General features: G+C 48.6%; 1 protein-coding gene across 6 annotated transcripts; it reads right to left on the reverse strand.

Annotated features, from left to right (window-relative positions):
- Positions 1-12,146: 12,146 nt before the first annotated feature.
- On the reverse strand, positions 12,147-95,042 carry Epas1 (endothelial PAS domain protein 1). 6 transcript variants are annotated; one of them, XM_063261583.1, is made up of 16 exons: positions 93,046-95,042; positions 50,340-50,530; positions 39,743-39,894; positions 39,228-39,312; positions 35,647-35,765; positions 35,327-35,532; positions 27,093-27,199; positions 21,753-21,900; positions 20,967-21,181; positions 19,797-19,987; positions 19,025-19,135; positions 17,581-18,086; positions 16,665-16,791; positions 16,374-16,488; positions 16,008-16,181; positions 12,147-14,508 (listed from the first exon to the last, which is right to left on the reverse strand). In XM_063261583.1, the coding sequence occupies exons 1-16, from the start codon at positions 93,069-93,071 to the stop codon at positions 14,285-14,287; spliced, it is 2,697 nt and encodes an 898-aa protein (XP_063117653.1). In that variant the 5' UTR covers positions 93,072-95,042; the 3' UTR covers positions 12,147-14,284. The 6 variants fall into 6 exon arrangements, with proteins under 6 accessions (XP_063117653.1, XP_038967775.1, XP_063117654.1 ...); XM_039111847.2 differs by lacking the exon at positions 93,046-95,042 and adding an exon at positions 92,205-92,489 and having other exon boundaries at positions 12,147-14,351; XM_063261584.1 differs by lacking the exon at positions 93,046-95,042 and adding an exon at positions 92,205-92,425.
- Between the last annotated feature and the right edge of the window lie 49,137 nt (positions 95,043-144,179).

Consider the following 144,179-nt stretch of genomic DNA (forward strand, 5'->3'; position numbering starts at 1 on the left):
CTCTTCCTCTTCCTCCTCCTCTTCTTCCTCCTCCTCTTCCTTTTCCTCAGTGGTGGGGTTACAGATGTGAGCCCCTCTGCCTGGCTAGGAGTGTCTCTCCATTTGCTTACTTAGTTATGCTCTGGTGGTGCTGAGGACTGACCTTAGGCTGTTGGGCAAGTACCCCAGCATTTAGCTTTCTCCTGCTCTCAGTGGCTAGCACTTAGCTAGCTCCTGCTTCTCTCCTTCCCCACTATCTTCTTTCTTACAATCCATGGGTTTTCTCAGTTCCACACTTAGTGATCCGTAAACTCACATGTGGTTTTTGATTTGTGTCATCATTTCTCTGTGGCCAGGAACTATATTCTGAGTCATTTTAAACCTTTGAAATGTGTTACAGCATGCGTAGTGCTGGCATTACGGCCTTAGCAGATCACCCTTTGCCTCTCAAAATGCCTGGTTGGTAGTTGTCGGGTCAAGAATAATTCAATGTGATCTTGTTTCTTAGTACCTTTAACTTATTTTATCATCATTCATTTTCACAGGGACAAAAATCTACACGTCAAGACCTTTTAAAGTGTACGGTTCCGTGGTTTTCAGTGTGTTAACAGAATTGTGGACCCATGTCTAACTCCACAACATGTTCACAATCCCAAGGAGAGACCGCCCACCTTTTCTCATTCTCTGGCCTTGGAAACCACAGATTTAGTTCTGTCTCTGGATTTACTTGTCCTGAACAGGTGGCGTGAGTGCAATGTGCTGCCTTTTTCCCAGCGTCTTCCACACAACAACTTCTGAGACTCTTCATTTCTTCACTGCTTTTCTGTGGTTGATAATATTCCCTAGTATGGATACACCACATGCGACCTATTTATCCCCCAGCCGGCGGCTACCTGGGCCATTTCCCCTTTGGAGACTTACGAATCAAACACTTGAAGACAAAGTTGCCCCGTACAAATGTGTTTTCATTCTCTGGTGAAGCTTGGAGTGGAGCTGCAGGATTGCTTGGTAGCTCTGTTTAGCCAAGTTTCTAGAAAGTTCTAGATGCATGGACGATTCAAAGCCCACCAACATCGCAGTCCACTTAGGATTCACACGCGCCAGCGGTCTGTGAGGCGGGACCTCACTGTGTTTGCTTTGCATTTCCTGGTAACAGTAACGCAGAGTGACTGAGCTGACTGGTCCTTTATCTTCCTTAGAGAAATGTCTATTCGAGTCTTTTGATGGTGTTTGAACTGGATCATTTTCTTTCTAGTTGATGGTCTGTAGGGGTCCTTCATATATTCTGGATAAGGTCGTAACTGGACCCTGGCTTTGAGAACAGTCCCTCCACGGGCATAGGCGTCTTCACTTTCTTGGTCCCCCGTCTTTCCTACACGCTCTACCAGCCATGGAGTGGCATGCGATAAAATCTCCTACTAAGATCCTAGGTTTTCTAATTTTCTTCATAGGTTTATCAGTCATTTATAAATATTACTAAGAGAAAGCACATGGAGCACACGCGAGGCCTTGAGTTTGATATCACACCACTGCAAACAGAATCAACAGGCAGGCACAGCCTGGCCAGCCACACCTTACTGTTGAGGACCCTTTCGTTGCTATAAACTGTTGCTCCTGCTCCTGGCTTTTGCTTTCTTATTGACAGCCTTGCTGTTAGGCACTAGGGTGGGCTCCAGTGAGGCACTGGGGTGGGCTCCAGTCCTGTGGGTTCCAGTCCTTTCTGTTAGGCGCTGATGTGGGTTCCAGTCTTAGGCACTGGTGTGGGTTCCAGTCTTAGGCACTGGGGTGGGTTCCAGTGTCAGGTGCTGGGGTGGGCTCCAGTGTCAGGTGCTGGGGTGGGCTCCAGTGTCAGGTGCTGGGGTGGGCTCCAGTGTCAGGTGCTGGGGTGGGTTCCAGTGTCAGGTGCTGGGGTGGGCTCCAGTGTCAGGTGCTGGGGTGGGCTCCAATGTCAGGTGCTGGGGTGGCCTCCAGTGTCAGGTGCTGGTGTGGGTTCCAGTCCTGTGGGTTCCAGTGTTAGGTCCTGGTGTGGGTTCCAGTGTCAGGTGCTGGGGTGGGTTCCAGGGTCAGGTGCTGGGGGTGGGCTCCAATGTCAGGTGCTGGGGTGGCCTCCAGTGTCAGGTGCTGGGGTGGGTTCCAGTGTCAGGTGCTGGGGTGGGTTCCAGTGTCAGGTGCTGGGGTGGGTTCCAGGGTCAGGTGCTGGGGTGGGCTCCAATGTCAGGTGCTGGGGTGGGCTCCAGGGTCAGGTGCTGGGGTGGGTTCCAGTGTCAGGTGCTGGTGTGGGTTCCAGTGTTAGGTCCTGGTGTGGGTTCTAGTGTCAGGTGCTGGGGTGGGTTCCAGGGTCAGGTGCTGGGGTGGGCTCCAATGTCAGGTGCTGGGGTGGGCTCCAGTGTCAGGTGCTGGGGTGGGCTCTAGTGTCAGGTGCTGGGGGTGGGCTCCAATGTCAGGTGCTGGGGTGGGCTCCAGGGTCAGGTGCTGGGGTGGGTTCCAGTGTTAGGTCCTGGTGTGGGTTCTAGTGTCAGGTGCTGGGGTGGGTTCCAGGGTCAGGTTCTGGGGTGGGTTCCAATGTCAGGTGCTGGTGTGGGTTCCAGTGTTAGGTCCTGGTGTGGGTTCTAGTGTTAGACACTGGTATGGGTTCCAGTCTTAGTCACTGGTATGGGCTCCAGGGTCAGGTGCTGGGGTGGGCTCCAATGTCAGGTGCTGGGGTGGCCTCCAGTGTCAGGTGCTGGTGTGGGTTCCAGTGTCAGGTGCTGGTGTGGGTTCCAGTGTCAGGTCCTGGTGTGGGTTCCAGTGTCAGGTGCTGGGGTGGGTTCCAATGTCAGGTGCTGGGGTGGGTTCCAGTGTTAGGTCCTGGTGTGGGTTCTAGTGTTAGGCACTGGTGTGGGTTCCAGGGTCAGGTGCTGGGGTGGGCTCCAGTCTTAGGCACTGGTGTGGGTTCCAGGGTCAGGTGCTGGGGTGGGCTCCAATGTCAGGTGCTGGGGTGGGCTCCAGTGTCAGGTGCTGGTGTGGGCTCCAGTGTTAGGTCCTGGTGTGGGTTCTAGTGTCAGGTGCTGGGGTGGGTTCCAGGGTCAGGTTCTGGGGTGGGTTCCAATGTCAGGTGCTGGTGTGGGTTCCAGTGTTAGGTCCTGATGTGGGTTCTAGTGTTAGGCACTGGTGTGGGTTCCAGTCTTAGGCACTGGTGTGGGTTCCAGGGTCAGGTGCTGGGGTGGGCTCCAGAACATTCTTCAGTTGGCCTCTGTACTGTATCTTTTTTGCCCTTTTCTCTCGTCTGCACCTTTACTTATTAAGCCTCTGATATGATCTCTTTTTATTAATTTGCTGTGATGTTTGCCACTTACTACAAACAGCCTCTTGGATTTCATACAATTACCAATAGGTTTAACCGACTCCTTACTTCCTGGCTTCTGTTTGCACCACGGCTCTCAGGTAAGGTTTCTTTCTGTTCTTCTGAAGAAAACAAAACAAAACAAAACAAAACCTCATTCTTTTAAAAATTATAATTAAATTTCCCTATTTGTCTTGCCATACATTACTTTAAAAATTCTTCCATGATCACCTAAGTGTTTGCAACACACACCCATCCTTATTAAGGCTTCATACGATTAGCAGTTTTACTACCGTCTACATAATTCAGAGATCTATCCTGCTAAACCCCATTTCCACATCACAGTGTGCTGTTCTTCAGTAGATATCAATCCTGCATTTACTCTGCATGGTTGTTGCTTTTTAGATTTCTACATTTAATTCTAATGTGTGTATTGTACCCACATGTGTGTCTGTGCACCCCCATATAACTAGTGCCTGCAGAAGTCAAAAGGTATCAGATCCCCAGAACCTGGAGCTACAGATGGTTATAGGCTGCCCTGTGGGCACCGGGTCCTGAACCTGGTTCTTTGTGAGAGCAGATGGTGCTGTTAACCGTGGAGCCGCCTTTCCCTGCAGTTCACCGTCTCTGTGCTCACAGACATCCCCTTCCTCTGGATTGATATCCTGTTGTAATTGTCAATGGCTAACACTCACTTGAAGTGGCTGGTTTGCATGCCTATTGCACAGCACTCTGTTTGAATATTTTTGTATATATGCTTTCCAGGGATTGATTTTGAATAAACTTTACTTTGGGAGTAGTTCTTTACAAAGATAAAGATGAACTGTCAGATTCATTCCCAGCTGTTCCCCTTAGCATATTTTATTACCAGGAGACACTTTTAAAAAAAACCAACAAACCAATTATTTGGAACAAAATGGCACACCATTTGGAAAAAAAGCCCTTACTTTGTTCAGATTTTCTTGTTTTTTTTCCCCCCAAGTATCTTTGTTTCTGGTCATTGCATCCTAAGGGGTGACACTTTATTTGATTGTCCTCTGGCTGTCCTTAATAGAGACCATTTTCAATGTATCTGTCTGGGGAGAGGCTGACACTCTGAAGAACAGGGGTGAGCCAAGTCTGAAGAATTTCCCTCCTTTGGAATTCGTTTGAGATCCCTTCCGTAATTTGACCCAGTAGAGGCCTTTGACAGAGAAGCCATTGAGGCATATTGCCATTTTTCTTTTTTTGATCAAAGACAAAATGCTATTGTCTGACTTCTCAAGATCCAGACCCACCCCTGAGTATAGAAATGACCACACCCTGAGGGCAATGATAAGGGAGAGATGTGACCAATCAGATGTCTCCTAAGGACTGTCACCTGTCTGTCTTCAGGAGGCACCTGGCTGTGCCAAGTGGGGCTGTGCTAAAGGGACTTTCTCTGCGTGTTATCGCTTGATGTAAGATAAGTTCTGCATCACTTGCTTGTCCCAGGGAAGTAGGATGCTGCCCCAGAGGAGGTACCCACTAGGCGTGAGGCGGATCTCCTCAGGGATCTCTCAGGGTCATTCTGAGTTGTGTGACTTGTTGCCTTGGTTACTGACTTCTGTGGGATTTTACAGTATCTCCAATAACCACACAGTCCAAATCAATAGTAACAAAGGAAACAGTTTAAAAATTCTCCAGTGAACACAATTTTCACAGTTCCTTCTGCTCCTACTTCAGGGGCATGACCACCCCCTTCTCTTCATTCTCAGTCTCCAGGTTCTGCCGTCTCTGAGGACCAGCATGGCCTGCACAAGGAGCCTCACCTGGATTTGACAGGGCCACATCCCTCATGCTCTTCCACCTCTCCTACGCTTTCTCTGTCAGACTGAGAAAACACAAACAGCAAGCTGAGGGGCGAGGGGAGTCTGTGTAGGCCTTACAGACAGAGCCCTGCCCCTCCTCAGGCCTGCGTCCATCCTGGGTGCACCAGGAAGAACCCCATTTACTGTGTCTTTCCAAGTATCTGAAGGTGGGCGTTTGAGGTTCCTTGAATCTTAATTTCTCTGGAAACACTTCCTCACGTACTTTAATTAATTTTGGCGACATAGTTGAGAGTCCCTTTGCCATTTTGGTCATCTGTTTTTGAATCAATGTTTGTTGTTCTATATCTCTGTTAAAGTATGGTGCCTGGAGAGGGACATAATATGTAGGGGTGGCTACCTAAATACCCATAATACTGTAGGTTACCAATTCCTTTTCACTCAGCCTATTTTGTCATTAGTGGAGTGCAGGGGCATGCGATTATTATCTTACTAAATAATGAGCTCCACTCTCTTGCCCGTGTTGTACTTCCCCCTCTGTAGATAGAAAGTGCCCATAACTGGCCGCAATTCCTGGGCTCAGCCCAGAGTGGCTTCCTTCAGCATGTCTGACCCTCAGGCGGAAGTTACTCTGGCTGGTGCAGTCAGTACTCTGGGAATTAAGCAGCAGGAATGGACACGGATTTTTTACATTCCCAAACCCACTCCTGCCAGCCTAACCCAACCCGAGACATCTTCACCACCCCGAGTTGAATGTTGGAGCCATGCCTTGTCCCTTCATGTGGCTCCCTAACTATAGTCAGTGTTCACGCTCAGCTTCCCTCGCCTTACCCAGGCTAATGAGGGTTGGGAAGCGTCCTTTGTTTGGGACCAACTGGGTCTCCCAGCTGCAACTGTCTCCTTTTTCTCTTTGTCCAAGCACTGGGCCCCCTCGTAGGGGTTAAGGCCAGATCGGACAGAGAGGGAAGAGGCTGCCCTGGCAAGTCTTATACTTGCTTCTAGAAAGCAAAGTTGAACACACACAAACATATGCTCAGAGTGCACTGTGGGATGGGTCCTACATGCTAGAACATGAGGGAGGCCTGGGAGCTTTCATGGATACTTGGGAATTGTCCGACGCTCTCTACCACGCTCCAGGAGAGGTCTGCCCCAGACTTAAGCTTCTGAGAGACTACCAAAACAATTCATGATGTTCCTCAAGTCTCTCTACCTCGGAAGTCAGGATAGATCAAGTCTGCCAGGCCACCAGTCAGCACTCAGCCCTTGTACCTACTCATGGCTTGCGCATCTGTCCCCTCCCAGTCTCTCCACTCTCCAGGTCTTTGCACAGCATCCTCAGGGGCTCTCCCCTGCTCAGCATCTCAGGTTTCCCCCACTCATCTCCACCTTGTCCCCGCTGATGGCCAGAGCTGCCAGCCCTGGCCTCTCTCCAGTCACGATCTCTTCCTTCCCTGGCTCTGCTCTCTCTGACCTCTTCTGTCTCCTGTATCAGAGCAAGCCACCATCAGGCCTTCTCCATCTACTTCAGCCACTTCTGAAACTTCAGATCTTGCTCTATTTTAAAGTTCACACATTGTAAAGATTCTCCCTCCTATTGTGCTGTTGTGTGTGCATGTAAATTCTCACGATTGTCATAGAGCATATAGAATAATTCGATTCATCCAAGGACTCGTGCACAGTGTCCCTCTATATTCAAGCTGTTCCGTGCCCTTGTGCTCTGACAGAGATCTGTTCTCCATTTACTTTGTTTGCCTTTTCAGAGTGTTGCGAACACAGGAGGAGCATCTTCTCTCTCTGAGCCTAACATCTCTGGGATCCCCATTCTGTTGCTTGGGACCAGCGTGCTCCTCTTGGTGCTCAGTGTGCCTGTCCATGGGGCAGCTGTGCCAGAGCCACCGTGCTCTGTGCTCCTGTGAAGGCCAGGATGTTTTCATTCTTGGTTACTATGAAAAGTGGTGCTTAGACCTCTGTGTGCAGAGTTTATCTGAACACAGTGTCCACACTTCTTTAGAATACCTAGACATGGAACCCCTGGCCCTGGGTTAACCTGTTAAGTCTCCTTTCCTCTGACAGTGGCTCTCTCTCTGCTTGGTTCCCTCTCTCCAACCATTAGGTGACCCAAGAATCACACAATTCCCTAACCCCGCCTTTGTTCTCGTTGACTGTCACCTCTTAATGATTTCTCTTTGCTCAACATGCAACTTAGATTCCACAGTCCATTTTAATGGAGTTTCTCTGTGTAGCCCTGGGTGTCCTGGAACGCAATCCATAGGCCAGGCTGACTTCAAACTCAGAGAGACCTGCCTGCCTCTGCCTCCCAAGTGCTGGTCTTAAATGTGTGTGCCACCCACCATGCCCAGCATAATGGACATTCCTATTGGAACATTTACTTTAAAGATTATGTATTTACTTCGTGTGTGTTGGGAAGGCAGGGCGTGCGTGCTGTGGTGCACTGGTGGGGGTCAGAGGGCAACTTGCAGGACCCACCCTTCTTCCTTTACTACAGGGATCTCTGGAACAGGACTCAGGCTGTCAGGCTTGGCAAAATGTGCCTCTACTCACTGAGGCCTCCCACAGGCCCTGTTTGCAGCATTCTTAAGTCCCTCTCATGCAACCTCCTACCGAGCCCTCATCCTGGTAGACTCAAGTTCGTCTGGTCTGCTTTCATTAAAACAGGAAGATGTAGTTGGAGGGAAACAGTGACTGTGATAACGGTCCGTATATGGCCATAACTCTCCATCACTCCTGACACTCACTGGTCCTCGACCCATGCGTTCAGTACGACTGTCTCACTGCATGTCCTCAAACTTCCCACAGCCCCACTCCCAGCCCAGGGGTCGCTCCCTAGGGATGGAAGTGGTCGCACTGGAGCCAGCTCGTCACCTTCCCACCACTGATTCTCCCTGACTATGTCCCCTTTCCATCCTCTGCTGTCCTTCTGTCCAGCACCCACCCAGCCTTTCCTTCATCTTTGCTCTTGCAAATATTTCTATTTCTTCTCTTTTCTGCCTTTATCATATGCTCCCTCCATCACCACCACATACGTAAACATTTCCTAACATGTTATACCCTGAGACACCAGCGCGTTTACAGTAGGGAGAGCTGACAAACACAACCTCCGCTGAGGGATCCAGGTTGTCGCCAGTTATACGTTGTGGTGGTCACGTGTACTCTTGATATAGGGTGATAAGAACGGTGTCTGGCCTTTGAAGTCTCCCTGCCCACACCCATTGCCTCTGTCAAGCCAGAAGACCCAAGCGAGAGATCTGATTTAAAGGATGTTCTGAGAGCATGTGGCCCAAAACTCAAGGTAAGAAAGATGAAACAAATGGTGTGCACTCGGGAGTCAGGGGCAGGAGAATCTCTGTGAGTTCAAGGACAGCCTGGTCTACAGAGTGAGTTCCAGAACAGCTGGAGTTACACAGAGAAACCCTGTCTCAAAAAAACGAAACCAACCAACCAAAAAAAAAAACCTCAAAAAACAAAAAACCCACCCCACCCATCAAACACAGACAGACAGACAGACAGACAGACAGACAGACACACACACACTCATACATACACTCATACACACACGCACTCACACACATGCACACTCACACTCACTCACACACACGAACTCACATGCACTCACACTCACACACACACTCACATACACACTCACACACACACACTCACACACACACTCACATACTCACACACACACTCACATACACACTCACACACACACTCACACACACACACTCACATACACACTCACATACTCACTCACACACACACTCACACACACTCACACACATACACACTCACACACACTCACATACACACTCACATACTCACTCACACACACTCACACACACACACTCACATACTCACTCACACACACACACTCATACACACACGCACTCACACACACGCACTCACATGCACTCACACACACACACTCACATACACACTCACACACACTCTCACACACACACACTCACATACTCACATACTCACTCACACACACACTCTCACACACACACTCACATACACACTCACATACTCACTCACACACACACTCACACACACTCACACACTCACATACACACTCTCACACACACACACACACACACACTCATACACACACGCACTCACATGCACTCACACACACACTCACATACACACTCACACACACTCTCACACACACACTCACATACTCACTCACACACACTCACACACACTCACACACTGACATACACACTCTCACACACACACTCACACACACACACTGTTTAAGAGAGGCTTACGGATCACTCTTGCTCAATGGAATGTACTTTGGATAGATTGGATAGACTTTTTTTTTAAAGGACAAAAAATAGGTTAAAAACTATACAAAATTTACAGCCAATATTTTAAAATTTGCATTTACTTACGTTATGTGTGTGGTGTTCTGCCTGCGTGCATGTGTATGCACCACATGCGTGCCTGGTCCCCGTGGAGGCCAGAAGAGGGCATCAGATCATCTGTGACTGGAGTTACAGATTTATGAGCCCGTGTGGATGCTGGGAATTGAGCCTAAATCCTCTGGAAGAGTGGCCAGTATGTGTAACTACTTAGTCATCTCACGCCTACTCCTACAGTACAGGCTTCAAAGAATGTACACCCTCATTAATCCTGACACACACACCGCAGTAATGTTAACCAAGCACAAGAAATTCTAACTCTTGGCCTCTCTATAGTGGAACCTGAGTTTTTCTTGTTCTTCACTTTTTATGAATCTACAAAGTACATCATTCCATTGAGCAAGACTGTGTTCTTTAAGCCTCTCTTAAACTTGACTGTGGTGGGGAGTGGGGTGAGTTGTAAGGGTTGGTTGAGAATTAGAAAGTACCCTTTGTAAAAGAACAGGATGAGGCTGGAGACCTCTCAGGCCATGCTGGAGGACAGTCAATATGTGGGAGGTCCTATCTACTGGCCAAGAAATTGGTCCCTGCTGCTATGAGGCTAGCCTGGGCTCTGCTCCCAGCCATGCCTCCGTCTCTGTATGACGATAAGCAGGTCAGTTATAGGCTTTGTCTCCCTGGGATCCAGTCTCCTTTGCTATAGTATCTAGAAGTTGAAAACTTAGAATGGGGTAGGGTTCAACACTCTCTCAGCATCCAGGGTTGACTTGCTGATCTGGGGATACTCCTGCTTCAGGAGAGAAAAACAGGTTAATCTGACCACTCTTCTAGAGAATAGTCGTACATTCTTCTTCACGGAAGCACAGGATGGGCAGGCAAAGAGGAAAAGGGAGGAGGTGGTCGAAGCTTCGATGTCATAGAGGAAATGGGTACACTTTCTATCTTGAGCTAAACCACAGTTCAGCATTTGACCACTCTGTGCTGCTTTGAAGGCATGGGGTTGACCCAGCGCCATGGCGGGGTTGGGTGGTGAGGAGACCCTGGTGCTTCAACCTTGGGGATCTAAGTCGCCCTCTCAGAAAGAGTCTGATCTGGAGGCCACCATGTAGGTGGAAGCTGAGATAGTATACCCCACTGAGAGAGGACACACCTACAGCAGGAGGAGGCTCAACTGCCATCACTTTCATGTAGGGACCTGATCCTGCTGCCATGTGCCCACATGCAGCAACATTCCTGCTCCTAAACCACAATATAAACCAGAAAGGCTGAGCCAGTCTTTCCTGAACACCTTGATAACAATACATGAAGCAGAAGTGGCTGACGTGGCTCCCCGTGTCTTATGCTTACACACACCGAAGAAGACCAAATTCCTATCAACCCACCAGGAACAATGACATCCCATCCTCCCCTTCACTTGCTTGCTGAATTTGGAAGTTGGAGGGTCCGGAGGGTCAACCACAGCTTCAGGTATGGTGAAGGCCAATGAACAGCATTATAGGCCCCTCTGAAGTCACCGGGAACCAGGAGAGCGCTCCTCCAGGCCTGAGTCCTGAATTTGCTCTGGAGACCAAGTCAGAAGGGAAAGACTAGAAGCAAGAGACCCAGAATGCCTGGAGTTAAATTAAGACTGACCGGAGTGTCTTTCTACAAATCTTTTAGATTTGCTGTTTTGTGTGGTACGTGTGCTTTGCTCGTGTGTATGGGTGTGTACAATGTGCATACCTGGTGCTCATGGAGGCATCAGAGCCACTGCGCCTGGAATTAGAGAGTTGTGAGCCATCATGTGGGTGTTGGAAATGTAACCCAGGTCTTCTACGAGGGCAAGAACTCTTAGTCACTGAGCAAGCTCGGCAGCTCAGACAGGAATTTTCTATTTGAAAATGTAAATGGGCCCTAGCACAGGCTGTATCACATAGCTGGCTTTGGGGCATGAGAAGGACAGGACTAGGCTTGGGCTGTGTGACATCTGGAAGTCACTGTGGGTCCTGGTCTCACCTATGAAACCGTACGCACGGCATTGCTTAGGCTGATGGAGCTAACGAGGTAATTGTGAATCCAAGACATCAGGCACACAAGGGGACATTGGGACGGTTGATCATACACAGGGCTGAATGGAGATGTGCTGCCCTCCTCCTCCCCCTGGTTACCAGAAGAGTGGCTTTCACTGAAGCCACATGTGGAATAGGCACCCACTGGGTCCATGCCTAGAGCTGAGCTTCCGCTGTGTTCTGTCTCTGGCTGAAGACTTTCTTTTCTATCTACTACCTAGAAAGATCTTGACTCCACACTGATGCCCTGCCTGACCTTGGCCCAGGATGCTCTTCTCCTTGGAACCTCTGCTGGGCATACACGGAACTTTAGTGCCTCGTGTGGTTCTCTGAAGGGAGAGACCATGGCTTCTTACCTTCTCTCCCAGCATGCAGAGAAAGGGACTTAGCTAGACAAAGAGTAGCTATAGAAATATATAAGATAGCATATGATATGACTTCTGTGCTTAGGCAACTGTCAGGCACAAATGTCTTCCTTCCTTCACCAGACTTTCTGTGGGGTGGTCTCAATCCGGTCCAACTCAGTTTCCAAGTTCACTTCTGTGCGCTATTGAATAAGAACCTTATTTTCCCTTGTTGCAGCCCATGATAAATTCACGGGAAACAAGAGGCGCAAGCAGTATAGGATCAGAATACTTTAATAAGATATCAGTGTCAAAATACATTTCCTTATAAAGTTAAGTCCGTACAGTTATAATGTCGTCAGTAGGAATTGGACAATGCAGCAACGGTCATGAAGTTGTTACATGGACAGGAAAGATTACTATGAAACTCGGAATAGTTCTCAGAGTGTTTTAGTAAGACCGCAAAGGGAAACAAATGCCTTTAATGCTGAGGCAACAACACAGGAAATCAAATACCAGCGTTTGCACGTCAGTAACCCTTCAAGTTCCATCACCGTGTGCGTCAGGCCACACCGTGCGCCGATGTGCGACGCGAACAACACCATGCCTAGGTAATTTCAGGTAGATTGACTTTCAAAGTTAATTTTTGGTTTGAGCAGTAAGTCCCTTAGGCTCACTGCACTCTTGCCTGACGGGCTTCATGTGCACTGAAAAGTTTTATTGTACCCTAGTCAACAACAGCTTATGTTGATTGGTATCACAAACCCAAAAGGTGCTTCCCCTCCCCCTCAGTGAGTTACAAAGTGCTCTTGGAACACCATTTTCAGTGCTTTCTACCTGTTCATGTCACTTCACGTGACTGACCTCAGCTAGAGGCTGTCCCTGGAGGGCTGCCCGCCGCTCGCCAGCAGGGGGCGCTGCACCGTGGCTGTGCAGGGTCATTTGCCCTGCGAACTGTGATTTGTGGCAGGGCGTACGGCTGGTCAGACCTGCTACCCTCCACCTGGCACCCTCTCCCAGTTTAGCTCCAAGGACCGGGGTCGCTGCATTTGTGATTCCTCCTTGCCTTGTGAATTCCCGATAGAACCATTTCATGGTAGCCGAGGAAACACCCAAATGTGCCATGTGAGAGAGACTGGCAGTCACACAGCTCAGTGCACTTGAAGGGCTAGCAACACCGCCTGAGAAAAAGCGAAAGCGCTTCCTTCCCGCCCACGACGCGCCGACGTCAGAGCCCTCACGCAGCAACAGCACACACATACGTAAGAGACAGAGAACACGAGGAGAGAAGATAGCTTGCGATGTTCCTTAATGACTTCACTCCTGGGACTGTTTGTCACACCGATGGCATATCACAAAAGCAAAAGGTCACCAGAGAGAGAGAGAGAGAGAGAGAGAGAGAGAGAGAGAGAGAGAGAGAGAGATCTGTGATGGTTAGTACAGGCCCGTGGGAGTACTACACAGGATACAGTGTCCAGAACACTGAGAATAAAGTTAACAGCCGTAAAAAGATCTTAAAGAAGTGATTTTTGTGAGCAGGACTCCATTTCTAAGCTTTTAGATATTATAAAGTACCCATATATGATAAACACTAAACCCAGATATAAATTTTCCTTTTTCTTTAAAAAACAAAACAAAACTCAGTGTTGCTTTTGAGTAAAAACATGTATCCACTGGACCCCAGGGTGAGATGGGGGACAAATGGCTTAGGAACGCCACCACGTAAGCGCCACTGTGTAAGCGTCACCGAGTGGCTTCACAGGTAGCCCTAGAGCTGACCCTTCACATCGCTTACATAAGTTGTATGAAAACTGGAGCAAAGGTTGGCCTTAAAAACATTAAATTTTACAATATGTGTGGGACAGAGGGGGGTAGGAAGAGGGAGAACCCACGGCGGAGCTTAGAAAGAAAATCCTTTCTCTTTGGCAACAAGGACAAGAACACTTTAGTTGAACGAAGCCAAAGCCTCCCTAAGGAGAGACGACAGCCACCATGCGTGTTAGAATGGATGCTGAATGTGAGAGAGAAACCTTTGGGGAATATAAATTAGAAGTAATTCGAGGGAGGGAGGGGGAGATCTTATAAAATTTCAGAACACTTTCATCAACAGTAAAACATAGCAGGTAAAACAGCCATGTGTTTTTAAAACATGGAGAGTAAAGTGAGCATGTCAGATGAAGGCCACGGCTTGGTGGCCTGGCCAGTAGGCCAGGCCAGTACATCTCGTAAGAAGTGTGCTGGTGTTAGAGATACCTAATTGCAACACAGACAGAAGTGAAGCTGGCAGGACGAGATGGCTGGGCAGGGACATGCCCGGCCACGGGCCCTGGCTCAGGTGGCCTGGTCCAGAGCTCTGAGAAGGTCTCTCCCCTGCAGGAGTGTAGAACTTCCAGGCACTGGGACGTTCACCTCACAGTCATATCTGGTCAGTTCCGGCAGCAGGTAAGGCTCGAACGATGGCCCCAGCAGTCGACTTGCCACTCCTGAAAGGAGGAGAGAGGAGGGTGTTGTAAGGGACCAACCAGCACGGTACCGACTCCACTGTGGATGACCAGGGAGGAGGGCGTTCACACAAACAACTGTGTCTCCAGCTTCTGGCCACTTCAGGTGCAGCGGCCCTCTCACCCTGGGCTCCATTCCCTGTCAGAAGAGAACGCATCAGCATCACAGTGGTTCTGAGATCCAAGGATGACTGGATCAACAGCAGGGTTCTCTCAGTTTAGAGACAGAGCTCGGTCCTAGTGGCCTCTCCCTTCTGGAGTCCACCCTTCCCCCTGTTGCCTGCACTCCTACATAAATATGACTCGCCCCTTGTTAAGTCCACCCCTGCTTTCAAACTATGGGCAGAAGTGATCTAAGTTGAAATTAGTTTTGTTTCGGTTTCAGCAGCTGGGGAAGCCTGTCATTTGCTGACTACGGCTGACCAGATGTGTACACCAGGGAGAGTGATGTGTGGTTCTCTCTTTAAACTTTAAAGTTTCTCTTTAAGTCTTCTGACTCGCCAGCCCACCTGCTGGTAAACAGTAGGACTGGAATATCAAGCAGGGGTGGGGAGGTGGGGGGGACTGGGGGATGGGGATGGGGAGGTGGGGGGAGTGGGGGATGGGGGGTGGGGAGGTGGGGGGAGTGGGGGATGGGGGGTGGGGAGGTGGGGGGAGTGGGGGATGGGGGATGGGGAGGTGGGGGGAGTGGGGGATGGGGGATGGGGAGGTGGGGGGAGTGGGGAGTGGGGGGTGGGGAGGTGGGGGGTGGGGTGTGGGGGTGGGACTTTGCGGTTCCACGGACAGAATTCCAAGAACAGCACTATAAATTTCCCCCAACTCTACTACTCTAGACAAGGCTCTGGGATTTTCTTCCTCAAACCATAAATTGTCTATGAGGAGCAGAGGCATCTGTGGGAACACGTGTGTGCTTCAGTGGCAACAGCTGAGCCCTCTGTGTCACCAGGGTTCCCTCCCATCAGTGAATCCCCTGTGCTAGCTCTCAGAGAAAGCTGGTGTGTGTGTACACTTCAGACAACGAGGAGCTGAGGAAAAGGCATGGCCTCTTAGTCTTGTGGTGTCGAGAGCCTAGACCTGACCTGACAGACCACTGGAAGATTCCTTCTCGAGCCTTCCAGAACACCTTCCCAGAGCAGCAAGTTTGTCTTGATCTGAAGTCCCTCACAGCCCTTTGCCACACTAGTCATTTCCTTCTCCCAAGGCCTCCCCAGCCTGTGGTGGTGTTGGGGCTGTAGACATGCCCCAGGGGAGCCTGCTTGGCCAGGAGTAACTGTACTCTGCCCTATCTCTCTCTCTCCCTCTCCCTCCTGCCTCCCCCTCTCTCTCATGTCAGGTTCTCAGTGAGGGGCCTGTACCCTTCCAGGGATTCTTTGACTAAGTCATTGTCAGATGTGTCTTGGGCCTGGTACCACGCAGGCTCTGGGATAAAGAAGAGACTTGGTCCTGGCTGAAGCACCCTCATTCACTGGATGAAGAGCCCTAGGAACTGTAACCAGTTGCCTCAGACCTAAGCGGAGGCTCTGAAGGCCGGCAGTCCTTCATCCAAGTGCTGAGCTGCTTCGAGAGTGGCTGCCTCCCAGCTCCCTGGTCAGTCAGCGCATCAGACCCTGGGTATGGTGTGAGCTCCAAAGCACTCACCTGACCCCTTTTGAGCTCCTGGAGGACTGTAGTCCTGGAACGGGGAGGCATAGCACTGTGGTGGGAACCCACTCTTGGCGTTCTCTCCTGGACTCCTGGTAGATGGTGGCTGGGAAGGTGGCAGGTGTCTCAGTGGCTGGCCCAGGCCTCTCATGGATTTTTGGGTGAATTCATCTGGAGGATCCAAGCCAGAGAGTGAATCTGGGGCTGTTGTTAGGACAGACAGTAGCTCTCAGCCTGCTTTCTTTTTCATGTAAAGGTCTCAGAACCTGGAGCCTGCTCATGGCCTGGATATAATCTATTCTGACAAGGCTCAGGGAAGGGGTCCTCGACCCTCCATCAGACCCTTGGGCCAGGCCTGCTTACCAGGAGCCATGCTTGCACTGACGGTCTTGTCAGGCATCAAAGGACAGGTCCCGCCCATGAGGCTCTTCATTCGTTTCCACATCAAGTGTGAACTGCTGGTGCCTGGAGGGTCCCCCTGCAGATGTGACATGATGTTGGGGAAAGTGAGCCCCGCGTGTGGAGTGGAGTACCTCGCAGACCCAGCGGGCACAGGCAGTGCTCAGCACCAGAGCGGCCTGCATCTCTGCCCTAGCCTCATCTCGTGCCCTCAGGCTTCGATGCCCGGGTGTTCATTCACAAGGCATGGCTTACCCCACTTGTGTCTTGGAAGGCTGGCTCCTCGTAGTCCAGCTGGCGCTTTAGCTTCAGCTTGTTGGACAGGGCTATCATGGCCGGGCTCATCATGTATGGGCCTCGAGCCCCAAAGTCCTTTGCAGACCTGCCAAGGCCAAGAGAGGAGAGGGGGTGTGAGGAGTCTAGAGCCTCCCGCTGCCTGCTGTCTTCCCAGGATCCAATATTTCTGACTACGACAGGTCGACAAGTCATGGGCCCAGAGGGCAGAGTGCCAAAGGGTTGAGCAGCCGCAGTCCGGCTTTTCCTTCTGTAAGATGCTCAAGAGTTCAGTCACCTGTACCTTTCTCCACACTCCTGGACACCCTGGTCCTGCCCAGCTAGATGACAGCAGTCTCTACAAGGATCTATGCCTCCCATGCAGAGGCCCCTCTGGGGTGCTCTACAAAGGGTACGTGCTACAGACAAGACACACCAGCTTCCGGGATTGTCCCTTACTGGGAAGACAGGAGATGCAGGTGCCTGTGCACATCCCCAGAGGCTCTGGGCAGGAGCCTGGCCAGGTAGAAAGCACAGGACTATGGGTAGAACACGATAATATCTATCTGTGCCCAAAGATGAGCCCCAGGTAAGAAAGCCCCACTCTCTTCTGTTGGTGCTGGCAGGTCTGCGAAGGACTTTGGGGCTCGAGGCCCGTACATGACCCAAAGGTAGACAGCCATCAGGTTGGGGGCACTAAGACAGCCCTTTCTCCTTTCTTCTGGGGTCTGGTTCTTACATATCAGAGGAAGGCTAGGACAAGTGCCGGCTGCCTACACAATGAGGGGATATGGTCGGGCAGGAAGCCTATGTGGGACTCTGAAGCTTCCACTAACGAGTGTGTGCATGTACCCTCCCTGCCCCGTATGTCCCCGCCAGCCAGACATCTGTCACTGACCTCATCTTGAACATGGAGACATGAGGCGGGGTGCTGGGAGGCTCCAACTGCGAGGTCCCCAGTGGCAGAGGCCCCAGGGGTTCAGCGCTCTGATTGCCCACAGACCACTTCGTAGGGCCAAAATGTAATGGTGGATCTGGGGGCCACTGAGTGTTAGATCTGCCCCCCATAGAGGAGAGAGGGGTGCTGGCCTGGCCACAGCATGGGGGCAGGGACCCTTTGCTCCCAGCATCAAAGAAGATGGTAGACATGGGCCAGTGCTCGGACTCCGTCTTCCGGCTTTCCAACTGCTGCGGGTACTTGTCAAGGAAGAAGGTGCCTTGGCTGGCCCCCGGGGTGAGCGGCTGGAAGATGCTTGACATGGTACTGAAACAGTGCTGGGGGTTGGGCTGGGGGCTCTCCGGCACGAGTGGCTCCTCCGGGCAGATGGGGCTGAGCTGGAAGTCCTCGCCATCCATAGGGATGTAGGGTGCCAGGGTCTCCAAGTCCAGTTCATTGAAGTCCGTCTGAGGAAACAGAGCAAAGCTGGATAGTGGCTGGCCCAGCCACGTCCTGCCCAAGCCTTTTCAAACTGTCAGTCCCCCATCTAAACACCTCTGCTGGAGATGCTCAGATGTGCCATGGAGGGCACAAGAATTTCTGTTGGGATATAACCTTTTCCTTGTGTTTCTCCCTTCATCCTGTACAGTGCTTTCTCTTTCCCTCAGCCAGGCAGGCTCCCTGCCTCTGTCGCAACGGGCTCCCCTTCATCCTACTCTTGCCACACTCCTAGGACAGGGAGCAGCTAATCTTCATCTCCCTCACAGGCCCTGTGAAGGGACTGCCGTTCTCACCAGCAGATACTCAGAGACCCCCTTGGTTACAACAGGACGCTTCTAAGCGAAGACACACACTGCAGCTGCGGTCAGCAAACGACCCCTCGCTGCGGATAGACCTTTGTACCCAACACTGGTACCAAAGCCAGTCTGCCTGCTTGCCCTAAGAAGTGTCACAGGCACTGTCACAGGAAAACAGACATGCACAGAAACAGTGAGTGGCTTTGCAGGATAGGATAAGGCAATGCGCTGAGAAACAATGTGGAAGCTAGGGTGGAGAACCCAGTCTGAGGCTAACGGAGGTCTGAGGATTGCCCCTGGAGGTCTGAGGATTGCCCCTGGAGAGCTGCTCGTCCACCCACTTCCACCGCTTACACTGCGGGCGAGAACACGACTGAAACGTTTGGAGTAGCCTCCTCCTAAGTTTACTGTGGCTGAGGTTTGGCAGGAGTGTGACAACAGTTGTCCAAGTAAGGAGGAGATGTGGTGGACAGTTCAACGGAAGCTCAGGGCTGAACAGTGAAACGGTAGGAGGAGGGGTGCTCACAAGCCGCCTGCCCCCCCAAGCTTTGCACAGCGCCCCGGGGGTCTCTGCAGAGGAACCCTCATCGCCCTCCCGCAGGGCCCACCTGAGTACTGCACTGGTCCTTCGCCTCGGTGTCCATGGCGAAGAGCTTCTCGATTACTTCGATCTTCAAGTGATTCTCCAGAGATGAGTAGTAATCCTCAGGGCTGCTGGGCTGGAAACCAGGAGGGAGCGGAAGTCCAGTGAGAACAGACAAGCACGTTTCTCTACTCACTCTGCCTCACTCCACCCAGCCTCTATGAAGGGACGACTGTTTATGAGCTGTGCAATGTAGGCCAGTCCACCAACCTCTCTGAAGCTTAGTCTCTCCCCATGAGATGCTTGGATCACTTCCTGGAACAATAGTTCTTAACAACCCTGATGCTGCATCCGCTGCGGCCCCTCAGTTACTCGTGTTGTGGTGACCCCAACCATAAAAGTATTTTCCTCACTACTCATAACTGTAAGTTTGCTGTTATGGATTATAATGTAAATATCTGTGTTTTCTGATGATCTAGGTGGTGCCCAGGGGTTGTGTAACACAGGTTGAGAACCACTGTCCTAGGTGTCTTGAGGCCAACAGGGCTCTGTGGCCGAAGCTTCTGTCTGCAGGGATCAGCCTAGGTTCTTGCTCTGATCGGGCGTCACGACATGGATGGGGTGGAGGGCAGATGCTAAGAGTGTCTAGTGTCTGTCAGGAGTGTCTGAGACATCTTTCGGAGCACTGTAACAACCGGAGGGAGACAGTGCTTCTCAGGGTGTCTGTCTAGTCATCTGGCAGCGGAGCATGAGGGGCCCACCCGCCCTGCGTGTTCTCCTGGGGGTGGAGGGCTCACCGTGGAGCAGCTGCTGCTGCTTGTGGCGCTGGGTGTGGCATTCCCTGGGGAACCTGCCTGGGGCACGGTGAAGGCTGGCAGGCTCCTGGACTCACTCTGGGCACTGTGGCTCCTCAGCTCTGTGGCCCACGGCTGGCCTGGGGGAAGGATGGCCTTGCCATAGGTCGAGGATTCATCAAAGTTCTGGCTTCCTGCAGAGCATTCCAGAACAGAGAGGAGGAAGTTACCAGGGGAGAATGGGGCCGTTTGCCTTAGTATCACCACGGAGTCGGGGGTTACAAGGTTATCTCATGCAAGAGGGCTCAGTGCCCTTTATGATTCTCTGAGGTGTCAATTTTCCTGTGGCCTCTCAAATGCACATGTCAAAGCTGGGGTCGCACGTGTGCAAAGGGGAGCAGTCACAGTTGGGCTGGAGAGAGTGCACAAGGGAAGAGGCCTTTCCCTGTCTAGTTCAAGGGGTTGGAGCAGAGCTCAGAACTCTGCCTGAACCACAAGGCCTTCTCTTCCAGGAAGGGGGCAGACATTCTAATGCCACTGAGGGCTTCATCCCGGCCCTCAGTCTTCTCTCCCTGCTGTTTCTGGCATTATTCTGACATTATTCACCTAAGTTAGAGGGTGCTCTTTGAGATACCTGACTTGACTCAGACTCTCACAGCCAGAGAGAATGGACTTCCCAAGAGGGACCGTGTCCTCGTGTACCTCTTTACCCGTCATGAGGGACCGTGTCCTCGTGTACCTCTTTACCCGTCATGAGGGACCATGTCCTCGTGTACCTCTTTACCCGTCATGAGGGACCGTGTCCTCGTGTACCTCTTTACCCGTCATGAGGGACCGTGTCCTCGTGTACCTCTTTACCCGTCATGAGGGACCGTGTCCTCGTGTACCTCTTTACCCGTCATGAGGGACCGTGTCCTCGTGTACCTCTTTATCTGTCATGAGGGACCGTGTCCTCGTGTACCTCTTTACCCGTCATGAGGGCTTATAACCCAGTGGCCACGACCCTATGCTTCTTTCGTGCCTAGCAGAGCCATGAAAAGTGCTCAGCCCATGGGTAAAGACCGAATGCATCTGTGGTTTAGGAAAGCCATGGCCAGGGAGGCTTGTCATAACAAGAACTGCCCCCCAGTCTAAGAGGGTTCCAGGATTCAACCAGGGCTAGGAAGTACCCACCGAAGTCCAGAGAAATAATAGCATCCCCTGGGGTGGGGGCCAGCTGGGCCAGGTCCTCTGGCTCCTCCTTCAGTTTGGTGAACAGGTAGTTGCTCTTCTCGGATAGGGCCACGTCGTCACTGCTGTCAAAGATGCTGTTCATGGCCATCAGGTGTGGCTTGAACAAGGATTCAGTCTGGTCCATGGAGAACACCACGTCATTCTTCTCTATCTCACTGATGGGAGGAGAGAGCTGTTCAGGGCATCTGCGTCTTTTAACAAGAGTCTTGGCTCACCCCCAGGCATGTCAGAAGCCTGACAGCTAAGCCTCTCCGAGGAGAGACAGGCAGAGACACTGCTGCTGTTTTGGACAGACTCTCACACTCAAATTCTGTGAGCCAGAGAAGCAGGGAAACTGCGAGTCACCTCAGCCTGTGGTCGAGCTGTAGGTACACAAGAGTCCTGGGTTCCTATGTCAGTTTCTTTCGTAGAATCAATGGCAGCCTCTCACAGTCTTTCCAGTGGTGGGGGAAGGGGAGCTTAAGATCCACCTCTCCCCACAAAAGCTCACTCAGGAGAGCCTTGTCTCCCATTCACACGGCATCGAGTATTACTGTATGCAATCTTCTCCCACTTGGCACAAGTCAGAGACATGATACCACAGCTGACAAACGGAAAGGAAGCTCTAGAACTCTGTCCCTAAGATCTCCATGGAAAGCCTCCCAGTTAGAAGGGTTCGCACCACGGGCAGCATGTGGAGGTCCTGCCCAGGGTCCTGAGAGGCGGGCTGCACCCTGCCAGACTCACCTCAGGACATAGTTGACACACATGATACACTGGGGCTGCAGGTTGCGGGGGTTGTAGACGACGGTCCCCTGGGTCTCCAACCACACATATCCTCCATGTTTGGCCAGCATCCGGTACTGGCCAGACACCACTTGCCCCTTGGTGCACACTAGGGAAGAAAGGAGCCAGAGGTAAGAGAGGTGGGGGAGCAGAGCCACTCTGCAGCACCCACTCTGATCCCATAGGAAGCGTCCCCTGTCGGATGCACAGAGCTGCCAGATAGGCAGGAGGCCAGGAAGAGAGAACCAGGGTGGGGGGATGGGAGAGTGGGGGATCATTTCAGCCAACTCTTCATTTCAAAAACAGGAATAGGAGATAAGGTTTGAAGAAAAGCAGATACTGCCTGCCCCGTGCAGGAGTGACTCCCAGTCAGTTCAGTTGAAAGCAACCAGGGTGCAGCACCCTACTGCGTTCACCGCCTGCAGGTGGTAGACAGCATCTGGAAGGTGGACCAAAGGGCCGTTGGACATAACAGAGCTAGATGAGTGCTCTCCCAGGGAGCTCCAGCCCCAGCCCTTATGTTCTTATTTCGATGCAAGGTCTCAGTCGTCAGGCTGTCCTCGAACTCACTCTGAAGCCTAGGCAGGCCTTAAGCAATTCTGCCTTAGCCTCCTGAATAACAGGGACTCAACTCAAGAGTTGTGCCACAAGAACCCAGCTGAGGTTTGTTTTTTAAAGCTTGTGTCCCTTGAACTTTCAGTGTCATCTGTTAGGTCTGCTACCATTGGGGCCAGAGACGGTACGAGAGAACTACCGAACTATTCAGCTGGGGTAAGGAAAGGCCTTGTACTGTTAACTCGGGGCCAGTAGCCTCCTCCGCCTCCTTCTCAGCCACTGGAAGGTCTTTAAACTTGCCGACTGCCCAGCGAGACTGCCAGCTTGGAGTTTCTTTGCTCTTCTAGGTTGTTCTAAGTAGTCCACTCGCAGTCTAAAAACACCAAGGAGGGGTGGCGTCCACACACTAGTTTGTCCTCTTTTCCATTTCCGAACACATTTTTCATTTTTGTTAAAAGAGCTCTTAAGAATCAGCTCTGCTGACTTTAGAAATGTCTGCTAGCTTCTTAAACTGTCCACTGACTTTCAACCCTTGGGAATTCATTGTTCAGAGCTGCAGCCCAGAAATGCCCAGGTCACAGAGAACCAGGGAGAGGGATCATGGGAGGAGCAAGAAGTCTTGCTGGCTTGGGGACTTGGGGAAAGAACAATCCTGGTGTGGTTTCCTCTTCTGCAAAACACAGTATTGAGAATAATGGTAAGGTCCATCACTGTCATCACTAACTGTCCAGGATGCCACCGCTGTTTGCCTGCCTCATCCGCTACACAAACACTGTTTAGAAACCTCCTCTTCCACAAGCTATCGACGCCCAGTGCTTAGATGCTGTGCCAGTTATGTTACTAGGAATTGTTTAGGGCAGTGTCTCCCGGGGTTCTATGACGAACAGCTCCTGGTAGACAGTCTCCTTAGGTCTTCTAGTTGGCTTGTGGGCCACCTCCCTATTCATCAGTCCTGCAGAGTAGAGGGACAGCCTTGTTCAAAGTCATGCCAATCAATCCTTCTGCCTTGACACATCTTACCTGCTCGAAAATCCCAACAGGCAGCAGCAAGGGTGGGATGGAGAATTACCTGTGTGCAGTGCCTTGCTTGACAAGCAAGGTGTGGATTATCACTAGTACGTGAAACTCCTGTTTCTCCCCTGAGGTAACTGTAGCCCTCAAGGTGTCCTTTGGCTGAATATACTGCCTTCCTGCATGGTCTCAGACTTGAGGGTCTGGATTAGATTCTCATTTGCGTGTTTATTTGCCTCTCCAAAACAAGCTTTATTGGATTTTAATTTACCTTCCATGGAAAGGTAAGCATTTTATGTATACAATGCAATGAGCTTTGACAAATGTAAACGCCTGAGTAGCCATCACCACAGCGAAGACACTGAACACTTCATTGACCCAGCCCCAAGGCACATGTTAAACTCCTCCGAGTTCTGACTTCTGATTCCAGATGATCACTGGTCTTTCCCCATCACCATCTCCTGTCCTTTCTAGACTTCTGGGAGATTACTCGTGTGTCTGGCTTTATTACACTTAATCAGCGTGTTCCTGAGGTTGTGGGTGTTTCTGTGATTCATGAGAGGGAAGTGTCCCCTTCAATGGCTACACCACGGCCGGTTTACTCTTTCACCAGGATGTCTGAGCGCTCAGTCATTGTGAATAAAACTGCAAGAGGCGTCTGTGTCCAAACCTTTGTGTGAACATGGTTTTCTTTTTCATGGGGGTGCAACGAGATGTGAAAATTCTAGATGATACACTGAAGACTGTGTTTTTATTATCAAACTTAGCCAAGTTATTTTCCCAATTGTGTTACCTTCTTCTAATCTTCTAAATGGACTCCTGTGCAGGAAGGAGGAGAGACAGGGCCTTAACTCAGGAAACTCAGGCTAGGAAGGCTGGGGTTGCTTCACATTGCACAGGACAGTGACAGGGTTTAGATAATCAGTGTCTTCATTCCAGGGGCAATGGGTCCTCCCTCTCTGACTACATCATGTTGAGCCATGAGAAGAAAACCCAGATAGGGCCACTTTGTTAACCATCACAGGCTCCTTGGCCAGACAAGGAACCTTGGTCTTCTATGCTGTCCCTTTCTGGGTGACATGGAGGCCACCTGGCTGCAGTGGAACAATTCTTGCATGACTTCAATCCTGGGATTAATTCGTTTAGACAGTTCTTAGTGCAAACTACATTCGATGTTCTTACTCTTTCTCATGAAGAGGTTTACTGAGCAGAGGTTTTTAACTGCATTTTTAGTAATTGCAAGCGAGGGCCTGATCTATCAGTAACCTCTAACTCACACCAGTGTTCCATTCAGCTCATTAATGTCAGCCTTGGTGAGGGGCCTGCCACTTGGTAGAGAGATAGGCCTTTTATGGCCTTTAATCTTGTTTCCCTAAGAGCACAACAAAGAGGAACCAGCCCAGCCCCTCCCCTTTGAGAGTAACAGTGTATAAATTATTAGTCCATTTGGAAATGATGACTTTCAATTATCTAAATCTGGTTGAGGACTGAGCTTCTCCAGGCGTTTTGATGGGAAACACACACAAACTGCGACACCCATGGGTGAACTGGAACCCCCCCCACCTTGGCAGGGGAGCTATAATGTACTTGCAGGGGGAGGTAGGGTGGGAAGACTGCTGTCACAGCTGATGCCGGCCTTGTTTGCAGCCCATGTAGACTCGGAGTTGCTCGATGTAGGCCTCTTGGTTAAATATAGGCCTCTGTACACTTTCTTTTTTTTTTTAATTATTTATTTCATGTATATGATTACACTGTACTCAGACACACCAGAAGAGAGCATCTCGGATCCCATTACAGATGGTTGTGAGCCACCATGTGGTTGCTGGGAATTGAACTCAGGACCTCTGGAAGAGCAGTCAGTGCTCTTAACCACTGAGCCATCTCTCCAGCCCCTCTGTACACTTTCTATTTGGACTGTGAATTATCCTTAAGTGTGCTGGGGGATTATTACACACACACACACACACACACACACACACACACACACACACACACACACGGATTAAGTAAAAACAATATCCAACCAAAAAGATGAGGGAGCTGTAAACAGGGAGGAGAGGTCCTTTCCACGTGCCCAGTGAGCTCTCTAACAGCGCTTCTTCAGTTCAGCCCTCCTCAGGAGACAAAGAACAATACTGTCCTCCAAGAATTCCCAGGTACTTAAAAAGATCTTTGCCCCACTGTGTTCACAGACCCCATAGGCTTAGAAGGCCAAAAAAAGGAAGCCAGACCCAGAGGCACTAGCTGGTGAACTAGGCCAAAGCTGAGCAGAAGACAGTTGTGGTCTCTACCGATTGGACTTGGGAGTGGGGAAGCCCTGGGCAGCACGAAAGCATTGAGTCCTCAAGCGGAGGCTGACGCCACAGTCACTGCATCTGGGAGTGTTCTGGTCTCCCTCTGACACTCCCGGGCCCGAGTGGGCTGGGATCTAGGATGTCATATTTGGGTATTTTTGTTTTTGTGCCAGAGATCATAGTGAGAGATGTGTCTGAGATGCCATCCATAATGAGCCTCCCTCCCCCATGTATTATTAGATCAGATGAAACCCAAGGTCCCAGGGAGGAAACAGAAGGGTGAATTTAAAAGAGAATCTCTCTCTCTCCCTCCCCCTCTCTCTGAAAAAAAAAAAAAACATGCTGTACATAGCTTCTGGAACTGCTGCTCAGTTAGTGAGCTGAGTTCTAACTGTCCCAACTGTAGACAGAGTCAGAACTCGGAAGAGAAAGCCGCACTTCCGTTTCCTGGGTTGCCAGCATGGCTGCTAGGCAGCTTCTCCATGTTTATCATTTGAACTCTCCTGCCCTATCTTATCCTTCAGCAGCCCTGACTGCTCCGGTATCATGCTTGGACCATCTCTTCTCCAAATCCAGTTCTGTCTGAGATTATCATTCACCTGCTGTTTGTATTACCCCAATGCTATGAGCAAGGCTCCCTTTTCTTCCAAAACAAAGACTCTTTAGGGTAGAGATCAAGTCTACCATCCCTAGTCCCCAGAGGGCCAAGTCCAGGTCTTACATGTTGAGGTGTTTTGTGTATTCAAAGAAATTACCCTGGAGCATCTACAAATGGGAAGGGTAAATTGGAAACTTGGCCAAGGGAAAGCTACAGAATCACTCGGTCCAATAAGGTGGCCATGTGCCAGGACAAGCTACTTAAATGATTTAAATCTTAAAGACATTTCTCAGTGCACCAGGCACATTACAAGTGCTGGTGTCACTTACCTGGGTCACATGTGGCCTGTGAAGACAAAGACTGTTTCTGTGATAGAGGCTCTAGTGGACAGCTCTGTTCCAGGACCCCTTGTCTGTGCAGGCTTTCCCACAGGCTTACACTGTGCTGTAGAGGCAGCCTCCTCTCAACAACTAGTCCTCTGGTTAGCCCCATCCTCCTCTACCACTGAAACTGATCCAGTACAAGCCAACCCTCGTCTGTACCTCCCAGACCCCTCTTCTATGCTGAGGTGCTTGCTGCTCTAGTGCAGACCCAAGCTCGTTACACCCTGACTTATAGATGCTCGCCAAGGCTGCCTCGGAGGGTTGCATAGAATGTTAACCGCCTACAAGGACAAGAGGCTTTTTCTTAATCTGCATAAAAGCATTTATAGCTGGTGGCTCTTGACCACCTTGACATTACCTTATCTGCCACCCAAGATGGTAGGGAAGTAACCAAGGCCGTGTCTTGTTAATCATATCCCCAAGGGCAGACTGAAAGGACATGGGGTATCTAGGAACTCACAGTTCTGGTGACTTTTTGTCATGTTCTCCGAGTCCAGGGCGTGGTAGAATTCATAGGCAGAGCGGCCAAGTAGCTCCTCGGGGTGGTAACCAACCAGTTCCAAGATTCTGAATTAAAAAGGAAGCCGCGGTGAGGAGGAGGAAAGACCAAGCGGCCATGGCATAGCATGCATCGGAGGCTTCAGAAGCTAAGCCAAACGTAGCTTGTGTATGCCCTGGTCGCACCATTTCTTTTTTTTTTTTTTTTGGTCTTTTTTTCGGAGCTGGGGACCGAACCCAGGGCCTTGTGCTTCCTAGGCAAGCGCTCTACCACTGAGCTAAATCCCCAGCCCCTGCACCATTTCTTTATTCAAGCAAAACCCATCAGATCCGCTGCAACTGTGGATCTGCCCCACCCCACTCCACTCTCCTGCTCTTCCTGAAGTTTCCACCGCAGAGAACTCTACTGCACGTGTGGCCTACTGTCTAAGAGGGCCTGGGGTCAGGAGGGGTCGCACAGCTCCATCTCCCAGTTCATCTGCATGAGCGGAGACCCAGGAGGGGGCAGAGCTGGCTTGATGTCCACTCGAGTGCCCAGCTCAGAACAGGAAGAAGGGTTGAGGCCTCCGGGCTGGTGACAGTTCAAGCTCATCCTAGCTGAAGCTGAAGAACGTTTGGATGGACATCTGTGGCCCACATGGGGAGACAAGGAAGAGCCTGGGAGGGAGATTTGGCTACAGTGTCACCCCTGTGCCCTAAGCTGCCGTCTATGACCCTAAGTGTGTCTCCAATAGCTTGTCTCCTCTCACCTCCAGGAGGGAGGAGGACAGAGGCTGCTAAGGAAAAGAAACATAAAATCAGTCCTCACAGATAAACAAGCAGCAAGGCCAGAAAATGGCGTGACTGCACCGAGCGTAGGTCTAGTCTTGGTGGGAGCTGGACAAGGAAAAGCCAATATGAAGAGCCATGAAGGAGCACGGAAGCCTTCTGTGTGGAGACACTGATGTGAACAAAGGCCTCCCCTAGATTCACTACACGAGCTACCTTCTGTGCCTCGGGTCATTCCAGTGTGTGTCCCGAGTCCCCATCTGAGATGCCTCACCCTTCTCTCATGGGTGCACCGACCATCGCACGCTCAGCTCATCACAAGTCAGAGCTGAGGGGAGGAGCTCAGTGTGATCATCCTACTTGGTAGCACGCTGCCTCAGAGCGCAGCTGTGTTCTGTGTCCACTGGACAAAGGCAAGGAAAATCACAAGCCCGGGCTGCTCAACTGGCTGTTTCTGTGTTCATGCCATCCAATGGTGACACGCGTGTGGCTATCAGACCCAGTCCTTCTCAAGGACCGTCTTAGGTCTGCTACTCTCTGGGCTGGTGCAAACTGCCCAGGTTCTAGATCTCCCCAGAACCCAGCCTTTGTTTCTAAGCCACTTGGCTTTCAGCTGACATGCAGGGTGGCATGTTCCCTCCGTCCTGGCCTCTTCTCCACTAACCATCTGCAGTCAGTTACCTGAGGTCACCTGAGGCCTCTCTTTACGCACAGAGCCCCTTCCAATTCCTTCTTCCCTTGCCGAGGCCTAAAGGCCATGTGCCGTGGCCCTAGGAAGGATGCATTTGTCTCTTACGTCCTGGGCCTTCTCCTCTTACCTCCCCACAATGAGGAGAGTAGTCACCAAACTCTTTGTACCTAAGATACAAGGAGGCCTGACAATCCAGCACCACTAAGGAATCCAGTCACTACCCATCTACTTTCCTTAAGCATGATTAACCAGTTCGGTGCATACATGTTTACACGTATGTACACATATGTGCACACTCAGGAGCACCTCTAGCAGCCCATCATAATCTTCAATCTGTCCTTCCGTTCCGTATGGTACCTGCTATTATGTGAGGAGAGAAGAGGTAAGTTTTCTGACTAGTGATGCTGGAGGTCCAAGTCTTTGTCAAGCAAAGATTACGTCCACTGACCAAGAGGCTTAAGTGCAGCTGATTCAGCCCTGCGGAAGTTTCCTTCCTGAGAGGCTGGCAGGGCGCTTGTGCCAGCCTGCCATCCTCGTCATAAGAGGACTCGTCCCCACTTGGACTCCAGGCTCACCAGCCACGGGCATGCCGTGGGTAGCCAGGCCCCCGGAGCTGGTAATCAAAGGCACTTCCGCTGATTTGAAGCTGGAGGAGAATGGGGGACAGAGCAATGTCTGTACCTGACCGGACGGCATTCCTGATACGCCAAATGCATTTCAGACTTTGCCTGGGAATCAGAACCAGGGGACAGCAGGGCCACTTACAGACTTGCCCATTTGCCAGTCAGGCCTGGCAGATGCACAATCTTCTACAAACTCTTACCGCTGAGCCCACTGGCCTTCTGGGAAAGACATGAACCTTCGTGAAGAAATCCTATTGCCTTTCACGATTAGGATCTTTCCAGCAAAAGGCTTCGAGTAAACATTATCATCAACCTCATAATAAGATGCGTTTATCTAATTACTGCCTCATCCTTTCAAAGGCACACAATGGGCATGTTCTAGAAGACAAACAAATCTAGATTTCAGATTTGCCCATTATCTTCCCACTAGCAGCTTTCATTTATCTTGTCAGCCAAAATAAATATTTAACGTTTCCCTCTTCGTTCCTTTAAACAGACTACTGTAAAAACTGGGAAATGCACACGGCCCAAACACAATCGCAGAACACGCGAGTTCTCAGACTTCACAAAGCCAGGAAGCCCCAACTTAAAGCTAACGGCCATTTGCCCCCAACCGCAGGCACACCGACGCCACAGGGAGGTTAAGGAACGGAACTTGTTTATAGAGTTGCTGTTATGGACCCCGGGGCCTGCCCTGCTCATTTCCCTGGCTGTGCCAGAATGCCTGTGATAAGAATGCCATGTGCGCTCTCCATCAGTGGAGAGGGACCGCTTCATTCTTACTAATTAGGGATCCTTGACTCCCTGGAAGAAGAGTCATTCGGGGTCACCCGTAAACTTAAAAGTCAACTCAGGACTGCCCGAGAGAAGGGGAAACATAAAAAGATTTGTCAGATTTCAAAGCTGAGGACTGAGTGTATTTAATAACAGGCAGACCACGAGGAGGCAGGAAACGGACAATGCCCAGTAGAAGGATTCCTCTGTTCTGAGGTCAGACCAGACTCTGTCTTTGGCCTTCGGAGGGAGACACGCCGGGAGCGTGTGAGGACTTATCCACTGCCCACCAGTGCTCTTATTTGAAAGCATGACTGGGAGACCACTTACTGGGTTAAGTGCTCGCTGTGCAAGCGTGAAGTTCTGAGTTCGGATCCCCAGGCTCTGTGTAAAAACCTGCCGCATGGCAGATGTCAGTAAGCCCAGCGCTGGACAACACAAGGGAGAGAGTGACAGAGGGAGGTGCCCAGTGTTGACGTCTGACCTTCAGAAGCATGAAGGCAGACACATGTATACACGAGCACACACAAACTGAGGTGTGGTATGTCACACACACGTGTAGCGTGTCATGTAGAATGGACTACCAGATGAGATAACTGAGTAGTCACGACTCAGACTTCAAGACCTAATTCTTTTCATGTATTTTTATCTGGACCATATTTGTTTTGAGCAACAGCCCTCAGTGCTGCCCTGTTGTATGAAGTCTATTCGACCAGCTCTGTGGTTAATGGTCCTGTTATGAGATCTGTCTTCTCGGTGAGAGGTGTCGTCTGCAGGGTGAAGTTACACACCGACAGGTAGACTGCTCTCCATTCTGGACCAGCCCTACTCTGCGTGCCACCAGCCATCTTTCCATTGACCGAACCCAAACAATAAGAAGAAATGTGAGGAGTGACTTGTGCATGGCTTGACCCGGGACAGCTAGTAAACCCTGAGATAAACCCTGGAGGATGTGCAGAGCATTTCCAACAGGCTAGATGATTCGGGATGTATTTTTACACATTCAAACATGGCTGGGGCTGATTCCACAACACTGTCAGCTGAGCTGATACAAGGACACAGAACACACTAGAGTCTAACTTCAGGATCTAAAGGAGAATTAGATAACCCCTGACGGAGATGTTGGAGAAGGGCTGCAAAAGCACTTAGAATCAATTATACATAAAACCAAAATACATGCACTGTCCTTCAAAAAAAAAGATTACCCTGAAATTAAGATGATAGCACCCATTTGACAAAGCAGCCAAGCTTATTAATCATCTCCAGTGTACAACAGAGAACATACTATTTTACAATGGATTTGCTTAAGGCCGCTCTGTTTTAGTCTAGGACTCGACACACCTCATAGCTACCATCTTCAACACACCTGCCTCACACTTTTGGTTCTTTATAATTTCCTCTTTAAAACTGCATTTATGTGTGTGTGTGTGTGTGTGTGTGTGTGTGTGTGTGTGTGTGTGTGCGCACGCGTGCTGGGGCTCAAACTCAGGCTCTCTGGCTTGGCACCAGGTGCCTCCATTTGCCGAGCGGCCTCGCCAGCCGAGGTCTTTACAGACATTCTTTTCATGACCCTCAAGTCTTCTCTCACTTCAGCCGTCTACTGCTCTAAGTTCTTTGAATGAGTCCACCATAAATCTCTTCCCCCAAAGATTCAAGTATGTGCATGTGCTAACATGTGTGTATGCATGCATGCATATATGCACACGTGCACGTGTGCATGTGCAGATGCCCTCAGAGGCCAGAAGTTCAATCCCTTGGTAAGCAGAGCTACAGGTAGCTGTGATTATGTGTGTGGGGTGGGGTCTCTCAAGAGCAGTATCCACTCTCAACCGCTGAGGCGTTTCTGCAGTCCCTCAAGTCTTCCTCACCAACCTAACTCCTGGCTGTGCTCTCTAGTGTCTTGATGAAACGAGGTGCTCTCAAATTCTTTGCCTGTGAAGGCTAAGTGGTTTTATTCATTAGCTTTAAGTGATTACTATAATTTTCATACAACTTTCAAAGTTACAGGAAGACTCAGGAAATCACACTGAGATTACACGTGATTCTTCTACGAAAACCTCATCTTCTTGATGAGTTGGCTCTCTTCACAGTTATTCTACTTGGCCACTAGATGGCATCTCACATGAATGTGAAGACCCGCCCCTTCTAAAGGATTTGAGAATGGCTTGAGTCTTTCTCCTGAGTGGATGGCACGTTCTGTTCTGTACTAAAAATTCCTCGTGGTTTCATTAAGTTGCTCGTATCTCCAGCTCGAAACCCTTAGCCACCAGGACTTGATTCTTTCCTCTTTGGCATAATAGTTTCCAGGCGTGGCAGATGTTCCCCAAGTAACAGCTCATGGATTAGTTCCTTAGAATGTCAAGGAACAGACAGACTGTAACTTCTATGTTTGAGTGCACAGCAGAGAAGGACATTAACGGTACTGATAATAAGGAGAGCCTTAGCACTCGGGATGCTGGCATAGGAAGACTGATGCAAACCACAGGCCAGCCTTGGGAGGACGGGGCTAGAGGAAGACAAGATTTTTCTTTTACCAGCAACTTCACTCCTGTTAACAGAGCCACAGCAGTCCACCCAGAAGAGGTGTCACCCCTTATCTGGAAATCTGATGTCCAATATGTGCTTATGGATTTTGAATTTCTAGCTTCACTTAGGAGAGTTTATGCAAAATTAGCCCAAACTTGCAAATGAGAAACACATTTAGTTCCAAGCTTCTCGGATAAGCAAGACTGGCTAAGCCACGACTGTACCCTGTACATAAGTGAGAGTGACGGAAGTCATTGGAGGATTTAAAGTATTCACTGTCGCAACTAATAATCAATAATCGAGCCACCCCCCAGGGGACATAAAGGCGGCTATTTGAAATTAATTGATTGAGTTCAACAAGTGATCAGAGACCTCCCTTCTGCTTTGCCTCTCTCACTCCTCTGCTCTGTCTATGGTGCTGGCCTCTGTGCATAAAAGGGAAAGTGTTTTACCATTCACATTTGACTGTGGATTCAAGCCACCTTCCTTCAGATTCCTTCCTGCTTCAATAGGGGAAAACAATCCCCCTTGTGTCAGATGTCCTCCTATGTCAGACATCACCAGGCCAAATGCCACTGTGTAAAATGGGGGAACCCTGCTCTGCACTGGCTATCACATGTAAGTGCTGGGTTTAAAGCATCTCTCTCAGAAGGTCATATCAGTGGTGCATGTACACACACACACACACACACACACACACACACACACCGCTCCACATCCCAACACATGAAAACAGAACAAGCCCCTCCCCCAACGCAAAGCAATGTTGAAATAACACCAAGGGATTAAAGACTTTAAATAGTCCCTTCATCAACTGCCTTATCTGTACCCTGGTTAACTAATCTGCTAATCGGTTAAACACTCCTCGTGGCACTCTGTATTTGCATCCCTTGTCAGTCATCTCCCTAGCAGAACGGAATTCATGTTGGGCCATGCAATCAGCTTCCTTGAAAGGCAAGATTGTGCTGGAAATACAGCATGTTCTAAGACATCATAAGCGGCATCTCCCTGTACACAATGAGTCACAAAGCCCTGAATCACAGGATCCTTCTAGTGAGTATCTACTTTAGCTGCCATTCTGAGGCAGACTAAGGAAGCCGCGTGGTCCCTCTCTGTGTATGTGTGTGTGCATGGCAACACATCTTCATCCCTTTGGGTGCCCATTTCTTGTGACTTTTTCCCTTTGCCTTTAACCCAAGGGTAGCGCTTTTACCTGAAACCCACTCAAACCACAGCAATGAATGAACAAATTATCAACAAGTTAACCTGTCTGGGGGACAGTTCCCTCACCAGCCAGTTTCTTCTAAAATCTCTTTTCTGCTACCTAGAAATCGCAAGTGGTTGGAGCACGGCAGCACTTCCCCTGCTTATGATGCTGAGATCTACTCAGAACAACTCCCTCCTCACCCACAGCCCTGGCCATGACTGGGTGACCCGAGAAGCATCCAAGTACCATTTCACTTCAAAGCTGGTGCCATGTTTTCGGCATTGGGACTTTCAAACTGCAGAGGGCACACATCTCAGAGCTGTCCTGCTCGGAATGCTTGTGTAGACACAGGATTGGCTGTGTTGAACAGGGATCCGGCGATCACCACCAGAAGAGCAGTGCTAACACTAGAATGACCATTAGTGCGGACTAATGAAGTTTAGGCTTCTCTCCCTATAAGCTTGAGAATGTTTCCTAGTTCCATAAACACTCACTACCTCCCAGCGCCTCGAGACTTAACTCTATTGTGGTCAGAACTAGGAGACAGAAAAATGCCAAGGATCTTTTATGGAACTTCTGAAATGGGGCCTTGAGTGACAGCCAACACACCAGATCCATCTAGACTTGGAGTGGAGGGTCTAAGCCTAACCTAGAAACCAGAAATGTCTCCCTGTAAGAAACAAATTCCCCTAGATGTCTAGCTGGGAAAGAGAAGAGCTGGGCCTTGTAGGGGGCTGGTCAGGACCCTCTGTCTTGGGGTTTGGGGGCCTCCTGCTATGGGGAAGACCAGGCTGTCTCCGGCTCATGTGGGCCACAGACTTTCAGAGGCAAGCTTATTGCCCTAAGCTCAGGAGGAAGCTCTTTGCTTTGGGGAGGCCAGGGATGGAAGTGAGCTGAGACCCCAAGCCTCAACACGCTATGGCATTGTGCTTTTCCAAGCGTGTTCCCAACTGTGACCTCCTCTCAGAAGGGCCCTGTGAAACGCACCGGAAACAAATCATTCATTTCTGAGTGTCAAGTGGTACAAAGCTGATGTGAGATGCTGCACAGTTGAGCTTCTGCTGGGCGAAGTAGGCATGGTGGTGCCATTGACTCAGGCTAGGTACACAACTCCAGTGCAGCCCTCACCCGGCTCTCCCCCTGGTGCAAGTCACTGCAGATCACAACCTGTTCTCACTGTCCTCCCCCACATCTGGATCCCAGCAGCAGGAAAAGAAGTGGGTAGGAACTGTGGTGTAGGGTGTTCACACACCCTGCATGTAATGACACGGCACACCTTCCTCGTGCACCCCCTGGGGTCTCCCCTGTGATGAAGGTGAGAGCAGTGGCTGGCACTGACCACCGATGACTCCATCAGAGGCTAGGCTGAGTCCAAGTCCATGCCCTTCACTGCTTCTGTGTCCCCACCCCCAAATGCCCAGTTGCTCGGGAATTGCGGGTTAAGAGTCCAGCCTAGCTCACGTCACTTTAACATCTTCACGTGGAAGGAGGCTACCTTCTACAACACCACACTATGTCCTCATCCCGTCCCTGCACTGCAGGTACACTCACACAGGTGCGCGCAGGTAAGGCCCACCCACCGGGACCACAGCTTCCCGACACCCCACCTGTCATCACAGTAGGTGAACTTCATGTCCATGCTGTGGCGGCTTAGGAAAGTCTTGCTGTCCAAGGGGATGTCCATGTGGGATGGGTGCTGGATTGGCTCACACATGATGATGAGGCAGGACAGCAGGGGCTCCTTGTAGCCGCAGAGGCTACTGTGAGGGGGGCAGTTGTTGTAGACTCTCACTTGCCCGGTGCAGTGCAAGACCTGGGGACAAATGACAGAAGTAAGACAAGGCCGGGACTGCTGCGCACAGGGACAGGGCACCCCTTGTCCCAGCTCACACTTGAGACTACAACCCACGACTAAGAACTAGCCTACCTTCCAGGTGGCCGACTTAAGGTTGACAGTCCGGCCTCTGTTGGTGACGGTACACTTCATCCTCATGAAGAAGTCACGCTCGGTAGACATATCTTTGTTCTTCTTCCCAAAACCAGAGCCTGAGTGGGGAAGGGTGTGGGAGCCAGTTGAATGAATCTAAATTACAATGTTTCTGGGCAACTTGTATTTGTGTTTCCTGGTGGTTTGCAGTTGAGTGTGCTTGTAGCCTGCCATGGCCAGAGCCCTTCATGGCCTAAATACTAATGGTATCCCTCAGCTACTGCTCCTTGAGTCCTGGCTCAACTGTGGTTAGAACTAGGGAACAGAAATATGTCAAGGGAGGTTTTCACAAAGCTTCTAGTCACGGCCAGTTCTACCCAGTGATGGCCAGTTCCACCCAGGGGCTATCAGCTAACACCAGGTCCACAGAGACTCACAGTGGCGGGGCTTCTGGGGAACAGAGCTGCTCTCCTTCAAGAACCAGATGTCCATCTTGGAGAAAGAGGGCAGAGCCTGAGAAAGGCTGAGGAGAAGCTCCTATGTGACAGTATCACTAGGAGTATGAAGACCTGGAAGGCAGAAGCTGCCCCATTGCTTGCTACCCACTGTGCTTATCTATCACCTGAGAGAGGCTACAGCCACAGTTTTAGATGTCTCTTTCCAGCTAGGCCTGGGCTCTCTAGAGGGAAGCTTGAGAATTACCGTGGGTGCTCCAAGGACATAAGTCTGTCCAATTAGAATTATCCTCGGACACTCCTCTCTGCTCTTTCTAGACTGTCTCTCAGGAATGTGAGTAACCTATATTCTATCTGCATCCTGGAGTAACTATGTTCTGGATAGGGTACCATTCATCAGTTTTCTCTCAAAGGTGACCCGTGTCAAGGAGGGGAAGGGAGGGGAACAAACAGGAACAGACACACTCCTTGTTTTTTTACTGGAACTGGGTGGACAAGTCTATCTTAAAGATGTTCTTGACAAAGATCAATTAGATCGCCTTTCATTCAGGATTAAGTAAATCACCGAGACAAAGACCTTGCAGCTTCTTTCCTTCAGCTCAGGTCTCCAAAACCTGCCCAGCTTTTCTGCTTCTTGTTACACAGAATAGCAAATACAGGCCAACTGTGTCTAAATTGTGGCTACACCGCCATCTTCATTCATGGCCTCCAAAGGTCCAGCATCGCAGAGCGATCTAGAACCTTCCAACAAGGAGTCACACTGCTCTTTCTAAGAGAAGCTGCCGACCTCTGCAACCACACCTCTAAGGAAGCCTGACTTGATTGACACAGTCTAAAAGAGCTGTGTATCAGAAGAACTGGTATCCTTGAACTGAATGTAAACATCTTTTGCAGAACCCATTAAGGGACAGCTTGAATGTTGTTCTGATAAACTGTCTTTCCCATAATTATGCTTCTTAGAATTTTAGTTATTAGGTGGGGTTTGTATCTGATGGCTGTAACTGTCTTGAGAGAGACCCCAGGAGTCAGGAATGAGGGAGCTCAGGATTGATTTGTGACTAAAAGTCTGAGTTGTTATTATAGGCTCCTAGCTTGCTAATCTCTGGAGTCTTGCCATTCTGACGTCTGACAGCATCACCTCAGCTTAAACATCTTCAACAGCCCTTGACTGTTTGCAGGACGAAGTTTGAGGCTCTCCACCTCACCATCAAAGCATTCCACAGCCTGCCTCTTGACCTATTCTTCCTCCAGGAATCCGTACTGACCCCTTTCTTTTAGGCCATGAGTCTATGCAGCCTGAAACCTTTAGTGAGGACTTGCTGATTGGCTGATGAGTTTACTTGATCTCAAATCCCCATTCATGAATCTAAAGACCCGAGTTTTCCTCAGATTAGTGGAGGGCACTCAGCTGTGAGTCAGAGAACCTAAAAGCAAGCAGATCCTACGTCTGGCCTCATCTTTTGCCATCATGATTTGAAGAGAAAGACTTTGAGCAGCGTAGGCGTGAGATACTTAGTTCAGCTCACAGACTCAGAGATTTTGGTCAGGAGTTGAGTCGAGACCAAGAACCCAGGGACCAGTGTTCTCTGGAGGAGAAGCAATGAGAGACAAGTGCTTCCAAAAGACAAGCATGGGGTACATGTATGCAGTCAACAGCCCCCTTACCGTCAAGAACCAACCATTCTATGTAGCCTAGGGTTTCTCAGCAGCACAGGCAAGACAAACAAACTCATGGTGGTCCCCAGTCTAAGAACTCTGGGAGCCAGTTGGCCAAGGCCTTTGGCTAGGAAGCAGCAATCCAGAGAGGTTGGGCAGCATCAGAAGGGGAAGTGGTTATGGCTTTACAAAGCTCTGTAAGTTGAGCGTGGATTACAGTGCTCTGTACCAACAGGAGAGTGAGCCAATAAAGCCTCAGCTTTGCAGCATGCATGGCAATGAGATCGCCCGGCAGGCGTGGTATCGCTGCCTTCGTTATTCAGGTCAGATGAGCCACACCCCGTGGTAGTGACAGGCGAGAGATGTAAAAGATGTTTTGATGTGGGCAGCCTGTCCAAACCAGTGATAGATTCTCAAGTTCAGAGAGGATCTCGGCACTCACTGGGAGCCGCTGCTGCCTACACCTATGCTCCTTCTGTTTGGTTTTGAAAGATTTACTGTTTTACCTGTGTGATGATGGGCACATCTGTGCAGATGGCTGCAGGGTCAGAGGAGCACCCTGGGTCTCCTGAAGCTGGAGTTACAGGCAATGTGACCTGGGAGGTAAACCTAGGTCCTCGGAAGAATGCCTGTGCTCCTAACCCCTGAGCCAGCTCTCAGCCTCGAAGGCTTAGGTCTTCTGAACATCTCCCGATTCCTGTAATAGCTACTCTTCAGTGGTGATCCTAAGGGCCATGCCTCTTGACACAGAGCTGACACGCAGGGCAGGCCTGAGTCTTGCACTCGCCAGCAGAATAGGGTTAGAAGTGGTGACTTCAGGACTCAGGCCTGTCAGCTTCTATGGCTGCACTATACAGGGAAAAGGAAGCTACATGGCCCTGAGCTGTCGCATAAGATGGCTACTCTAGAGTCTCCGTATGATGAGGACGACTAGGAGGCTCCATAGATTGAGAGCTGTGCTCACTGTCCCAGCTACAAGCCAGGTAAACCATTTTAATCACTTCAACCTAGTTTAGCCCCTGATGACTGCAATCCAGATGATGTCACACAGAGCTAGAGACCTGCCCACGGTCCACAGGAGCATGGAGGATTGCTTCACCCTGTGTGTTGGGTAGTTTAATACACGACAAACCAAACGGCACCTGAACCAGCTCCCATCAATAATCTGGTGGGGACAAAGCTATTGCTTTGGGTGTTGTCACTTAGCAGAGATGATTGATCTCAGATGATGAAACATCTTAGAGATGGCACCCTGACCTGTGTAACATCAGGCATCCTGGATGGCCCTCAGGAGCTATTCTGTGTGCTGGGTCTCATCTCATTGGCTGCACACCCACCCAAGAGCTACTCCAAATGGAACCCATAGATGTAGTTTTTTTCTCCAGCACCATCCATAATCCATTCAGGCTATTTGTGTGGGCTTGGGGGGGGGGGTCATGAGAAGAATGCAAGCGTAGAAGAAGGCTTTACCAGTTTTGAGTGTCAGGTTCTCGCGGATCTCCTCGTGGTCGCAAGGATGAGTGAAGTCAAAGATGCTGTGTCCTGTTAGTTCTACCTGTTTCAAAAGCAAGGCCAGATACTGTTACTCCTAGCCATGAAGTCAGACTACAAGAGGAAGCTAGGATCACATCTGCATTCAGAGACAGGCAAGGGGAATGGATTGGGTGGTCATCAGTAATCTCCGGCCAGTATTGGGTCCATGGACTTAACAGATGTAACACAGCAGTATTGGTGGTGATGGGGACTTGATTCAAATGGTTGCCAAGTTAATCTAGCTAGAACAGACCTGGCGGGGCAGCCACAAGCATCGTCAAGCACCATGACATTGGTAGCATGTTTCTCGGTCTATGTGGCCTAAGGACTGTCATTATCCTATGGGAATGTGTAAGGAAAAGCCAAGAGAGACTGTGACTAGGACCTCCTGTTAGTTTCTATCCCCCAAATGTAGACTTTTTTTTCCTATTGGAAGAGGCAGAGGGTGTCACCTGGGTAAGTCCCATGAACTTGCTGATGTTTTCTGACAGAAAGATCATATCACCGTCTTGGGTCACCACGGCAATGAAGCCCTCCAAGGCTTTCAGGTACAAGTTATCCATCTGCTGGTCAGCCTCGGCTTCAGATTCATTTTCAGAGCACACTGGAAAGAAAGGAGACAGACAATGTGCCGGAGTGTTAAAACAGACTTGGCTGAGGGGACAGGCATGGCTCTCGAGCACAGGGTGGACAGTTCTGGGAAAAGCTTACTGAAACCATCTAAGCATCTGCCACATGCCTGACGAGTGGACACCAAATGGACATCCAGGCCACAGTGACGACTTTGTGATAGTGTGGTTTCTGTGGTAGCAGAATTTGCAGTACCAAGGAAGGGTGGTAATGGTGTCAACAGATATAACACTAGACATCACAGCATCGGCAACAGATAGCTTAGCTGCTAACGTAAGTGGAACAATAACCACAGACAGACACCGCATCAAACTCTCTGCAGAGGCCTTACAATGAGTCACGAGGCACCTACCATCTGTAGTCTCATTTTATAGAGGAAGACTTCTGAGTTTAGCCACTTTGCCAAAGGCTGTGATGTCTAGAAAGTTAGCAAGCCTCAGGAGCTAAATGCAGCAGCCATGTTCAACCACCTCATAAGTGTCTGAGTCAAATGTTGTATCTATTTGTACACCTGCCTCCCGCTTGGTTATGACTTTGGGTGACAACTGTTTGAACACTGGCTTCCTCAGTGGCACACCAGGATAAAGATGTCTATCTTCCTGAATTGTGAAGATCAGGAATGCAAACTGCTCAAAATGGCACCAACGACTGCAAGCTCCATTCTGTCTGCGCCCTCCAGGATAGCGCTACCACCTCAAGTTGTTGAGCGCCAAGGTGGAGAGTTCCTGGCACACAACCTCGCACAGCTAAACAGGCACCCCTGTGCATCACGATGGGAAATGTGCAGAGAGCAGAAGCTCCGGGCAGGGGTCAGAGGAGAGATGGCTCCTTCAAAGAAGCAGGGTTCACACCAGTGTGGGAAGAGAGGTTTGTCAGGCAGCTGGGCCACCATTGCAGAACACAAAGACAAGGCTTCCTCCCAGGACAGAGAAGAGCCCATCTGGCTGCAAAAAATCAATGTCCCAATATCAGAGTCTGGGCAATAAGGAAGCCCCGTGTTCCTTCTGTTCCAGGCAAGGGGCAGAGAGGTGGCTTCTCAAAGTACTACTTTGAGAACATTAGTCTGGGGACAGCACGCAGAATACTCTAAAGAGAGTGGATCTTAGAGGCACAAAACCGTGAGGGAGCAAGAAGCAGACTAAAGGGGCAGATACTGGAGGGTAACGGGGGGGGGGGGGGAATCTATCCCAAACCACGCACTGTATATCCTGTACTATCAAGGACACCTCTGTAATTTGGGCTCAGCTCTTGGCTCGGCTCCTGGTTGTTACCCTCAGAACACAGGCTCTACCCTCTTCTAGTTCATCTTTTAATGTCAAAATGTGTGTGCTTTAAAAAAATCTGCATTTAACCAGGTGTGTTAGAGCAGGTCTTTATTTCCAGCTATCAGCACGCAGAAGCAGGTAGATCTCTATGAATCCAAGGCCATCCTGGTCTACATAAGTGAGTTCAAGTCTAGCCAGGGCTACATCATATGATCTTGTCTCAAAAACAGAAACAGCAGCACCACAGTCTGTGTTCATCTAGCATAAGTAACAGTCCAAGAATGCTTGGCTTGATGTACAGAACAAGGGGCTTGTGGAGTAGGTTGCCACCCAAGATAGTTAATATTCACTGATGTAAAAAGAGCCTTTCAAATGGAGACTCTTCTGGAGAATATACAATACAATCAGATAGACATCACTTACGCTGTGTAGTCAAGATCAAAGGCCCTTGAAGAATCAAGGACCAGGTTTTTTTAATCCCCCTGTCTTACTGCCTGTGAACCCATAAATGTAAGAAGCACAGACTCACATGTAGATGTTCCTACAAAAGTCTTTTAGTAGGACTGCTGGGGACCAGCTACTTTTCAGGGCACCGAACCAGAGAACATGTCTGAATCCCTGAGCTTGCCATTTCTGCAGAGGAACAGAGTGGGACTGCTCTCCTGGTAATGTTCCTTTAGTTCTCCAAAGGGATGGGTCACAGTGGGGACAATGCCTTCTTTCCATACCTAGATCCAGCAGCTAAAGCGTTTTCCACCTGTGCACACCCTATGCTCTCCTAGGGTCTCTGATGCTCTTGGGAAGCTGACCAATCTTCTGGACTGAGAAGCATGAGCACACTACAAAGGAGCAACTGAAGCAGCTGCTAATGTGGGCACTCCCAGGGAGCACCCATATTACACCGGGCACAAGCAGAGAAGGCAGGCTGAGAGGTGCACCAGGACCTCCTGGAGGGCCCGTGGAGTTCTGTGTAAATTAACAACCTTGGATAGTGCTCCTTCTGTCTCTATTTTTGTGGAATAGTTTGAACAGTATTGGTATTAGGTCTTCTTCGAAGGTCTGATAGAATTCTGCACTAAACCCATCTGGTCCTGGGCTTTTTTCCATTGGGAGATTTTTAATGACTGCTTCTATTTCTTTAGGGTTTATGGGACTGTTGAGATGATTTATCTCATCCTGGTTTAACTTTTGTACCTGGTATCTGTCTAGAAAATTGTCCATTTCCTCCAGATTTTCCAGTTTTTTTGAGTATAGGCTTTTGTAGTAGGATCTGATGATTTTTTTAATTTCCTCGGATTCTGTTACGTCTCCCTTTTGATTTCTGATTTTGTTAATTTGGATACACTCTCTGTGACCTCTGGTTAGTCTGGCTAAGGGTTTATCTATCTTGTTGATTTTCTCAAAGAACCAGCTCCTGGTTTTGTTGATTCTTTGTATAGTTCTTTTTGTTCCTACTTGGTTGATTTCAGCCCTGAGTTTGATTATTTCCTGCTTCTGTATTTGCTTCTTTTTGTTCTAAAGCTTTCAGGTGTGCTGTCAAGCTAACAGCAACCAACAGATTGGGGAAAGATCTTTACCAATCCTACATCTATACAGGGCTAATATCTAATATATACAAAGAACTCAAGAAGTTAGATTCCAGAGAACCAAATAATACTATTAAAATGGGATACAGAGCTAAACAAAGAATTCTCAACTGAGGAATATTGAATGGCTGAGAAATGTTCATCATCTTTAGTCATCAGGGAAATGCAAATCAAAACAACCTTGAAATTCCACCTCACAGCAGTCAGAATGGCTAAGATCAAAACCTCAGACGACAGCAGATGCTGGCAAGGATGTGGAGAAAGAGGAACACTCCTCCATTGTTGGTGGAATTGCAAACTGGTACAACCACTCTGGAAATCAGTCTGGAAGTTCCTCAGAAAACTGGACATAGTACTACCTGAGGACCCAGCTATACCACTCCTGGGCATATACTCCAAAGATGTTCCAACATATAACAAAGACACATGCTCCACTATGTTCATAGCAGCCTTATTTATAATAGCCAGAAACTGGAAAGAACCCAGATGTCCCTCAACAGAGGAATGGATACAGAAAATATGGTACATTTACACAATGGAGTACTACATTGAAAAACAATGACTTCATGGCATTCACAGGCAAATGGATAGAACTAGAAAATATCATCCTGAGTGAGGTAACCCAATCACAAAAGAACACACATGGTATGTACTTACTGATAAGTGGATATTAGCCCAAAAGCTTGGAATACCCAAGATACAATCCACAGACCACATGAAGCTCAAGAAGAAGGAAGAAAAACTGGATGCATCAGTCCTTCTTAGAAGGGGACCAAAATACTCACGGGAAGAAATACAAGAACAACGAGTAGAGCAGAGATTGAAGGAAAGGCCATCCAGAGACTGCATCACCTGAGGATCCATCGCACAAGCAGTCACCAAGCCCAGTCACTATTGCTGATACCAAGAAGTGCTTGCCGACAGGAGCCTGATATGGGTAAATCCTGAGAGGCTCTGCAAGAGCCTTACTAATACAGATGAAGATGTTTGCAGCTAACCATTGGACTGAACAAGGGGACCCCAATAGAGGAGTTAGAGCTGAAAAGATTTGCAACCCCATAGGAAGAACAATATCAACCAACCAGACCACCTAGAGCTCCCAGGGACTAAACCACCAACCAAAGAGTGCACATGGCGGGGACCCATGGCTTCAGCAGCGTATGTGGCAGAGGATGGCATTGTCTGACATCAATAGGATGAGAAGCCCTTGGTCCTATGAAGGCTCATTTCCTCAGTGTAGGGGAATGCCAGGGTGCTGAAGTGGGAGTTGGTATGAGGAAGGGGGTGTATCCTCACAGAAGCAGGGGAGGGGGATGGGAGAGGGAGAGCGGGAAAGGGGATAACATTTGAAATGTAAATACATAAACTATCCAATTAAAAAAAAAACTTGGAACCCCCTGCAGAAAAATTAAGCTGAGCCGGGAGCCCAAGACTGAGGTCTTGGAGGAGAACCAGGAGACTGCACCCCACCCAGGGTAGTGCTGGAAGGTCCCCCTCCCACCCCCATGTTTCCTTCCTAATTCAGAGGAGCTGGGAAAGTGACTTTCTTCCTTTAAAAAAATAAAAAACAAAACCATGTTCAGAGAGGGTCAAAGCTGTCGCTTCAGGGAGCACATGATGAAGACTATCTCCCATGTGGGGAAAACCAGCCAGGCTGGGCAAGGCTGCCTGACCTAGGAAATGGGCAAGGAGGTGGCCACTTTCTCCCGACAAACACAGGCCAGCCCTGAGGCCTACTGAGAATTTATTTTCTCTTCAGCTTCTTTGATCTCAGTGGCAACACTGACTTCAAAATCTGGAGTAACCCCAAGACAACCTATTTGGGTTAACTAGACCCAGAAAAAATAGCTCTGCTTAAAGTTTCCTGTTTTTAACAGGCCCAGCACAGCCAAGTCAGCTTTCCGAAGTGTCCAGTCTGCTTACTTCCAGGAGGTGGCGAAATTGGCTACAGTGGTGGGTTGACTGCCCTTTGGAAAGGAAGGAGAAGGGTGCTCTGGGGCCACAGACACAGAACATCTTGAGACTGAAGTCACAATGGCTACAGGATCAAGGACGTCAGCAGCCCCCCTCCTTCCCTGGGACCCTGGAGAAGCCGGGCTTGGGCATGGCTTCTTCCGTCAGTGGAACTGTTTGCTCTTGTAGCACCTGCTTGTCCTCCTGGGAGTCTCTGAAGGAACTTGGCCAGGTCACTCCCAGCCCGGAAGAGAGAGGCAGACATCCCCCTGCTGCACCCAGAACCTGAACCTTGTGTCACATCTCTGCTGAGAACTGTTCTGCCTGGCGGCTGTGCACAGTAAACACTGGGCTTGGGGAAAGCTCGCTCACTGCAGTTCCTAAGCTTTTCCTCCATGTCTTCCCTGGCTGGTGAAAGGGATCATTGGCTCACCAGTGGCACTCATTACAAGTTCAGTCCTATCCTGTGGAGAACTGGGGCTACTGCAAGGAGGGATACAATCCCACCCTTCAGGAACCAACCAACTGCCAGGGAAGGCATCTGTTCAAGAGTCTAAGCCCCTCCTGGGAAGGTTAATAAACAACAGAGTAAACCGTTGGTACAAAATAAAATCGGTGCTTGCTAAGACGGCTGGGCCGTCTAATTATCAGGTTCTACATCCTGGCCATTTGCTTCCCAGGACCTGTCAGGATTCGAATCTCAAAGAACTGTGGTAGAGACAAACCGTCTTCACTGAGAAGGAGCACAAGATTCTTTAATGCTAAAAATAGCCCCAGTAAACAGGCTTTGATGGTTCCCACAGCCAGGATATGTGCAGCTGAGAAGGTTGTGGAGCACCTTTTCCGGAGCTCCGTTCATTTCCTTTAGGCAGCACCGCCCAAGTTGAGCGGCACACCAGAACGCTGGAGCCACTTGCCTTGGGCGAACTAACAGGTGGCAGAGCAGGCGCCTTCAGACTGGGTCTTTGAGGCCAGGCTGTGCCAGCAGCTAGGCTGCTACATTCTTACTTACATTTTACATTACCATCAGCATGAGTCTTCTTCCTCTTCGGGAAACACTAAAACTGCTACATTGTTCCTAACAAGCTCCGATACAGGATTCCTACTTCAGGGGTGCTTGGTACTTAGTTATCTCTGCAGGGTTTTCCGGTTCAAAGGGTTTGCCTTGGCAGTGCCTCCCCTCCTAGCACCACAGTCCCCATGCCTTCCAGGCACACTGACAGCAAATGTAGCCCCACACAGAGCGGCAAGGAAAGAGCATGGGCCACTTACTGTCTCTTCCGCTGTACCCTATGCCCCACTGTGGGCAGGCTTGGGCTATCTCACACCTTCAGCAGAATGACAGATTCCACCTGACCTTGCTGCTCTCCTGGTGTGCCCCACAAGTCCGGCACTGGAATTTTTTATTTTGTTCCACACCAGCTCACCTCACCCTTACTCGCTGCACTGGCATTCATAAAATGCTATGCGGAGTTAGTCAGCTGCTGTCTACTGACTGGCCAGACTCTGCTTTAAGGGAACGCTACAAGCAATGCTAGACTTTCTTGAAGGGGCTGCTGGCTGCTCTCAGCCAGTAACATCCTGGCATGAATCATCCTACTGGCCTTCTTCCAAACAGGACAGAAAATGCCTTGATTTTGAGTATAGGTGGGGCCGGGGAGTGGGACAGCAAAACAATTGGGATGAGAACCAGGGGAAACAGGTCTTACCACCATGAGGCATAAGAGGGCACAGAAATCGCATCTGCTGCCGTAACTCTCCCCCCTTTGTCCCACTTTTCCTGATAGATAGATAGATAGGTCATGATGAAAACTTTAAAATCATGTCCTGGATTTTAACGTCCCGGGGATTAGAGAATCATATCCTGCGCAGACTATGCGTCTTCACTAGTCAAATGCCGGGAATCAAATAAATTCAAATTAAAATAATCAAAAATAAGCCTGACATTTATATCTAGAAACCTGGCTGTGTGCTGATCTCCAACTCTAAAGTAATGAGAATTTGTTGGGTTTTTTGTTTGTTTGTTTGTTTGTTTTGTTTTGTTTTTAACCAGGTATGAGTCTGAGGAAGCCTCCAGTTAGAATTGGGGTGAATGCACACTCTGCACATTTACTGTGATCTAAAGCTCTCCCTCAGTCCCAGAGCGCAGGGCTCATCTTGAAAGAGGATTTAAGACAATCAAGTGATATTTCCACTCATGTTCCCGCCACAGTGTGTTCTGTCCTCTCCGGCCAGTGTTGAAGCAAGTATCATAACGCTATTGTTTCGGTTTGTTTCCTGTGATATGGATCTCAACTGTGGCCCGACTCAGCCTGGAGTTCTCAGTGCGGAGGCTTCCTCCCCAACATTCCCACACACAACAGCCTACTGTGAAAATCAAAGGAAGTGTGTTGCTAAGTAAAGAAGAACCACTCCTGATGCTAAGCCTGGCATTTTTTAGGCGTTTGAACTCTGAGGTATACAGCGTCGAATTGCCTCAGTGACTGTAGCTTTGAGTTGGGAAAGTATTTGTCGAAACACTGGAGCTGCTAAAAGGTAGGTCCTCGGACATTAGGGTTCGCTCTGGCTTTTCTCTTACATCGCTTCGTTGTATTAGAATTACTTCTAGACTAAACCTTGCACAGCACCCAGACTTTCATATCAGCTAACAATGTTGCATGGGGTCTGAGGCACAATGAGAGAAAGCCGTGTACAATGTTTCTGAGAGATGGCCGCCATGCCAATAAGCCAAGTGCAGGAGGACAGCTGCTCAAAGTCCTCTAAACTTTTCGTCATGTAAAAAACAAAACAAAACAAAAACAAAACAGGGGTTGGGGATTTAGCTCAGTGGTAGAGCGCTTGCCTAGCAAGCGCAAGGCCCTGGGTTCAGTCCCCAGCTCCGGAAAAAAAAAAGAAAAGGGAAAAACAAAACAAAACAAAACAAAACAAAACAAACAAGACATAAAGACCTATGATTCAGGGTTGAGAAGATGGCTTAGCAGGTAAAGGATACTGTCCAGGCCTAACAACATGAGTTGGCTCCCCATCCATGGTGGGGAGGGAGAACTGACTCCCAAAAGTTATCCTTTGCCCCCCACCAAACACATACAAGCAATAGGTAAACATTTAAAACAATTATTTAAAATGAGAAGAAAAAAAGGACCCCGACGGTGGCTAAGTGTGTGAGAATACTTGTTGCCCAAGCATAAAGATGAGTGTTTGAGTCCTCAGTGTTGTCTGGGTTGGCCCTGTATGCCTGTAACCCCAGTGTTGACCGGCACAGGCAGGTAGATCCTCTGAGTTTGCTGGCCAGCCAACCTAGCTAAAATGGTGGGCTTTGGGTTGAGTGAGAGGTCCTATCTAAAAGAAGTAATCAAGCAAGACCCCAACGCCCTTCCCTAACCTCTCAAGAGCACGCAAGCACGCACAAAAACAAGGGGGAGGGTTGCTTTACATTCCGTTTCTGAAAATGGTTTCTACAACTGGTCCAGAGGGCGCCTGGTAGGAGCCTGGAGAAATGGAAGAAAAGGAGAGCTAAGCCACATGTCCCTTCATGGCTGTACTCTCGAGCACTTCTTCAAGGACGCCAGGATCAGACGACCAAAACTTTTTATCATTCTCTAACTTTTCTTTCTTCAGGACTGAGAGCCCCAGAGCTGACTGCCAAGGGCTCTGGTCTGTCTGTGCTCAGGCTGTCTAGAGAGTAGGCAGTCCTTGTTCTCGAGACTCGGAGCTCCTGAGCGGGACCTGTGATGCCTGGCCCGGTATCTGTGGCTTTATTTCGTATGTGGAGTGTGGGAGGGGTGGCGCCAGGACACGCGAGGGCAGATAACTCAGAAGATCCAGCCGTAGCCAGGCCCTCTGCAAGTCAACCTCGACCCATCGAGGAAGACACACAGGCTTCTGTGTGGGCGAGCACAGACAATGTGTTCCTGCCACGACAGCAAGACACAGACGCAGCTCTCAGAACCTCCTGTCCACCCACTGCTCCTGGCTAGTTCTGGTCAGGCTCCAGCCGCTCCGCTTGGACATTGGCTCCCTGCCCCTTCTCGACATTTTTTTTTTTTTTTTTTTGCCTGACAGGCTTTGGGGAATCCTGCAAACCGCCGGCCTGTCATTCCCATTTCTCCAAGAGAACCAACCTCTGTAAAAGGAAGGCATGCAAGGGGCCTGGGGCAGGCAGACTCCGCCCGAGTTTGCCTTTTTATTCCGCAGCCCAGGTTTTATGAGGCCTTAGCCTGAGCTTCCCTCAACCATCTTCACTGGTGTCTGAGTAATCCCTGTTGCCTGTTGTGTGTGCAGCAGCTCTGCACTTGCTTTCTCCACTTTCTGCTCTTTTCAGTGATAGCACCATCACCTCAGCCTTGCAGCACAGGCCTCCAGCCTGGGGTCTGGGGGTGGGGGCGGGGGTGGGGGCGGGGTGGGCAGTCATTCTCTCCTCAGAAGGTCTTTCCCATATATCCTTCCTGTGCAGAGGGCCCAGAATAGCACAGGCCAGTCTGGCTTCCCCGTGTCTCTCGCTGGGTCCCCTCTGTGCAGGGGGCTCTTTCCCAGAATAGCCATGTTGTTACAGGATGGCAGAAGGAGTGTCTCCAGAGTGCCACACTCACTTAGGAAAACTGAAAAAAAACCACAGAATCTCTTCTCACCCCTTGACTGCCTGCCTCCCTTGCCCACGCCCTCAGACACTGCCAGGTTGTAACGCCAGTCTGGCTGCTGTAGGCTGCCCAGTTTCCTTACAGAACTTGACAAATCTGACAAGGCTGCACATAGGATCTGAAATTGGAAATCCCAGGCCACCTCTTCCTGGTGAGGCCTAACAGGAAATGATGTTTGAAGAATGTAACTCCGAGAAAGGAAAGAAAACATTTTCTATGGACAATTGGTAAGGAGATGTGAGGGAAAGAAGAATGCATTGGCTGGCAGAGGATGAGTGGTGCCTGAGGCTGCCGTCTCTCACGGGGCTATCCCATCATGGGGCCATCCACCCAGCAGGAATCAGTGCAGCTGAGCCACTGTCTCCACTCATTCCTATAGCGCCCCGACACACACCCCTCTGTGCTAATTCCAGTTTATAGGCAAGGAAACCAAGGTTCTAAGAGACCGCATGGGACGTCATCATTTCTGAGGTCCTAGAGATGTGGCTGGAAGGTTTCCATGGATAAAAGGCTTCCTACAGTGTGGAGCAGGGCTCTCAGCCACAGGCAGCAGAGCTGGGCTTCCAGCAGAAGCAGCTATGGGCTCTCCAGCCCCTTTCTGCCTTGCTTCTGAGAGCATCTTAATTCTCTCTTGGGCCTGTCCTTGACCTCTTCCCCTGGGTGAATTCAGGAGAAGACCATCGCCAGAGAGGAGATGCTAAAAGGAAGGAACAGGGCCGGCAAGATGGCCCAGTGGCTGGAGGCATTCGCTGCTATGCCTGACAACCCGAGTTCAAGCCCCAGATCCCAGATGACGGGAGTAGAACAGACTCCCAAAGGGTGTCCTCTGACCCACATGCATACACTCACACACACATAAATAAGTAAATGTAACACTAAAGGCCATGTGTCAACCTTTTTGTGGGTGGATATTTGCAGATGTGTCTGGGAGTGAGGCCCAGGAAGATGCCAGCTTGGGGCAGGACCTGCGAAGCTTACCTGAAGACAGGAGTTTATGTGTTCGCAGGAAGCTGATGGCCAGGCGCATGATGGAGGCTTTGTCCAGGTGGGAGCTCACACTGTGGGGCAGCGGCAGCTCATGAGCCAGTTCATAGAAGACCTCCGTCTCCTTGCTACGCCGGCACCGTGCGGCATCTCGGGATTTCTCCTTCCTCAGCTCCGAGCTGCTCCTAAGGGAAGATACAAGGGGTTAGTCCTGGAGGTCACCGTCATCCCATCACACTCGAGGTAGAGCCCTGCTTGCCCTCCTATTCCCTGCAAAGTCAATTCTCCCACTGAATTCATCCAGCTCAGCCCGGTGGAGTTACGAGTGAACCAACCGCCTTTTGGCACTGGCTGTGCTTTTGTGTGTTGGTATCTTCTCAAACAGCTTTCTTCTATATTCCTACAGGGGCCAGAACTGGGCTTTGGTGGGCAGGGTGAGCAAAGACTCATGAGCCAAGTTTGAGGACAGAGGTCAAAGGGCACCAGTGGAAAGAGAAGGGTGAAGACACTACAGTCTGCAGCACAGGCAGTGTTGTCAAAGATGCGCTTGGTAAAAATGAAGACCAGCCCTGGACTTAACCCTGCTTCAGGTCTGAGGGAGGTGTCAGGTTAGAGGCTGGAAACATCAGGAAAGCCCGGGAGAGCACGGGGCGGACACGCCTCAGTTCACAATCTGGAAGCATATACCTCCGAGGGTAACTAGCACTGGGTACCGCGCTGTCGGGCGGAGGTAACCAGACCAACCATTCGTTGTTGCAGGATGGGAGAGAGGGCACACACTCACACCCAAACCTGCTCCTTTCCTGAGATCCTAAAGAAAGCTGATTTTCTTACAAAGTCCATATGAAGAACTAACATGGGCAAGTTTAAAAGTCAGGAGATCTGCCTGCTAACTGTGATGAAGGCACTCATGCTTCTCCTCATCAGTACTCAGTTTACAGCTACTGTGAGGACTTAGTGTGACCATTTTCTGTGAAACCTTTAGCACTGGGCACATTCTACTATAAGCAAACACTGCCTTACTAGTAACAATCTGCCCGTGAAAAGACAACCTCAACAGTACGGGCAACCATGTCCTCAAAAAACCGTATGTGTCACACACAACACTTCCTGTATGCTACACAGGCAAACAGCTAGAAATACAGTGAATAGTACACGTTGTTACAATGCCCACAGTGTCACAGTTACAGCGTTTGATATAGTTCAGCTACTATTTTAGACAGTCCAGTGTTAGCATCTTTAAACTTCACAACTCGCCGTGAGAATAGATATGGACAAACGAGAAACGAGGCCCACGGAGGCTAAATAATTCACCTGTGGCTGCCAGCTGCTGAGTGGTGAGGTGAACTCTGCCCCGGGCAGGGCAACCCTAGAATCATGGCACTTAGCCATCAGTGACTGTTAAAGAGTTGCAGAGTAATGGGGTTAGAGAGCTCGCCCTCCCCTGTCTACCAAGTGATTATCTATGTTTCCTCGTGTTTCTATAAATAACATATATGGTTTGTTTAATAAAGAAATTAATTCGGCATTTGCTTCTCCAGGGTGCTTTGTGACGCTCAAGGCCTTCGTCCAATCAGCTCCAGACCTTCGTCCAATCAGTTCCAGGCTGGCTCACGCTACCACCTCTCCCTCTGAGGTTGCCAAACACAGGGGTTGCTTTCCTTTCTACCTGGCTTTGATCCTCTCCTTATCTGGACAGAGCATCACTACTGGGGGATTCCTGGATTGCTGTAATGCCTCTCATCCTCCCTCACCCCAACCCCGTGTAGATTTGAGGCAGAGGCTCCGTTTTGATGTTACAGCACACTTGGTTTGCAGGTCATCCAGCCCCCCAGACGGACTACCCACTGGTACCAGACAGCAGGAAGAGTCACACAGTACTCTGATAGTCGGGCAGAAACTTGTGGGAAATCCTGGAAGAGGGAATCTTCTTGTCCCCTCTCCCCTTTGTTTTCCTTGTCTCTCCCTGCCTCCTGGTTCCTGGCCTTCAGCTCTCAGGAATCCCATACCTCTCTCCCCACCCATCTCACACCCCAGAACCTGCCCTTTCAGGGGGAATCTGCATTTTTTACCCAACTTCAAGGGCAGGTGTTGGTCCCCAGATTTTGCATCTCAATCCTGAGCTCCTTAGGGTGGGATTCCTTAAGGGCTCACAGGAGGAATGGCTGCACTGGAACCTATAGCTCTGGGTCATGAGATCCAGGTAGGAGATCCTGGATTCCACTCCTCCGCACCAGCCCTCACACTTCCTGACAGCAGCAGGGTCAGCACATGACCCTGTCACTGGAAACACGAAGAGCGGCCATGCCTCCGTGACGCAGTCATCACAGGCCACATATCAGCAACAACACCCAGGAGAAGCCGAGCCCTGGCTGGGCTGTGGGGAGCAGGCTAACTGGAGTCTGGGTTCTGTTTGGCTTTAGAGGTCTGGGTTTCACCAGGCTCCTCCAGCCACACAAACACTCACTAGTACAGAATGTGTTCAGCCACTGGGCGTATCACTGTCCGTATCACCCCATTATTCCTTCTTACCGACACAGCTTGGTAGACATTGTGCAATTTACAGATAGGAAAACTGAGGCTCAGAACGTACCATGCCATTCTCCCTAGGTCTTACAGCCAGGAGCTACATAGCCCCTTAGAGGGTTTCTATTCAGAGAACAGACAGCTGCCTAATTTTATCCTTGCAACCATTGTCCCCATTTCAGAGACTGGGAAACTGATAAGTTCTGTGCAGTTAACTAGTGTCAGAGCTGGGGATAAAATGTTTACCCTTCCCCACTCCCCACCCCCAGGCAGTATCCTTATGTTTACCTGTAAAAGGCAGTACCCACCCTTAGTAAAAAAGAAGCAGCTTCAACATTTTAACATTTACAAGTAAGGCTGAGGGCCCCAGGCAGGTCTGTGGTTTGAAAAGTTGTACACTCCCTTTCAGCTACCCCCTTTTCCAGTTCCACTCTAGAACTAGCTTGATTTTAATTAGATTTCTTAGTTAATCTTGACATAGTCCAGAGATGTCTAATGTTGACTCTTGGAAAAAAATGGATAAAAATCTGTAACGCTGAAATCATTTAATTAGCAACCCCGAAGACCAAGAATAATTAACATGAGCGTCCAGATAACAGAAACCCAAGCCTGCACGGGGCCACCCTGCTATCTGCCCATCTCACTCTTCCCTGGGCTCTGGTGCCTGCTCCTGTGAAGTAGGAAGGCTCCACGTCTTGCCAGGATAAAATGAGACGAGTGCAGAACCCCTAGAAGGTTCTCTGGCAATCAAAATGATCTCGGCAGATTGAGGATCCGTTGTCTGGCTACCCTGGCTGTCGCTGGCCTGAGTGTCAGCTGCATCTGGACTCTGACGGACGGCACCTGTCCTCCACCTCTAAGCAGGCTGTCTGAGGGGACCAGGCTGTGACACACAGGCTGATCTTGACTGGCTCTGCATACTGTAATTGGTCATCTTGGGTCCAATGATGAGCACATCTTGCTTATCCTTATTGAATTTTTCCTAAGATTTACATATTAAAATCCATTGGCGTCTCTTAAAAAGATATCAGACCCTAAATATTTAATCAGGAGAGACTTGGTAGTTAGTTCCTCACTCTCCACATTGCTTTTCTCTCCTATGTTTCTCTTTCCATCTTCGGTCTCTCTCCTGTTCCCACGAGGTGGCCTGTATCATATGTGGTGTTCGAAACACACCACCTAAATGCAGTTCTGGCTTGCTTTCCTTACACACACCACGGTTGGCCTGTTGGGCCCCGTGCTGGCCCCTGTGGTCACTGGACAGTGAATGAGGCCCACAAGCCCCCTTCTCCAGCCTACACCTGCTGTCACTATCCAGAGGAATAGAGACAAACCTGCTAATAGGAAAGGCAGCGAGCGATGAGGGAGGCTAATCGCAAATGATAACAATGTTGCCCTTATATGGCTTAGGGGTTTGGAAGACATTTTCTAAAAGGAACATAAGCTGTCTCAATTGAGTTTCACAATAACCCTTTAAAACAGGAGCTACATAGACTAAAACCCTTTCTCAATCCTAGCTCCTCTAGGTCCCAACACCCCCAGTTTTCCCCCTGGCATCAAGGAAACTATTGAACTGTTCTGACATGCCCAGTGTTACTACTTCCTACAAACCACATCTTCATCTACACTATGGGAAGGGGAGGAGGGTTGAGACTTAGAAAGACACAGGGCAAAGAAATCCTTGGAGCTCAGATGGCTCTGTCTTTGGATCAGCACCCAATAACCTTAGGGACGTTCTGGGACCCAAGGAGTAAGACCAGCATTGGAGTTCAGAATGGAAGGAGCAGGAAAGTAGGGTGCATGCAGCCCCCATGCTAGAGAGCTGATTTACAGTGAGGTACTTGATGGATAAGTCCAGCATCAAGCAGCCTTACACTCTCCCTACCACACTGCACGGTCCTCCCTACCACACTGCACGGTCCTCCCTACCACACCGCACGGTCCTCCCTACCACACCGCACGGTCCTCCCTACCACATCGCACGGTCCTCCCTACCACACCGCATGGTCCTCCCTACCACACCGCACGGTCCTCCCTACCACACCGCACACTCCTCCCTACCACACCGCACGGTCCTCCCTACCACACCGCACGGTCCTCCCTACCACACCGCACACTCCTCCCTACCACACCTCACGGTCCTCCCTACCACACCGCACGGTCCTCCCTACCACACCGCACACTCCTCCCTACCACACCTCACGGTCCTCCCTACCACACCTCACGGTCCTCCCTACCACACCGCACGGTCCTCCCTACCACACCGCACCGTCCTCCCTACCACACCGCACGGTCCTCCCTACCACACTGCACACTCCTCCCTACCACACTGCACGGTCCTCCCTACCACACTGCACGGTCCTCCCTACCACACTGCAGCTAGGGGTTGGGATGTGGAGAGTGGGAGCAGCTTCTGATTAGCTGGAGCTTTACTACCCTTTCCACATTCATTTATGGTAACTCTCCCTGAAGGGAAGGAAACAAAAAAAAAACAAAAAAAAAACAAACAAACAAACAAACAAAAAAAACAAACACGATTCTGAAAGGTTTAATCCCAGGTAAAGGAAACAAGCTTGTCTAAGCAGTATGCTTAAGGCAAAGCATACTGTCCAGAAGCATCGATCCGAGGGCCACAGCTCCTCTACCAGCTACAGCTGGCTTAGAACCCCTCACAGACAAAGTCCTCAGCTGCTCCAGCTTAAGGGGTGGGGTTGGCGTGGACTTTAAGTCACTCATTACTTACAATGTGTCCTAGAATGTGAGCACTAGAAGTAGTTATTGTGCTGTATCACTTAGGGGCTGATAATAAGAAAAAAAGACTGTATGTATTCAGCACATACATAATTTCTTTCCAAATATCTTAGATCTAATTTAACTGAATCAAAGGATACAGAACCCTAGAATATGAAGTAATGAGCTTAGACATGGCAACTCATCCAGGCAAAACGAGCTTTGGCCAGAGCACATGATGCTGTACGTGTGACAGTGGGTCCCTGATGCACTCATTTGCAGTGACCTCCCCTTGCCCCAGATTCTTGCCCTGATCTCCAAGTGTCCAAGCCTGAAGGAGAGCCTAGCTGCCTGCAATAGACTCAACTTTTACTGTGACTGCAGTCATCAGGTATCTAAGTCATATGTCTGCTACCATAGAAGGTAAGGTTAAGTGGCTGACAGGTCAAGTGAGGCTCACTAAACCAGCTTGGGTCAATCCTTTGGCTGGTGACAGCATTCTAAATGTATGCTAAATCACAGGGCTCTGGGAAGGCAAGGAATATGGGTCAAAGGAAAGTGGGAAGGAGGTGGGCTCTTCAGTGAGCTGCCGGACAACGTCTGGCAAGAGAAATACCAGGTTTGGGTTGGAGAGATGGGTCAGTAGTTAAGAGCACTGACTGTTCTTCCAGAGGACCTGGGTTCAGTTCCCAGCACCCATGTGGTGGCTCACAACCGCCTGAAACTCCAGTCCTAGAGGATCTGATATCTTCCTCTGTGGGTGATGTGTGGACAAAGTACACGGTCAGAGAGGCGAGCAAACATCCAACGCGAAATAAATCCAGCATTAAAAGTATAAATATTTTAAAAAGAAAAAGAAAAGTACCCAGGGACCCAGAGAGAAGCAAGAACCGATGGACCTCAAGCTTAGCAGTTGATTGCTTCACAGACGAAATCAGAGCGGAGCCCAAGCCTGATTCATGATCTTGGCTGTTCACCGGAAGAGCCTTAAACATGGCTCCTGGGGTCCTGGGTTGGATTGACTTAGACTTGATGTATGAGGACACCATGACTCCTGCCCCCCGAAGTTCTCCTGTACCCAGGGCTAAGAGCCACTGTGACACAGCTGTCTTCTTTGTCCTTTCTGAGACAGAGTTTCTCTGTCTAACAGTCCTGGCCATCCTGGAACTTGCTTTGTAGACCAGGTTAGCCTCAAACTCAGAGCTCTGCCTGACTTTGCCTCCGTGCTGGAATTAAAAACTAAAGGTCTGTGTGCCACCACACCTGGACAGAGCTGTCATATTTTAAAGGACCCTTTGGTTGTTTTGTGTGTATTATGTATGTAATCTGGAATTGGGGAGGTATTGGAAATACAATTACCCCCTTTCTCCAACATTCGGGAGGAAAAGGAAACTGGTTTTCTGGAGCTCTGGAGCACAGAGCGCTTCCTCTGTGACCCCTCAATGATTCCACTGGCCCAGGCTTACATTGGGATTATTGTTAATGATGTCATTTTAGCAAGACAGCCATTTTTCAATGTTAGCTTGGGCTCTTACTGATACAGACATCAGGGCCTGCTATTACACATCATGAAAAGCAGGAAGCCCATGTGATACTTCTCAGACCTGACCATGGTTCCCCTCTCCCTTACATGGTGTCATGGTCACCCTGTCGAGCAGATTTGAAGTCCCTATCCTAGGCTTAACAGATACTATCTATTAGGGCTGGTGGGGCCATGACTCTAACAGATGATATAGCTATGGGGAGGAATCAAGATAACAGCACAGGGATTTGTACCAAGTAACACAAAAAGGTGATCACCATTACAAGAGTCACTTCAGGAGAAGGCTAGGGCTTATTCTGCTGAGCTGGCCACGGCTCTGATATTCTGGAAGGTGATTTAGAAATTAATGTTGGGACCACAAAAGAATATCAGTTACAACATCTACTAGCGTCCACATCATTCCAACCCCCTGACTCTGTATGTTTCCTAACTTATCCACCCTTTTAGTCACCAGACCAGGCTGTGGACAGCTCAGAGTTCTTGGAAAGAATAAAATGTGCTCTCAACTGATAAGTCTTTTTGCCACATCTCAAGAGAACAAGACAGCTCACAAGAATTTCTCAGTGGGTAATTCTAAAGGCCAGGGAAAGCTCAGTCTACGGAGACAATGTTCCGATGATCTGCTTTCCGGGAGCATTCTGATATCTGTCCAAAGGTGAAAGTGGTCAGTCTGGGGCATCTATACTAAAGGGAAGGAAAAGTTATTGGTTGAAATGGAAGATACTGAGTTAAGAACGCAGGAAGAACTGAGACCTGGACGAGAGGGAGAGAAAGCAGTGTACTTAGACAAACAGATGCTTTGTGAAGAGGGTGCTTTCTGCTCTGGAAGGGAAGACCAACAACAGAGTAGCACAGGGGGAGGAGTGGCTGAAGTGAGCTCAAGGATCTCACACCCCCATCTCAAGGAAGTCCTGATAATGGTCTTTCAGCCCAGCCTCCCCTCTCGGGGAGGTTAGCTCCCAGCTGCCTGACCCTCTCTGAGGGTCAGTGTCCCCAGAGCAGCAGGCCTGGACTACATTCAGAGCTGACAGTAATGTCTGGGGGGCTCACCCCACTTGCCCCTTTAATGGTCAATTCTGCACGGGGCCGACTGGAGATGCTTATCAGGAGGCCTCCCTGCCCCAGGCAGCCTTGCAGAAGAGAGTGACAGATTCAATTACTGGGCAGTCCATCTGGGGACCCAGAAACCCAGATCCTTCTATCACCTTAGGATGCACGGAGTCCCCAGCCCTGCGGGAAAGCTGGGTATGCACAGACTTAGCTGTGACAAACTGTCCTTGGGCTACCCTCATTCTAGCAAGGGTTCTGGTCTGAACTTTATGTCTCCAAGTTAATGTTGAAATCTTGCCTCCAAAGAGAGGGTGGAGCCCTCTGGGTAAAATGAGGCCCCTCAGAAAACTGGCCCAGTTGGCTCCCTGGCACCTTCCATTAGCCCCACTGGGTGAAGAAAAAGGTGGATCCTCAGCAAACATCCAGGCTCAAACCTTGATCTTGGCTGCCCAGACTTCAAGCACACAGGGCAATCAATCTCTGCTGTTTGAAAGTTTCCCTGCGTTTTGTCTCCGCCGTCTGAATGGCCCATGGCAATAGGTAAACACTCATGTACTGGCGAATAGTACTACTTTACATGTGATAAGGCACTTTACACGTAAGTAAATCTCACATCACAGGCAAGCAGGAACAGCTGCCGGTATTCTCATTTTAGAGACGAGGAAAACTGAGGCTTAGAAAACAGAACTAGGTGGAAGTGGATGGAACTCCTTGGATATATTTTCAAGGACTCAGCATACTGTGCGTGCGAACAGAGACCCAATGCGTTTGATGATCTCCGTTCTGTTGCTCGGTTAGGATCCCCAACGCTTAGCTATTGTGAACGATGCCACGATGTGTGCCTTTGCACTGTGCGCTGATTTGTAGTTTATTTCTTATAATAAAAGTGACATGTAACCAACTCCTTGACATCTGTACGTCCATAGCCACCTCACAGACGAATAACAGACGTGGCAATATCTGTAGTCTCACTTCTGAGGCAAGGGAATCGGCAGAAGGACAGGAAACCAACCAGGCATGCTAGCCCTGAGCCTAGGCTGCACCGCTTCCCCCCCTAGGCATCCGTTCTCTCAGGCTTCCTCTTTTCCTTACATCTAGGTTGAAGCACCTGAAGAGGCTGCCTTCGGCTCTCAGCCAGTGCTGAGATGAAGACCATCTTGCAGGTCAGCAATTCCTCTTCCCTCAATGTAAGCTAGTGCTCCCGTAAAGAAGATCCAACAAGCGGTCGAGGGCATTGGGCATTGGTTGTGCTTCACTGGCCGCTGTGCGGACTAAGGGGTTAATCAGCACCAGTGAGTTGACATGCTGCTGCTATTGCAACTAGCAAATCACCACAGGCAGTGCATTTCACTTCACAAGGATCACTCATCCCCACTGCCTCTGACTTAATCCTCAGCTCTCATGGAGTATGGCGTCAGGTCACATGGCCTGAGGAAGTAGCCCCCAGAGTTGGAGGTTGGTGTGCTCAGAGCTCACATCCATGTCAACGGAGTCCACATACCACACTGGTTTGTAATTGGGCAACCTTCCCCAAATGCCAATAAACAGGCCCTTCTTGCAGCTCAGAAGGCTGCTCTGACCTGGGCACACAGAGGGTACAGCCCTTTCAGAATACTGAACTTGAAGTCATTGGAAACACTCTCTTGAGCTAGGAAGTGGCAAGAGAGGGGACAACGGGATAACCTTTTACTCTAGGCCACTGCTTCAGGCAAACTTGCCCCAATGGAAGGAGAAGTTGTCCTTGGTTTGGATATCTACATTGAAAGGCAATAAGTTTAAAGGGGAAGAAAAAAAGGAGGGAGGAAGGAAGAGAGAGAGGGAGGGAGGTAGCAAGGAAAGAAGGAAGGAAGGAAGGAAGGAAGGAAGGAAAGAAGGAAGGACAGAAAGAAGCAAAGGGGTTGAGCAGAGACAGAGTGATGCAGGGACCTGTGCTTGCTGTGGTTGGTGGGTGTGATGGATGTCAGTAGTGAGCACTTCTTTCTCCCTGGACTGGGCGTTGCCAGATGGGCTTTGGGGCTTTTCCTTAGGGGTCCTGTGTCCTCTTAGTCACCTCTTCTGGATGCCACAAGCACTCAACAACACAATCTGTGGTTTGGCTCAAACCACAACACATGTGGAGCCTCTTCCTACAGCGTTTCTCTCAGCGAAGAGAGTTGACAAAATTGCACAGCCGATCCCTGCGTGAAACGGACGCCCTACATAGAGCAAGGCTCTGAGGTGCGGAGAGCGGCTAGCCAGCTCCATATAGCCCCTGAAGATTCACTCTAGACACTCACGCTCCCCACAACCTTCCAGAATGTTCTTTCTTCACCATCTTAGCCTGTCCCTGTTCTGCTTGTCCTCTGTTCAGCTCCAGAGGGGTCTGTTTCCTCTGGGAAGGCCCCGCCTGTCCTGACCTCTCCATGTTGCTCCAGAGATTCCTCACTGCACAGTCAGCCCCATTCTGTTCTCTCTTTCATTTCACCCCGTGTGGACATGTTCTTCTGGGAAGGCCTCCACCCTTGGTTCTCACTCAGAGTCCTCTAAAGCACTCGCAGTACCAAAGGAAGACAAAAACCACCTCAGTGACGTCTACTGTGTGAATTCCTCAAAGTTGCTCACTGTTTGAAATCCTTCCTAAGAATGCTAATCCAGCACGTGATTAGAGCAAGAAGTTTCCACCTGGAACAGTTATTAGTACAGAGACACTGAAAGGTAAAACAGTGTGTGTGTGTGTGTGTGTGTGTGTGTGTGTGTGTGTATGCGCGTGTGCATGTGTGTGCGTGAGTGTGCGTGTGTGCACGCATGGGCATGTGATCCATCTCTCTGAATAGGACACTGGGATGTGAACTAGCCTGTGATGTCACCAGGGAACTTGATCCAGTGTACATTTAAGTTCAGGACATCTGGGCAGTTCTGGCCCCATCCTAGTTGATGCTGACACTGCTGGTCACATTCATTTGTACATTTCTTTAGGAAACTTCTCTAAGCTTGTTGGATGTCACCGCCTTCTGACTCTTGCTTCCTCTGGTCCAGCCTTGGTCCTAGCTCCCTGTAGCGCTTCTGCCCACATTACCAATGCCATTATCAGAGGCTGCCCCATCTTACCAGCTTTTCTAAGCGATGTTTCTGCTACTTTAAGCACGGTGGCAGCAGAGATGTGGCACATGGCACATTCTACTTCTGCATGTTTTTCGCAGGGCCTCAGTTCTGGACAAACTATGAAAATATCTGCAAATTGATGTCGGGCAATTCGAATGCGCTCTTTACTGTCTTCCTTCCCACCTCCCTAGGAAAGAGAAAGTGACCCCAGCTGTGCTGGCTCCAGCCTCAAGCCCCTCCCCCCCACCACCCTCCCTCCCTTCTCCCGGGGCACAGCTGCTGGGCCAGAGTGGGTTTTCTGTTGCTCTCTGTAACTCCTCTTCCCTGCAGGGAAGAGTTAAAGCATTGGGCAGGCTGCTTCCTACTTGGAAGTCTCCATTTCCTCCTGCAGCCTGAACAAGAGAACTCTATGGACAGAGGCTGAGCCGGCCAACTGTGCAGGGAGTGAACTGGGTCTGAATGAGGCTGTTCTGAGCCCGCCAAGTCAAGTCATTAAGATGCCAGCCCCGAGGTGCAGCCCTCGGCATCACCTCTGGAGAGTGTACCCTCAACTCCAGGCCCAGCAGTGGATGAATGGCTAGCACAGAGCCAGTGAAAGCAAGCAAGCTCTTCCTTGGGCAGGCACGGAGAGCCTCATTCCTTTTAGGGTGGATGTAGGATGCTGCAGTGGGGCAAAAGGAGCAGGCTTCCCCGCCCCTCTCCTGCCCGTCTTCACTACTGAACTAAAATTAACCCTCTGATTTTATGTGGAATTGCCAAAAACTGCATGCTCCCCAAAAGGCACCCAGAGGGGTGGAGGAGGCAATAATAACATTAGAGAAAACATGCACAGTGCCAAGAATAATCACTGTCATGAGAAAACAGAGTTGGTCTGCCTCGCGGCCAGCACTGGGTATATGCAGGAAAAGGGGGCAGAACGGCCCTACGAGGGTTACACATTAGGAAGTAGAAAATGGAGAGGACTGAGAGAGGAGAACGGTGTGGGGAGCAGTCCTGAGTGGATGGACAGACGATGAGTGAGGGCAACGTCTCAGAAACAAATCATGACTGTAAGGGTCGATCCTCTCTCCGCTTCGGATACTTTAATTTTAAAATGAAACACGAAGTGTTCGGTCTTTTCATCAGGACGGGCACGTGGTCACAAGCTAAGGGCCAGCTCGTTCTGATCCAACGTACTGGTGTGCATTTGGAAACACGTACAGACGAGGGGCGGGGGCGGGGAGGGGGACCCTGGAGGCTCTCTATTCTCCTGCTGCACTCAAGGGAGTGGGGAGGCAGCTCAGCCGGTACAGTGCTCATCCAGAGGTGGATGCCCAGCACCCCCGGGGAAGGTCTGTAATCCTGACACTCAGCAGGATGGTCAGGACTCCAAGGCCATCCTTAACTACACGGAAATCCAAGGCTAACCCTGTTTTAAGAAGAGAAAACTGGGAAAGAAAAGGAAAGACCTGATGGAGAATCTTGCCGGTTCTTGGTCAAGAGCTCTGATGTGTGGCCTGTTTACACAATCACATGTCTGGCTTTCTGGGTCTGATTCATGGCCACAGTGCAGGCTCCTGTTTTCTCCCAAATTTGTCCCTTCTTGGTCCTGTGAGAATTGAGTATCTGTGCATATTTAGTAAGCTTTCCTCCATTCCTTTGCAAAGAAGTCATCCAAAGCCAGGGGAAATGCCAAAGGCTTCCCCTCGAATGGTAACCCTGAACAACCTGGGAAGGCAGACTGTCTTCCCCAAAGAGACTCATTCCACAGGCACGGTTCCTGCCTCACATGCTTAAGGTGCTTGCAGAGAAGCTCCCCAGTCAACACCAGAGTGTGAGAGGAAAAAGTCAGGAAGGGAAGAAGAGGGGCCAGTAGTCAGGGAACAGCAGAGCGAAGGGGCCAGGGCCAGGCAGAGTTGGGTGATGGGTGAGGACTACGCACACTGATCCGCAAGCACTCGGAGGCTGGGCGTAGCAGCACAGCAGCCAGACTGATCCTGCTTATTCTGTTGCCCCTGCTTTGGCCACACCGGACAGTACCTTTGAGAAGCTCTCTTTTGACACGAAAGGCAAGAGAAACGAATGTCTTTGTTAAAAGCTTCAAATACGGCAGTAATGGCTGGGCTGCCATGGGCTGGATTCCGGCTGGGTCCACAGAGACCTTGGTAAGGCATTCCGGCTGAAGAGCATGTCACACATGACACTCATGGGGGTGAAGAACACCTTACCCGGGCTATACCCCCGTCTTAGGCTGCATGGATGTTTTATTTATTCCAGATGTTTGCCCCTGTCTTCCAGCTGTGTGTGTCCCTTTGCCCCTCGCACCTGTATATCATGGATCAACAACAAATGGATTGCCCCCCATTGCCTCAGAGAAGAGCTCAGGAGCCTAGTGCCCTTTCTCCCAAGCCACTTCGCAAGTACGGTTTCCCTCACTGCGACAGGAAGTGGCTCAGGACTGCTCTCAGGGGAACACAGGCAGTATGCCCTTTGAGATCTTCTAGCCCCAGCCTTGTTCCCTAGACTTGGATCCCCTCATCTGAGATCCAGTGCCTGTTCAGTCATACTATAGTACCTCCCCCCAAATGCCACATCCCACCGGCCACCCAGCAAGGTCCCCAGTTGTTTTGCTTGAGCTGACCTTCTGCCCTTCTAAGCTTCAGGGTCCAGCATAGTCTGCCACCCTGCAGAGGGTCTCTTGGCCACTCCCCCAGTCTACATGGACCCTTCTTCCCCTGCCCTGGCCTGAGCACTGGGACTTGATGATGCTACTTGGCTGTGAGGTCCTGGCCTCTTAGTTACTCCCAGTTATTCATGGGGGTCTTGGGAACGGGTCCAGATAGGAGACACTCTCTCCCCATCCCCTTCTAAGAAAACTGTCTTCCAGCTGTGGAACTGGGGAAGTTCCTGCCTGGATTCCAACTCCTTGACATAACAGAACCATCTACTACTCAACGAAGCCCCACAGCCCTTCTGTCAGAGGTAGCTGCCCTCTTCAGACATTTTGGTAGGGAGGATGCTAGGGCTTGGCCAGGGTTCCCACCTCTTTTGGTGAGGTAACATGGAGGTGAGAAACTAGGACAAGCAACACACCCCACAAGGACACCCTCACCCCTTAAGGAAAAAACACCAAAACAAACACGTGTACCAGTACATGACAAGCTTAAAGTCGGTAAGTAGATTTATGGGATGGCCAACACTTAACACAAGCTCTCTCCATCATCTAGATTCTCCTTTAAAAATCCACACTCCACCCCCAACCTTCAATTCTTACCAGACCCAGACACACGTGCCACGCCAGGGGTCGGTGGAGCAGCTGTTTCTCTTATCGCTCTACCTGCTAAGGCAAACCTCTGCTCCTGGGCTTGTCAACGGTTTCTGCAAACACGTTTATTAGGGATAATGTCGTTTTACATCATTACCCAGCCCAGCAGTTGAAAAGAAAACAAGTTGGTATTTTTTTTTTCTGTGCAACACTCTTTGCATCTATTAATGGTGACAGGTGACAGGGCACTGGCTTCTCATGAGATCCTGGTGAAAAGGCTCAATTCTCCATCTGTCCCCTGGTCAAGGCCGGAGCACTCAGACCCTCTTTCCAGAGCTACTGGAGCAGGGGCAGATTTCTAGGCCTCTAAGAGCTCTGACTGGACTACCAGCAGGAGGTGGCAGCAACATGGCAGCTGTCCCCTTCACATTCCGCTCTGTCTCGGGCACGACTGTACAACCTTCAGGCAGGATCTCCAAATGAGGAGAGCCATAGAAAGGCTACCAAGGCCTGTTAAGACCCTGCAGCCTTCCGAGGCAGTGTTGTGTTTCACCAGCATGGGGAGATCTTAGTGGAGGGGGCTGTGTGACCCTAGAGGCTTGCCTGAGTTGTCACTTAGCTAAGTCTTGGACACTTCCTGCCCTGCCCTCCCGATGGGTGGGAATCGAAGACACATCTCTCTGGAACCACCGGGACAGTCTGCAGTTACCCTGCCCTCTTTAATTATTTTTAAAATGTCAGATGCAGCTTCGAGTTCATTGAAATAGCTTCTAATGGCCACCATTATTCTGACAAACACACTGTCCTCTCACCCATGGTGGCCTGCCGAATCTCACAGCGCTGACTATGCTACCTAGAAAGAAACGTTCCGAAGCAACTAGAGTTATAAGGCCATGAGGATTTTGATCCCTGGGACCCACAGGATGGATGGAAGGAGAAAACTGGCTCCCTTAGGTTGTCCTGACTTCCACACATGCACTGTGGTGTACTCTCTCTCCATCTCTCTGAATGGAGTAAAACATTATCTACAGAGAAGCATCCCCTTACTTTGCTAAAATAAAAGCCAGTGTTCGTGTGCATTCCTGTGACTTTGTAAGCTGCACAGCTCTTTAGAATTAAATCCCACCAGGTATTTGTGAGCGGTAAGCGTTCACTTACTGAATGTCTACAAATGCCTACCCTACTTACTAGGTGGGAATTTTGCCTCTAGGAGGGAGCCAGGCAAGCAGACAGCTGGGCAGCCCATGGAGCCCTTGAGAGGAGGACACAAGCTCCAAACTGTGTCTGATGCCTACCAAGCACTCAGATGTTGGAGCTGCTGCTGCTGCCATTGCAGAAGTCAGCAGTGACGGGGGCAAAGAGGGCACAAAACTCAGAGTGGAAAGGGAGGAGGTTGTTGGAAGGTTGTCTTCAAACAGTAAACAGGAGGAGTCAGCCAGAACACAGGGCAGTGTCAGGCCTGCAGAGGCTCGGGTTGTAGGTGTGGGCTCCTACATAAGTCCACACCTTATGAATCAGCTGACCTTCAGGGTGACGGTTGGGATCGAACCTGAGGTGTCCCAAGGTGCCCTCGCCGGGGGGCAGAGACACGGGCAGCCCTATTGTGGGACTTCTTCTGTTTTTGCGTTCCTATTGCTTCAACAATGAGATGATTGTGTGACCATTACAAGAGGAGATTATCTCATGGGCACTGAGCCCACGTTAGTGCAGAGACCTAGTCTTGCCAGCGCCGAGATTCCTGAGGTCACAGCTAAGCAGCCGATTCTAGAGAACCCTCCAGCAAACCGTAAAGCCACCGGAGAAACTGTCCTTTGCCGGATGACTCGATTACAGGCCAGAGTGTACAGAACGGTGGCGGGCAGGAGACAGGCTGGGCATGCGTGGAGATCATCCACCCAGCAAAGCTATCTGTGCAGGCCTTACTCGGTGGGCAAGGACTAAAGGAAGGGCAGTTTAAGAAAACAGCCCATGCTGTGAAGTGTAACTCCAGCTCAGCCAAGGTCCTCTGTGTTTCTAGATCTCTGGTCCCTAGGAGGAGGAGCCCACGGGTGATGCTCAGGCCCTCCAGCACGGTAGGAATGAGACACAGAGATTATTTGACTTAGGCATGAGGAAAAGCAGTAAAATGAAAACACGGAGGAAGAGTTTAAAGAAAAGGAAAGGGGCGATGACTGCTCAGGGCATAAAAGTTTGGAGACCTTAATCGGGATTTGCTGAAGCTGTTGTTACACAGCCTTAGTCGGCTTCAGGGATAACTTGTGCCGATGGCTGGAAGTAAATTTCGTATCTGGAAGGAGGCTGGGGAAATTCGGGTGTGTGGAGTCCACACAATCAGGCAGAGGTGGCCCGGACTGACAGCCTTTCTTTCAGAAAATGATTTCTGTTATTTGAAGAGCCAATGTCTCGGTGAAAATAAGCTTGTCTTAGTGGGACAGTTCCTCGGTGTTATTCCTCCTCAGCTGTCGGCCTCCTAGAAACATCCTCTTGTTCCTTCCTAGGCCTCCCTGCCTCAGACTCCCCACAGGGACCATCAAAAAGGGTTCTGAGTCCTTGGAAAGGAAGAACATTCTAGAAACAGGGCCTCCTACCCTATGTTGCCTAGCACCCAGATAATAATCCCTAAACTAGGGTCAGTAACCAATCCTAGGTCTCTGCTTTCGGACATGGCCCACTTATCCAGGACAGAGTTCTGGAACGGTCCTTATTAAGGAAAAGAAATGTAATATCCCAGCTTAAAAACCCAGGAAACTCTAACACTCTATCAAGTTCCTTCGACTTTTTCTTTCCCCCATAATCCTTGGCCGAGTTCAAAGGTGAGCACTTTCCCAGAGGCTCATTAGAACTAACGTTCATTTCATATATTTTGGAATTGCTTATTTGGAAGAAAATAACAAATAACTTTTTTTATGAACGAAAAGGGGAGGGGACAGGAATGAGACAAGGGTTTGGGAAAGAAGTGACTCCTGGAAGGCAGACAGACATCTGTCCCCAGCAAAGGGCTTCAGCATTAAATCACAGTCCCGCTCTGAACCCCGTGACTCCATCTGTCCTGCCCACTGCTGTGGTGCCCGAGTGAAGGGGTGTTCTCATGGCAAGAGCGACATGTCCTCGTGCCTTCACGGAAGGTGAGGTGGGCTTCGTCTCACCGGGATTTCTGTGGTCTGTAGCGGAAGAGTCCCAGCGACACACTGCAACCTGCTGATCTGAAGCGAGGGTGTCATGAACCACCCTATCGAGCCAGGCCATCTCTGACTGCTCGAGAGATGAGCAGGAATTATCAGTGTCTGGGCGAGGCCAGAGAGTTCATACACCTCATCTGTCACTTACATCTCGTTTCCTGTCTGAGAGTAAAGTGCCACATCCAAACGCACTGACTACCTTGCGATGTTTGGCTGCTGGTGGTGATGATGGTGTGTGTGTGTGTGTGTGTGTGTGTGTGTGTGTGTGTTTTGGGAGAGGTGGCATGGAAACTGGTAGGTAGCTGAGGCCTCACCCATCTTATCTCCCAGTATGGCCTCTTCTTACTCTTCAAGACCTGTGTAGGCTTCTTGCTCACTCCTCCCAGCTCTACACTGGGATTACTTGAACTCCCCACCATCTATTCCCCGACTTTGGCCAGTAGGAGTATTCCCTTATTGCCTGCATCAGACAATTTGCAAGAGCCCTGAGGAACCATGGTTCGGTTATTATGAAACAAATTTGAAGGGGTTGCTAAGTTTCCTCCAAATGTCACTGTAGACACTTCCAGGGAAGAAATGTCTATACTCCCCTCCCACAACATAGTAAAAGTTTAGGCACTGGAAGAATTCATAGAAAAATCTGGCTCAGGAAGCATAAGGCCATTCAAAGTTCTCCTCCAAGCCATGGGTATTGTGTGACCAGTACTGCCTGTGCGTTGCCCTCTAGAGGCAGGGCTGAGAACACTGCCTCCTGTTGAAGCTGAGCAACGCAGAGCCCAGGTTTCCCCAGCCCTTGGAAAGTGAATTCTCCTGCGTGCCAGATACATTGTTCCGATAGAATGAGCATCCAAGAATATATGGGAAACCAGTTTGGACCACATCATACTTTCAGCCTATACTCTTCTTACAAAATCTGTCAAAGTCCCAAATAGGAGGCTGTTTTCTTCGCTTCAGGATCAATGCCAGTGCCCCTGGGGTGTGACAAGGCACATAGTTGCTGTCAACTCTCCTTACTCTGGACCACAATGGAATTATTTCTTATTCCAATGTTCTTCAGATCCATGACTCGGTATTTGGGTTTTTATTTATTTTCTTCTGTCTTCTGTGCATAGATCTTTGGCCTGGACATAACCGCATGCATCGTATGCATGCCTGGTGCTCATGGAGGCCAAAAAAGGGCACTGGGTTCCTTGGAATTGGAGTTCCAGACAGCTGGGACCAACATGTGGGTGCTGGGAATTGAACTCCTCCTCTGAAAGAGCAGCCAAGTGCTTCTGACAGCTGAATCGTGTATTCAGCCAAAATGCCAAGTTTTCAATTTCTAATGTTCTGTAATTCTCAAGTGTTTTCCTGTGTATTGATGTCTTTTCCTCACTAAGACAAGATCTTAAGGACGGAGACCCCTGTTCACACATGCCCAGTACAGTACTGGAGCATACGGCAGACTCTTAATAGTTATTCAACCATGGAATCGTATCATTTAGAATAGACTACACCTTAGCATTTATCCACTCTAGACTCTACTATACAGATGAAGAAACTGAGACCAGAAGAGTAGTTAAGTCAAAAACCAAGGTTAGCTCAGCCCTTCCTCTAGTGCCTTGCAACTAGGACCAACCTTCATGCTGACTAAGCCCTACGCTCTGATTCAGTACTACAATGGCTTCCGTCTTGTACTTTAAACACACAGATACAGAGGGTTTAAAGTACTTTACCAAGAGACCTCAGCTAAGAGGTGGATCCAAGACTTGAACTTGCAAGGCTACCACTCTGCCCTGTGACTCCTCTGCAGAAGCTCTGAAGCCACTTCTCCCTGTTCTGTGTTCTGCCCTTGATGATCTCCCACCTCGTCTTGCCTTTACCCACCCTTCACTTCTCCACAGAGGCCACAGAAAGGAAAGGGATGTCTTCTTTATTCTTCTGATGTCTCCAGTTCAATGCTCTTCCTATCATGGATGCTTAGCAAATAAAAGGCCATTGAGAGCTGAGAAGGTGATCAACTCAAGGTCCTCAGAAATGCTGTACAGATAGATTTCCTGAGAGCTGTTTTTCCCCCCACGGGGGAGATAGGAATCTGTTAGCAGTGAAACTGCCTTTGCCAAGACCTCTCCACCCTGGCCAAACGTTGCCCAATTCTTGCACAACCATGAAGTCACATGGGTGCTCATCCCCAAGGCAGGTGATGCGGCCACTCCTTCCCGAACCCATTCATCACTCTGCAGACTCATCTCAGCCCTCACACTCAAGGGAAGCTGCTCCAGGAAGCCAGGGCACACTGGATAATACACACCTGGACTGGAAACCGGACGGGAAGAAGGCATTATGCTTACTTCTCCAGCTGATCCCCGTAGTAAGACCTTGATTCTCTAGTGGTGGACAACAAAGATTCCAGAGGGTCCAAATCCACCACGGGCAGGAGACAGCTCTCTCTGGGGGAGCCAATGCCTGGAGGATCATTTCCTTCTCATCTTGATCATCCTTCGGTTCTCAGACATCCCAAATAGCACCCATCTTAACGCAAGTTGCCCCCAGCAAAGAATAATCAGTTTCTCTTCAGGGAGATTATCTTTTTAGTATTTAAGAAGACGTGCAGGGTATAACTTTCGGGAACCTTATACACCGTGGGCTTCTGTCTCTACCTTTTGGGTCTTTGTTTTGAAAACAAAAAGATCTAACGTGAATCCTGAAAATTCATGGCAATAGAGTTTCAACTTTTATTCCACTGAACTGTTCATGTATGTGACAGCCATGGGTGGACATAACACACACTTAAGTGAGATCGCATAGCCCAGTGGATGGGGTTTTGTACACCTTGGAAATATAGAGGAGCTGGCTTGTGGAACTCACTCTCCGGTCGGCCTAGCACATCAGTACCCAGACCACAGTTTTTGCTGCTGTCCAACGGAAAGGGTGACTAGATCAGATGGCTAGCTGCTATTGATCTGACTGGCTGAGCTCTGCTGAACCAAGAGGAAGACAGCACAAAGTGAATCATGCCCTCCTCACTTATGTACAGGATATTCTTAAGCAGAGGTTAGTAGGGCTTTTACCATAAAGGAAGCACACCCTCAGTGCCTCTCCCACTCCCTTGGCCCCAAGCAAACACCCACATCAGCAGAATTTTATGCTTTCTGTTCCTCCTCCCATCTCCAATGAATAGCAAAATAGCTTTCCTTCCTCAGGTAATGACCTAAAAACTTCCAAAGGATATTAGTATTCTGATGTAACTCACGAATGGTTTCTACAGCCTTTATCTCTAAGATTCTGACCTAAGCATCTAGAAGCATTGCTCAGCAGAGAACACCAAGTCCATGGGGTCTTAGGACACCTTCTGTGGCAGGCTTTTAATAAGTAAGAAGGAGGCTCTTATAGAGAACTGACTATAGAAAATCTTCCCGCTCCATCGGGAAAGTTCAGCCCACTCCAAACCATACCATTTCCTTCTTTTCAAAGAGCTCCTGAACGTATATACATAGTAAGGATGCTCTCTGCTTAATCCAGCACTATATATAGCAAAGGCCTGTAGCCAAGCTACAAGAGGCAGAGTAAGACCAGGGAAAGTCGTGAGCCTGGCTGCAGCCCAACCCATTTGCAGCAAAAAGCAGAATTATTAACCAGCTTTGGCTTCTGTATTCTTGACATTTAACAAAACAGCTCTGAATCACGGACTATGCCCCTCTTGTGAAGTCTATTATAAGCTGCAGGCAGGTTCCCATTTATGTCGCAGTTCTTAGTATGTGACTTTAAAAGCTGTTGTTGTGGGTGGGTGGGTCAGTGAAAGATCCGCAGCATTAAAACAATCTTACCTATAAAACCAAATGTGATGTGGAAAACCCATGGCACCTGGGCGTTACCCCGGGGTACCCATTTTCCATTCCGATTCCAGTTTTCTCTGCCACAGGGTAGAGACTGTGTCTGTTTTGTCTGCGGCAGTCTATCTGCAGTCACCTCTCCTCCTCAACCAACATGACAGCTTTCTCTTTTTATAAATTAAATTTGCATTTACAGATGACATTCAATATAGTGAAGACTTACATATAATATTTACTATACACATCCCTTACTAAGTGATGCAGAAACACACACACAGTCACACACACCAACTCCTCCACCACCTCCACCACCTCCTCCCCCTCCCCCACCTCCACCACCTCCTCCCCCTCCTCCCCCTCCACCACCACCACCTCCACCACCTCCACCTCCACCACCTCCACCTCCACCACCACCTCCTCCACCACCTCCACCTCCACCACCACCACCTCCACCTCCACCTCCACCACCTCCACCACCACCACCACCACCACCACCACCACCACCACCACCACCACCACCATCATCACCACTACCACCTTCACCACCTCCAACAACAACAGCAACAACAACAACTCCATGACCTCCACCTCCACCCCTACCACCATGGTTTATCTTGCTCGCCCCTGCTCCTTTCACTCTGATCTCACGCCGAGGATCGAGGTGAGGGTCTTGTGTGTGCTAAGGGAGCACTCCACCATTGAGCTACACCTCCTAACCCTGCCCTTGCTTTCAAGCTGCTTGTAAACAGTTGCCGAGATGAGAGATCGCCCTGTATACACAGCAGTCACAAACTAAATATTTGTTATTGGTGGCAATGAGGAACAGACATCGTGTGGGTTATTTCTAAAGCCAGAAGAGTTGCAGCTCTTGGTGAGGACACTCCTCATGCACACGAAGCCCGGCTGTGGCTTCCGCTCCTCCTTGTGGAAGACCTGTGGCCAGCATCCTAGAGACAGAACAGGAGCACTAGCCACTACAGCTTATGAATTTTCAAAGCTTTCTTTTAAGGCTTACTTTCATTACGTCTGTGACTGTTTTTAGGGACAAAGGGAAGATGACGTTAAGAGCGAACGTGCTGTGAGAATCCCAGTTGTTACCTCTGCTTCTGTCTTGACCACCCCTCCCGCTCTCGGGCTGAATGCTTCCGTGTATTTGGACACAGCTGCCTTTGGCGCCTACTGTGCCGACTTTTCTTAGCGAGCATTTATTGAGCGCCACTTTTTTTTTTTTGGTTCTTTTTTTTTCGGAGCTGGGGACCGAACCCAGGGCCTTGCGCTTCCTAGGTAAGCGCTCTACCACTGAGCTAAATCCCCAACCCCTATTGAGCACCATTTTAATATCTGCCACAGTATGTGGTGCCAAGTAACGGAGTATTTGGAACAAGTCAAGGAGAAAAAATATGGCGATATAAGAACCAAGCCAACCAAACAAACCTCTTTAGCAATGTTATCTGGTTTTAAACGTTTTAAGTACCCAAGATGAACAAAGATTCCGTCTGTGATCTATTTAGGCCTAGAACAATTGGGGATGCCACATCCCTTACAAATCCCTTCTCTCCGAGGCAGCCTAGCCTAATGCCTGGTCAATGCCTTGTTTTGTTTTAGCTGCATCGGGGGGGTTCGCTGTAGGTTGCACAGGGGTAACAAGCTCTGATGCGTAGGGAGGGCTGTGGGCCACAGGCTTCCCGGGCCATCTTTAGACTGACTATGATAGGTTATTATTGCCACCTTGGAGTGGCAGAAAGGAATGCTCTGCTCTTCTGCCATTTCTGATGAGATAGAAACAGCAGGTGCTTTGGGGTCCCTACCCATTTCAAGTTCAAGCTGTCACCCACAGTGATTAAGGTGAAAGTCATTTGGCCTCCTTATGTCTCCTTCCCCATTTTTCTCAGCATTAGTGTAAAGCATCAGGTTCTCAATGTGTGCACTGAGGACCAGCAATGTCGCCTGGGAGCTTGCCAGAAAGGCAAGAAAACAAAAACAAACAAACAAACAAACAAACAAACAAAACCCTGGCTCCAGCAACAGCGAACTCTGAAGAGATCCAGCACCCAGAGGTGTTTTGGGGCATGTGCACATGGGTTCTGATCGTTCTCTGTAACTCTTCCCTGTGTTCTCTGAGACAGTATCTCTCACTAAATCTGAAGCTAGCCTTTTTGGCTAGGCCAATTGGCGGTGGACTCCTGTGGACTCCTGGAATCTGCCTGTCTCTGCCTTCCAGCGCTGGGGTCATAGGCACACATCGCCATGTTTTCACACAGTGTTCCTAACAACCAAGCCATGTCCCCAGCCTGCACTCTTGAAATTAGATCACCCCTGTATGGCCTGAATGTGTTCACTGCGCAAATCATTTTAAGGAAGCGATATATGACATTACAAGTGGCACTTCTGTATAAGGACAGAGCTGTTTCCGTCTACTATGAGGGGCTAGAAGTTGTTTCAAGTTCGTAGCAGGTGCACTGTAAGTTCTAAACGTAGGCTGCTAACTCGACACCCTCGGGTGGGGAAGAGGAGAGATTTATACATTGCTTCAATAGGAAAACTAGATAGCATGGTGGTTCAAGGCCCTAAGCAGGTGCTCAGCATGATGTTGGGGTGAAGGGGAGGAAAGAGACTGGGCCCAGGCTCCTACAGCAGATGACAACAGTGCTTGTTCTCTGGGCAGAAGGAGGCTAGAACCTACCTGCCATGCTAAACCAGAAAGGCTTCTCTAAAGCCGGCCTACAGCGTGCTTGCTTCAGATAAAACTCATTCTGAGAGGTTTTAAGTCTCCAAGGCCTTCCACTTAAGACTGCTTCATCTGCTCCACAGTTGTGAAGAAGCTAGAAGCCTTGAGCTCTGTTCAGAATGCAAACCAGTGCAGTTGCTGTGGAGGACAATACGGAAGCGCCTCAGAGATCGGAGAGGCAGCTATTATGTGACCCAGGGTTTCACGGGAAGTTAATACACCCTAAAGAGCTAAAACGGGCACTCAGGAAGATGCTTGTAAACCCACTCCTCACTCTTCCTAATGCTGTGACCCTTTAATACAGGTCCTCATGTTGTGGTGACCCCCCAGCCATAAAATTATTTTCACTGCTTCTTCGTAACTGCAATTTTGCAGCTGTTATGAATTTTAACATGAACAGCCATGTTTTCTGATGGTCTCAGGTGACCGATGTGAAACCTGAAAGGGGTCTCGACCATGGGTTGAGAACTGCTACCACAGAGGACTGTCCACAACTGCCAAGGGGGGTAACAACCAAAACTTCCGTTGATGTGGTGCTTAGATTTGATATGGAATCTGGTTTTAAAGGACGTGAAGCTTTGACCAGTACTAGAATATGGGTGAGATGGGAACATGCTAGGTTATAGAAACCAGTCACAAAAGGATATTCTCTACTTTCATTCGTACGAGGTGCCTTTCCATTGTCATCTGTGGTTACCAAGGGCAGGCATGGGCAGGACTTCTGTTTAAGGAACGCAGAGTTTCAATGTGGGATGAGGAGAGGCTCCTTGAGGTGGACAGTGGTGATGGCAACATAGCGTGGTATGATTATGTATTCTCACACAATTAAAGATGGCTGAAACCAGGAGAGGGTGCAGCTAATTGATGGAGTGTTGTCTCACATGCAGAAGCTCTGCATTAATCCTCAGTCCCACATTAGCTAGGCACGGTGACTCATACCCATGACCCCAACACCCTGGAGTTGGCAGCAGAAGGATCAGAAGTTCAAGGTCATCTTCAGCCATATATAGGGCATTTGAGGCCAGCCTGGGCTACTCAAGACCCTATGTCAACAAACAAACCAGAAACAAAAATAAACAAACAGCCTCTCTCAGAACCCAAATAACCAAAACACAAACAACCAAACAGGGCTAAATACGCCAGACCTGTCAGTCACCATATCCCCTGCCTCATTGCCACTAAGGAAAAAGAAAACACAATGAAAACTTCTTACCATGGCCCTAAGCTAACCTCCTGTACAAAGTAAATGTGTTGAGTAAGGAAGTCTCTTCATGCCTGAAGCTGGAAATCAGGGCCAATGCCCATGCTCAAGGCAGGTCCCTACTGTACTTCGGTTTGCCACACTTCAAGCACATCTCCCATGAAAAGAGACGCTGAGCTGAAAATGGAGACTTGGCTGGGACTCTCTAGCTTCACCCGGTGGCTTCAGAATCTCCCTCCTCCCTTCCCTTAATGAGGGTTTGCTTCAATCTTTCCATTAGCCCACAAACTACTATTAAAAAAGCCATTTATCAAATTAACACGGAGTGCTGCTAACGTCGTCTGCAGGCTCCGTGCACTTGGCCACGTAGGAGTTACCATGCCAACAGCTGCCGCACGTTCATTGTACAGACCTATCAATTTTAACAAAGTCCTGTTTCATAATTCTGACTGCCAATTCAGGCTTCTCGTCCCTTCCTGCTTCCCAATCACACATGTGTGGCCAGAAAGTCAGCGAAATCAGGTACTGACGTAACAAAGAAGAGAGCAATTTCAAAAGCCCCTTGCCGAAGTAGTATGTTTCGAATACTTTGAAAAGCGGATGAAGGTCATGAATTCCTCTCTTTAACTTTTAGTCCCATCATTCCTCGGGAATACAGCATCAAGGAATTTGATGTAATAACTCTGGCCAGTAAATCTAGACTAGGGAGTGCAGGCTGAATAAACTGAAGGAGAGACTGTAATTATGCAAATTATTCCAATAGATCGTTTGCAGGCAGCTATCAACAAAATAAGGTAAATCCTCGAAGCCTAGGGGTGCCAAGCCAAATCCTGTAGCAAGCTTTTGTTTTAAAAGATTCTTGAGCTTTAAAAATAAAGGTATTCAAGCTGAGAGGTATTCTCTTTAAGCCAGAGAGTTTAGGAAACAACTTTACTAAAAAGTAAATCTTACAAGGACTTCCCAATGGGGAGTATTAAGTTCAGTCTCAAACAGAAGCTTTGGGATAGAGAGATATCTGTGTTAGAGACCTAAGTGTATTATGTTAGACACTTATTTAACCAAGTTTCATTTGCGCGCGTGCGCGCACGGACACACACACACACACACACACACACACACACCCCAGGCAGAGGATGTTAGAGCAGTTTCCTAGCCTTCTGTGAGGCCCTGGGGTTAATGCAGTTTAAAGAAAAATCAAAGAAAGCAGGCAAAAGCTGTGGACACTCAGATCCAACACAAGAGCGCTCACTAGTGTGTCGTCTACTGCAGACTCAGCGCTCAGCCTGCAAACTCTCATGACCACCCTGTAAAAAGTGCGCTTTTCAGGGGTAAGTCAGAAACCCCGCATCTATAGCATGGTTTGGTTTTGTTTTCAATAATCAAATCGGAAGCGGGTCTGAACATCACTATGGATCTTTCCCGGTTCTCATGTCAGGCTAACGACACTGGACAAGGAATGAAAGGTCACTTCCTTAAAGATATGAACAGTGTTACACATTTTCAGGAGGGTGATAGACAAGTGAAATTTAAATGGAGCTTCTTTGAAATCCTGGGCACTGGGCACGGGAAGGCCACCAAAGTAAAACTTGTTCTACCAGCTGGTGGGCTCCTTGCTTAACAACGTGCACAGGGCCCTACTGAGAGATCCAGAGATCACTTTCAGTCCCCAAAGTGAGAGCGAGGCCTAGTCCTTAGAGCTGTCATCTAAGCAGCCTCCTCCTGTGTAATCATGTGAATTATTCTAAGTCCACAGAAAGGCTTACACAGGCACATAACCTTTTATTTTGCAGTTATTTCTGGGACTCCTGGGCACACTGGTCAGAACTTCAGGGGAAACATCGCTCTTCAGGATTGGAAATAATTGTTGGGCCGGTTACCACTTGCTTTTTGAGCCTGGACTGAAGTGAATGGGCATCTCATGAAGATGCCTCTCTAAGCAGAACTAATACTGCTAATATGGCCGACATCCCGTAGCCGTGGACCAGTATTTCTGGCATAGGGGAGGCCATACTCACTGTGCTAACGGAACTCATGTTTTTGGTTTTTTTGCTTTTGTTTTGTTTTTTACTTTTAGGCTTCCTCTACAGTGACTTATGGGAATAGTTCATATTTCTTATGATCAGAAGAAAGCAATTTAACTTCTTGAACAATTAATTTTCAGGAGAGATGATTCATGAATATAAAAAGACAGGAGGTTTGCTCGTGAGTAAGCGAGTGCCTACAGAGTCTGCAATGCTCCCTTCTTGCTAAAAGCTTCCATCAAACAGTTTTGAGGGGCTCTGCCACAGGAACCCGAGCAGATTAGATCCAAATATCACCCATCCTCTCTCCACATCCCAGCCTCCATCCAGCGGAGCCGGTGAGCTGCCCCCGCACTGGGGCCAGCCATTCAAGAGGCAAGGAAATATTATGCAAGAACACAGGAAGTCAGAGGAGACAGGATTCTGGGCAGGCCTGGCAAGGAGTCTGTGTGAACTCCAGCGAACAAGCGGACTTTGCTCAGCAGGGCTGAAGCCAGCAGAGAACCTTCCCAGGGCGGCAGAGCAGAGCCGTCCACATCATGTCTCTGGCCAGTGGGTGGCCATCCAGAACTTGATGTACCTGATAGAAGGCAGATAAACGAGTCCCAATATTTCTGCTTTTTTGGCCCAAGTTCAAGGTGACTCCCCAACACTCTTGCACTGTGACTCACCTCTGCCCTACAGCACGTCACACACACACCTCCCCCCTCCCCCGGTGCAGCATGACTTCATTCAACAATTTAAGGCCTTGTTGGCTTTCTAGCTGACTTCTCCCTTGATGCCTCAGGTTGAAGGACTGTATTTTCAGACTGCATGTGTCAATCAATTCATGCCTCGACCAGGTCTAAGCACGCCAGATATGTTTGTACACAGAAGCCACAGCAGCAATGTGCCCTTCCTTTGTGGCAGTGCAGGGCCTAGAACAGTCACCTCAGAGGCAGTGTCTGACCCCCCCATCCAGTGATGGTGTCAGAGCACCCTCTGACACCCCAGAAGCCTGCCTCATGGGAGATGGAGACATGGTCTCCTTTTGGGAACTTCTTACCACTCTACATACTGGACCTCGGCTGACTTTTGGGGCGGTTGTTAGCCCTGCTGTATTCACAGCAGTGGACTAAGCCAGGCCCAACAGCAACTCCTGATGGAGTGGAATATCTTTCAGGAGAGGAAGAGTTACAAAGAGTTGGAAAGACATCCTGCAGCCCCTGACAATAACCTCCAACTTCCCGCTGCCTTTTCCCAAGTCAGCATCTGCAAACAGGAGGCCAGACCACTGGAAATCCCCTGCAGAGGGGAGCTAGAACCCCGAGAGCTTTGAGGTTATCTGGTCTGGTTCCTTCCCACCAACTGGTTCACTTCGGAGGTGGTGAGGGCAGAGATAGTCATCTAGCCTGCTAATGCCTACCTCTTCTCAGAAAGTTTACTAAACACAGCACACCGCCCTGCAGAAGGTCCACACTCCAACGTGAGTGGGCGAGCCACAGTAAGACACGATCAGGGCGGTAGAGCTAGGACCCTCACCCCGACCCCGTGGAGACACAGAACCGGCAGAGAGAGGCAGCACCCGCCCTGCCGCTGCTCCCGGCCTGACAATTTCTAATTGTGGTAAGAACATCAGTGGCCATTCCCCTGGGACTTGGCTGTGCATTCCCAGACGATACCAGCACACAATGGCCCTTACTTCTCAGGCGTAAACATTGCCAAATATGACAAACAATAACATGGCCACAACAGAAAACTCGGGGGCCAAGGGAGGCAGCGTGGGTCTTTGCAAACAGTACGTGTTCAGGTAGGCACTGCCAATCCCTGCCACGGTCATTACCCTCCAGCGTCTCATCCATATGCCAAAAGGGACAATTCCTTGGTGTTTACATCAAGAGCTTTGGAAAGAACAACTATGACAGTGTTCATGTAATCCCAGGCCTCGGCGCGGGAAGCAGCACAGGCTACATACCTCGGAAAACAGAAACAAATCAGCTTAAGGAAAACATTAACACCGGACAATTATAAACCTCTGAATGGATGTAGAAGAAGCACCAATATCCCAGGCCCCATCCTAAAGGCTCGGTGGTAAACAAAGCACTCGTGGAGGCTGCACCTTCAGTTTGGTGCTGGCAGGAGAGGGCATGGCGGACATAAGTAAACATGTAAATTGCATGTGGGGAATGTTTAGAAGAGAAAGAGAACAGGGTTAGAGGTCAAGTGAAGGATGTCAAGAAAGGCTTCCCTGAGGAGGTGATATTTAGGCTGAGACTGAAGGCTGGAAGTCAGTTGGCCGGGTCTCCCGGGTGTGGCTGAGGGAAGTGCGAGCTCAGAGGTATGTGAGACATGTTATGGTTGACAATGGGTCCACGTATAGCACAGCCAGGCCTCTGCATTCCAGGAGACCAAGGTCTCTTTCAGGCGTCACCTATTTCTCGGCTGTCATTGACTCTCTTTGGCATAAAATAATGCAACAAGGTAGAGGCGAATGATTATGGCAGACGCAGCCCTGGTTCGGTGTGCTACATCAAAGGAGTCGTCATCCTCGACATGGACGCTGGCCTGTGCCCTCTCCTTCTCCACAGGGTGAGGGGAAATAAACCAAGTAGGAGAAGGGTGTGTGACCTGGTACCTCTTAGGACTGGCTTCAGATTTCCTCAGTCTTGGGGTAGAGTACAGACTCAATGCCATGATTGGCAAAAACTCATAGGTCCCAAAAGCCCAGGCAGAGGGACCCACCCATAGGAACCTGGAGACCAGAGTCTCCTGTTAGCCTCTCTCGAACCTTCCTCCTGTCGGTTCGCTTTAAGAGGTAATAACAGGCCTAATGACTATATTGCTCCTTGTTAATGACAATGCCTTCGAGGTTTGCACTTTATACTTTTCAAAGTTCTTTCCATTGAGATAATGCTCACAAAGTTTACCATTTAAAACATGTGGTCTTACTAAAACATTGCCTGGCTTTAATCCCTGAATCATATTCAGAGACAGCGGCACATGCATCCAGCACCCAAGGGAGACACAGAGAGGTGGAATCTCCATCCTAGGTCACACAAACCAGAGAGCAAACTAAAGCAGCCTTCCAGGCTCCTTAAGACTCCTGAAAGCGGCTTTGAACTTTATGGGAAGACCTGTTTTGCCAGGGACACAAAACAAGAGCCGTTGGCCCTGACGGCATTTAGAATCTGGCAAAACCAAAGTGAAGAAACACAGAAGGCTTGTGGTCATTCTGACGCTATTTGGAAGCAAAGGAATTCAAGTGGGTGAAAGTTTGTCACCCCCCAAAATAAACAAGGGCCTTGGGACCTAACTCCAGGAGAATTAAGGCGAAGTCACCACCCTTGTACCCATACAAGCAACTACAGGTGGCCTGAATTAGAAGGCACCCATTGATTTAGATAAAAGAAGAGTTTCTGATGTGTTTAAGAGATGGCTCAGGGTTGAGAGTTCAGCCATTCAGAGAGCTGTCTGGGGCCTCTAGTCCTCTGGATCTCCCCATGGCCTAGAGAGCTAGAGAATTCGAGAACCACAGTAGCTTGAGATATGCCCAAGCCCTAGCACCTCACTGACCAAGGCCAGGCAGAACTTGCTATGAGTTCAGGAGAAGCAAAGGTGGGGTTTTTGTTTGTTCGTTTCTTGGGTTTTCTGTTGTATTTTGTTGTTGTTGTTGGTGGTGGTGGTGGTTTTTTAGGACCTTTTACTTTGGAAAAGAAAATGAACACAGGGGCTGGCAGGATGGCTTAGCAGTTACGAGCACATACTACTCTTGTGGAGGGTCCTGGCCCAGTTTCAAGCACCTATGCCTAATGGCTCACAACCACTTGTAATTCTAGCTCTAGGAGGCACAGTGCCCTCTTCTGGTCTCTGCAGGTACCTACACACATGTGTCACACACGTATAAACACATGTGCATACACATACATCTTTTTAAACATTAAAAAACACACTTAGAAAAGAAAACACAGGGGCACAGACGTGGGGCCATCCACTTACAGGTTCGCGGATGTTTAATCACAGGTGAACTTGGAGAAGGCACCTTCCTTTTCCCTTCCTGACACCTGTAAGGAGCCATGAGAACGTAGATGCTACACTCACATTCATAGCATGGAGAGAACTGAGTGCAGGTGGTCAGATCTGGTCGTGGTCTCTGGGTTTTCTTAGAACTTCCCTGAGGCTTCCAGAGGAACGGCATGAGGTCTCAGCCCCTCGATTAGGACCAGTCTGCACTGTGCTGCAAAGCTCCACTGTCCCCTGTCCCTATCTGGTTCTGACAGGGTGATTTGATTACGACTCCCTGGCTCCAGAAGACTCCTCTCTGGGGTAACCTGAGCAAACCACTAACCTAACCAACCCTACCTGCCAGGACTGAGCAGTGGTTTCTCCATTCTACAATCACTGAGGGCAGAACTAACAGTTGAGACCTAATAGCTGCCATGGCGGGGTTAAATTTTAACACAAAACCATTCAGGAGCTGCTACCTCTGTTGAAGTAGCACTGGGAAGGGAAAAGTAAAGTAACGAGGATCAGCTGCTGGTCTCTGCTGTCCCTGGCTGGGAGCTTGTCCAGGGATTGGGGATCCTTGACCAACTCCTGGCCCACAAATGTTTAGCTGTAATCTTAGTGCTTCTAAATTCCTCCAGGGAAAAGGTTACACCTGCCTGTGGAGAGGAAAGGGCTCTGCCTGTCCTACCCAGGTGACTCCGAAAGACGATTCTTTTTTTGCCCCACTCTCCTGGCACGGTCAGACTCAGAACAGCAGATCTGGGTCTTAAGGAGAAGGTCACAGAACAGCCTGGCCAGTGCACTGGGCAGGGTGTGGATGAAGAGCTACCAGCAGGGACTAAAGGTTTGACTCAGCCTTGGCTGTCTAACTCCCTCCACGTGCTAGGTGCCGACAGGATGTCTTACCATTCTCTAAGGAGCAATGGCAAGGAAGGACATGACAAATGTCCTTATCAAGTCCCCAAGGGAACAAAGGCTTTGCCCTCCAAGTGGGAAAGAACATGGGAATGAAGAGCAAGGCCATCTTAGGGTAGCAGCAAGCTGTCCCCCTTCGGGTTCCCATTCTGAACTCTAGTACCTCTCACTCCCAAGTAGTTGTGCAAGCCAAAAAGAAACATGTACCTGGAGGAATGATAGGCACTTTCCTAAGATCTGGAGGTTCAGCGCTTTGAGGTCATTGCTATGGAGACCACCAGGGCCTCTGCCAATCACTCTAGCTAGGTTTGTGCTCTCAATAGCTTCTAATGTCCCCAAAGAGGCAGGCTCAAGATTCCATCAAACTGACTTGAAGAGGGCCCAGGCCCAGGCTCCATCTCTTCTAACGTAAGAGCTACTGATTCCCCATCGAAAGGCGCTCTCACCAGTCCCGTCCTTCTGCCTTGGGTCTGCACTGCCTCATCCATTCCCGGTGTAGCCTGCAGTGGCTGCCTGTGCAAACCCAAATTTTAATCTTCAGGACTGAAGTCTATTCAACGCTCTTCTCTCAGAGCTCCCTCCGGCTGTCTCCAGCCCTGTCCGTTATAACTTTATACAACCCAGAGCTCTCAATTCCTATCCACTTTCTGCTCCTGGCTCCGTGCTTTATCTGGACTAGGCTTTACTCCACAACAAGATGGCGACATCCTAAAGATGCAGCTAAGATACTCATCAATGCCACACACTGCCACATACTGGTTTAAACAAGTCACTTGAAGAGACCAGGGTCATCAAATGCCTCGTTGTGATCTTTCTGTGTAGCACAGTCCCCAAATTAGTGGATAACCTGTAAGCGCTTACACTCAAGGCCAGTATCACCACAAGCCTCTTCTGACTCGAGTGATGGTTATCGAATAAGATTGGGGTAATCTGATCCGAGGCGAGGTTTCTGCCTGTGTTTTCCATCTCTCTGAACTGAGGTTCCCATATTCCTGAATTCCACCTACAAACAACTACAGAACACCTAAGATGGAGATAGAAAACAAGTTTTAAACTCATTATGCAAATTTTAAAAAATCAGACAGAAGATCAGATTGATACAGGGCTACAGGGTTCACTGCTGACAGAAGGAGGAGGCTCTCCAGGGACGCCCCTTTCGGAGAGCTGGTATTTGCTAACTCTGGAGTTGAGCTGAGGAATTTACCTAGACTGCTATGCATTCTTGATGTAAAGCAGTGACCACCTGCTTGTGTTTGGTAACAGAGAATGCTCACCTGGTCCCTGCTCTGCCGCCCTCCCATTATTTTCTTTCTAAACAGAAACAGGTGAAAAGAAGCCGTGTGGATGGAGAAGCTGAGCCCAGGAAAGCGGGACATCAGCAAACCCATTCTGTATTTATCTTTTTAATTGGCCATGATTTCAGAGAGAAATGAAATGGATCAACATTTTATCAGCCACATCAGAAAATGAGACATCCCTGCTCTCGAGCCACGTGCAACCTGCTGGAAAGCCAGGAACAAATAAAATGTCATAAGAAAACAAGGAAATATAAAATAGCAAATGGAGGGGGATGGGTCAGGGTGGGAATGCTGTGGGATTCTGTTAAAGGCAGAACGCTTAGGCTCCTGGTAGGAAAGGTGTGAGCTATTTGGGGAGAAAGAGGGGAAGCATCTGACAGGGACTGACCAGGGATGTGCACCAGGACAATGCCTGAGAGGCAGAGGGACAGGCTTGTGAGGAGCTCAGAGTGACAGCCAGTGGGACAGGTGGGAGAGCTGGAGGATGGGGGGGTCCTCATTTCCAGCACAGTCACCTGCCTCATAGCTTCCCTTTGGGAAGGACCTTGAATCAGGTTCCTAGGTCCTAGGCTGAGTATTTAGCTATTCCTTGGGGGGATCTTCAGAGAAACCCCCAAGTCCACACAGGACTCCCCCCTTGTCACAAGGACAATTTGCTGTGCTCCCAAGACAATTAGAAGGCCTGAAACGGGGCAGTGTTGGCAGCATGCAAATGTCTTCTGAGGGCCTAGGGAATCATGTTGGTGCCAGGATCTGGTAACTGGTTTCTACAGTACAGCAGATGACCCCAGAGAGGGGCCACGGAAGGCACTAGAAAGGCCTTCACCAGATGGGTGGGGCTCACCGGCTGAGCCAAGAAAGCATGGCAGCAGTAATAAAGCTAGAAACAGAAACTGAGAAGAGCCTTGGCTTCTAGGCCACACTCCCCATTAATTCCCTCAAGTCCTGGGTATAGAAAAAAAGACTGCTGCTACACTGTGACATAGTTACAATTATAGATGCTCCCTTGCCGCCAGTGAAATGCGACCTTCATATTTTCCTTATCTTAATATCTAGGTAAACATTTGTTGTGCGAGTCCACAAATAAAGGTTCTAAAGGTGAAATGTGGCGTGTCTGGTAACACCACACTGCTCTAAGCCCAGGACAAGAAAGCCTTTTGGCTCTGCACGGGCTTTCTTGCTCCCTTTACCCCAGACACCAAAATTAGCTCCATGGACCTCAGGCGGTGCTGGAGTGAAGGCTGCCATTCTAAAATAGCACCTGGGAACTCTTGGACACAGCAGAGAGAAACGCAGGGCACAGTGGCTCACAGAAGCTTACTCAGAAAAACAAAACAAAACAAAACAAAACAAAAAAGCTAAACACACAGAAAATAAGCATTATCAGGACTTCTGAAGCTTATTTTATATATCTTGATTTATTCTATTAAGTTTTTCTGTTTTCACTCAGAAGGCACTGAGGGGTCACAGTTTCATAAAACATGGTAGTGATCATGTGGTCATAGAAGTATTTTGCAATGGCTATGCTTCAACCCCAAGTTTCACTTTATAAACACACACAGTCCTACTGCTCTCCAGCCAGTAGTTGAGGATTGATTTTTAAAACTTTGTTTTCAAAAGGAAGATTCTCAGCCTCCACAAGGTGTAATTTTGTTATTCCTACATGGAATTCATAAACAAAACCAAGTAACTCCGTGTGTGTGTGTGTGTGTGTGTGTGTGTGTGTGTGTGTGTGTGTGTCTGTGTGTGTGTGTGTGTGTGTGTGTGTGTGTTAAGGTACTCTTTCCCTGCAACCATGTATGACGTATTTTCCAGAACAATCTTTCTCAACACTCCAAAGTGCTTCAGAAACAGGAAGTCATAAAGGTAGGAAGGAGACCTGTAAATATTTGCCATAATTACTCATTAGTAATGAGGAGTTACTGCTACCATTTGAGTTGCTCCTTTGAGTTCCTGGCTCTGACCCCTCCCAACAAAACAACACAACACAAGACCAGGAGCCCAAGGTGGTGTTTTGGACCCAGCCTCTCCACACCTAGACCCACTTAGGTTTGGCTTCAGATGAAGTGGTTTGGTTCTTTCAGCAGCTCCACTTCCCAAACGCAAGGTGATGCTAATGTGCTGCCTTCTTTCCCCACCTGCTACAGGAGGTGGTCAGTCAGGGCAAACCTTCCACAGTGAAGAGAGGCTGGGAGTTTTCAGTCAGGAGTAAAGTTTGCGCGTTTGTTACCAGTGATATGCCGTCAGAACCCTTCATGGCTAGACACATAGCACAGTGGTTACATTGTTACCAGTCCCACTCTAAACTTTCTTAGATGGAACCTTGTATCCTTTTATTCTTAGCAAACTACTCACTTCCCACTCGGAGGGCAACTAACTGCACTTCAAACCAAAGGGAGCCCACAAGAGGCCACTAACACTACTCGCTAACATCTAAAACTGCCAGTGGCTGCAGCCTGGCATTTGGGGGGTGCCAACATAGCAGCATGGGTCAACCTCTAGGATATCATGGTCAATAGGGCAGCACAGTACACTGCTGTATATCTACATGGTTGGTTACATAGTTTAACCAGATGAAAACCATGAATCATCTGATTCTTACCTATGACATTTACATTTTTAAACCAGAAGTTGCCACTAGAACGGTGAATGCAGTGAGCCACTAGGCAAGTTCTAAAGGTCTGTTTCCATGACGTTGTGGAATTAAAAACATGTCAGGTGTATACATAGATATACATATAGATATACATGCATATACATGTGTGTATTATTTTTAATATATGTCTATATATTATTTTTAAGTCTCTCTGTGTGTGTGTGTGTGTGTGTGTGTGTGTGTGTTTGACTGTAGTGGCTGTGGAAACTGGGTGTCAGATCCCAGGAACTGGACTAAAGGGCAGTCATGGCACAAGGGTGCTGGGAGCCAAACCCAGGTCTTCTTAAGTGCAGAGTCATCGTGTGTTTCTCTCTCTCTCTCTCTCTCTCTCTCTCTCTCTCTCTCTCACACACACACACACACAGAGAGAGAGAGAGAGAGAGAGAGAGAGAGAGAGAGAGAGTTTCATGTTTTAGTTTTACTTACCAACAAGCCAGTCATTCTGAAATCTCATTCTGTATGAGAAAGTTATCTGCGCTTCCTAGGATCTGGCATACAGACCACTCATAACTTTAAAAAAATCTGTGCTTTCTGGGGAGGCAGCACCGAATAACAGGAGCCTGGAGGATGTACTGGCGGCCTCTGGAAACAGCCTGAGGCCATAAGCAAACCAGTATTTCTTGAGCTATTAGGGAAAAGAAAAGCCACTCAGAAGTACAAAACACTCTGGTCACGGCTACACTTATCTCTGGCTCTGGGGATCTCAAAGGACCTCCATCCAGATTACCTCAGTCTGAGACTTTCAGGTCGGTTCTGTCTTTCAGTAACAGGACCAGAAAAGTGTTAGCAAATTGTACACAAACTACTTGAAAAGTGCAAGCATTGCTAGCTGCCTATATCCATATATGCCTCACCTACCCTGCCCTACCCCATCCCACCTCACATCCCACACCTATTCTGATGTTTCTATGCCATCCAGGTTTGTGGCAAGGAAGCTCAAGAAGATCTCAAGGTTCTTAGCATATGGCCTGGGGTGCTCACCAGAGAAAGGGCTTTATAAAAATATGATCCGACAATCATGACTACTCTTTACCCCCCCCCATCCATTCTTTCCTTCCTGTGCTTGCAATTTCAAAAGATCAAAGGAGCCAGAGGAAGTCCTGTATATCTTGATTTGTCGATGGTTCTTCAGAAGCCACAGAGGAAGAGCTCCTAACAGGTCCCTCTGCACAATGGAGTCCAAAGACTGCACTGCACTTGAAGTCTTGCCACCAGCAGAGGGTGGGAAGGAAGCTTTGAACTTCTAGGGGCAGTAGAGAACTATCTCCTGTTCTAGCTGAGGAAATGTCTATTAGAAAAAGAAGAAATTCCAGGAGTTTCAGTCAAGGCTTTGGGTCTTCAGTTCCTGCCTATGTGTGAGGTTTGAAACAAGGGATGAGTCACGAGAAAAGTCATTATAATAATTATAAACACAGCAACAAAAGAAGTTATCATTTATAGAATGCTTACCGCATTCAGACATGGTATTAAATGCTTTATAGGGCCTCTGAGGTAAGCCCAGGAGGCATGGAACGGTGGGTGAGAGTGGGGACTCTGCAGACAGGATGCCCAGGTAGAATTGAGTTCTGCTATCCTGCCTGTGACGACGGGCAGACCTGGCTGCACCTGAGTTCCCATCAGTGAACTGGGGATAATAACAGGGCTTATCTCACAGGGTTGTTACAAGGATTAACAAAGTTAATCCGTCAAGTTCTGAGGACAGTGCTGGCACAGGAAGGCTGGGCGCTCAGCTTTCTGTCCTGTCTTCTGACCATATAGCTCATTTCTCCTGAGAACGCACCCATTTCTAGGGTTCAAAAGAATCTCCAGATAGCAGGGGATAGTGGGAAATGTGAGTGTAAATTTCTTTTTATATAGGCACTCCCTAAGACAAGACAAGACACTGGCATTGAAATGTAGGAGCAGTCAGCCTGTAGCCTCGAACTCAGGGAGGGCAGTTCTTGGCTGCTAGACAGAGAAGCAGGAAGAAGGCATTGACTCTCTCAGATCACACCACCTCTGAAAGGCTACTAGGAGCTGAGCAAATGGGTGGGGATCCAGCTCAGTGGTAGTGAATGCTTTCCTACCCCCACAAAGCTCCGGATTCATTCTTCAGGAAGAGGGGAGATTGAGATTAACATAAAAAAAAGAACACAACATACACTCTATAGAATTTTAGAGATTGAATGCTAACTACCCTGGAAGCCCATTTACAAGGCTCAGGGAAGAGAGCCCTCGCCCCACCCCCTTCTCAGCCTCCTTGGAGTCAGTCAAGGCCACTGTTGTCCCCAGTGGAAACAGAAACCACTGGTTGACACTGGAGGCCTGCAAGTGTCCTCCTTGCAAATTCTTCACCCAGAGCAAGTGTGTACATCAAGCCATTAAACTTGGTAGTCATTTTGTGCATGTGTCAAAACAAAGTTCGTGGTGGAGAGCAGCCCGTGAAGCCTCCACATTTTTACATATACCATCCCCAAGTCCTAACTTCTATCACCACACTGTCTTTGGGATCAAGTTTATGCTGGTGTCCAGCATCTATCTACCCTTTATTACCTAGGGCACTGTGGGCCAGCTTCGTCACTGACACCGATGCATTTCAGTAATGGTTTATAGTTACCAAGTGAAACGCCACTCAGAATTTCTTTAGCTTCAAATATTTGAACTGTACAAAAGAAAACTGCCACGAGTGGCTGACTCCTGAGGCTTCTTGTGTTGTCCCCCAACCCCAATCAGACCACACAACTGAAGGTAACGAACAGATTCCCCATCTCTTAGTTTTTGGCATTGTTTTTCCAGACCCGGATTATCTGTTGTCGTACTGGTTAGTATCTTGGTATGAGTATCATTCTGAGACTCGCCAGCATGGTTCTGGAGTATGCAGTACAGAACAGTGAGGCCCGGGGAGGAAACAGTACTTAGTAACATGGTAGAAAGCTCGGTAGTTTACGGACCACAAAACTTTCCTTAGGACTCAAAACTTAGGAAAGGCCCATCCGGAAAAGACGAAAGAGGAAAAACTATTATACTGAAATAGGACAGAACTGTTTTTAAAGCAAGTAAACGTGTCCTCAAAAATGGAAAAGCCTCAGTCTTGAAGGAGGTATCTTCAAACACAGTGGGCTGATGGCTAGAGCATCGAGTTGCCTACTGGGTTCCTTCTATTTCTAAACACTTAACAACACAGATTCCTAGAACACTGGGTACGACCATATAAACACACACACACACACACACACACACACACACACACACACACACACACACACACACACACAGGCAGAGAAACAGTGGCAGAGAGGCTGATTTACAACGTAAGCAAAGTAGACTGTTTCCCTGCTGGCAGCTTTCATCCCTGTGAAAAAGTCTGACCACGCCAGGCAACAATCTCGCAGCTCTGGAACATTCTCTACTTCACAAAGCAACGTGCTACATCCAGGAACCGGGGAGGGTCCTTGCACGGGTTTAATACCTAGAGTAGTGGGGTGTGTTGGTTGTTGTTGGTTCCCCTAACTGAAATAAAAGTGGTCAACGGTGGATACAGACTCCCCAACGTTTATAACTATCAAGAGCAGTGCCTGGTTGACGCCATTCCTGCCTCAGAACAAGGCTCTTACAATTGTATGGGAAAGTAAACCTCCATTTTGAAGGCTCAGGGGTCTGGAGGAGGAGGTGCTGTTGCTGCTGCTGGTGGTGGTGGTGAGCTGCACTAATTCTTTGGAAATCCTCATGGCCAGAGGCCTGTGAGGGCTGGGGGGCTCTGCTGGCCGCATGCTGACTGACTGTGGTGAAGCAGCTTTCTGATTCTTGTCAGCCCCAGTTTTCCTCTTAGCACAGGACTCATTTCACCTTCCCTGGGCCTTATCCAGAAAGAGAAAATATGTTTATGCCTTCCATGCTTGCTCATAAAATAATCTTAAAGCCCCACAATAAACCTGAAAAACAAAACAAAAGAAAACAACAACAACAATAACAATAACAAAACCTGAAGTCACCACGCTTTTAAAACTCTTAAGAAAGCCATCGAAAGTACAGTCCGGATGCCAGGCTGATTGTGTTTGACCCCGCTTGTCTAACAGGCTAGGTTTGGGTAATTCTATGAAAACTGCTGTCAAATGTTAAGGGAACACTAATTAGAGGATAAGCTTCACTTGAGAAGCCCATCCAGCATGGCCTCCTCGGCTTGGAAAACTGATGGACTTTGGGTTCATCTTAACAGAGGAACAATAAACCCTCTGTTATAAGAAGCCAGCCACGGTTGGAAACTTGAAGGTCCAGGAATCTCTAATTCCTTGCCCATCTTTGCCCTGGCACCAAGCACCCGAAGTACTCCTGAACGATATTTGAACCAGAGTCTGGCTTCAGGCTGGACTTGGACTCCTGGCCATCCAAGGACTCACTACCATTTATCTTAATTGCTCTGCTTTATAAATCCCCTCTTGAGAGCATCCACACTTAGCTCTTCCTAGAGTCGGGAACCCTGCTATATTGATGAGAACTCAGCCTCATCAAAACTCAAGAAAGAAAGCTCACTGTGGCTCCCCCGGTCTGCTAACCAGACAACAATGAAAAGTCAGGCTCCTAACTATTGTGAACGAATAGATCCACCCACACCGGGATGTTCTGGGCTAAAACAAGCCTTCTGGCTTCGTGAAGGGCTGCTTCCAGAAAGAACAATACAAATGTTCAGTTGTGCTCTGGAGAAGAAATGGCCCTTGAACCACTAGTGGGTGGTATCACCAATCCGGGAACCCTTGCTGCTCACAACGATTTCCTGAGGCGCGCGCTCTGGGAAGCTTGTGGCAGCCATTTAAGGGACATCAACTTTCAATGCCCTGCTTCACAATCAACTATATTTTGATGCCCAAAGAAACCAACCAACTCAACCAGAGTCTCGAAACCATTATCCTAACAGGTACTGGGCGACTAACTTACTCATAGGACTATGGATCATGAAGGACGATACACTGCTTGCCCTGTTTTTAGGTAACACACACTCAGACACACACCCTGCAGTCCCGGCTACCACTGGGGCACTGCACTACAGACAGCAGTTTCCTAGGATGTTCACAGTCTGTGTTACACTGGTATCTCTCTTGATGATAATTTGTAGTGTCATTAAGCAACGTTCTTCGCGGCTCAGACTATACTCCCCGCCACAGCAAAGACTCTGCAAGCCGGGTATGGAAAAAGCTGTCCCCGCTGTCCCGATTCTCCCAAGGATTGATAGACCTAAGAACAAGAAGGCACTTCACACTGATTACTGCCAGCCCTCATCTCGGGCAAATGCGACAGTCACCCACAGGCACCACAGTAATAAAATATTCAGTAAGTTCCCCTGGCTGCTGGCTGCTGTCCGACTTCGCGGTTTTGATTGTCTGTGATTACACTCTGATTGGTTTTACACCTTGAGCTGGAATCTTAGTCTTCCCTCTTGCCTCTCCTTCTCTACTCTCAAAGGACACAGATCTCAGAGCTGTTTGGTGGCCGATCATCGGGAATCTGGAGCCGGACTCAATACCTTCCCCCACTAGAGATCCGCCAGCTCAGGGCGCGGGCGCCCGGCCAGGACGGGTGCGATTCGCTGGAGTTTATCAACTCCTTATCGGTGCCCTGAGGTGGGAGCTGCCGCTTTCGACCAGAGGATACACAGCTCCTGGCTCATGTCCCTAAGTGGAAGTCCAAACAAAAGCCAATCTGCTCGGGGCTTAGTCCTCACCGCCAGTCTTTTCCAGCCTGGCCGCGAATCTCCCACAGCTCGCGCCACTCTGCGGTCATGCGTTCGATTCCGGACTCCCCAGCTAAGTCGCCGCCGAGCGCAGCGCTGGGAGCTCTAGGCCACAGCACGCACTGACGAAACAGGAGCAAAGTGCTAGGCAAGCAGCTATAAACTTTTGCAGGAGGCGAGGACGTACCCAGGTCTGCGCGGACGCATGGTGCGCTCCCATCTCGGCTTCGAGAGCTGGGGGTCATGTCACCAGATCGGGGCGGATTGAAGGAGGCTCGAGGGCCGCGCGACTTGGCCCGAGTTGCCTCTCACCCAGTGCCGAAAGGTTCGCCTTCGTGGCTGCCCTTCCCTGTCTTAAGAATCAGACACTCTGAGCGGCTGGGTGTCACCGTCCTCTCTCTGCACACTAGGACACCTGCCCCCGCAGGGCAATCCAGGTCACTCACTCCGCACTCTGCCGGAGTCTAGGTGCAGGATAAGGTTAAGGGGGCTCAACAAACTTGGGTACTGTCTGGAGCAGGCTCCTTGGCCGTGTTCCTGCTTCTCGGGCAGGGCGCGCCCCCGAGTTGCGATTTGCCCTCTATCCCTTGCAAGTTTGGGGCGCAAAGACCGCATAGCAGCGCGCTCGAAAAGACCTGGAAAGTCTTAGGAAAGAAAGGTACGTCTGCTGCCCCAGCATGGAAACCCTGAGACTCGAGGGCATCGGCCCAGAAACATTTCAAACCACTGGCTGGGGAAGCTTCGCGCTCTAGGGACGACAGACTTTGGAAGACCCCGCGGAAGCACCCCTGACCTCCGGGCCATCTCTCCGCGTCTCAAGGCCTCGGAACTATCCGGTTTGCAACTCCACTGCGAAGCCCCAGCTCCGTGTCCCTAAAGGCAGCACCCGCTCGCTTACTCAAAACCCCCCAAGAGCGGTCCTCCGGCCTCCGAGACCTCTCGCACCCCTCTCGCGACTGCCCCGGGTCGCGCCCGCCACGCGCAGTTCCGCCAATGCGGGGGACCGTTCAGCTCTGACGCCCGCTTACCTTTTCTTCTCCTTGTCAGCTGTCATTGTCGCCGCGGCCCTCCGACACCCGGAGCACCTGGGTTCCTTAACCCCGTAGGGGCTGCAGCCGCTCTCTTTGCTGTGGCCCTCCGCAGCTCTCTGTCGCCCCGGCAGGTGAGACAGGTCTTCAGTGCTCGCAGGTCCGAGAGTCCCGCACAATCAGGTGGAAGTTTGCGGACGGCTGGCTAGGTGCTGAGGAGGAGGGAGGAGAGGGGTGACGGGGAGGAACCTGCAGGAGGAGGCGGGGCTGGGGAAAGGAATGGGAGGAGGTTGCAAGACGCCAAAAGAGAGCAGCGACAAGGGACCTGAAGTTCCGTTTATCCCCGAACTGGAGTCACTTTTCTGGGATCTGACAAAACAAAACCAACCAACCAAAAAAAAAAAAAAAAAAAGTGGCTCGAAGAGAGCAGGTTGGAAAAAATCCGGGAGCAGGCGAGTGCGGCCGCTGAGATGACCATACAGTCTCAGGACACTGCCGAGGATTGTACGGCCGCCTCAGGAGAGCTGGAGCGGAGCGCAGCGGACTCCGGAGCTGTACACCGGCCGCTCTCGAATGTCCGGCCTCCGCAGCTTCCAGCCCACTTTAAAAACTCGGACGGCCCGCCCGCCGGAGGGCGCGAGGGGCGCGGGAGTGGGACAGCGGGCCGGGGGCGGGGCCGGGGCGGGGCTCCAGGCAAGCTCCGCCCCCGCCACTGGCTGCCTGCCCCAGCTTCCCACCGCGTCCCGGCCAATGGGGAGGCGCGGCCACAGCCTCTGCCCTGACCCCGGACCGCCCCTTTCTCTCGGCAGCGCTCCTCCAGCGCCCGTCTGCCCTGCCTGCCCTTCCTCCTCCTTCCGCAGATCGGCGACTTGTTTGTGAGGTCGCCGGTGGCGAGTAACTATACGGGACTCCGAATGGAGGCGCAGTTAGCGCAGGGCTGAATAGTGGCGGGGATCTGCTACCCAAGTTCGGCGTATGACTTTGCGTCGGCGTCCTTTCAGCCTCACTTTCCCCCTAAGAGCCGGGGCAGGAGCGCTGGGTCGGAGGTCGCGAGCGCAGCTAGGGAGTGCAGCGCTTATCCACCCACCCACCCCCGCTTCCGGGTGCGGTCCCTAAACCAGCCGTGTGGCTCCCTTCGGCCAGCCGGCGGGAATAATTCCCAGGACCCGGACTGCAGTGCTGCGCGTCTGTCTGCCTTGGAGGTGCGCTCCTTTTGGCGGAACTGACCTTGACTTCTGAGTCCGGAGAGGCAGAAAGGTGTGGGAGAATCTGGGACAAAAATGATCTAGGGCTTCTCCTGCCCGTGTCTTTTCCTCAACCGATTTATGGATTGTTTTGAGGCGCTGTTAGGTTTAAGCGCATGCCTGAGAGGAGGGTCTTGAAGGCCCCCGCAGGCCTCTGCCCGCTCTCAGTACCCTAGCATCACCTCAGCGAGTGTGTTGATAACTTATTTCCAAGTCACTGGATCTGCCCTTCTGGAGTTCCAAGGATACCGCCAACTGCGGGACGTAGTAGTTATGGAGTCTCTTCTCCCACACGCAGGCAGAGAACGATTTGGCTCTTTCCACCCATGAGATTTCCAGTCCTGCCCTCATCTTAGACACTTTCCCATTCCCTACTTAGGTGACCTGCAGGAAAATCTCCAGACGAAGACAGCCATTGATTTTTGAAGGCTAGGGAGAGAGTCAATGGGCTGCGTAGTTGTGAATTGCAGAGAAAGCACATTCCCTCAGTTGGGCTGCCCTGGGACCCAAGTCTGTGCTTCCCGCACTATTTTTGCACCCAAATTTCCTAGTAAAATTATAACCAGAGACGGTGTGCGTGTATGTGTTGGGACGGGGGCGGATCTTAAGTTTGTTAAGGCACCAAGAAGGTGGGTACTTTTTTAGTCTTCGGAAGGTATCTAGATGAATGGGCTGGGTGACCCATTTTTTTGTCTTAATGGAAAGTTCAAATTGGTAGACACAGTTATAATAAAATAAAAGCATATTTTATTTGCTTTATATATTCTTTTGAGACTGGCATCATTTTGTATATTGCTTCGAGACTGGAATGGAGGGTGGTGGGGAGAAAAGACCAGACAATAAAATCCACAAGCGCTTTGGTGGTTTCGAGGCCCCAAACATTGTTTTTCGCTAGAGCTTCTGAATCCTGAGCTGTACTTGACAGGTGACTGAGCGATATCTTTAACCCACAGGGGATATTTCAATAGGCCTGAGGTTATGAAATTCGTTTGAGAGATTTTTGATTTTAAGAGAAAAGGTAAGGGCCCTGGTTAACAGTCACTTGTAAAGTAAGGGTTCTGGCTGCACATAGGGGCTCACACCCTTAATCCCAGCATTCCAGAGGCAGAGGCAGGCAGATGTCCGAGTTAGGGGCCTGAGGGAAAACAATTTTTGCATAACATCAAGACCGGAGATGCTTGACCACGCCAAGTCAGGACTGCAACCAGATGTCCAGCCGTGGAAATCAGCATCTGAATACACAGAACACAAGACCATCCCCCAACACGGTCCAGCCTGGGCTACAAAATATGTTTCTAGACTGCTGGGGTTATACAGGGAAACCCTGTGGGGGAGGGGGGCGGTAAGAGGTCACTCAAGAACACTTCACCCTTCTCTATGCTGGTTGCATGCCCTCTTTCTAACCTATAAATTAAGTGTGCCTATAAGATCCCCAGAAGGACTAGACTCGGTCTTGCATAGAGCAGAGCCAGGTGGCCTAAAGATCTCTTAAAATGTCTTCCAGAGTTTGGTCAACAGTCTTTGTAAGGACCTGAGAGTGTAAGCTAGACATGGGATCCTTTGAAGTTTTGGCATCCCTGGAATACTAAAGGGCACAGCTCTGAATAAGGATGGGAGGTGCCTGGGAGGGAGCTGGGGCCCTAGCTTTACAGGAATCTCTAGAAGCATCGGTGTTAGGCCCACATAGCAGCAGAATGCAACTAAAGTAAAGCTCCTGGGCTGCTTAAGAGGGGGATGCAGAACACTTGTCTCCTAGGAAGTCTCCCACCTGTGTCTTGGCTCCCTGAGGTACTGCTTGGAGTCAAAGGCTATGATATCAAAGGAACGGTTGTCTAGTCGTTTCAGTAAGATGAGACTGGCCAGACAGTGCTGGCCCACATCTTTAATCCCAGAACCCGAGAGGCAGGCCAGCCCAGTACAGAGTGGGTTTCAGAACAGCCAGAGCTACACAGTGATAGCCCATCTCAAAACAAAAACAAAAAGGGATGGGGTGGGGGGAGTGAGGATCCCATTAGAAGGATGAGCTATTGGTAAGGGGTTAAGCTTCCCAGACCTACAGAAAGCTGCCACTTGGGATATAGCAGAAAGGTGGGAGAATGGTGACTCAGTGGTCCCCAGCAGACTAACAGGCGTGGCCCAGAGTTTGGTTTGTCATCAGGTTGGAGTGAATAGGGCTCTGCAGAGAGAGCATCGAATGCTGGGCTGTTGCTTTTCTGTTTGGCAGACGTTCAGTTCCTTGTCACAATGGGATCAAGAAGAGGCAAGAGAGGGCCCCTAGAACTCAGAAATTGAAGGAGACACTCAAAGTCATAAAAAAAAAAAAAGAATGCACTTGCCACTGGTCGATGGATATTCTGTCTCATATAACACCTCTTTGGTCTCTGTCTGACCAGTTTGGACTGACCGTTTGGTTTCGGACTGTCAGAAACACGGGAGGTAGTAGGGAGGAAAGGCTACCTGGGAAAAGGCATTGCTCCTCCTTTCTCAGTCACCCCCAAGAGTTAATCCGAATTATCAACTTGACTGGATTTATAATCACTTTGGAAACACAACTCCAGGATTGTCTGTGAGGGTGTTTCCAGACACCACCATCCCAGGTTGAAGGAAAAGGAAGTGAGCTGGACACCTGTGCTCATCTCTCTGCTTCCTCTGCAGATGGACACAATGTCACAAGCTGCTACTTGGTTCTCCCGCCACACTATCCCCTACAGGGTGGCCTGTGCCCTCACACTGTGTCCAAGTAAACCCATCCTACCTTAAGTTGCTTTGGCCACTTATCTTGTCACAATAACAGGAAAAGGCATACACACACACACACACACACACACACACACACACACACACACACACTCCTCCATTCCTAATGAAGTCAACCCATTCTGTAACTTTACAAAACCTATCTTCTAACTTGGCTCTCTAACCCTGAACTCTGGTACCAGAAAATCCTACTCTCGCATGTGGCTCCTGGCTGACATCCTGAGATCATTTCATACTCACATGCTCTATACCTGCTATTAGACATTATGACTTCTGGCTTATATACTCAAGATTTGTCATCTTTCTAAAGAGGGTCTGTGATTTTGAAGAAAGGGTCAAACAGTGTTTTTTCCCCCATTGGACTGTCTGACTCTTGATAGAGCCATTTGGATACAACCAATCCCACTCCTCTTCCTTCACATCTCGATTGCCAGTGACTTAGAAGCTAGTGGCTTCTGTTGCTGGATCTAGGTATAAGGTTGTAGCAGTGAGAGGCTGTACATGTTTCTCCCTGTGTCATTTAGCCAATGAAGGAGTCATTGATCCACAGCCACTCTGCTGTGCTACTCCATGGAAAACATAAAGTCAGTCAAGTCTCCTCTCTCCTGGAGGACCCAACTCATTTACACAACACTGCCTATCTTAGACTATGAGTGCACATTTTCTCACCTGTTAGAGCCTTGACACCAGCAGACAGCTTTTAAGTGAGGATTCATTTGGTTTCCTCCAAATAGTTTTAATATTGGTAAATGTATACATTGTACCCATTAGTTAGTTAGTTCTTTCTTTTTTTAATCTACTTGTTACAAGCTAAATGTTCCCATCAGCGTCCCCCCCTAGGTAAGTCTGAGGGGCATTTCCTTAATTAATGATTATGGGAGTGCTCAGCCCATTGTGGGCGGCATCATCCCTAAGCAGGTGGTCCTAGGTTGTATAAAACAGTGAGATGAGTAATCTGTGGGGAGCAAGCTGGTAAACAGCATTCTAGCATGGTCTCTGCTCCATTTCCTGCCTCCTGGTTCCTGCCCTGATTGAACTCTTTCCTTGACTTTCCACAGTGAAGGTCTGTGAGCTGGCTAATGTCTAATCCAAATAAACCCTTTCCTCCCAAGTTGCTTTCGGTCATGGTGTTTATCATAGCAATAGAAAGCAAGCTAGAACAATAATGAAAGCACTCCTAAGATTTTCTTAAATATGAAAATTGAACACAGAATCATGCTCTGAGTCTCTGAACAATAGCTGTGTAAGGATTTGTTGGTGGAGAGTGGGTGGAGAGAGAGTGAAAAGCAGACAACTCTGGAAACCCAGCTGGGTCACTTCCTAGGACCTAGAAAAGACCAGCCCAGACTGGCCAGGCAACAGGCTAGTGGGTGTGACTTCGGAGGTGACAAAGTAACACCTGTGTGAGAGGACAGGTCACTGGGAAAGAAGTGCTAGCCCCACCTTGGAAAAAGCATGAGCAGAAATGAAACTGTTCTTGTCACTAAGAATGATGACACTGGGGCCCAACTATCCCAGCCCTGGAGCCTAGATGACCAAGAATGGGGCAGGGTAGGGGGGTTAGAATGACCCCCCCACCCCCCAGCCAGCAGGAGTAGCCTTGACCTATATCAAGGTATTAAAATGGGCCTCTTTATATCTCTGTTGAAATGGGGGTCCCAAACAATGATAGGTCTCACTGCTCCCATTTCCAAAATGTGGGATACAAGAAAGCTTTTGAGAATGGTTTTGTGTTTTCCCTACCCACGGTCCACCTCGGGGAGCCTGAGGTTTCCCTTGAGGAAAACTCACAAGGAGATGTCCCGGATGCAGTTCTCAGCATCATGGTCCAACCAAGGGAGAGCACTCACTCTCCTCTCCAAGGCTAGTAGTTTCTGGGACTCTGGGAGACCACATAGAGAGCGCATGGACATGCCTATAGTTCAAGGATGCTGGGAATGCAGAAAGTGCAAGAAAGTGCAGGAAGAAATGGCTACATCCTCATCTAGAAGGGGCTTCCAGTTGCTTGCTTCACCACAAAGGAACAGGCAGAATCCCCTAGAATAAATGAGAGTTCATGGGAGCCTTACTAAGACATGGGGGGTCTTACTAAGGGAAACTTTAGTGATATAACAGAGGAAATAAAACCGGACAGAGAGAGCAGTGGCGTTTTTAGGCAGCCTCAATAAAGGCCTCATCCAACTCCCTAGGGAAGTGGTTCTCAGCCTCCCTGACACTGTATGTGTGTGTGTGTGTGTGTGTGTGTGTGTGTGTGTGTGTGTGTGTGTGTGTGTGTGACTCCTATGAAAGGGTCATTCAACCCTCTAAAAGGTTCAGGAGTGCTGCTTTCACAAGCTGCTCTGAAGCTGGGTTGGTCCAACAGAGTTTTCCCATGGCAGGGGAGAACATAAGTGACGGGCCTGAAGTGCGTGACCTTTGGAAACACCATCTGGGTGGGTGGGTGGACAGGTTGGTATGTCTCTTATTCTGGAATACTGATGAAGCATGGCATTCAGGACCAGATATGGAATCTACAAGTTGAACTTCCCCTGGAGTATTTAATGAGTGGCTGTCTACGCAAATATACTCTAGAAGTCCTCAGAAGAAAAGGGTAAACCCATCACGAGAGGCAGAAGATGGGTGGAAATCGAAAGGGCCATCTGAAGGAGAGGATCTTCTGGAGTCACAGGAATTTCAGCTGGAAGGGACAAGTTGGGTGACTGCAAGGGTAGCAGCACATGGGCACTGAAGAGAGAAGCACTTGCTGTGGCCAGAGAAAACCAGAGGGAAATTGTAATTATGCTCAAAAAGAATGGGTTGGGGGAAGGTACCTGGCACTAAATGAGCGCGTTGTAAGTAACTTGTTTAAGAACCCTGGTGACTGCATCACAGTGGGCATGGAAACTGGGTCTTGTGGGGACAAGGCCAACTACTGAGGCACACACCACAGACCCCTAAACCACGTGTGCACGCATGCTCACTCGTTCTCACTCATACACATGTCCCCTGCAGGTGCCACACCAGGAAATGAGCTCCCACACAAATCAAGTATATACCTCTGCCTTTGCCCTTTGATGAAAACCAGGGACGCAACGCTGAGAATGTGTCTGTAAATACTTAAGATTTTAAACCCTGAGGGTTTTTTCTTTGTTTGCTCAGAGGGTTGAGGTTCTGGTCTATGAATCCTGGGAGCTCAAGGCCAGCTAAGCCCAGCGTGCCCAGTGTCCTGTCCCAGTGGGAGAAAAGTAGACATGGGCGTTTCAAAGCCTTCAGATGGCAGGGCGTGCTCTGTGTTGACTGCTGATTTTATATCAGAGTACATGTGCTTCTTTAGTATTTTCTAATTTGGTCGAATTGAAGTGGTTCCTGCTCAGGCAGTCTTTTACGGAGGTAAGATGTTTCTGGCCTGGAAACACGCTAGACACACCCCTCTGAACACACAGCTCCAGGATAGACAGCCCAGAGTTCATTGTATATCTATGTATTACAGAGTGATATTCATACATCGAGGCTGTAAACAATGAGAGCTGTGAATACGAAACTGCTGGGGAAAAACGATTTTACCTATTCAGAACCCACAGCTCCTTTAAAAACTAATCTAACAGTGGTTTTGGTGCCACACAGGACTCCCCCTTCCCTTCAAATTCTGTCGAGGCATTATCCTACCTGGCCACATTTATGTGAATCTTTGCTGAATCTATTTGTCTCATGAGTTCTCTTTGTATCTCAGCCTTTGCATGTTCTGCCCATGCTCATCTCTGTGGTGGACACTCACCCAAGTGACATCTAACCATACCTGCTAACTCTTGGTTTGCTGTTAGAGATGGATGTGTAGACAGAGTTAAAAAGCCTGCTTTCTGAGAGCTCAGGAAAAAATGCTGGTTGGACATAGGGGAGGGAGAGAGAAGCCAGGCAAAGCCTTCAGAGAAGGTGACACGTTGACTGGATCTTAACAGGTGATCAGGAGTTTCCTAGTGAGAGAAGCTGAAGAAGAGCATCCTGGGTAGAGGATGACACCCAAGTCTTTTCTTTCAGATTCAAAGCCAAGGAGCAGCCCTCCAGAAGCAAGTCAAACCTTCAGTAGTGTTATAATTATTGTCCTTCCTGATCTCCCGCTTTTACTGATCAGGACGTTCAGGCCAGTGGCTACTGGAGCACAGAGAGTAAAGGGTGAGTTGGACATGGCCGGCACCTTTCAGGCCTAACCCACTTGGGTCTGTTTCTGATAATTTAGTGACCATGATGACACCTAAGTGTAACAGTGTTTGAGCATTCCTTTGACAGGTAGCAGCCAGGTGCAGCTGTCCTTAAGCCCTGCAGCTCCTTGCTCAGTTATCCAGGAACTCAATCTCACGTCCTTCAAGAGGAACGTCTATCTTTTCTTGTTCGGCACAGGTCTTACAAACCCATTTCTCTTCTCTCTCCCCTGGCGTTTTGGTTCTTTTTTTTTTTTTTTTTTTTTTTCCTTCGGAGCTGGGGACCGAACCCAGTGGCGTTTTGAACCATAGGCATTCACGCCAGAGGATGTTCCATGAGTTTTGGCCTCCTGAGGGCCAAGCACTCTGAACACAGCACCAGTGTCTGCCACCGAGCATAGACGCATGGCGCTGAGGTCTAGGCACTTGTATAACGTTTTAGGTGTTAAGTGGGTCAAAGGCAAAACCAAGTCTCTCCAAAGTCCAACTCAAGAGACTGTACACACGGGATGCACGGTGAGGGGTGCCCAAGGGCTGGAAGAAGAGACATGGGGGCATCCTGGAACCCTCTAAGTTTTTATCACAGTCTTAACTGGGCTACACACACCTTGACCTGCCCTCTTGATGAATTTCTTTCCCTGACACCCTCTCCCCTCTTCATTCTCTTTTCTTCTTCCTCCTTCCCACTGAGTATCTTTTTTATCTCCAGAAGTTTCTACTGAGTTGAAAGGTGTCAGTAAGCACACTGTTTACAACCTTGCTAATCACACAGATAAGGAAGTGTTCAGTGTCCAGGGCTTTTTCCCCACAGGAGACAGCAGAGTTCACCAAGCTTCAGTGTAGGAAGAACTAGTGGGGGAGAGACAGCTAGGTATTGTGTTCTCAGCTAGCTTTTGTGGCCTTAAGTCCCTCAGGTTACTACTGATGACAGGGCTGGGCCTCCTGGTGGCACTAGGGTAGGAGGCATGGAGTCTGGGGCTGCCAGAGGGGAAAAAAAAGTGCAAGGAGCTGGGAGAGAAGGTTCCCTCTCCCTATTGTTCTGAAGTCACTGCTTCTGCTAAACCCAAGGAAGTCAGTCTGCCTCACACAGAGGAGGAGGAACTAGTAAGGACTGGAAAGAGTGGAAAGTGCTTAAACTGGGCAGATCAAGTCTGGGGAGGTCAAGGCACCGAGTGCAGGGCTGGCCGCAGAGCCACAAGCACCTTACACACCCGTCTTCCTCCTTTGGCCTAGAAGTCCATGGAGCTTGGAGCTTGGAAACCTGCAGCCCAAGTTCTGCCTCTACTTCAGGTTCAAGTTTTCCCTATTGTGTCCAAGTTCCAGCTCCCTCCTCCAAAAGGAAACATTCTACCTCCCGAACTCAGAGACAAGGTCACATGCGACAGCCCAGGGCACTTTAAAGGATAGAACAACTGCAGCTGCAGTGACCGTCTGTCCTGCTGTTTCTCACACCACGATTTGCTTTTTCGAGACAGAATCGTTATCCAGTCCTGTAGACTGGTCTCAAACTCATGACCATCCTCCTGGTTCCTCTTCTTCTCTTCACATTAAATTCCCATAACAGATTTTCAAAGGCAGAGTCTGAAGAAGACAAAGGACTCCGAGAAGGAACCGAGGAAGTTAGTCTCATATAGCAAAGTTACACTAGTTCAGTAGATGTAAAGAGTCAGTTCGTAGGCCGGACATGGCTGCGAACAACTTGAATCCACTTGGGAGGTAGAGGCAGACGGTTCTGTGTGAGGTCCAGGCCAGCCTAGCCTACACAGTGATTTTTCAGGCCCACAAAGGCTACATAATAAAGCCCTATCAGAAAACAGACAAAACAACAACCCAAGACAAATAAATAAACAAAAATAAAACCTCGGTTGGGGGTTCAGCAAGTGGTTTAGTTGGGAGATGGCCTTCAGAGGCTGTCCTACAGTCTCCAGCACAGCATGACACCCAGGGAGGTGGTGCACACTGGGATCCCAACGCAGGGAAGTGCAGGCAGGAGAATCCCCAGTACAGAGCCATGGAGCTGGCTAGCAATTTCAAGGCCAACCTGGGATACCCATTACGCAGAAAAATAAACCCCAAACTTAGTTCTTTTTTTTTTTAATATAATTTAACGTCAGGTTTTATTAAGGATTTTGTAAGAATTGGGAAGGGCCTCTCTCCCCGCTCTTTCACGGTAAGCCTCTGGTTATATTTTTAAGGTAGGGTTGACAGAGATGCAGGCAGGGTGACTTATCTGACAGGAACAGCAGGTTTTTCTGCTATCTCTCTCTCCTTCCCTCCCTGCCTGACGCCTAGTCACTTTGTCACCCCAGTTGAAGTGTCACTCCAGCCCCACCATTAGAGGGTGCTGTGCAATATCCTGCTCTCTACCCTCCTGTGGTTTTCTCTTTGCTGCCAGGTCCTCTCCTCGCCTGGAAAGAAACCTCTTCTGCTGACTCAGATGTTTTCTCCCAGGCTCTAGTGGATCTCAGTCACTTTCTAAGCCTCAGCTCTAGAGAAGAAATGGACTAGGGGTGGGGGTTGCGACTTGAGCCTGAATCACCTGGACAGATCTGACCCACATGCTGGCATATGTGTTGAGCATATCCAGTGGCCCTGGCCTCCACTTCTACCAAACTCCAATAGAATCAAGAGTCAGGAGAGGAAGAGGTCAGGCCACCTGACTTCCAGAAGGTGGTGGCTGACTCAATGGTACTGTCTATCTTCCCCTGTGCCCGGAAGCCCTTGGATGTCTTTCCTCTGTGACCACCATTGCTTCCCATTTGGGCAGACATAACTGGACCTCACTCTTGACTTGCTCTTACAGATGCACGCTTCCCTTATTCTACAGGATCTCTCACACACAGGCCTTCCATATTTGCTGACTGATTGCTTCCTTGTCTCCTGATGGTTAGAGTGGTAATCAGCCCCTAGAGTGGAGTTTGTCCTCAATTTTCCCCGGCCTGAGAGGTTCCCAGAACGTGAGGAGCACTGGCCTTCATTAAAAAGACAGTTACAGAGGTACACCAGATGCTTTAGAAAAATAATCCCAAAGGCTGGGCGCCATCTTAGAATTAAAGCAATTTGGGCTGACTCCACCAACTTCTCTCAATACCAGTTGCCTTGTCTGTCAAACAAAGACGCAGTTGCCCATTCACAAGGATGCTGCAAGAGTCTACAGGGATTTGCATCCCTACCTGAAGCACACTCATCTGGCTTCTTGCTTTTTAAATTTTACTCTATTGCAATGCCTCTCTCACACGGGGCACGTTCTCTAACAGAGAGCAACATCTTCACGTCAGTATCTGTTTCCTTGCTGTTGTTATTATTAAATGTCTGGTTGTTTTGCATATGTAGATATATGTGTATGTGTCTACACAAAAATCTCTTTACTGTGGCCTGGCCTGCAGGACTGAGGGTTGGGCACAGGTGACGTTGCTGGAGGAACATTAAGTACTGTGACCTTGCTTGACATGCCACGGGCTTTATTTCTCAATCCCTTGACAACTGGAATAGTTGTCCTTCAGTGAAAACAATAACACAAGTAATATTTGAACACTTCTTGAGGGATTTCTAATGTCCTATAACCCATCCTGTCCCCCACTAATTGCTCCCAAAATGAGAGGCAGTGAGGTAGTTTGAAGCAAATCTCTGATGTTACGTATGGCCCTTGCTTTTTGTCCTAGGGGTGGGGTGGCTGCCATGGTGAGGGACAAGTGGGAGGATATCTTTACTTCTTCAGTGAGGTCATTGATGACCAAGGACAGCCTATGCAAAGCCATCACTGGTCTGAGAACAGAGGAGAAGAACCTGGGTGGCCCTGGGGTCCCATCATTGAGCTTGGCCTCATTACCCAAATCAGCTAAACGACCACAGTACAAGTGGTACGAGTGACGTCCTACAAGCCACAGTGTTGACAGTGGAAACACACACTGTCTTCTAGAACCCCGTTAGCCAATTGGATTAGCAAGTGTCCAGTTCGTGGAGGAGGGCAGATAAACACAGCCTTTGCTCTTCTATAGCCCTTTGTTCCGCAAAAGTAACTTTTTAAACATTCTATCCGGGTCTCGTCACCATCCCCACCAGGCCTCTGTGACATAAACAGTATAGAGATTTCCAATGGCCTTTTACAACTAGACAACCACGCAGATAGATTAGGCTGAATGGCTGACACAGCTGAGCATCTCAGATCACAAAGCGTATTGAGGGATCCAAGGTTCTTATCTCCGAGAGCATTGTTCTCTTCTGTTTGCTTCTCTCTCCTCAGCCGAAGGCTATTCTCCACAGCACAGCCAGAGTCGTCAGAGTCTCATGATCTCCTGTGAGTGTGTGTCACTTCCCAGCTTACTGCACCCAATGGCTTCCCATTGGAGAGAGCCGTGATCCGGGAGGCTTACCTGGCCCAGCCACCTGGATCCTCTCCTATTGTCTCTGATACCAACCCCCTTCTCAGGCCTACCTTGCCCAGGCTCTCCTTTCTCCTACTTATCCTTTAACCTCTTCCAGCTGCTCTGGCCGGAGGCTTCCAGGCCAGTATCTCTCTCACTGCATGGCTTTTGCTTTCAAAGGCATTTATTTGCTGAATGTTAGCTGTCCCTGTCTAACGGATCATCAGCTCCTCGTGGCCAGGGAGACTGCTTTGTTCATGCTGAATCCCCAGGGTCTAGGATAGAACCTGCAAAGAGAAGGACGCAGCAGTGGCTTTTTGAGTAAATGGAATATCGCACTGTGTTGATCAGAGTGAAAGAGACAAAGTACTGGAATTAGCCTGACCTAAACCAGAGATCTGGGACAAAGAGGCTGTTAGCGGCAGGAAGTGCAATGGCTAACATACATTGGATGGGCTCTGTGAAAGATTTCACAGGGTTATTGTTCAGTCCATCCATGTCCAATCGAAGGCTCCTGAGCTCTGTCTCCTCCATCTCTTCAGATCTGACTGACAACCAAACCTAGCCGACACTCCCAAAGCTTAGGAACCCTGTTCCTAATCATCTCCTTAACTCGATACTTGAATCTGAATGACCAACCTGAACCCCTAAGTGCAGTTCCCTTTTCTCAGGATGCCACTCATAGACCCAGGAATCATCAGACTCAACTCATCACATACCTGCCCTGCTAGCCATGGGGCCTCAGTTCCTGCAGCGGGAATTGATGTAAAATTGCTACCAAAATCAAGACTGAGGATTATAAAAAGGACCCTAAATCACCTCATTTCTTGGGATAGTATTCTAATTAATAAGAGGTATAGTTTATTTTCTGCTTGTTGGCTCTTTGACCCTTTGTCTTGCTTTCTTTTTGGATCAACTGAGTATTAGTTAATATTTAGTTTCTGTATTCACTTATTATTAAAGCTCTGTTTGTTCTTGAATTTATATATATATGTACTTAATTTATTGTTTATCTTGAATTTACATACAAGAGCCTAAAGCAGGGATTGGAGAAATGGCACAGTGGATAGGAGTGTTGGCTACACAAACTCGAAGAACCACGTAAAACCCTGGGCAAGGCCATGTATGTACTTGTCTGTAACCCCCAGGTTGTGAGTGGTGGAGACAAAAAAGCATTTGGGACTCACTGGCAGTCATATGAGCTCTAAGTACACGAGAGACCGTGTCTAAAAGAGATAAGGAGGAACATGGTAGAGCAAGACATACAGTGTCTTCCTCTGGCCTCCATGCTCACACAGGTAAGTGGACATGTGCACACGTGTGCAAATGCCACACGTACACATGGACCTAAATAATATAATTCCCATTTACGGTTCCAGTCCTAAAGGCTACTGTTACCAAATACGCCTTACATGCCTTACATGAGTATAAACCCCACTATTGTTCTTGTCATTGCTTAGAAAATTGTCTTTTAAAGTTATTAGTCCCTAAAACATAACACTTTAAAACTGTCACATATATTTAAAATTTTTATTTGCTTATTCTTACGGGGTGTGTGATGAGTACGTGTATGTCACAGTGCATGTGTAGAAGTCAGAGGGCAACTTTCAGGAGTCAGTTTTTCCTTACACCATGGGACCTGGGAATTGAACTCCAGTTGTTAGACTTGTATGGCGAGCATTTTTTTGCTCTCTGAGCCGTCTTGCTGGCCCCTTCCTTCTTTTCTGTGAGTCAAGTTTCCATCCAGCCTTTGGTCAAGTTTTCTTCTGTGTTTGCAGAACTTCAGTTCTCTTCATCTCTGTGGCCTCTGCAGCCTCCTGAAGCTGTCACCCCTACCTACCACAAGTCTGTCCCTCCATCCGGTTTAAACTCCCTAGAGCCAGATCCAGAGAGAGCCATGAGAGAGGAGAAGACAGGGGACAGTTGGCCTCTCTTCTTCCTCTCTGACACTAGAAAGTGGGAGACAAGGGAATTCAGAGAGGTCAAGAGGCTTCCAGACTCATCAGAAGGAAGACTTTGTGTACGCAATCCACAGAGATCAGCAGTCCAGTCTCTTTCCTTCTCTCTCTGTGTCTCTCTGTCTCTGTTTCTGTCTCTCAATCAGCAAGGATGAGTAGAACTTTGGGTGGGGATAAATGTGACTGAGTAAGGAAATATGATGAAAGAAATCCGTAGAGTCTGGGCCTCACAGATGAGGCTGCCTCTGAGGCCATTGCTAATGATCTACAGAGGTAACCTCTGAGGTAACCTTTGAGAGGAACCTCTCAAAGCTTTGAGAGTACGCGCAGAGGGCAGACCAAAACCTGCACTACCCAGTGCGCCACAGGTTTGGAAAGGGTTCGGGCACACAGCTGAAGCCTCTGAAGGGTCCTGAAGGAAAAGGGTGTAAGGAGCTCATTCCTGAGCCCTGAGGCAATAATCAGAGAGGCTCACAGCTGGCCACACACCACAGCTTCCTGGCTCTTCAGTCTCCAGCCCCTGTAACCCCGCCTCCTTTATAAATGTACCCAACCCCTCTGACAGCTGACCCTTAGTGATCCTACCAAGCCCACTCAGCTTCCACTAGTAAGACTTCCAAAGCTTCCCTTAATTACTTCTCCCCTTCCCCGCCTGCCCATGTTCTTGTTTTTCTAATTAAGAGCTCTGGAACAAACCATACTAAAGTTCAAATCCCAGGTAGACACTTGTTGGTTAAATGACTTTAAATAATTCACTTCCTGAATTGACCTGTGATTTCTTTGTCTAGGATATTTTTCCTCCTCTTCCTCCTCCTCTTCCTCTTTCTCCTCTTCTCCCCCTTCTTGTTCTTTCTTGTTCTTCTTGTTCTCCTCCTTTCCCTTCTCCTTTCTCCCCGTCCTCCTCTGCCTCTCCCTTCTTATGCTTCCTGTTCTTATGCTGTTGTAAAATTATGAAAAATAAAAGCTGTCTTTTACCCCCACTAGATCTGGCACCGCAGATATCTGGTAGATGTCTTAATCTCAGACAGCAAAGCGTCTCACCCGCTTTGCTCCATCCCATATCACACTACCGAAGGCCTCGCTCTGAGCCTGGCAACAATCTCTCTACCTATCTAGTTCACAAAGCAGGTTTCCATGCCAGAAATAGTCATCTCAACTCGGTGGCCGCCTAGTGTCCCAGCCGCCACATACTATCTTCAACTTAATTTGCCACAAGAAAGAACACACAACACAATAACTTCTAATCCAGTTGATAGACGTAATTGCCCACCTAAACATACAAAGCCCTGTGCACATCCATCCCTTAAGAACATTCATAGCAACCTGTAAAGGTACAGCGGGGAATCCTAACGTCAGCCTCCATGTTCTCCCCACAGCTTCCTCTGCCTCTCTGTTCCAGACTCCTCCCCTTCCCTCAAACTTTTCTCCCGCCCATCCTTCCTTCTCGTCCAATGACAGGCCTCCTTCTATCCTGTACCTGCCTTCACCTGCGTAATGACATCATCCCACATCTTCCTCCTCTTTTTGAGAAATCTTCTTTTGGAAATTGGGATAGGACTGAGATACACACACACACACACACACACACACACACACACACACACACACACATGCAGAGGTTATCTAAAACCATGAGAATATTCTAAGATAAAAACAAATACTTAGGGGCCTATAGTCGATAATTCCCAAAGATGAAGAGGTGGCTCAGCAGTTAAGAACACCGGGTGCTCTTTAGAGGACCTGAGTTCCATTCTCAGCAAATACATGGTGGGTCATATCTATATGTGTCTCTAGTCTCAGGGGATCTATTGACCTCTTCATGGGCAACCAGCATGCAAATGGTGCACAGACGTACACTTGGACAAATATCCATACACATAAATACTACATACATACAGAGAGACAGACAGACAGATATGTGCACAAATATCCATATATATAAACACTATATACATACAGACAGACAGATATACACTTGCAAAAATATCCATGCATATAAATACTATATACATACAGACAGAGAGACAGACGTACACTTGCACAAATATCCATACATATAAATACTACGTGCATACAGACAGAGAAAGAGACAGACAGACATGCGCACAAATATCTATACATATAAATGCTACATACAGACAGACAGAGAGACAGACAGATGAACACTTGTACAATTATCCATGCACATAAATACATACATAATTATGTTTTAAAAATAAGCAACCACATTTCAAATATGCTTAGCAAAGTAGGTATGAAAATTAAAAACAAACAAACAAAATAGCTTGATGTATAACTGACGGCCGGGGGTGTGGCTTCATGCTAGAGTATGCGCTTGGCATACAAGAGGCCCTTGGTACAATTGTACAATTGGTGGCATCAGGAAACAAAAGGCAAACAAGCACATTTGCTTATGAAATGCTAGAGAAGTTCTTTCTGTTTGTTTGTTTGTTTGTTTGTTTGGTTGGTTGGTTGGTTGGTTTGGTTCGGTTGGGTTTGGCTTTTTTGAGACAGGGCTTCTCTGTGTAGTCCCTGCTTTCTTAGAACTCATTTTCTAGACCAGGCTGGCCTCAATCTCACAAAGATCTGCCTACTTCTGCTTCTCTAATGCTGGGGTTAAAGGCATACACCACTCTCTCTGGCACCAGCGGCTAGACTAGTTTTCAATCTTTAAGACTTTGTATCAGACAGGGTCTGGCTCCTTCTTCCTTTGTCCTAGGAATGTTTTCGAGAACAAAGTTTGGCAATGTGTACCAAGAGCTCTAACAATGCTCGTACACTTTGACCTAGTAATTTTGCCTTTAAGGACCTGTTTGAAGGATGTAATTGGACATGAGGTCAAAGATTAATATTCACAGATGTTCAAATGCTCATCATGGAGTTATTAATAGGAAGTGTTTAGAAATAAAATCTTATTGCTCATGAGTGAAGGAATGCTTAGTTAATGTGCTTAACTTGAAATTACATAGCTATTACATGTTTAGAGAAAATTAAGGCTATAATGATCATATCACACCAGCAAACAATCGGGATGTGACATTATAAATGACACAGATCCCAGTTTTCCACAGCTATACTTTTATACTGATACCCAGATGACATAGAAAGGTGACTGAAGAGGTCAGGGTGGTGGGTTACTGGGAGTGACCCTCGTTCGAGACCTGGCTGTAAGGGATGGTGACAAGAGACTAGCTAGGACCAGTCTAGCTGCAGGTGGGTTTCACGAGTGACCCTTTCTCTAGGGAGTAATGCAGAGAGTGGTAAAGCAAGACATCCAACACTCTCTTCTGGCTTCTGTTCAAGCCTGCATGGACACACACATATGCACATACACTGTACTCACACAGATGCAGACAGACAGACATACACACACACAACGAAAGGGAGAGAGGGAACTGAAAAGTACTCCCAGTCCAAACCATGATAATGATAATCTCACAAAGGTTGTGGGTTTTACCCTGTTCATATTTTCTAAAGGTTACCACAATAAGTAAGCATTACTCTTACAATTGGAAATGAAATTATTTAAAGATCAAAGTTAGACTGACTTGATCCCACTGTCAGAAACTGCAAAACTGTCCATATTCGTGGATTGCCCTGTGCTACTTAGGCACATGTAGGTTGTGCAATGTTCAGATATGGGGAAGCATGTCTATTCCCACAAACATCTATCCCTTCTTCCTGATGAAATCATTCAGAACCATTTCTTCTCAACGTTCCCATTTAATCAGAGTAAGTAAGAGAAATATCCTCTGCATCCTATCTGGCAGGCAAGAGCCTGGGCATGTGATAGCTCCGACTTGGGGAGGACTGTGCCTGTGCCCTGACCGTGCTTGGGGAGGACTATGCTTAGGGAGGACTGTGCCTGTGCCCTGACTGTGCTTGGGAAGGATTGTGCTTAGGGAGGACTGTGCTTAGGGAGGATTGTGCCTGTGCCCTAACTGTGCTTGGGAAGGACTGTGCTTAGGGAGGAATGTGTCTGTGCTCTGACCTTCCGACTCCAGATCTTCCTTTGGCTTTGAGAACCTGAATCATTTGATCTGGGAAGCCTTGAAACAGAAGATTTTCAAGTACTCTCTCCTTCTTCAGTTTTGTTTTTAAAGTTTCATAAAAAACATCCCATTCTTAAAAAGAAAAAGTTGTTGGTGCAGTGATGCTATTGAACAATACTATTTATCATTTGGAGAGGAAGAGAAATAGATGTCCAGATGCTGGACTTAGAAACTCGCTGTATTTACAAGGGCCACTGGGAAGGCACAAAAGATGGTTTTTGTGGAATTATTAATGGCATGAAAATATTTTCTCTGTAAAGGTCACCAAGCAAACAGAACATTCTACACATATGCACACGCACACACACACACACACACACACACACACATGCACACACACACATACACAGACACACACAAACGCACAGGTGCATGCACACCCGCTCACACACAGAGATACACACACACACACACACACGCACACGCACAGACACACACATGAGCATGCACACATACACAGACACACACACATATGCACAGGCACACACATGCACAGACACACACATGAGCATGCACACACACAGACATGCACACACACATACACAGACACACACAAACACACAGGTGCATGCACACCCGCTCACACACAGACACAGACACACACACACACACACACACACACACACACACACCATGCTTGAGGGCTCCTGTGTTGTGCCACGACCTTGGGAACCAGACATGCTCTTTATTTCCTCACACACGCTTTCTTTGATTTTCCTATCCCATGCCTGTGATGTACACTGGCAACATTATAACTGCAAAGTAAAAAAAAAAAAAAAAAAAAAAGAGGCAAACTGGCAGACTTCCATGTTAGGGAATGCGGGAATGTTGCTAGTAGAACTGTCCCAGCACTGATGGGACAGTTCAATGAGGTCATAGATGAAGATGTGCCTGGCATGGTGCCCTGCACACAGTAGCTGCTCAAGAAATGCACGTTTATCTCTGCCTCCCTTCCCGTCTGCCCCCACACCCACTTTCTTTACTGAAACCCCCACATCTACTGACACTGTATCTCTGTCTCACCGTCCTTCACTGGAGCCACTTTACCTCCCAGCAGGCATCCTGGCCCACAGACTGACAGCTCCTTCCCATCCTTTTTCCCTCTGAGAGGGTGTCAGCAGACGCTCCGGGAAGCTCTGCTAACCGAGTGACAACCGCATCCCTCCACCTGATAACACACATCTAAGTTTTCTTCTCAGGCTGGCAGTTCAGGAGTTGAGGTCTTCTTGACCTGGAAGAGTGAACGGTTAAGGTTTTGTTTTGGGAAACATTTTCTTTCTTTTCCGTCTGTCCCCTAATCTGGAGTCGACAGGAATACCCAGAAGAGGGCGAAGAGATGGCTCAGGAAACGGCCTCGATACCAGCCATCCTTTCTCCACTAATACCTGACATCCTTCTCTTAGGCCTTAATGGTGGCAATGAGCTTCCTTCCGGGCACTTTTACAGTCTTCTCTTTCCTGACAGCAAACCCACAGAGGCTCTGAGTTCTCAGGATGCACTCACAGGAAGCCAAATGTGAAACAGTGCTGAGGGGCTGACGTCTTCCCGCTGGTAAACCAGTTCTCCCTCTCCTATCACGTACTTGGGACTTTGTATCACAGCCCAGATACAGGCCTCACAAAACATAGACAAATGCAACAACAACGCCACATTCTAGAACTACCAGGCCGTCAATGCTTTGAGGATGACTGGTTACTAATCACCACTACGGTGAGCATGAGGGAGATGGTTGGACCTGGACTCTGAGCACGCCAAGGATGGGCAGGACCAGGCAGCTACAGGACAGAGGAGAAGCGTTGGGATCGGTCAAGCTCAGAACTGGCCCATTGCTGGAAAGAGACTGGTGAAAGGGATCAGGGAGAAGTCTACCCAGGAGACTTAGAGTTGGTCTGCAAAGACCCTGAAATCCCAGACCTGGGTGTTTGGACCTTGTCTTCTGGGCAAGCCCTTGCAGGTTTCTGAGCAAGGAGATGACCGGGAAAAGAAGCTTCAGACGTTCACTCCAAGCCATGAGTCAGAGACATTCCATTCCATCCAGGTGATACGACAGGGGCATGGATTGTGCAGACAGGAATCAGGAGACAAGAACACAGTAAAGACCTTCAAGCCCCCTGCTGACCTTGGGGGCCAAGGAGTAGCCAACCAGCCAGCCTAGCTCATGTTTATAAGGACTTGACCTCTGCTGCAGAGACACCACAGCCCCAGGAGTGCCCGGATCCCTTGGGGAGGGAGAGGAAGCCCATTGATGACTAGGGTTTCCAGGAGTTGTGTGGCCAGCCCAGACTGGCACCCAGGGCAGGGGTGGAGTCAGGGAGAGGGGCGGCTGCACCTATTCTCTTAGACACAATGCCTCCTGAGCCAGCCATTTTCTATATTGAAAATGAGACCTTCCCCGCTACCAGCCCCTTGCCCACAGGAAATCTGTATCCTAAAAGTCCACAGCTTCGAATATGGTCTATTAAATAGGAGAAGCCTTGGTAGAGGGTGCCTGTTGAAGGTTTCCAAAGCCCTCTGTGGGGACCACAGAGGTCAGGCAAGCAAACACTGTTGATCATTCTGCATTTCATTATCGAGACCTACTCCGCACTAGGTACTAGCTACTGAGGAATCCTTGAGCAGAAGGTGACAGCCAGTCAAGGCCAATGGAACCAGGAATGCACCAACTTAGAACTGTAGTGTGGCCAGACACTGGCAGGTGGATTTCTGCACCAGGTGTCCTATAAACAGTAGTAGGTGGAGTGAATGTGGTCAGGGGCAAGAAGATGAAGGCTCCACAGAGAATGTGATGTGGTACAGACTCTTAGAGGAAGAGGGAGTTGTTGGGTGGATACACATGGGAGGAGCCTGGGTCTAAAGCTTGGATCTACCAAGCCCAGAGCCTTGGATTAAGCTGCAGGCCCCAAAGGGACCACAACTGGAGAGATAAATTCAGTTCAAGTGATTTGGATGTTGGCGGGCATCCCAAAGTGAATACAATTTATCCTGGCAATCATGGGCCACTGGAACTCAGATATGGCTACTCCCTGATGATTTGGGTGGGGGCACAGTGCTAAGAGAGAAAAAAACAGCAGGGAGCTCACTTTTGTCAGTCAGGATTCCCAAGCTGGGTGCTGTCCCCTTCTGTACCTGCAGTGCTCCTCCCAGGGAGCTGTCTGCTCCTCTCCCCCCATTACCGTCTCCAGGCACCACTCAACCTTACTGTGCATATGCTGCAGTTAGTATGTCCACTGGTCGTTATCAGTCAGAGCAAGGATGTTTGTCTCTGCTCCTTGCTCTGTCCCCAACAGGCAGATGACACTCGGCAACTGTTTGTGGATGGAGTGAGTGAAGGATGGATGAATGAATGAAGTTTTTTGTTTCTCAACACATAGCCTTACGAAGATGCCTAAGAAGTAAGAAATATTGTCCTTACTGGTGAGAATGAAGGCAGGAAAGAAAGCCCTCACCTCTGCTCTAAGCCTTCAGGGTCTGATTTAGGTCCCAGCGTGGTGGCACAGTCCCCTCCCCATGCCCAGCAGGGCACTTGGCATAGCCCAGGGCGACGTGCCACTCCTCGGCAAGCACTTCCTCCCCCAGTGAGCCCCGCCCTGCCAGGCTGCCTGCTCTGTGCCTCCCGGAAATGCCTCCCTGCAAGGCCTGCCGGCTAGGTCCTCCCAGTTCGACAATGGCTTGCAGGAAAGGCCTAGCGGAGGAGGAAGCCTGGGCGGGGCTTTCTAGGAAGCGACCTTTGCCGGCCTCCTCTCCTCCCTCCAGGAGGAGACCCAGCTTGGGGTCATCAGGGCCCTCAGTTGCTTTGTGCCAGTTTCTACCCTGGGCCAAACCTATCTCCACAGACGCGAAAGGTCCTGTGAGCAGGGCCGTGACACTGAAACTATCCTGGTGTTTCTGGATTGATTTATAACTTCAGATTTAATTTATACTTAAGTGAAAAAGAAAAGCCGTAGCGCCCTGTTGGAATTGTTACTGGGGCACAATCTCGAAGGCACTAACCCTGTGTAAAATAAAATATTGGAGGGGACGCAAAATCTTGGCTGAAATTGAAGCTAGTAAAAGGAGGAGTGCTCTTTTTTTCTTTTTTCCACTTTTCTGTAACCTTAAAAGTACTTTAAACCCCGGGGTAAGTAGCACTCCCTTTTAATCCCAGTAGAGTAAGTTCAAGGCTAGCCTGGTCTACAGGGAGTTCTAGGTCAGCCAGGACTGTACAGAGAAACCATGTCTTGAAGAAAAAAAACCAAAACGCCAAACCAAACACCAAAAAATGTACTTCCAACTAACAATGAAATAAGGGCTGGAAAGATGGCTCAGCTGTTAAGAACATAGATTGCCCTCGTAAAGACCTGAGTCCAACTCCCAGCCCGCACTGGGCAGCCCCAATCTCCTGCAACTGTAGCTCCCAGGGATCAGATGTGTACATAGCAACACTCACACCGGAGACACACAGGCACGTGCTCATGATAAAAAACCATCTTTTAAAAGGTGAAAGGAACGTGGAGAATAGCCAGATTTGAATTTTCTTTTCCATGACGACCGCTTGGAGGTTTGCTGACTTAATGTCCTGGATGCGAGCTTTGGCAGTGGTCTTCAACCATCTGGGAGAGCAGGGAGTTTGGTATCTGCTGGGAGGCAAAGGAGTTTGCTTTCTTTATCCTCCCATCGTTTGTTTGTTTGTTTGTTTGTTTGTTTTTTTAATCTAGGGTTAAAGGCACGCACTACTACCACTAGCAAGATTAATCTGTTATTTTTAATTCTGTGTATGTGTGTCTATGTGGAGGTATGTGCACACATTGTGCACGGGCACCTACAGAGGCCAGAGGCATTTGATCCCCTGGACCTAGAGCCACGAGCTTCGGTGCTGGAACTGAATTTGATTCCTCTGCAAGCCTAGTCTATGCTCTTAGCCAACGAGCCCGAGTCATCGCGCCAGCCTCCAGAAGGAGCTTTCTAGTGTCTCTGGAGTCTCACCAACAGCCAGCGGTACAGCACACTTTTCCATGCAAAGGGCCAGCCTTGGTTACTTGGCTTCCTGTATAGTTTATTTCCTTCCTATCGTCTGGACCGGTGGTGTTGGCACATGAAGGAGACAGTGTAGAACAAACCTGAGCAGCACCGTCTGACCATAGGGGTTCAGCCAGTGTCATCACAGGGTTACACAGTCTTTCTTACTGTAATCCTGTGTTAGCTGGAGGCTTCGAGAACGTTCTTGTGAGCATAGAAGTTCCCCTGGCTCCCTTCAGGTCTCAGGAAAGCATGAATTTGTCAGATTCTCATTTTCCTATATCCATCAACAACAGCAAATATGTGTGTGTATGTGTGTGTACATATATACAAGTATACATATGTATATACAGAATATATGCACATATATGTACTCTGTACACACACATATATTCTGCTTTTAAGAAGTTAGGAGAGCAACCCCCTCTCCCCCCACTCCTCTCCTCCTCTCCCTCTTCCCCTTCCTTCCCCTTCACTATCCTTTCTCTCCTCCACTCCTCTCCCTTCCCCTCACTCCCCCTTCTTTCTTCCTCTCTGTCCCATTTCCCACTCTCCTTCCTTCTTGCCCCTCCCCACCCTTTCCCTGTCTTCATTTCTTTCTTGCTTGTGTTTCACTTAGCCAGGGTGGCCTCAAGCTTCCTGTGTAGCCAAGACTGGCTTTAAATCCCGGTCCTCCTGTCTGTACCCCTCAGGTGCTGGGTTTAAGGCGTGGCCCCATCACGCTCACCCTTGTCTTTCTTTTCTATACTACACAGAGCATCTCGGGATCCTGAGAGACATCAGGCCAACACCATAGGTTGGAATTCTCTTAAGAACCCATTCTCCAGGGTATCACAGACACGTGTTTCATGTCTCCTGACTGTACTAGACACATGCTGTCTTTCTTTGAATGTCTCCACGGCAGGAGCTAACCATACTCCCATTCTCCCCAAGTTCCTCCACACAGTTCTGTTGCCTGGGAAGTGTTCAGATCTCTGTCCAGTCACATACTGAGAGGTCCTTTCTCAGACTAAATGCCTAGGCTCTTCCAAGACCCCTCTCTCTTAACTAGACAGATACAGCTAATGAGACTAGAGATCCTAAGTATATTTTGATGTCTTGAGAGATCTGAAATAGGTATTGATGGTGGAGCTCAGGTGGCCGAGTTCCTCTTAGCCTCACACAGCCCTGGTCGGTGCTCAGTGTGGTATGATATATCATAGTTGTGCGTGCTCCTAGTCCTAGATGGAGCAGTGGTGGTGTAAAGAGCAGGAGCTCAAGGCTACATAGTGAGTTTCAGGCTACTTCGGAAAATACAGAAAAATTATATATTGAGAAAGAGAGGGAGAAAGCTGAAATCATTTTATATACTAGAGAAGAGTAAGAACCATATATATGATATGCATGTGATGTGATGTGATACATACACATATACATACGTGTGTGTATGTGTGTATATGTATGTGTGTGAGTGTGTATGTGTGTGAGTGTATATGTGTGCGTATGTATGTGTGTGTGTGAGTGTGTGTATGTTTGTGTGTGAGTGTGTGTGAGACTGTGTGTGTGTGAGAGAGAGAGATTGTGTGTGTGTGTGTGTGTGTGTGTGAGAGAGAGAGAGAGAGAGAGAGAGAGAGAGAGAGAGAGAGAGAGACTCCTAAGTAAAACCTGGTACCTCTAAGAATTGAGAATTGGTTGGGATTGTTTTGTATAAAGGACTATTCTATAAAGATCGGTAAATGATCAAACTACTGTCTAGGGAAACAGACAACTGCTTATGGCCACCTAAGCCATAAAAATTACCCTCCACTAGATACTTCCTGTTCAACTGGGTCATAGAGTTTGTTGAAGATGGCGTGTCCTTCCGGATGATTTAGTCGTGGGATCAGACACCTTAGGCTTCCTTTACAGGAATAGCTATCCATGAAAATTGTCCTTGCTGTCATCCGGGAGCTGGAGAGCTGAGAGCCTGGGGTATAGTTAAGTGGTAGACAGTTGCCTAGTCTGTCCACCATGTGCGAGACCCCAAGTTTTGATATCTCTTAAAATATCAAAATATACTTAGGATCTCTAGTCTCATTAGCTGTATCTGTCTAGTTAAGAGAGAGGGGTCTTGGAAGAGCCTAGGCATTTAGTCTGAGAAAGGACCTCTCAGTATGTGACTGGACGGAGATCTGAACACTTCCCAGGCAACAGAACTGTGTGGAGAAACTTGGGGAGAATGGGAGTATGGTTAGCTCCTGCTGTGGAGACATTCAAAGAAAGACAGCATGTGTCTAGTACAGTCAGGAGATATGAAACATGAGTCTGTGATACCCTGGAGAATGGGTTCTTAAGAGAATTCCAACCTATGATCTTGGCCTGATGTCTCTCAGAATCCTGAGATCCTCATATTCCCATCACCAAAAGGGGAGGGAGAGATGCTAAAAAACCCTTCACAGTTGGCTCAAGAAGCCAGGCCTGATAGTGTAAGCTTATGCTCCCAGGGAATTGAGGCAGGAGGATTGCTGTGAGTTTGAGCCAAACGTGCTATAGAGTAAGATCCAGGGCATCCTGGGTTATAAGATGAGCTCCTAAGAAATATATATATTAAAAAGTTTGGCTTGACTCAAACTCCTTAGGACACATCTTTACTTCCGGCTGTCCCTCCATTATGCAGAGGTGTAGTGGGTGGTCACAGAACAGCATCTGTCTGTGGGTGAGCTGGGGTTACTTAATCACAAAGGAAGACTGTGCATGCAGGATCTCCAGACCTTCCGTCTAAGAAAACCTTTTGTCCTTCGTCACTCACCCAGAGCTAACCCAGGTCCTCCCCTTTGGCCTGAATCTTCCTTCAGAGGCGGTGGGCACAGGAAGGGCAGCTTCGGATCGCTTGCCGACTCATTTTGGCCCTGGGCAGTTACACTGGGCCAGTCACAGAGGCAGTTCCATAGTTTGCAACTCCCGGGGCTCTTCCCCAGAGCCTTACATGTTCAAGAGGCCTTGGGGAGAGAGATTAGTCATCCTGGAAGGCTACTCTGTAAAACATGGCACTGGGTCCTGAGAACCCCTCCTGCTGGAGTCCCAGAGAGCATCAGGCCCTTCAGCTGTGGTAGGTCCTTCACTGAGCATGGCATAGCAGTTAGAGTGTGAACTGCTGATATACCTGCTTGACCCTGCTCTGTACTATAAACCATTGTGTCAGCGGGTGCCCTCAGCTCACATGCATGAGAGAGGGGCAGGTAGCCGCCAGGCACACACAGAAGACTTCCTCTCCATCCCACCAAAAGGAAGACGCCGCCCCATCTCTACTGCTTATTTGGCAAATGGCATTGATTGGATTGTGGGGTGGAGAACTGAGGTTAGGCACTAGCTGAGGGGAGCTTAAAAGCCAGGAGTCCAGCAGCTGTCAAGGGGCTCTGACAGGCAGGGAGGAAGTTTTTAACTCAATTCCACAACACTCTGCTTGGTGCAGATGCCAAGATAATCTGGGAAACAGAAGAACTGAGAGATCCTTGCCTTTGACCTTCTCCAGTGCAGAAGCTCACACTGTGCTGCCTAGAACGGAGGAATGTACGAGTGCACACAGAGGGGAGGAAGCAATATTTCTACAAGGAGACAGCTGAAGGGAGAGTGTTATAGTATGGCTCTGACAAGAGACATTGAGTGCAAGAAAACAAACCGAAAGTGACCACCTACCTTAACGTCATCCTGTCCAGCAGCAGCGGGACCCTGCGTTCGGTAGGACACATTTTCAAATCCCAACGTGTAAATGAGCCTGTGATTCTAGCAGTAACCCTCCCGAGGAAAGCAACAGTTCAACCCAGGTCCCTGAATCAGCTGTTAGGCTGTGTCCAGGGACTCTGAAGGGTTTGAGAGACACTGACACCCTACTATGTGCGCTTTCACCTTGGGGCAGTAGGTGGGTGGGTGTGATTTCACACCAGGGCCATAGGTGGATGCAGCTAGTTTTCTTGCTGGGGCTGTGGGGGATCTCAGACCAGCTTTTGGAAGAGCCAGGGTCCTCACAGCATGTTTGTGACACTGCTCTTCAGAAAAGGCCGTGAAACCAGAGACATTTTTTGACTGGTAGTCTCCCTCTACTATTAGACTCAGGTTTTCCTTTGACCAACGTGCCCTTGAACCCTAAAGAAGGTGTGAACCTTTCCCAGCAGAGTCCTGAACCATAACAGTCCCACCTACTTGCCTGATTATGAGACTGACCGGATCTCCCAGGTCCCCACAGATGGCTTCAGGCTAATGCTGCTACGGCCCAACCTGGGCAAACCAAGGTGTTGGCTTTTGTCCCCAGAACACAATTATGGCCAACCCTGCAAATCCATCATCTCTCCCAGCACTCACATGCCAGTTAAGGTCCGCCCTGATTTAATAATATAGTAATGTTGAACAATAACAAAGGATTAACTTCTGCAAACAGAGAAATCTGAGCTGGGACGCTCTGTGAGCTGACCTGACTTGTCTCATATGGGGCCACAGCCTGTTGTTTGGCAAGGCTGGGTCTTGGGAAAGTCATTGGGCTCGTGAAGACTCTTGCCTTGGAGGGCGACTTCAAGGGTATGCAGGTTTGACAAGGGGAGCAGTGTTCACAAGGGAAGGGCAACCTTAGCCACTTTCATCTGCCCAAGATCATGTCCACTTGAGTTAACCTAGAGCAGACCTACGAAAGTGGAAGTCCAAGCCTGAGGTCTCTCTTCTGTGGGTCTGGTTTCTTACCAGATCTAGGGGCAGGAAGACATCTCTCCAGGGAGGATGCTTTGGGCGGGCGACTGAGCGCTTGACTCCCCATGAGTCTTCTACAGTATTTAGAAGGGTGCTTAGGGATTACAAACCACTTAGCCAAATAAATATTTGTGGAACAAATGAATGAATTCATCTATTTCCTCCTAGCCAGAAACTCCCCGTCCCCAAAGGGAAGCAAGTTTTTGGGGTGAGTCACAAGTAGTCTGATTGTTATATCCAAGACCTTCCATTTTCACATTGCCTGTAGTTCTAGGAGTTTGCTGAGAAACCTCCACACAGCGGGACTTGGCTTTATGCAGGAACAATGCTTCTGACAAAGTTGGGTGTAAGTCAGATTTTATACAAACAGTTTAGCAATTGAAAGGCACAATGAGAATGGGTTATTTTAAGAATGCTGTGAACTTGTGTAAAAAGAAAATAGCTTGGTAAACTAGTGAAAAGCCAAATACAGTTTATCTCAGGAGTTAGGCACGCATGTGGATGCGGATTCACTGTCCTCTCCCGCACCATTCTTTAACTGTTGCTAGGAAGCTGATGAAATAAAGATCGTGATACGTTATTTAAAAAAGTAAATCTCACCATTGTTGTTGTTGTTGCTTCTCCCCAGCATGGGGGATTGAACCTGGGGTTTCATGGATGCAAGCACCCCTCAACCCCTATTTTATTTTATTTTCTGAGACAAGGGCTCCCTAATTTACCTAGGCACACCTTGAACTTTCAATCCTCCTGCCTCATCTCCCTGATTAGCTGGGATTATAGGCCTGCAGCAATCTCTCCAGCTGGTATATTTGTGTGTGTGTGTGTGTGTGTGTGTGTGTGTGTGTGTGTGTGTGTGTGTGTGTGTGTGTGTGTGTCTAGACTGGCAGGCACAAGAAATCACCGTGTCTTTGAGTCCCTGGCCCTGGGGTTATAGTCATGTGCTACCATGCCTGACTTTCTTATGTGGATACTGGTGATCTGAACTCAGGTCTTCACAATTGAGGCCCAAGGATTTTTATCAACTGGGCATCCAGGCACGGTGGTTCTCGCCTGCAATCTCAACATTCTGGAGCTGAGGGAGGAAGCTTGCTGCAAATTTGAGGCCAGCCTGGGTTACACAAGACTTCCACATCACTGGGATCCCGTCTCACAAAATCTAAACAATATAACACCATAAAACAAAGCCAGGAGCAGGAGCTTGCATAACTACAAACCCAACACTTTGGAGATGGCAGGAAGATTATGATTCAAGACCAGCCACAGTTACATACTAGGGCTAGCCTGGGCTACATGAACCCATGTCTCAAACAATCTCTTCTGCATCCCCCACCCCCTCCCTGCAAAAAGACAATCAACTATGAACACATCAACAAAATGCATATTTCAAAAATGCCTGTCACTGATAAGTGTTCCCCATCTTCCAGGATTGCAGTGGCTGGTTCCCAGTAGTGGCAGAGAGGAAAACAGCCCCGGGAATCATTCACCAGCAGCTGTCGGCTGGCTGCTGGGAACCCAGTGAGTCACAGGCCCTAGTAGGCAGCTTATATGGGTTCCTCAGTTGGAGAAGAAGAAGGGTAGATATTTCATGGAAGTGAGCAAATGTGGCCACAGAACCACCCAGAGATAAACAGACTCCAAGGTACCTAGGAGACTTCTGCAACCAAGAAAAGATTTTGAGGTCTTACTTCCAGGAAACAGAGTTTTTGTCAGTGGGACAAGGTGTGTGTGTGTGTGTGTGTGTGTGTGTGTGTGTGTGTGTGTGTTGTGTGTTGTGTGTTGTGAGAAGTGTCTGGGACTACCTTATCCACTCCAGGTTTACCTGCCTTCTGGGAACTGGGTGCATGAGGGGGTGGAGTCAGGGGGAGCATTGATGAGGGCGGGGAGAGACAAGGAGCAGACTATCAGCTTTTACAGTACAGACAGTGCTCCCTCTGCCTAGAGAAGGATCACACAGTCATCTCTTGGTAGTCATGGAGGCCTGGTTCCAGGAAGCCCTGTGTACAAAAATCCAAGGGGTTACTGTATTTTTGATACAGTATTGTATTATTGATAGAATAATCAGTGCCTTATACAGAACATGTTATTTACATATAGTCTGTTACCTCTCTTCCCCTTTATATTTAACACACACACACACACACACACACACGCACACACACACACAGCATTATATATAACTTCCTCCCTTTACTCATCTCTAAATTCCTTAAAATGTAACACTATCTTAGTGATTATGATTCTATTACGTGATGAGAAATCTGCATAGGCTTAATGTACCACTTACCACCCTACCACCCACCACCCTACCACCCACCACCCTACCACCCTACCACCCTACCACCCACCACCCACCACTCTACCACCCACCACCCACCACACCCACCACCCACCACCCTACCACCCTATCACCCTACCACCCACCACCCTACCACCCTACCACCCACCACCCACCACCTACCACCCTACCACCCTACCACCCACCGCCCTACCACCCACCACCCACCACACCCACCACCCTACCACCCACCACCCTACCACCCTACCACCCTACCACCTACCACCCACCACCCACCACCCTACCACCCACCACCCACTACCCTACCACCCACCACCCTACCACCCACCACCCTACCACCCACCACCCTACCACCCACCACCCACCACCCATCATCCACCACACCCACCACCCACCACCCACCACCCACCACCGATCATCATAATACTTTCCATTCCTCACTTGGTTGAAACCCTGGAAATGAATCTAGGCATGTGGAGGGCTAATGTAATTCCTCCTCTATTTTCGGTCATCTTGGACATGTGACACGGTTTAGCCTCAGGTTTGAAACCTTTTAAATATGGGACCTATGTACTGCCCCATGTCTATGCAGGTGGGTTAAGCTCAAAACCCTGCAGGAAGAGCTCTCAGAAACCAGGAGCGTGCATTCTCAGGAGATTCCTTAGGCCGGCAGGGATGGAGGAGAGAGGGATGGTGCATCTTCCTGGTTACTTCTAGTCCTGAGTCTTCGGCTTCAAAGATCTGAAGGAAGTCTTGTCTGGTCTCTGTGGACTGGGATAGTCTTCAATGAGATGTAGCTACTAGCTTCCCCAGTGAGCAAAAGCAAGTTTCCCTGTCCAGCACCCAGACCTTTCTCACTGTGTGTTGATCTCTTTCTAATGAACTCTGTGTGATCTGACACCCAGCCTGGAGCTTTGCCTGCAGATCAAGGTATGACCCAGACTCGAACACTTCTTTGGAAGAAGTCTAATCTGCAAGAAACTTGTCCAAGCAAGAGAGACAGATACAAATGGAAAACTCTGCAGCCCTTAAAAAGGGAGGAGGAGGTAAGGTACCCATAACATGAAGTGCATTATCTTGATCATTTGGGTGGCACGATTCAGTGCTACTGACCACATTTGTGCTGCTGGGCACCATTATTCAGAGTGGGCAGGAATGTGCAGCCATCCTCCAGCTCCCCATCAAGCCCACAGCACTGACATTACAAGTGCTTGGGTCACTCCTGATCTTTATCTGGGAGTCTGAACTTAGATCCTATGTTACAGCCACCGAGCCATCCTCCCTCATTTAAATGTTTGACCACTTGTCTCTATGTGTGCATCATAAGCAAAAACACAAACACATTGATATAGTCATACAGCTCAGTATTCTTCAGCTTCAAAAAAAGAAAAAGAACAAAAGGAAGGAATTCTGATCATGTAATCATGTGCGTGGACCCGGAGAGGGAAGTCAGCAAGGCCCAGAAGAGAAATGACCTCACAGTTTCATTTACATGAGGTGACTTGAGAAGACACATCCAGCTTTCCTCATCCCCACCCTGCTGTCCAGTCAGATCTCATTGCTGGGATCTGGCTGGCTGGAGACCATTACAGAAAACCACAGGAGAACAAAATGCAGACATCTCGTGGTGCCCACTCCCAACTGATAGGTCTACAACACAATTCCTATACCCACAGCTTGGGGATTGGTTTAGAAGAGGGGGAGGACATCATAAGAGCCACTACATCTTTAAAAACATCAGGGAAGCTACACTAAAGTCTCATCAACATGGCTGTCAAAACAAGACCTGAACAATGACATCACCAATAGCCATGCTGACACAGAAGGAGGAAGGCCCCAGTCTCAGCCCTAGACTAGGAACTAGGAGCAACCAGGGAATGCTGACAACAGAAAACACACTCTTCCCCAGAAAGACCCAATACCAAGTGGTCAGTGCTGAGATCACACATACAGACAGCCCACATCAATCTGTGTATTTAGGAACACACACACACACACACACACACACACACACACACACACACACACACACACTTATAATAAAAAGTAAGGAAAAAGAGGCCATGAATTTGAGCATGGGAAGGTTGGAAAAAATAATGTAATTATATTATAATTTTTAATGAAAAATGATTATAAAAAGACACATTCACAAAGACAGACTAGGGTGAGGGTCAAGGAGCAGAGAGTTACTGTTTCTTTGTTCCAGAGTGTATTGGGATGACGAAGAATTCTAGAAACAGTTGCACAACGCTGCAAATGCACTGACTGTTACTGAATTGTACGATTAAAAATGGTTGAAATGATGTTCCTGCCACTGTGTGCGTTTACCACAGATAAGCATGCCGTCATGCTGCTGCCTCTGAATCCAGCACAATAGAGATTGTCCTGCCCTCCTCTCTCCTAGTAACTCCACTTGTAACGTCTTCCCCTGATAGCGAGAGAGACTGGCTCTCCTTATCTGTGTTAACTTACTGTTCTACCTAAGTGTCCATTTTCAGGACCGCCAACACCTGTATCTGAGACATGAGCAAGTAGTGTGTGAACAGGGTTCACAGCCGAATTCCTTTTAACCTCTGTGATCTCCTGTTACTTCCCTCCCCTCCCACTTCAGCGGTGAAATTGTGTATTTATAATACAGGTCAGTTCTCTTGTTATACTTTCTGTTTTGAGTTTCTTCCCACATTGTAATTTTCTTTTTAATTTACACCCTTTCACATTTACTCTTTGTATGCAATTCTTTCGGTTTTAACCAATGCACAGAGCATGTGTCGGTCACCAGACATCAGGCAGAACCATGAACTCACTCCTAGATGCCCTTGGCCGCCCTTTGGTCATCAGCTTCCCCTAACTTCTGACTCCCACTGATCTCTTCCCTGCCCCTTGGGTCTTTCCTCTTCCAGAATGTTGGATGAATGGTCCCATACAATAGGGAGCCTCCTGGCTTCAGATAGCTGCACTTGAGACTTTTTTTTTTTTTTGGTTCTTTTTTTTCGGAGCTGGGGACTGAACCCAGGGCCTTGCGCTTCCTAGGCAAGCGCTCTACCACTGAGCTAAATCCCCAACTCAGATAGCCACACTTGTAAGATACATTTAGATTTCTCTCATGATGTTGCCTTGGTAATGCTTTGTCCCTTCTTATGGCTGGATAGCATTCCATTCAATGTTTAATGGACACGAATTTCTTCTAGTTTTAGCAATTATGTGTGAAGCTACTATAAGTATGCAGACATAGTTTCACGATTTTAAAGATTTACTTTATTTTTAATTATATGTTCTTGTGTAGGTCCATGTGGTACGGGTCTGTGCACATGAATGCTGGCGCCTACAGAGTCCTGACAAAGGTGTTAAGATTCCCTGGGGCAGCAATTATAGGTGGTTGTGAACCAGCAAACCTGTGTTCTACAAACCAAACTCCAGTGGAGCAGAACATGTTCAGAAGGGTTCTGATGGCTGAGCCGTCTCTGCAGCCCTCAGACATAGGGCCGTGAGTGTAAGTTTTCATTTCTCTAGGATAAACACCCTTCAACGAGACCACATGCATGGTGAGTGCATGCTTATGTGCAACTTCAAAACTAGAATTCAAAGTCGCAGCACCATTCGCCCTCATGCAAACTATGAGAGCTCACTTCCTTATAACACTACTCTAGGGTTGTTTGCTGCTCCAAACTGTTCACTGCGTTAAGCTGTTCTAACCAGTGTATACTGGTGTCTCACTGTGGCTCTAATATGTTATCAGGGACTAATGATATCTCTATGTTTCAAATTAATAATAAATATGAGTAAATCCTTAAGTATTTCTGGCTCAATGGTATAACTATACAACGGACACTTTAAAGGCCTTTGCTGTAGGGGTGATTAGGGAAGAGCTGGGTCAGGGTTGAAGGCTCTAGAAGAGTGTCTGGTCGCTGTGTGTAGGGTGGGGATGGCATAGTGACCTCATTGTTAAGCAGTTGGGAGGATCCAGGCAGGAAGAGGCTGGCCTGGTCAGTCAGCTGGGGCAGGCTGAGTCCTAACTGCTGCATCTCTGATGGACTGGAAGTCCTCCTGATGCACGAAAACTTTGAGTCCCAGGGCAGGACGCCTGTCATTCCTGTCTCCAGGGATTCTTAACCAGATACCATTACCTCTAGAAGGTGCTCAGTACGTTGTACATACGTAGCCACTATTCTGCTCTAAAAGTACACTTTGTAGTGGTCGTTAAGATCACTCTCATTTTATAGATGGGGACGTGGTTGAGAGAGGGTAAGTAACCTTCCCCGAGATGGCCTGGTAGAAGCCAGCTGCTATAAGCAACAGAATTAGAACTCTGATCCAGGTCTGGATCTGTGCTTTGACCATTGTGTGTGTGTGTGTGTGTGTGTGTGTGTCTGTCTGTCTGTCTGTATGTGTGTATGTGTGTCTGTCTGTCTGTGTGTGTCTGTCTGTGTGTGTCTGTGTCTGAGTGTATGTGTCTGTGAGTGTGTGTGTCTGTGTGTGTGTCTGTGTGTTGTGTGTGTGTCTGTGCATGTGTGTATGTCTGTGTGTGTGTCTGTGTGTATGTCTGTTGGTGTGTGTGTGTGTGTCTGTGTGTATGTTTGTGTTTGTGTGTGTGTGTATGCTGGGGGGAGGGAAGGCACACTATTGCCATCACAACAGAATGAACCCTAGCTTTATTTTTATAGCTATGTCTATATGTTCTGTGAAGGTTAACTAATCTCCACCAGGGTGAGCAAGCCACTCCTGAGCTATATGGGACTTCAGAGATGAATATAACATTATGCTGACATAGGCAGACTCAACATGCAAATAGCATAAATTTGAATACACTCCAATTTTTCGGCCTGGATTACTTCCCCCGATTTCATGCTCAGACACAATGGCTCACCCAACACCCCTATATGGATGTCTAAGAGATTTCCAAATCCCAAGCCAGTCTTCTGTACTTTAACACCATTAGTCCCTCTCATCTTCCCCTCTGGCAGTGATGACCTGTCCCAAAGCCTCGGGGTCCTTTTGGACTTCTTTCTTTCATAGCCACATTCCACTCATGAGCAGGACCTGTGGGCTCTGGGTTGAAACACAGCAGAAGTCACCCCATGTCACACCTATGTATCCCCCAGCCACTCTGACCCAGCTGCTGCCATTTCTTCCTCTGCCCCATTCAATACCTCCTCAGTGTGAGCTGTCTGAAGAAAATGAACTCAAATCACGTCATCACCGCCTACTGAAAATTATGTCCATCTCGCTTAAAAATAGAGGCCAGTAAACTCAACGGCCCCTGAGGTCCTATAGATGGTCATTCTGGCCTCCTCTCCCTCCACCCAGCCACATGGCCCCTGGCCTCTGCTGGGCCCTCTTGCTGCAGGGCTCAGAGTACTCATTACCAAGGCCTAACAAGCCGTTCTTGAGTGACAGAGCAACTGCATGAAGAAGGTTCAAACCTGAAGGAGTCTGAGAAATCATCGTGGGGGAGGGGCTGTCACGACGTGAGAGAGGCTCCTTTCAGCATTCCAAGTGCTGGCTTCTGCACCTCAACTTGTTTCCCACCTTGTCTTTCAGACTCTTGTTTGAAGTGTTTAGATTAGGATCGGGCAGCCATTTCTGAAACAGCCACTCTTTTTAGCGCACACATGCTCACATGAAAAATCCTTTTTTTTTTTTACATTGTTTTTGTTTTGTTTTGAACCAAGTGGCTGGTTTTGTTTTTTTCAGTTGCCCTTCCCTCTCCTATGAGTGTCCTTCCAGTCACCGGTGTCCCAGCCCAACTTCCTCCATACCCAGGGCTGCCTCCAGTCCAGCGCTACCTCCCAGAGACCTGTCTGTTTTCTTGCCTCTTTGCTTGTTCCTAGAAGTGCGTTGGGTGGTATGGGAGGCTTGTGGATGTTTTGCTTTGTTTTAATTTCTATCTCAATTGCCTAGCACGGTCCCTGGCTTTTCCTCAACATCTTGAGGTTTTCAGAATGGAGACTGCATGATGTGAGACACACAGACATGAGCATGCCTGTGCTAAGAACAGTTAACATTTCGGAAATGGCCGCCATGATCTTAATCTAAATGCTTCAAACTTTCAGAGACGAGGGCCAGTCATATCTTGTTGGTCAAGCTGAATCTAGTTAGCTAAAATCCTGCTCCCAACCGGAATACTGAACCCCTCCTGCCTACACCCCTCCTGCACCAAAGAAATGCAAAACAAGCCCAAAGAAGCCAGGTGAAGCTTTTAATCCCAGCACTTGGGAGGCAGAGGCTGAGGCAGAGGCAGGCAGAGGCAGGCAGATCTCTGAGTTTGAGGCCAGCCTGGTCTACAGAGCGAGTTTTAGGACAGCCAAAAACAGTCTCCAAAAATTAAAAAAAAAAAAAAACAACAAAAAACAAAAAACAAAAAAAACAAAAAAAATCATCATCATCATCATCATCAACAACAACAACAACAACAAACTCCCTAAAACTGAAAAACAAAACAACAAAAACAAAGAAGAAATGAAGACCCGAGTGGGCGAAGGCCAGGGTCAAGCTTACTTTCTTCATTTCGCGTGGTGAAGCCAAGAGTAGTTTTAGAGACCTTTCCTTCTCATCAGGTGACAAGTGAGATGTGGGCCTCATGCTTCAGTGATTCTTAGATCTCTGGAGCTGCTGGAGAAGGCAGAACACCAGCTCAAGCCAGGGTTCCTGCAAGAGGTCCCCTCCCGTCCCTAACCCAAGCCCTTCCTGCTCACTTCTGGTGCCATCTTCCTCTTCAAAATCACGTGCCTCACACTGGCCCTGCCATCTTCCCTCCTACTAGGTTATCTCACCAGGGACCCATCTGCAGCTCCAAGACACTCACCAGTAACTCCATCAAAACCAGACCCAGGGAAAAGGCTCCAAGTGTCTTTCAGGGATGGGGAGACTGGAGTAGCCGTTGTCCTGGCTAGTTTCTTGTCAACTTAGCCAAAGCTAGAGTTATCTGGGAAGAGGCATTCTGGCTGAGAAAATGCTTGAAGACAAGTCCATGAGGCCTTTTATTGATTAATAATTGGTGTGGGACGGTCCATGGCACGCAGGGTAGAGCCATGCCTCGGCAGGCAATCCTGGGCGGAATCAGAGAGCAGCTACGCAAGTTCTGGGGAAAGAGTGGGCCAGCAGCCCTCCTCCATTGTCTTGGTCTCTAGGTTCCTGCCTTGAGTTCCCTTCACAAGGGACTACAAACTGTAGGCTGAAACAAACCAATCCTACCCAAGGTGCTTTTGATCATGGCGTTTATTGTGGCAATAGAAGCCAAACTAAGATACCTGTCCTTGCTCTTGTAGAATCTCAAGTCGTTTGAGGGCTCTAAGAACTGAATGCAGGGCAAGGCAAAGTCTGGAGTGAGGCAAGACGAGTGGACAAGTTAGAGAAGCCTTTCAAGACTTCTTTTTTTTTTTTTGGTTCTTTTTTTTTTTTTTCTCAGAGCTGGGGACCAAACCCAAGGCCTTGCGCTTCCTAGGTAAGCACTCTACTACTGAGCTAAATCCCCAGCCCCTCAAGACTTCTTAATGTTTTAAAGCTATGTCTTTTTTTAAACGTAATATCGAAGCCTCCCTACATATAACATGCTCTCTTCCCACAACATCCCCATAAAGTAGAAATGGTTGAGGACAATTACCCACAATTGACCGACGAGGCAGCCCAAGGCTCAGCTGGGATCAGGGCCTCCCCCAGTCCTGGAGATTGAGTCACTGTTAAAGCCAGTTCTAGAATTGTGGTTCTGTTTCTCCACCAACGACAAAGACATTATCCTATTTACAATGATGTCCTGTGAGGTGTGTGTGTGTGTGTGTGTGTGTGTGTGTCTCCAAATTAGACTTGTTTTGGCCAATTAAGTGTCACAACCTTCTGCAAGGATGTGAAATGTTTCTTTCGCCCTGATCTGAAGAGATAGTTGGAATTGATTGGCCAAGATGGTGAGTACCATGACTTGACCACGAGTATTTCATAGGCTTCTGAGGCAAACATTATACATCTATTTATTTCTAGTTATTACGGTTGACCACACATTGATGTGGTCAAGATTCTGTGGTTGTCTATTGTCAATGACATGTGTCCTAGGAAACACCTTTCTCACAACAGAAAGCTGTATGTATGGCCTACACCCTGCGTGGTGAAGGCAGGACTTTGATGAGGTGTAGCCCAGCCCTTATGAATCTGTGGGACGTGCTGATTAGTCCACCACATAGGCACAGATAAGACAGCCCACTCTGTATGTTTCAGAGGGATTCTCATCCAGAATCTCTTCTGGATCGTTCTATTCCCCATATGGAGTTTGAAGCAGCCAGGCTTCCTGGTTAGTTGGTCTCACACCCATGGGCAAGAGGGCAGCATGCATCCTGGGGACGTGCAGAGAAGCTCAGGGATCCTTTAAAGTAGACAGAATTTGCACAGCAGTTCCAAATGCCTCTGTCTCCAAAAAGCGTGGGTGTTGTGTGGCCTGGTCTGGTAGCTTATAAACTTGAGAATTATGTGTCTATGTGAAAGTCTCCCTACATTTAAATACCAACCCAAAAAATTGAACACTGCAAAATGTCAGTGCTACATCTCTAGGGCAAGACACAGCTTACTTTCACTTCTCATAATTTCACTATGCTTGAAAATTTCAAAGCTAGATAAGTTTGAAAAAATTAGTGACTATTCCTTCTACACTACACTTACCATTGGCTCTACAACACACACACACACACACACACACACACACGCGCGCACACGCACACGCACACACACACATACAGACACAGACATACACACAGACACACACAGACACAGACATAGACACAGACACAGACATAGACACATACAGACACATACAGACACATGCACACACACATACAGACACAGACACACAGACACACACAGACACAGATACAGACAGACACACACAGACACAGACACAGACAGATGTACACAAAGACACATGCACACACACACATACAGACACAGACACATACAGACATAGACACACACAGACACAGACACAGACACACAGACACACACACAGACACACAGACACAGATACACAGACACACACACAGACACACACACAGACACACAGACAGACATACACACACAGATAGACACAGACAGACACACACAGACAGACACAACAGACACAGACACAGACACACACACACAGACACACACACACACAGACACACACACAGACACAGACACACACACAGACACACAGACACACACACACAGACACACACACAGATACACAGACAGATACACACAGACACAGACACACACAGTGAGACACACAGACACACACACAGGCACCCACACACAGACACACACACAGGCACATAAACACACAGTCACACACACATGCACACGCACACACAGACACATACACATAGGCACACACACAGATACATACAGACACACAGATAAACACACACAGTCACACACAGACACACAGACACACAGATAAACACACACAGACACACACACACAGACACACAGACACACAGATAAACACACACAGACACACACACACAGACACACAGACACACACAGGCACACACACAGACACACAGACACACACACACACAGACACACACACAGATACACAGACAGATACACACAGACACAGACACACACAGTGAGACACACAGACACACACACAGGCACCCACACACAAACACAGGCACAGACACACAGACACACACACAGACACACAGACACACACACAGACACACAAACACAGGCACACACACAGATACACAGACAGATACACACAGACACAGACACAGACACACACAGATAAACATAGACAGACACACACAGACAGACACACACAGACACACACAGACACAGACACAGACACACACACACACACACACACACACCCCTTCCCACATTCCCCAACACCCATACTTTCTTTTTGGTTAAGTGGATTGAAACTCTCAACGCCATGCTAGGTGGTGGTGCGCATGCCTTTAATCTCAGCACCTGGGAGGCAGAAGCTGGTAGATCTCTGAGTTTGAGGCCAGCCTGGTCATAAGTCACCTACTTTCTTTGCCTTTTAGCACATTTTAGAGGAGTCTCAGCTGGCTGTTTGAAGGTGGAGTCTGGATTCTTCTTCAGATGTTTTGGCACAAACACTGCAGAGATGGTGTTGTGTCCTTCAGTGTAGAACTGCAGGAGACAAATGGGATCCATTTACTCTCTGGTCAGTGAGGTCAGGTCAAGGTGGTTTCTACTGGCAAGCTCCATGGTCAACCCAGGTCCCTTTGACACTAAGAAGTTGTCTGTGCAGTGATGAGGCCGTTACCTCTGGTTTGTGTGGCATCCTTACAGGTGTTTTGAGAACACATAAAGTGACAATGATGTAAGAACAAGCAGGTGCCTAGGTTCCCAAGGCTAGGTGCACAGGAGTTCAAGATGTCTGTGCCTCCTGCTGCTCTTTCCCCCCGGGGGACTAGTATCTGTGGTTGTTGGAAGAAATGACTTCATTCGCCATAGAAACAGAACTGTTGATCCAAACACGTAGACACACTAATTAGGCATCAACTTGAGTGCATTAGACTGTAAGTACATAGACTGGATACCCTGCATTATATCAGTACACTTCCAATGGGCATGCAAAATAATACAGGAGCTCAATGTAGCTACAGTGGAAGGACCCCACTTCTCATCCTGGACCTCAGTTTTCTCATCTGTACAGTGGACTGATCCAAAGTTGTCTCCTAGTGTCCATTTTAGCTACACCATTTTAAGTGACTGAATACCTTTTATTTGCTGTACATTTCCCCATGCTGTAGAGGCAGTGCCTACGTTTTATACTTTAAATTCTCAAAAGCTCAGGTTTGGCACAGGAGGAATCTTATGCTGAAGAGGTCTCTGAACCTTCTCACAGTCACATGCCTAGGATTATAGGTGATGTGAAACAGAATGTGAATCTCGGCGTTTCTTAGCACAAGCGTGGTAAACTTCAAGTCACAGAGCGAGAGAGAAAGCAGTGGCTAGTTCTTGATAGGGTTACATCTAACTTATCTGAATACTGGCATGCATTTTGAGGACACATAAATACTGAATATCACATTTAGTTTTTCAAGCATGATCAGAGTATTATGGTCCCTGGAAAATATATTGTCGTTGTTTTGGGAAGTGAGTGAAAGATAATGGTGTCTTGGTATTTTCACCCCCCCCAAAAACAAACAAAAAGTATGAATTCGTATAATCAAAACAAAGTATGAATATGCAAAGGAGAAGAGAACATGTATATGCACACATTATATAAGAAATTATATAAAAGGACATGTAGATTTTAAGTCACACCACTGAAGGAGGGTTAAGTAAGGAAGTAAGGGCAGTCACCCGACTCTTTTTTTTTTTTTCAACCTTCTTAGGTTTGAAATTCTTGACCACAATAAAGTTGTGAAGAATAGAAAATAAATTGTGTGTTGGCCATGGTAACATAGCACTCAAGTGTCGGAGTGTAAATGTTTTTGAGCCAATATTTAAGGGTCTGAAAGAAGTCTACTTTGCTTTGGGTGTCTCCCCAAATGATTTCTAGGAAGTAATCAGACACCAAGGACTGTGACCTGATCCGTGGGTTACTCCCTCAGTGGCTTCACCATCTGTAACTGAATGGCATTCTTAGGAAGGAAAGGAAAGCTTCAGAAGTGAGGCCTAGTCAAGGGAAGCATGTCCCTTGGGTGTGTTCCTGGGAACTCTTTGTCCTGGGCTCTCTTCTGCCTCTCTGCCTTCTCCTCACACTATGAAGTGAGTCTTGTTCTACCACACACTTTGTGCCTCTCTTTCCTCAAGCCCGGAGCAAGAAATCTCTGAAACATGGTCCTGAAGAGCCAGGACTATACAGAGAAGCCCTACCATGCCCATGCAAATACATAGACAGAGAGAGAGAGAGAGAGAGAGAGAGAGAGAGAGAGAGAGAGAGAGAGAGGAGAGAGACCTCTGAAACAGTGAGTCAAAATAAATCTTTCCACTGTTTCTCCAAGAAAGGAAAAGTATTCCCAATGCAAGGGGAGGGTGGGGCCGGCAGCTCTGAGAATAGAGCTCCTTCTAGAATTCAATGGCTCTGATCACTGAGAAACACAGCGACAGCACTAAATGTCACAAAGAACACTTTTTAACATGATGAATTTTACGTTGTATGGGTTTTGCATTAATGTTTAAAAGCCTCAAAAGCAAGCAAATGGACAAACAAAACCAAGCCCACCTTCCTTTGTGCTGTGCCAACTTCATGGTGAACCAATTTTTAATTGTAAATATGAGATTGTGGACAAAAGCTAGCCTTATTATTCTTCATTTAACAAATGGAAACCTGGAAATAACCTAAATATCCAATATTAGAAAATGAATTGGCTAAACTGCGACCTAACAAATGAGAGGCTGTTGTGAAACTGTTCCAACTTGTGTCTTAGAAGATTTTTGATGGGACAGGAGACATGGAGCTGAGGTTCCTGTAGAGGAGCTCAGCTCAGTTCCCAGGGCCATGGCACACACCTCACAACCACTTGTAACTCCAGCTCCAGGGGATCTAACAACCTCCTCTGGGTCTGTGGACACTCCACTCTTGTGTGCGAGTGCTTGTGAGTGTGTACGCATGTGCTCACACACACTTAAACATAGTAAATAGAAATAATTCTAGCATCCAGGGAGCAGAGGCAGGCAAATCTCTGAGTCCGTGGCCAGCCTGATAGTGAGTTGCAAATCATCCAGGGCTGCAGAGTCTCTCAAAATAAAACCAGAAACAAACACATGAACCAATCAACTTGGAGTGCCACGGCATGTGTTTATTGTGCACTATTCATGGAAAAGGCAGAGGATAGAGCATGGTGGGTGCTTATAGAGGGCATGTGTGCACTCTTACAGAGGACATGTGTGCACACTCACAGAGAACATGTGTGCACACTCACAGAGGGCATGTGTGCACACTCACAGAGAACATGTGTACACACTCATAGAGGGCACGGGTGCACACTCACAGAGAACATGGGTGCACACTCATAGAGGGCATGTGTGCACACTCACAGAGAACATCGGTGCACACTCACAGAGAACATGGGTGCACACTCACAGAGAACATGGGTGCACACTCACAGAGAACATGTGTGCAAACTCACAGAGAACATTCGTGCACACTCATAGAGGACATGCATGCACACTCATAGAGGGCACGGGTGCACACTCAGGGAATGTGGAGGCCCATTAACAGTTGGTGGAAGCACAGTTTGTTTGCTTTTTTACACTCTCATTGTATAGTTCAAGTTTTTTCTAGCAAACCTTTGCTACTTTTATCATGAAAAAGAGTACAGTAAAAGTTACTCGAACAAATTTAGCCTGGTTTTCCCTGTGCTGGCTCTGGCTCTGGGCACAGTTCCCAGGACCTCTTCCTCCACTTCTCCTCCCCTCCCCTCACCCTGCCCAGATAAATAACAAACAGAAAAATATTTCAAAGGTCTTCCTCTGAGATGCTGCCCAATCCCAGCAGTAAATTAAAGAGACACTGCCCTGCTCAGAAGCCCAGACCTTGTGTGGCCCTGGATATCCCCATCTTTATGAGAGAGCTTACTGTGTCTTTTTGCAGACAATGAATTGATAAGTCTGCAGGAGAGGCGGTCCCATTCCCAAGAACGATTCCTTGGACTCTTGGATGCTGACTCTTAGGGGAATGACTTTTAACAGTATACAAAGTTAGCAAGGATCATTTGAGGGATTTTAGGGACACGGACTCTCTGACCACTGAAAAGAGTTGGGAAACTTTAACAAAATAGATCGATGTCTAACACCACCCTTAGAGATGTGGGTATCACTGGCCTTGGGCTGAACCAGATAAAGTATTTTTGAGATACTGTATGTAACCAAGGATGTTGAACTTCTGGGCCTCCTGCCTCTACCTTCCAAGGGCTGAGACTACAGGGGTGCACCACACCCACTGTCTTCTATGCTGAGGATTACACTCAGGGCTTCTACACTCTAGGCGAGAACTCTTCCAAATTAGTTACACGCTTGACCCTCAACCACATATTTTCTTAACATGTACGGACATGTACGGACGTCACTCCCAGGATTCCAGACAGGGCTGGGTTTATGCCTTCCAGTCACTTCTCTGCTAACAGGTAGTGGTGGCACGTGCCTTTAATTCCAGCACTCCAGAAGCAGAGGCAAGTAGATCTCTGAGTTCAAGACCAGCCTGGACTGCGTTTCAGGACAGCCAGAGATACACAGAGAAACCAAAACAACAACAAAAACCTGATTGTGTGTGTGTGTGTGTGTGTGTGTGTGTGTGTGTGTTGTTTGTTCCATGCTGTGTGTGGAAATCAGAAGACCGCTTGCAGGAGTCAGTTCTCTGAGTCCTGAGGATTGAACTCAAGTGCTTAGGCTTGGTGGCAGGTACACTTTATCCACTGGCCCATCTCAGAGCCTGGGTCCAGTGCAATTTCAAGAGTGCTACTGATAAAAACATTTGGACACAATTAGCAGTAAGCACTTACTACTCGGAGGACTAATTTAGTATTAAAAAGATATGCTTCACACTTGTGCATCAGCAGAGACCATAGTCAGGAACAGACCTGAGGAAGTGAGCGTCAGTGTTATTTATAACATCAAAGATTTGGAGACAACATTTTCATGTGTTGTTTTTGATTCTCTGAAACCTGGAAGAAGTTGAGATTGGTCAGGAAAGTAGGCAAGTAGGCAAAAAATTTTAAACTTGGGCCCATGGAAGTCTGTATGTGTTTGGTGCCTTCTGTTTGCAAACCAAAGAAGAGTTATTTGGGTTTACTCCAGAACAAGGTGTTTTGTTTTGTTTTGTTCTGTTTTTAAGGATACAGAGACATGAAGAACAGGAAACAACCTCAAATGCTCTGAAGTCCACATCTGGGGAGGCTGAGCTGCCAGTGAAAACTCTTTGTTTAGTAATTGCCGTACCTGTTAGTGACAAGGCATTTACTCACCCCCTTAGCAACAGACGCCTGGGTTCTCCTGCCCCTCTCAGCTGTTAGGGAGCCTGTGTCACCCTCCTCCTGCCATGTTGCATCTACTGCTGTGGTTTTGAACCATTCGTTGTTTGTTCTAAGTAACTGGATACTGCTTAAGCACCAGAGGCCAGTGGCTCTCAACCTCTGGGTCGAGACTCCTCTGAGAATTGAACAACCATTTTACAGAGGTCGCCTGAGACCATCAGAAAACACAGAGACTTACATTACAATTCATAACAGCAGTCAAATTAGTTATGAAGTAGCAACAAAGATTATTCTATGGCTGAGGACCACCACAGCACATATATATATATATATATATATATATATATATACACACACACACACACACACACACACACACACACACACACATATATATATATATATATATATATATATATATATATATATATAACACAAAAATTGTATCGAAGGGCCACAGTGTTAGGAAGTGTGAGAACCAGTGCATTAGGCAGTTAGGGTGTTTCTACACTAACACGAAAGACCTCTTCAGTGAGGACAGAAGCCACACATAGGTCAGATGGGAGGTGTGAGCACAGGCAGGAAGGCTCCCACTTTACTGTGGACATCTATACTGTGAATGTGGTCACTCTCCCTAAAACGAGATCCCTGTGGGGGGCCAGGGAAGCAAACGACCCAGTACAAGAAAGGCATAGAATCTGACCATATCTCGGGAAAGAGACACAGAGGCCGGCGTGGCTATGACGGGCAGACAAAGCTGGTTCTCTAGAAGACGCTCAAATCACCAAGACTATGCCGAACAGTGAGGGATTTTGTTTGTTCTGTTTTTGAGTCTGCCTGTTGATGTGAAGGGATGCTACCACGAGAAGACAGGAAAACTCTGAAACGGAAGGGCATAGAAAGACAGGGGCCCCTGGTCCAATTCCGAGGTTCAGGGTTTTGGGTTTATTTTTTTGTTTGTTTGTTTGAGGGCAAATATAGGGGAAATGACCCACAGGAGAAGAACATGAGGTGCAGTGCTACTCAAACTTGCAAAGCATTCGGAAGGGAGACATGGTGACAGGAGGTGCCATGTGTCACCATGCATGACGGACAACTGAGGCTGCAAGGGACCCAACCAAGGACACACTAGGGGTAGCTTCCCAAGCGACAGGAAGAGGAAAGACAAGGTTCTGGGCTGCGGAAGCTTGGCGTGTGCCTGCTGTGGTGAGGAACAGCACAAACATACAGCTGGAGCACACAGAGCAGGGAAAGGAAGAGGCTGGGAGGGGAGGTCCCTGTGAGATTAGAGTTGCTGGAGCAGAGGGATGATCTAAACGGCCCTTGTTGTTTTTGTTTCACAGACAGCTTTTCATTGGCATATAATATCGATGTACACAGTGATGGGTTTGGTGAAGGCAGCTTCCTTCAAACGTGTCCTGTGCCTTGGCCATTTTCACCCACACAACTTTTGCAGCTCACGCCTCAGTGGTGCAAAGATGATGAACTACTGTGGGGCCACGCTACAAACTCTCTCGAAGCCCACCCTCAGTGACACACTTCCTCCAGCAAATTTCCACATCCCAAAAGTTCCATAACCTCCTCAAACAGTGCCACGGCCTGGGACAAGAGCTCAAATACCTGAGCCTATGGAAGATACTTCTCACTCAGAACCCACCTCAGCTGAAGCCCACAGTTCATGCTGGGGTTTTCATTTTGAGCCAAGTGTTCGCTAGGCCTTGGCCCCACCTACTCTTGTTTCAGGAAGACTCAGGATGCTGGCGTGATGGGTGGCAAGGGTTGGGGTGGAACAGCATATAGACAGGCTGTTGCTGGCCTCGGAGTGTAACCAGGTGACTTGGGAGTGGGTTATATGAATTAAGGAAGTTGCTGATGGATTACTGGGTGGATGGGTAGGGTGAATTAAAGGCCTTAAGGATGAAATTAAGAGAAACAAGAGAAATTAAAAATGGCTACAAGCTTCACCTTGAGTTATTGGAAAAGTTGCTAAAATGGAGAGCTCTTGGAGAGAACAGAACAGTGAATAAGCAGAGATAATGGCTATTTTTTTTAAATAAGTTTGGTTTGATATGCTATCCAAATGGAAATTTCAAGCAAGACTTGAATTATGAATGGCATTCAGGAGAAAGGCCTGGACTTATGCATACATTTTGGGATCACCAGTCTCTACATAGCTAAACTTGGGACTGGATGCGGCCAACCAGAGGATGAGCGTGGACAGAAGCTGAAGTTTCACTTTGGCAGCCTCCAATATTTGAAGACTATGAATATGAAGAAAAAGCTTCAAAGGAGGCCAAGAGAGTGGCCAGTGAAGCCGGAGCAGCAGCAAGGAGTGAGGCCCAAGAGTCTGAAGAACTTTCTTGGGAGACCGAGCGGGCCCTGTGTTGCTAAATGGTAGTGAGTGGGCCTAGAACTGACCACATGCACCATCGGCAGCATGTGAAGACCTGGTCTATGCAGGAGCCAGAGGGCAGACAATGACTCCAAGGGGTTTTGAAATAAGGCAGGAGAGCGAGGCCACAGCTGCCCATGGTGGTGAGAAAGGGCTGCAGACCTGGTGAGAAATTCTGTACTTTACTCAATTGGTGTCCTGAGGGCAGAGATCTCATACCTGCTCTCTTGCTAACCTGGACTTTCCTTTTTCTCTGTGGCTAGATTAAGTCTCCTAGAGCACTATGGGAGGCACTAAGGAACTTCCCAGGGTTTGAGCATAGTAGTCACCTGGGCTACACACAAGCTGCATGGCTAACCTAGGATGATCTTTTCTATTAATTAAACAGTATTTTTCCCTTCATGTCAGGGTCTTACTCAATGTGTAGCTCAGCCTGATCTTGAAATCATGATCCTCCTGCAATATCCTCTCGAGTGACAAGTAAGCTAAATCCAAGAAAGGGACCTCTTTAAAAAAAAAAAAAACCTGTGGTGGTCTGGAATCTGGCAGCCTTCTCTCGACAGCGACTGAGTAACATCCACATCTCAATGGTTGTTTGGCAGGGGCACCCCATCCTCTTCCCAGCCTGACTCCATCCAGATCTCAACTCTGCAGTGGACAGGAGGGGGGTGCGGTTTTCATGATGGTCCTTACTTTAGAGTTAAGGCCACAGATGTTGGAGACCTGACCAAAGGTACACAGGAAGCTGGAATGAGAATTCAGGTATCCAGACGAAAGGCTTATAATCACAACTGCAGCAGGCTACTTGGGTGGCCAGTAGGCTCTGAACCCCAAGTTACCATCATAAGATATTTTATGTACCCTGAGTTCAGGGTGATGTCACCCACATGTGCTTTCCACGTGGACACAAGGCAGATCTTCCCAGGGATCTCTCTGGAGAACATCAGGCAAGAACTCTACTCTGGGCTTCAAGGGGCTGAAAGAGTCAAGATCTGGGAGCTGGGTAACACTCGGCCCAGTGAGGCCCCAAGTTCGTGATTTCTTTTTCTTTACATGTTCTCCTTGGTGGCTTACTCTGGGTTTCTCAAGGTCTTGACAGCAATGGCGATGGGACCAAGGTCATTTTCAGTTCTGTTGGTCTTGCAGCCCTCTCAGATTCAAATCCCCTTAGGAAACCTTTCTTTTCCTCAGGGGCCCAGATGCAGCATAGCCGCTAGTATTACCTGTACCTTCCTCTCTTTTCTAAACCCAGACCCCTCAGGACTCCGTCCCAGAGAAGAACAGTCAGGGGAAGACAAGAAAGACTCACAGAGGAGGAGCTCAGAGGGGCACATTTCTTTCTTTTTTTTTTTTTTTCTTTTTTTCGGAGCTGGGGACCGAACCCAGGGCCTTGCGGTTGCTAGGCAAGGAGGGGCACATTTCTTATGAGGGCATTTGTGGTGCTCCCAAGAGCTCTCTGGAGAAGAGTCTTCATACTCAGCTCTGAAGACTTTCTCTGTCCCCCTGTCTCGAATACTAGCTTCGTCTTCCAGGGACCAAGTCAGACCTTGGTAGCTCCTTTGTCTCCTCTCACTCTTCCCGGGATCACTGCCCATCACTGACTCACCTGGAAAATGTGAGAAATTACTTAATAAAGAGCTGCCCTGGGGAAATGGGCAGGTAATAGGCTCTAAAGAAATAATTTAATCCCATGGTTCATTTAGTAAGAACTATGTTCACAGCCCTGCCACCAGTAAGAAAGACAGACAGCAGATAAGGGCGTGTGTGTGTGTGTGTGTGTGTGTGTGTGTGTGTGTGTGTGTGTGTGTGTGTGTGTTTGTGTGTGTGTGAACAGGCTGCCTGTGGAGCTTTCTGGCTAAGCCAAGTTTCCCTTTCTGTATGTAAGTGGAGCCATGCCAAGGAAAACCACTCTGCCTTGCCCCGTACAGGACTCAGGCCAGCAATGGCAATCATAGACCTAACATGAGTCATGCAACTTTGGGTAAATGACTTCGGGCCTCAGTATTCCATGCAAGGAAAGGGGTGGCAAGACACATTTAACTTTTCCCATGTGTGTACATGTATGTGTGTGCCAAGGGCCAGGCATTATGCTGAATGTGGTAGACTGGACTGAGCATTATTAGGAACTTTACAGGCTACAGGGGACAGATAGAAAAGGAGGAATGGCAGGGTAGGAGAAAAAGGCTTGAAAACACACTTTGTAAGAAGAGCAATTTGCAATGGCTGGCCGGGCTCAGAACTCCTAAACGGATGGATCCCTGTCTTGCTGATAACGTCTGCCTTCTTTTCAGCCTCCTACAACAGGAGCAAACAGAAGTCAAAATAGCACTAAGCACAGGCCTTGGGCAAATGGTGGGCTGAAGTATGGCGTAGACTAAGCATAACAAGGCTTCATACCTGTCCCTACGTCTACTCCAAGGTTTATGAGGCCATCAGCCTCTGGCTGGAGTTGTGTGAAAGAAACTCCGACAGGTAGAAAAGGCCACAGAAACAAGTCTGCAGAGTAAATGCGAAGCTAGGTGACAGGAGACACGTCACAACACCGCGGCCCATGTCCCCAGGAGGCCAGATGAGACATTGCCATCAACCACTGTTTAGGCCGCTGCTTCTTAGGGACCTTCCATAGGATGGGCCAGAGATCATACTGCACAGTCCTCCCCCCTAACAGAGCCAGGTGAAGACTCTAGAGGCTTCCTGGGGAGGTTGGAGGCTGGTGAGACAGGGGAGTTACAAGGTGTGGTTTGTATCTAGCCTTTTTCTCCCAATACTGACCTGGGGGACCATGAGAAGCACAACCACAAGGCTGTCACGGGTCATTAGGAGTGGCTTTACTTACTTACCTGGGAAGTGGTGACCACTGGCCTGCAACCCCAGCTCCAGCTCCCAGCCCCTGATTGCTTCAGCACCATTTTCTTGGATTAAATGGGACCCGGCCTCATATTCACTGTGCATCAGAGGTGAGGTTAGACCAGTGCAGGTAAATGGGAGAGGCCAGCTGCCTTCTGTTCCTCCGTCTCCTTCTAGCTTCGAAGGCTGAGGCGTTTCCTTCTCAGGTGGGTGTCCAAATGGAGTATCTCTCTCTGGGGCATCGAGGGTAGAATGAGGACCAGACCCAAGGTGACAGCTATGTCGCAGAGTAAGCAGTGGCTGACTGCATCGTATGGCTAGGGCTACAGTATTTTACTGGTCCTGGGCACAAAATATTCTGTGGCTGTGTTGAAAGGGAGATGACCATCATCCAGACTGGATTTGATTTTATATATTTATTAATATTATGTTAAT

The sequence above is a fragment of the Rattus norvegicus genome, chromosome 6 (assembly GCF_036323735.1).
Source record: "Rattus norvegicus strain BN/NHsdMcwi chromosome 6, GRCr8, whole genome shotgun sequence".
Lineage (NCBI taxonomy): Eukaryota > Metazoa > Chordata > Mammalia > Rodentia > Muridae > Rattus > Rattus norvegicus.

Bases quoted from the DNA above. Each gene is read 5' to 3' on its own strand.
- Epas1 (XM_063261582.1), bottom strand. From the start codon at position 92,262: ATGACCCCCAGCTCTCGAAGCCGAGATGGGAGCGCACCATGCGTCCGC. The intron at 39,895-50,339 runs GTAAGCTTCGCA...CTTTCTTTCCAG, and splicing joins ACATAAACTCCTGTCTTCAG to TGTGCTCTGAAAATGAATCT. The intron at 16,792-17,580 runs GTCAGTGACAGA...TGGCCTTGGCAG, and splicing joins GTCTCCATGTTCAAGATGAG to GTCTGCAAAGGACTTTGGGG.